General features: G+C 52.2%; 1 protein-coding gene across 1 annotated transcript; it reads right to left on the bottom strand.

Moving 5' to 3' along the window:
- Positions 1-24,776: 24,776 nt before the first annotated feature.
- LOC128266873 (serine-rich adhesin for platelets-like) lies at positions 24,777-131,190 on the bottom strand. The gene is made up of 6 exons (XM_053003662.1): positions 131,187-131,190; positions 124,525-125,337; positions 38,294-38,478; positions 28,378-28,472; positions 27,779-28,304; positions 24,777-25,871 (listed from the first exon to the last, which is right to left on the bottom strand). Exons 1-6 carry the CDS (start codon positions 131,188-131,190, stop codon positions 24,777-24,779), a joined length of 2,718 nt encoding a protein of 905 aa, XP_052859622.1.
- Positions 131,191-135,476: the final 4,286 nt, after the last annotated feature.

The raw sequence follows: 135,476 nt of genomic DNA, 5'->3' as shown, positions 1-135,476 counted from the left end.
TTGAAGAAATAATTAGACCCCCGACGCACCGGCACCCGATAAGAACCTGGCTGCCGCCCGGTGATTCAATTAACGTGCATTACGCCGGAAGGCATCACAATCACCGGGACCGGCCAAGCCGAGTCGCCCTCTGAGCGTCGCACATGGAACGGAAATCGTAAAATCAAACGATGTTTGCAAAACTTGAACCTACCGTGGCGTATTGTCGGCGGGAGCTTGACAATTTATTGTGTTCGCTTGTTGCTGTGACGATCCCCCATTGAGCTTCAGTGGTCTGGAATAAAAACTACAATTCACTACACACAATACGTTTTCTCACTCACAGATAACAGCGGCGACCGATGCGAGCCCCATTAATTTCCAAAGATCCGTCTCTGCATTCCGGCACCGGTGCTAGGTGAGCGGACCAGACGGTCGGATAGCACCAATACCGTGGGAAGCGTTGTCCCTGTTTGCCATCGCCGAAGGCCTCTCGGTCGACTGCGTCCGTCAGGACCACCCGGACTATCTTCCCAAGCTGTTGGAGGGCGTAGCGGACATGATCGAGAACGAGTTACGTGGATCTCTGAAAATGGCGACTGGGTAAGGATGCGAGATAGCCGGCGAACGCATCCGAAATCTGTAAATATGAAAAACACCGAAACCCGAAAATCCCGAAATCTTAACAGTGGAGCAGGAGTGTCTGGTAGGTTACACCAGTGGCATGCATACAATGTTGCATGCAAGTTTTACCTTCCAAAATGTGTGTGCAATATTGCATGCAATGTGGTATACAACATTGTATGCAAGGTTTACTTCTAAGACATGTGTGCAATATTGCATGCAATTTTTGTTTTCATAAACTTGTATGCAAAGTTGCAATCTTTTGTGCTTCCTATGCTAAAAGCATAGGAACTTTCCAAACATAACTTTCCAAAAATAAAAATCAAATCACTGCACGAAACTTGATTTTTTCCATTGCAAAAAATAACACGATAATAATGATAATAATGTTACTGTGACACGTCGATACTAAATGGCTCGTAAAGAAAGAATGAAGTAACCGATTGAAATGAAACTTCACATAGGTTCATATGAAGAATGTACCAATATAGCAAAATAAATTTAGATTAGTAGCAGCGCCCTCTGTTATCGATTTATCGACCACAAAACTTATTGAACAACCCATTATTTGTCGATTTAACTGGCTGAGGCGTTCGATAGAGATGATATTACCCAGAATCTTGCACATTTTGTCTTAATTCAAACGCTTTTTAAACTCTATTTTACAGCAAAACATATTTGGCACCAAAATAGTCCACCTCCCCCTGCTTGTTAGCTGCCCGATATTGAAAAATAATAGTCACCCCAACAGTGTATGCTGACCATCCGTCTCTTTCCGTACCACTACAGTTCCCCCATAAATTGCCATCGAAAACGCGCTTCAATATCAGCGCCCCAAAATGCAGCCACCGCCTGGCGGCTGGCCGATTGATTGGCGGAAATGGTGGAGAAAAGAGAAAAATTACGCTTCCTTAAATATTGCTTTTTGATGAGGTTATGTGTATGAAATCATAATTAAGCCTTTGCCGGCCGTCGCCATCGCTGCCGCTGCTGCTTGTGGTGGCGGCTGTTGATTAAACTTCAACAGGTTTTTAATTGATGATGACCGTCGAAGTCACCGCGCGCACCATCATGCAAATCAAAAATGGCTGCCCGCAGAGCGCAGAGAACGTCCGTTCCCCCATCGTCGTGCGCTGACTAAATTAACTATCCTGCTCCACCACGGCGCGGCTACGCAATGGGCCGAGCAGGAGGATTTGGCCTGCAACAAACCCAATATTTGCTTCGGCGGTGTTGATTCACTGCGCGCCTAGGTCTCGGGGCCGTGGGTTTACCGAACGTTGGCTGCTGGCGGTGCTAGGGATTATGCACAGACGGCGACGCCAGGACACCACCACAGAGGGTACCAACTCCCGCAGGCCAATTGCAGTGAACGAAGTAATAATAATTCCTGTCCCAGCACGCTCGACTGGATCCCTGTAAAAGGGGGGAGTTTCTCTCGCTGGAACTCCCCCCGTGTGTGTCGGGGCCAAAAACCAACGGAAATGATAGTGGCATCGGCGAGGAACATCCAACCCCACCTTCGCCGGGCCAAGCAGCGAGTCGGTCGTACGGTCTGGCCCCCGTTGCTGGTCCGGGCGATTAACTGGAGCGAATGGGCAAACCGGAGAGTTTTCATTATGGAGCCGCCGGCCTAGAGCACACCGAGCGCACCGTGCCACCCAGCCAGAGTCGTCCTGGCCTCCGGTTTTTGTGCCATAAATGAATTTAAAATTCTTCGTCTGGATCATTCGCTGTGTCGGGCGTCCGTGCAGGACGGGTGGTGCATTTGACTGGCTCTCCGGAACCCGGAACCCGGGGGACCGATGGCCGGCCGATGGATGGAGATGCAAAAACCTAGGCAGACTGGCCCGGATGAACGTCCGGCCAGAGTCTATCGCTTACGGCCTGTCGGGAGAATCGAGACGTCGATCGAGCGCCAGACACAATGTTGCACCACCCGGAACCAGAGACCAGAGAAGCCGGAGCAGGACACACTGCAGGGAGGCATGGCATGGTGTCTCCCGTTCATCATCCGTCCTTGGTCCTTGGATGCGGGCCGGCCGTGGTAAGTCAAAAGCCGTTCCCACGATGCGCTCTGACAGCACCAGACTCGATCGAAGCAACCGGAGTGAGGTGAGTGGTTAGAGTGAGTGAGATGCTCCCCAGCAAAAACGGAGGTGTTTAAGCCCTCCTGGGGCTGTCCAGCAGCCGCCAGCAGGTTTCGGGTTTCAAAGGCCATCCGCTCGCAGACACGGACCAGACAATTGGAAGCGCACACGCACACACGAGCAACGGGCTCACTTTCACCACACACTCTCTCCCCCTATCTCTCTCTCTCTCGCTCTTTCTCTTCGCTCTCTGTCCGCCTGTCTCAGGCTACTGAGCTCTCCAGCAGCCGCCACGAGAGAAGGACCCCACGGGTAACGCCCGGGATCAGGAAAACAGGAAATGAAAATGGGGAAAACCAAAACTTTCCCAGACTCTGTCCGGCGGTGTCGGTGTGTGTGTGTGCGAAATTGATGACGTCTGCCGGCCGTTGGTGCACTGTCCGTGTTAAATGCAAAAAGCGCCCACAGAAAGGCCCCAGACATACACAGTGGTGGCCATAATTATAACCCTACCCTGGAAGGACTCGCTGCTCACTAATGTGTCGGGTTGGTTAAAACGTTAGTATCGCTAAACGTTGCGACCTACCACTGTGCCGAATTTGGATACGCGCGTTGTAAAAAGTGAAACTTTGACTGGGGAACTTCCGAAGACCAAACAAAAGTTAGTGCTTCCGTTGCGGTCCTCCCCCCTCCCAGAGTTCTGCTGTCTGCTGCTGCATCAGGACCACACCCGGAGCTGCTCCAGGATCGGATTAGCTTCGGGGCCGCCCGCTGATTCGCTCGCTGAGGGCGCGCAAGTTGCATGATAAAGTTAGTGCGGTTTGTTAGATGGTAATGGCATTGCGATGGTAGTAAGTGCCACAGAGTACTATGTACCGGCCGGCCCACCCTTTGCCCACGTTCGGCACGTGGGTAAAGTTCGCAAAGCGCACCACTCGGGCGCATCTGCCGCTGCAAGCGGCAACCGATGCAACTGATGTCGATGTACAGATGACGACACTTTCCGACAGTCCCGTGGACGTGGCCGTATGGGCAAAAGTTCGCAGCCAACCCACCAACCAGCATCATCGGAAGACGCTGACTGATTTGGGGGGTAGTTTAGGGAAACTTTTAAATGAAACTGTTTTGTTACACACTCAACACAGGGCTGTGCTGCTAATGGCGGTGTTCAGCCTCCGCTCCCCACTGGTGCCATGCCAGCCAGCATGTGGTTCCTGTGGCAGTAATTTGTTACACTATCGGGCCGAACGGCCGAACTGGCAACCGGAGCTAGACGGCGATCGATCTTCATCATTTTACATTTTGATAAACTTACGCTTACATCACTCATTCGATTGGTCGGTAAATCGTGTTTCGTGGTTGAATCAATCAAGATTGAATCGACTTTTTTGTCGATTTTAGTAAAATTTTGATAAATAATTTATTTCGAAAAATTATCACTACTATTATCAAACTTTATTTTATTCACTTAATGATTTTCTCCACTTTGTTGTCCTATTTTAAGGAAGTGTCATTTGCATTAATTCTTCGCCTTGTGGGACACAATTTGTTCGGTTTACAGGTCAAACTACTTTGCAAAGTACAGAGTGTGCCATAGTGACAGGACTAATTTCAATGTCAAATAACTCCGACAATGCAATGTCAAATAATTAACTTTTTCGGGCATTTTTCATTGTTTTTGACAACATTTCGGGCTTCATAACAGCAATTTCCGCTCAGATGTTAGCTTTAAATTCTTCAATACTCTTCGGTTACTGGCATACGCTGGCCTTACTCTTTAAATAGCTCCACAGAAAGAAATCAGAAGAAATTCGGCAACAATAAGCACGCACAGTTTTCACAGTTAAACGATTACTTTCAATGTACAGGGCTACAATTTCAGCCCATTGTTTTGGAGTAAACCGTGTTTGGAGTAAATTTCATAGGCTGCGTTCCAAAATCTGGCTGATTTTCCTAAATCGACTGAAAAATGGCGAAGTTATATGACATTGAAATTGGTCCTGTCACTATGACGCACCCTGTGAATATTTTAAACTCACTATTTTAAATAAACACAGGGTTTTCTCTCTCACACACATACACACACACAAATTAACTGTCCGTGTGTAGCGTAGGATCTCCGAGGAGGAGCGTTTACCATTTTCACCTCGCGGCTGTAAGGTTAATACAATAAAGCCCACCCGCCGAAACGACGTGTCAAATGCATCGATCCTTCGTTTCGGTCGCCCTTTTTCACGAAGGAACGTAAAACCACACACACAACCACACATGGCGGGACATCACGGCACAACATACTATTCTTCGTCAAGGTTATTCATTAGCCAGACAGCACGAAGACGGAGCACGGATCTTCCCCGGATCCATCCATCAGGACACCGTCGTCGTCCGGCTTCGGCTGGGTGTCTGTCTGCCGCTCTGTGTGTGTGTTCCTCAACCCCAACTCGGAGCACCCCTCGGGCTACCAACACCAACCACAGCTGGGATGGGGCCGGTGGGGCTGACGGATCATAATAAAATGCAAATGAGGGCGAATGGAAATTTTGATTGCTCTTGCTTTGTCTTGGACTGGATTGGCCCCCGGCCCGGCCTGGGTTGGGTGTCCTGTTTTTCTCCCGCAGCGTCGGTGGAGCCGTGAACGACGTGATAAAAAGAAGGTGTTATCAGACACACACATACACACGGCGGCACGTCGCCCGGTAAGGTGAAAGGCGGGCGAAATTTTACGCCCGTTAGAGCCGTGGCAGCCGAGTGTGCCGCCGAGGCCGAGACACGTGTCACGGCCGGAATGTGGCTTGCGGTGGCCCTCGAATGCTGCGACGCGGTGCGGCCCGGAATGTGCGCCTCGAGGAATGCTGTTTGGCGTAAATTATGCGTGAAAGCTTATTAAGGGGCAGGCGTATTAGAATATCGCCGTGCCGTGGTGTGACATGTGTCCCGCGGCCGCACGTCCTGTCGCCATGACGCTCGGGCTACTCAAAGCAATTTGGGTAATTTGATTTAATAAGAAGCTCAAGCGTTGTGCAGCGGCACGTGAAATGATTCAAATATGATCCTCAAAATGGCGATCGATGACCGAATGGTTGGAGATGCATTGCCAGAACGCGAACGAACGACTTCAGCGAATCGATCACTGGGACAAAAGTGCGGAGATTTATGATCCACCCAAAGAGCTAAAGGGAGAGCTAGACAAGCGTGTGAATCTTGATCAACGATAGGTGAGAATGAAAAATGGCCACCGTCGCCGCCGTGTCGGGACGATCCAAAATTTATTTTCACCAGTTTTGCAACATTTCACCGTGATTTACGCTTGATTTTCGTCGCCAGACGCCCGGCGTAGATTTATTGATGGTCCGGGCTGCAGCTGCATCGCGCTGCAGCATCAGCAGCCCGTGATCCTTCTCACCGTGTCCGACCAGCCGGCCGGCCATTGTGCCCGAGTCCGAGAGAAATGCAATCCACTCCGGACTAACTCCGGACGCCGGGATGCACTCAAAGTGCAATGGCCCGGAGGGCGGCCCATTGCACTTCGAATGTCGTTTACCCGACCCCAACCAGTGAGCCTGTGTGTGTGTGTGTGCGTGGAACTGGAAATTGGAATGTAAAGCACCCGCAAGCCCGCGCCCCGCCGCCGGACTCCTGCCCGGACCGAATTTAATCTGATTCCAGTCGACAGCTGCAATTGGCGTCGCATGGCGTGTTGTCGCATCGCCCTGGCTGCGGGTGATATCGATTTTCCCACCACACATTGTTGTCCTGGCGGCCCGGACCAGGCCGTCATCGGGGTGTTGTCATGTGCTGTAAATGCAATTCTAATCCCCGCCCGGCGCTCGGCGGCCGACGATGGCCGACTCGTCCTGCAGCCCAGCGTGCGGCTACAGTGACCTACCTGCATTTCGTTGAACCGTGACCGAACGGAACGTACATACAAATAGTAACCTTTCGAGAGCTAAAAGCGGCAGCCGAGGGCCAGGTTTATTGATTTAACACTCGACGTTTGGCGATAAATAGGCGAGAGCTCAGATTGAGTCTTGCTGGTGGAGTCCATTTAGTAGAAATTCTCCGTTTTTCGTCCTTCGTTTCATTAAATAGTCCAACAAAATGCTCTCAGATGGAACGGCCAAAGGACACTGGTATCAACAACGTCCGGCACTGTAGGCGCCCGGTGTCCGGTGCTGTCCGGTCGGAGATAGGCGAGGCAAACAATCCGATCGATGATAGTCGCTGGACGCTCTTAGCAAGAGATCGATGCAAATTTAATGAAAAACTATTTCATTAGCCCATTACTTATTAACGGGGGGAACGTAATTAAATCAGTCCAGTCAATCGAAAACCGGATTACCCAGCCCCGGGGGGCCGTTCTCCGAAGGTGTGGCGCGCAAGACGTTCCACCAAAGGATGTTGTCGTCGTCGGTGGCGGCGGGGACGGACACAGGACGAACTTTGTTGTGGCCATTCGCTCTGCGAAGCTCCGAAGCTCGGACCAAACGGCTCGGATTCGGTCCGGTCGCCGAGCCGAGCGGGGAAAGGATAAAGTTTTCGATTGATTGGCTGCCAGACATCGGAACAAAATACAATTAACTGTTTGATGAGCTTCGAACCGTTTGGCGCACCGTCGTCACCCGGAGAGTCACAGTTTTGGCCGAGGTGTTGTAAGATGGCCCCCGGTACATGTTTTTGTTTGTGTTTTTAAATCGACTGGTGGGTGGACTAGACATTGACATTTTAATTCCTTTCGTGAGTGATCCTTTCGGTATCATTCGTTAGCATTGGGTGGCTTCACAATGGCACCGTCGGCGTGATCGATACCCGACCCCAGTTGTTACGATAATTAAAATAATATTTTACAACGCGGGCCAACACGGGGGTCGCGGACTCATTACGGTGTGCGGCAGTAAATCTAAACTTTACGGCCCCCGCCGATGTACGGCGATGGCAGCATAACTTTATGAGGGGCCACGACGACGCGCTGAGTTCGAGCGCACCGAGTAACAGTTTATGAAACATTCGAACTTTCCACTCGGCAATCCAAGGAGCGGTCCAATAATTTTATGTTCTCTGGGTTTTATGGCCAACTCGGTGGAAAACATAAAATCAATCAGTCCCTCTCGCGGCCATGCGGCCATTATTCGAATCAACCCGTGGCGGTCGCCTGTGAAGTCTCTTGTTGCTATTGCGCTCCTTCGGTTGCTTCGATCATTGGCTGGAAATAATAACACATGGGCCAAGACGTGGAAAAACCAAGGAATATACCAGATAGAGTCAATGGTAGGTAGAGTGGTAGAGTAAACGGCGAGTGTTACGATATTTTTAAGGTACTTCTTGTGGTTGGGCGATTTGAACAGTTTTTTGAACATATTTTTGTGCGTGTCTTGAACCTTGAAAACGAAAAACTAGTTTATTATATTTTGTTTAATTTAAAAAAAAAATTAAATGATAAGTAGTTTCCAATACTAGAGTCATCTGCTTAACGGATCCCCTTAGGAGACTTCAAGCGTTGGTTAACTTTGAAGGAACTTTAAGAGATGAAGCGAAACCGATTGTCAAATTGGTAGTAATTTTACAAGTAACTCAAGCACACATACCCCATCAGCAGTTCGAGCATCTCAGCATCCCGAAATGTCACGACCGCTAATTCGCAGGCGAACTTAGGAAAGGTACAGGACTCAACCAATAATACTAAAGAGCACTTTCCGTCTCGACGAACTCTCTCTCTCACTCAGCATATACTTTTATGTACTGTTCCGCGTAGTGGCGACCATTTTTTAAATTTCTATTTTCACGATTTTCGCCATAAAATCGGTCCGCCGGTCGCCTGCCTGTCACTTCCGTCACTAGCGAAAAAGGTCTAACGCCGGGTCCACGGGGTAATAAAATTTCCTTCGCGTACCTGAGATTTTCTACCGACTTTTCCGGTGTCTCGTTCACTTTCAAGGTCGTCCGGGCCATTTTTCATAACGTGCCTTTCCTCCCCCCAGCCCCCCTCCATTTTGATGGCTTGTCCTGTCCGAAGGAAGGATTTTCGTCGGTCGGCCTTTCTGGGCCTGGGCACCAGCCCATTTCGAGTGGTGCTTTCGGTCTCCAGTGTTTTTCGTCCCGTTCTGGTCTTGGCGGAGATTTCGAGATTACGTCTGGAGCGCCACTTCTTGAGAGAAGCCTTGAGAGGACTAAGGCGCTGTCACGTTCCGGACCCTTTTAGTGCGAAGCCAATCGCGGCGAAAAATCGCATCTCAAAGCCCCAACACATGGCCAATTATCGGTCGGCCGGTGCTTACTGTCTACCGCCGACTGTTTGAGCGTTTAAAACGTCAAAAATGATGCTGGAGCCAACTCTTCAGAAAAAGGGGGCGCCCCATCTTGGAGCAGCCATTGGGTTGCTGACAAAATGGAATGCTCTTCGAAATCGATCGGTGGGGCCACGCGGTGGCTTGTAAGTGGATTTGAACTTGAAATCGGAATGGTTCGCCCGGCGGTCGGCGCACCGCTTACAAATGACGATGGCGGCGATGATGACGATGGTGGCATTCAGATAAGGTCCCGGAGCGTAGTCCTTTAGTCCTATTCCACCCGTTACTTTTTTGCATCCACGCCCGACACTCGATGCCAGGCGCAGTCGTGCTGTTCAAGCATATTCTAAGCCGCCTGCCTGCCTGTGTGTGTGTGCGGGTTCTTATGTACCGCCGTCGGGAAGGAGGGACCGGAGGGAATTCCTTGTGTGCCACCCGAACGGAAGGGCGGTACATGAAGCGGGGCAGCCACCGTCAGCGAAATAAAACACAGTGCGCAGCGACCAGCGGCAACCCGCGTGACCTTGAGACATTTTACGGACCCGACGGGCCGGGGCAGGATATTAAATACATAAACAGAGCGCAACGCACAGCGGCCAGAGCGAGTCGTCATCGTCTGCATCGTCCTTTCGGGCGCGAACCTCGCGTGTGTTGTACCTCCTCGCCTACACACGGCACCGCCTCGCCACCGGCCGCGGCTCTGCACGGGTTGAGCGTTATGTGAGCGACTAGATAATGTCCTCGTCGCCGGCGACGCCGCAGCCGTAGCCGTTGGAGCGAGGTAGGATCCACTTTTAACGGTTGTTACGTTTTTCACTGACTTTCACTTTTTTCCTTCGGGGCCGTGCGCGATGGAGGTCCTATCATAAAACGCGAACCATATTGAAACGGTCGTCGCCGTCGTCATCGTTCGGTATTCGGAAAGATAATTGATATTTATGAGATTCCATACATGACGAGTCGAGCCGGCGATCGGTGCCAGGTTTGCGGACCTTGTGTGGCCAAAGGTTTTCACGGCGGGCTAACCGGAATTATGGTAGCCAGTAACCGCATTTTTTATTATTTCACTGGATCTCAATTCACATAATTATCCTCAATAGAATAATAATTCAATATCGTCCTCTTTTACTACAGGTTTATTTATTTTGTATGTTCGAAATTACGTTTTCGAATACCTATGTGAACCCAATCGCCAAACTTTTAGTTAAATGTCTGCCATTTTAAAAAAATGAATCGTTTAACAACAGAACAACGTGTTAACATTATTCAAATTTACTACAAAAGTGGGGATTCGAAACGCAAATTTTTCCAGTGAATTTTTTCTTCTGCGACAAGGCACATTTTTCACTTAGTGGCTACATAAACAAGCAGAATAGGTGATTGTATGGTACGCATTATGGGCTGATAGCGTCATGGGAACCTATTTTTGAGAAAGCGACGAAGGGAGGACCTTTACCGTCAATTCCGAGCGATTCCACCAGATGACAAAATATTTTTGTTTGGTCTACAATTGAACATAGGGAATATAGGGACCACAAGATCATGCGATTTGACACCGTTTGGGCTTTTTTTTTGTGGGGCTACGCAAAAGATCGTGTTTATGCTGACAAGCCTGCAACTTTTGATCATTTGAGGAATAACTATCGCCAAGTTAGAAGAAAATAAATAACTCTGTAGTTCTTTCGATGATTTTTTGCTTAAATTTCAGGTCAAAGTTATCCTTGCTTCTTGATTCTTTCCTCTCAGATCTATTCCTATTCCAGAACAATGTATCGGTTATCCGCCATGTTGTCGGAAATCAGAAACGGCTTTTTCGGCTTATCGCTCCTAAATACGTACCAATCGTACGATGTTCAACATGCGGTTGCGCCTCTGATTTGCATCGCACTCGCCGCGATCTGTAAGTGGCTAGGACACGCTTTACGACTGTTATAAATACAGACTGGAAGGGCGATCCGAATGGCCAGCCAGCCAGCCAGCCAGTGCTTCACGCTAATCGACTCGGAAGGTACAATCCATCATGTCCGTCGTCCGCGAAGCTGACCAATGGAGACGCGGGTGCGGGTGCGGGTGCGGGTCCGGCGTGTGATTTATCAAGCGACGAGCTGCAGGTGATTAAGGGCCCCGAAACCGAGTAATGTGTTTGACCGGCGATCAACGGCCAGCCCTACACCGTCCTCAAGGTCATGTAAGGCCGAAAGGAACCGCGGGTACGGCACGCGACGTTAGCGAAGTCGTTCATCAACCCCTCGGGCAGGCGCGCGCGCACGGTTAAGACATTACGCAAATGACCGTGAAATGGTGAATGTGTGTTCGGTGCCCGATTACCGTTCTGCTCCATCGCTGTGGTGTTCCTTATCGGGGCTCCTGGCAGCATAGCGTCGGTGTCTAGGGCGTAATGAAGGCTCCAGACATTTTCGGACGGGCCAAGATTCGGAGATTATCCGAACATGCGGAACATGCGGAACAAAAAAGCAAACAGAACGTTAATTTTCGTTCGCCGGGCGGAAATTAATAACCCAACCGGCAGCAGCTGCTTCCAGGTGACCACGCCACGGCGAAGACGCTGCCGTCTGGGTGCGCAGCAGAAGAGAGGCTAAGGTGGAATTTGCATAATTTATGAGCCACTCGCTGGATGCAACGTACCGCCGCACCTTTGAAAAACAAGCGAATCCGCAGAAGAGGCAGAAAAAAAATAACGGAAGACCACTTTCGTCTCGACGAAATAACTCCTCATTTGAGACCCCGTCCGACGGTGCGGGCTGGGCCGTCCTCAGGTATGCCGAGAGGTATTATCGCAACCTTTGGCAGCGCCAAACGAGAGCCTTCTTGGGGGCTTAACGTCGGCAGGTAAGTATCACACCTTAACGAACCCTGTCTGGGAGTGTCCTGTTTGTGGGCGCAAAGAAAAAGACGTAGTTCCACGAACCACGAACGTTGCGTTCATCCCGTTCGCGTCTGTTTCGTTCGCCGCGAGACGTACTTCCACTCAACGGAATAAGAAAGGTCCTGGTATCTGGTGGCGTTCCTTCTGTTACAGCGATTTTATTTAAATGGAGTTTTTAAACTATTGTCTAACTATAAATTGCCCCGAAAAAATGGCGAATTGAAACTTGCTAAATCTTGATCACCGTTCGCGAGGACCGCGAAACGGGAACTCACTCGGGGTGGCCGCAAAGTTAAGCCGGAAATAAAATTGCTTCCCAGTTTTCCGGTTCTGCCCTGTTCAGGTTCTTCAATAATCTAATTTCGGATGAAATAAACAACCGACTCGAAAAGGGCGGCCACGCAGGTGGACCAGATGTAGATGCCCGATAGCTGGGCGAAAATATATTGCATTAGACCCGTCCTAAACTGTACAAGAATAGAGCCCACAGCAGAGCGAGTGAGAGGGAGGGAGGGCAGAGTCAAAATAACAATTCTTATCCCCACCACGAAGCACGAAGCGACCCGACCCGTAGATTAAAGCCCGTAGAAAAACCCCAACAATGCACACGGAGACACGGAGGCACTAACTTCGCCCCGACCGGAACCGCCGCCGACCGCCGTCGGGGAATGGGGGACGGACGGAAAAAAAAACTTTCCATTTCATCAGCCTCGCGCCCGCAGCCTCGATGGAGACGCCCGGTGGCCCGTCCCGTGGCCGGAGATTTTCGTACACGGAATTTGTGTTTTCTTCGTTTATTTTGCCGTCCCTAGCGAACAGTCCCAGGGCCTGCCCTTGCCCTTGAGCCCGTGTTCGATTAAACCGTACACACAGGGACGCCAACGGACAACCCGGGTTGGGCGTAGAACAACATTTTGTAGCCGCGGACTCGTTGGTCGGGGGTGTCCTGAGTTAGGGCACACGGTGGCGCGATGGATTTGTTGAGAAAAAGATAGCGGGGAGAGCTTTCGATTTACTATACAAAATTAAACTATATTAAAATGACCTTAGATCGTGTTTTAATTATATAAATATCATTTGAAATGATTAGAAGACAGTCAACAAAAGTTTAGGTAGTTCTAAGAATTATAAGGAACCGAAAAATGAATAATTTTAAGTAATATAAAAATGGAATTAAGAATTTAAAAAAAAATATATTAAATTTCTAGCTGAAATATTATCGAACGAAATCTTTTATCGGATGGACCGTGGCCGGCGAGTGCCGTGCGCCACACTGTACACTTTACGGGCTCCAGACACCGTTGCCGGGCGAGTAGGAAATAAATTTTCATCATTGTTGGACATTTTTGCACATTGGCTCATTCCGGTTCAGGTGCCGGTCGCCGGTCGCCGGTGTTGGTTGTTGTTCGCCCATCATTGCCCCGTGTATCCTCCGTGGACCGTGTAGCCCATGATGTCCTTCCGGTTGGACCCCGGGCCCGAAACATCCGATTCGGAGCGTCTGCCGGGCTGGGCCCCTTGGGAGCTTGGTCGGCTGCGGAGTTGCGGACCGTGTCTAGAATGTCGTCTAAGAAATGTTGTCTTCCGTTCGGCTTTCTCGTGTGCTTGGGTGTGCTTGGGTATGTGTGCTCTACGGACAACGGAAGGAAGGACAACCTTGCCCATAAGACGCCCCCGACAGACGCTTGCCGAGGTCAGACAGGTAATCATTTTCGCCCGGTCATCTCCCGAGAATTCACCTTTTCGGGGTGTGAAGTCGATACCACGCGCTGGCCGACCCACCCGGCGCGTGGTTCGGGGAGTTGAGTTGTTTGTTGTTTTTACACTGCGGACAGTGTTTTCGTCCTTGCGAACCGAGGCTTAACCCTCGTCACTCGCTCGCTGCTCGCCACCACGCCGCCCAAGCGGAGTGCTTTATTTTGTCTCGCCCGCGCAGGACGTTGCAATCCCGTTGTTTACAATTTGCCGACCAGGGCCCCCGGACATACGCGATCGTTTAGCGCAATTGAAAAAGTTTTGATTAACTTACGGCACGTCAGACCGGACCGGACGGATCTTTGACCGTGTTTGATGGCTGCGTTTCGGGGCCCCAGCACCCGCGGACCGGTGTCCAAGTCGCCCGGATTGTCTGTCTTACTTACAGTTCCATTCTAGTCCAGTGTTTTAACTTTCGACGCAAACCAGACGCACATTGCCGTCATCGGCGACAGCACGCAGACCGGGGCGGGGAGAGTCGGACTAACCATCGGGTGTAAAACGTGGCCGACCAGCCAGCGATGGCCGAATCGAATGAGAGGCCATTGAAAGGTTGATGGATTCGTGGGGAATTAGATTAGACCGGAGCTAATCCGTCGAGAGTGCAGCGCCACTAAAATCGCTCATGCGACATACAGGAGCGATAGCGGACGGTGAGGGTGATTTATTTTTCTGTCCATTTCCCTGCCCGGTTTATTTGGTTCGTTTTCACTGCCCGAAGCTCTTTATTGGCGTGCGATGTTGTTTCGCTTGAAGTAATGGCGTTCGAAATCACCTAATTTCAGACATAGGGTTGATTGAGAATGAATTATTGGTGAATCATGTAATAACGTACGGAACTGCATTTATTCCCCTTTCTTCTATGTAATAAGAAAAATATATTTTGGCCGATGGAAAGCAGACAGCGAAGACAGACATCGAAAGACCTCGCTGTTTCTCGAAAGTTTCTCGCTGTTTAATTTATCGTAACCTTTGCGTAAACCTGTCGTTAACGATATCAAACTAATTCATTTTTACAATAAAGAAAATATAAACATTGTTTAAGAATTTACCACTTGAAACCTAATTGCAAACCGAAATATGTTGAATAAATTTGTAATGTAAGTAATCATAGTAGGTCATATTGTAACAGGAAAACCAATACATGAACGGCATGAGCGAAATGAACCGCTTTGGAACTTTTCACCGAATGTCGACACTGAAATGTTTCAGTGCATGATTTTTCACAAGCTCGAATCGACAAGCGCTGTCATTCAGTTGCAGTTTTACTCTAACAGGACCCGGTTATGTTCTCCTATTAAGAAATAATTGATTTTTGTCTGCTCTTTAAGATCGCCTTTTATACAAAGCTTGGTTTTCGACAGTAAATGCAAATTTTCTTTCACAAATACCGAAAGCATGATTTGAAACAAATGATTTGTTTCCATTTTTATAAGCACCTTTTTGTTAACGTTTCATGGTATAGAGATAATAAATAGTTGGTTTTGGATGTTTTTATGCAGGTAAGGTATGTACGCTACCAGAACATGTTCCTAATAAGAAACAAAATAACATTACAAACATTTCTTTGAATGAAATTGACTAGAAATCGACTGTTAACCATACGTTGCACCACAAGCCACCATGGGCCTCCATTGTTTGAGACACTATTTCTGAATCGTTCAACACCCAGCGTTGCATAAATCCCTGCGCCGCGCGATACGCCATTTGGCTGAGCGATTATTTGCCGTCGGTGAATAAGGGCCCACAAAGGCCGTGGCTGGCAACAGCCGGGGCCCGAATCGAGACAGGCCTAGTCAGGCCGGTCACCGCTGTGCAGCGAGTGCAATTAATTTGCACTTTCATCTGCGAAGCATAAACTTTAACCATCCGAACCCCATCCGGTCCGGTCACCACCCGGGGGTTGCGCTCTCTGCCGGCCAGAAGATAGCTTTATCTTTACGGACGTCGCCGAACGGACACAGACCGCCGTGCACAGAGCAGAATTAATAGCGCCATCCCGTGTGCAACGAACGGCATGCAGTTCCCGCGGTGCTCCTGGCTGGTGGCTGCAGTGCTTTATCCAGCGCTTAAGCGGGTGGTGGCCCCGGCACCGGCGTCAACGTACGGCGCGGTCATAATTTAGCGGAATGAAGATAGACCAAACCCGAAATCCAAACCGAAAGCACACAAAAACCTGAAACTTTTCCGACCACGGGCCACCACGCAGGGCCGGCACCAGACCTGTGTGGCAGTCATTAGCTGTAAATTTGAAGACATCATTTTTTACTTCTTTTACTTTCACTTAACCCTCCCCTGCCCCCTGCCCATTATCAGTCTCACCCGCGCCGGCCAGAGACCGCCCGCTGATAGGAGCGGATTGTTTTCGCCTCGCCCTGCAAAACAATTCACTTGGCGTTCGTTCGTTTGTAGAGTCAGTTTCGGGCAAACATTGTTGGCCCGTGGCTATTGGCTCGGTTTGCGGAGCTCGCTCCCCGGAGCGGAGTTTCGGTGAAAGAATTGGGATTGTCCTTCTCTTATGGTTGGTTTGGGTTTTTTCTTCTGTTTTTTTTTGGTGCGGTGCGCATCCTTGGGCGCACCAGTTGTCCGTTCGTCGCGGCCAGCCCTGCCCTTGTGTTCGTCCTCGTCCGCAGTAACCTTTCGACGGCTACCGGCAGCTGGGGTGCAGCGAGCGAAAGTCGTTAAAAGATAAAAATTATAAGTCTGGCAAAGTTGCGTCGTTGTCGGAAGCGAAGGCGACATCGGGAGCGTTTCCGGCCAGGCCGGGACCAAGCCCGGGACGACAGCGCGCTTCGATGGGTTGAACGAAAAGCGACCGGCGAAGGTTTGGAGGTTTTAGGAAAGAAAATACGTTTCACAAACTCCAAATAAAATCGAACGGTGCGTAAAGATAACCGTTTGAGAAGACATTCAAACGAATGTTACGGCCCATTACTTTGGCCCATTCGTTCGTTGGCTAAGTAATTATAAGCAAAACCCGATCCGGTCAACACGAAACCATGGACCGTCACAGGAGCGTGGTTAGAGGAGCTTTACTTCGACACCAGATTTTAGCCGCTCTGATGGGTTGTCGAGAGAGAGAGAAAAAATGCAAAGAAATAGACTCGGATTGGGGGGCGGATTGAAAAAAGCCCAGAAGTGCCACCCAGGATATCCGTACTCGCCTCGCCGGGCCAACCGTTTTACGGCGCAGCGCACGTTGTCGGCGGACGGTGGGCTTCGGTGTCCATTAAACCCGTACCAGATGTCCTTCACGATGTGGAATGAATTTATGATATTGAATCGAAACGGAACTGCGCCAGTGTGATTTCGGAACACGGCCACCGTTTGCTTTGGGTGGCTCAGAAAAATCGCTTCTCGCGAATTTTAGTCGACAACACTTTTATTTTTTTGCTTCCACGTCGGACACAATATCGGAAGCTACTTAAGCGTCGTTCACAGTTAATATCCCGGCTCCCGGTAGCCGGCGAGAGCGCACTGTGTCCCGGATGGATTATTTCTTCCTTTTGCCGTTTCGGCGCGCCGTCTTTATTGATCGCGAACAAACTCCGGGCTTCGGGCCGGTCTAGAGCGTCTCAGACCGAGGTTTGGCTCTACGCAAAAGAAATTGTGATCGAGTGTCCACTTGAGATTATCAACCAGCCAGCCAGCCAGCCAGTCGATTCGATTCCGCCGGTCCTCTCGATCTTCGATGGCTCTTTGGGCGATTTTCGGCGAACAGGATGCTTGAGCGGCCAGACCACCAGACGGCGTCCGCCTTGCTCGCGTTTTCCGCCTTTCGCTTTCGTTTTTAACGAAGAGAACCCGCCTTGCGGATCAGTGTCTTCACCAGCCGGTCGAGACGGCGGTGTTTCGGTTATCGACACCACTTCGCCTTCGCCACGGGCGGGGAGCTCAATTTACTGCGCGATGTTATATAAATTGAATTAATCCACGAGCTGTGCTGCAACTGGTGCGTTGGCTTATTTTGGTATATGGATTTTTGTTCTCCGACATCCGGCGTTGTGGTGGTTGGACTGCAGCAGAGAATCGGTACATGTCCGTGGAGAGTTTTCCGTGCCCTGCGGTCCTGATCGATTGTAACATGATTCGCGTGGCGTCCATCCATCATCATCAGTTCAGCAACGACCGACGCGAGACTGACCGGACCGAAAGCGCTCGAAGGTATGCAATCCGAGATGCGTGGCTGTGAGGCCCGGATACCTTCCCAATGGAGGGGTGTTCCTGACATTGAGCCAGGAAGTGCATGCTCGACTGAACCGGAACGCGCGAGACACGACATTTGATAATGCGTTTACGCTTCCGGCTGACAGTAACCACATCACGTGTGTCGTGTACGGAAAGTTCGACATCCGCTCGGGAGCTGGCCCCGTCTGTGTGTCCGTCCGAGACGGGCCCCTTCCGGCGGACAACAAGACGCAACATTATTGGATAGCCTACAGGTCCTACAGGCTCGGACTGCTCGGGCTACCCCTTTAATGCAATTACGGATTCGTTTTAAAATCTAAATCAGATTCCAACTCAACACATGTGTGTGGGGACACCAATGCAATTATGGTTCCCCGCCTGCCGGCCGATGCTGCGCCGAATGATGGTGATAGTATTTCAGTGATTTCCAAATTGAATTACCGACCGAGTGACGCTTCCGTGCTGCGGCCCGGAAGCCCGATGCCCGGCACGCATCCCACGTCCGGTAGAACGGAAGTGTGAAATTCGACTGTCAATAGGAAACTAATGGCCGGGAGTACGAGCGGACGCCCAATTTTGACGGACAGTCAGCCTATGAGTGGTCAGTTATTATCGGTCCTTTTTTTCGTGATGAACCTCGATATCAATTCGTGCAACTTCGACGACTACGAGATTGAAGTTGAAATTCAGAGTTGAAGAAGTTGAAGTCCAACAGTTATCAGAGTAATTTAAGGACCCCCATTTGGCGCTTCTAACAATGTGCACAAACGGAAGGGGCCGGGCATTCGGATTGTGCCCGGTCGTGGTTAACCAATTACCATAATGAGCCACCGGGACCAGTAAAAACCACGTCCTCATTGGGCTATATCGATTATATAGGTTGTAGGAAGCCAGAGTCACCCCACAGATGCAACACGGTCTGATTTGCACGATGGACGTGCGATGGATGGACAGCAAAAAAAAACCGAATCATACGCGCGCTGTAATTACATTGTGTGCATTTTGTATGCGGTCGGTTGTTGCGTGTTCCGGGGCCGGGATCGGGATCCGGATTTCATCAACGCAGCTTACAACGCTCGGTGCGTGTCCGGGGTGAGGTGGACAGAAAAATCACACTCCCAGTGCGCTCAAATCGGGCGTGCAAAATGCAGTCCACCACCATTCGCCGCTTTTTGCCTCATCTCCGTTTCGGTCCGTTTCGGCCAACGGCGCAAACAAAATTAACAAATAATTCACGCAATCCCATTTGCGTGCCCTGGCCGGGGCCCGAGCCAATTTAATTACATGCAAATTAAATATTAATAATAATCAATCGAAAATCAAACTTGCAATCGCTTTCGAATCGTAATGTAATCATTTCGCGCCACTTCGCGTGTGGTAAAAACTGTGTCTGTCCCTCTGGGCTACATGAATGCTGGCCCAGACAGCTGGGCGCAGTAAACCGCAGGCAGCGATCATCGCACCGGGGTCCTTCGTGGACAGTCACATAAAGTGGAACTTTTAAATGAAAAAGTTTCCAGTTTAATTAAGATTGTCGTCCGCGATTCCGTCCAATCCTTTTCCGGAACTGCTCGGTGCCGCGGATTGTCGGCCGGCCGGCCGGCCGGTCGGAGACATCGTCCAATTTTCGATTATAACCTCATAAACATTCAGATTAGTATTAGTCGCCGCCGTTACGGTCTGCCGATGGGAAGAAGAAGGCTTTCGGTGGGCGCAGCATTTTATCGCGTCTGGCAGGCGATCATGCTGATCTAATGGATCCTGGAAGGTTGGAGAGACACCGGTGTGACCGGTCGGGCCAGTTTTGTGATATTTCAAACTCACGCTAGGGGTTCACGTTGCAGAGCGCGAATACCGACGCAATTGGGGAATGTTAATTTCATTATTTATTACTTCTCTTTAAATTATTTAGTTACTTCTTTTCCATTATTATCGTTACCATTATCAATATTATCAATATTATTATTATTATTAATATTATTTTCATTATTATCAATATTACTATTATTATTATTATTATTATTACTCATATTAATATTAATATTTTCAATATATGTTCCATGCTTTGCGCAAAGGAAGGAGTTGTTTGCGCGTTTGCGCCGCGAAGTGCGTTCGCTTTGCTGCGGATCGATGATGCGACTCGGGCGCCGATAGCGGCCCGTCTCTCGTCGGTCTGCCTGCTGCCCTCTACTCTTGATGCGCCTATGCGTAATAAATATGATTTGTTTGATTTTATTCACCACCATCCGCCATCTTATTCGACTTAAATCATATCCTTTCTCTCACTCTCTCTCACACACACACACACGCGCGGACACGTACTCACGCAGGTTGGATGGCGAACCGCGCTTAAAAGTTCCCCGGTTTTTCCCTAACTAACTAACCACTCGGGTGTCTCGGAGCACGGATAGAAGGAAATATGGTCGGTTGGTCGGATAGTCGGTCTTTTCCGGCCGCAGGGAAACCCAAATTTCCCATTCCCCGGTTCTGTAGGATTTTCCTTCGACCATTCGACCACAACACAACGCACACTACGATCGTCGGCGATGGGATGAGAAGGACTGGGACTTGTGTTTTTTGCGGTGCATATCGATTAAAATTGTCGCTCACTTCGACCCCCGTCCTTTTGACTTTCTCACTCTCTCTTTCTCACTTACTCGTTCGCTCTCTTTCGCTCCTTTGCAGCCAATTGCATAGATCCCGCAGTGACAGTGTGGTGACATCTTACTGTTTTTGTTTCGTCCTTTTTCGACAGTTACTTTTTACACTATTTACAACACACCTACTTCTGCCTCTCTCTCTCTTTCTTTTGCACGTGGCACGGGCATCCACACATGTGATTGATTATCCGTTAGATAGATACTCTTCGTTTGCCGTCCTTCGTTTGACTCACCAACTCTGGTTTGAGCTCTGTTTTTATATATTTTTTGTGACTGTTAAAAACACAGCCCTTTTCACCAAAAAGCGAAAGAAAAAACCCACAAAACCAACCAACAAAGAAAATGGGGTTCACAAAACCTAAACTTCCTTTTCCTTTCCGACCCAGCCCAACATCTTAATGGTCCGAGTGGCCGTTCCCAGAGTGTGATGCTTAAAATGGGAACCCTGTTCTCACTGCCCCACAGGCCCCAGCGTTCCGTTCCGGTACTTTCGGTAAACCTTATGTTACACCTACATAATTGTGCTAGTATCTGTGCTGCTCGCGTCGCTCTCTGCCGCCACCCGGTTACCTTATTGTTTACACACATTCCTTCCGTCCACCCCATTCCGGTCGGCATCCTACAACAGGAGGGCGCGCCCTGGAAATGGTAGGCCAATCGAATCGGAAACTGTTTCCAAACAGAACAAAACATCGCTTCGCTTCGCGCGGGAAATAGAAATAAAAAGGCCACTCGGCGCGCGCCACCATCGTATTTGCTAATAAACCACTAAACTGTGCCACGTCGCGCACGACAACACGCAGGAAACGCAAGCGGAACGGAAACGGAGCACGATTCGCAGCCAAAGGTGGTGCGTACGACGGTACCAAAGGCAAGCATTTCTGAAGGACTCCGAACCCACAGGACGCCCAGTTCGCCAGAGTGGCCGCGTCGCCATCACCTGTGCTTACACCGTATGTTGCTGTCTATTTTCTCTCCTTTAGGTTTTAAGTTTCGGTTCTTAAGAGTAGTTAATGATTCCTTTTTTGTTTTTGTTTTGCATTGGCTTGCTTATACACTTACTACGGGGGGGTTTCTGCATTTCATGACCGCTACTACGCTTTACAATAGATTTGTCCGGGTTTTGTCCGTTTTGTTCGACCGGACCTTTGCCCGGTTCCACTTGCGGTTTGCCAATTCGGTGCCTGTCTGTTAGGATAGTGCCCCCCTGCCCTCTCTCTACCTATTTTATGCTCTCGCTCTCTCTCTCTCTCATAGTTACACTCGAGAAGGGAACGAGCGAAAGAGCGAGCATTAAGAATTTATCCTTTATTTAGTCTAGATTATCAAAAAACGAAATAAACAACGATTCGATTAGGTTAAAGGTAGTGTAAACATTCGCCGCTGCCGCCGCCACACTGATAAACGGTTCTTTGTGGCCAATTCTGCGAGTCTCGTGGGGTCTCGCATTCGTTCAAGCATTCGCCATTCTTGGTCTTTGAAACAGCGCCCCCGCCGGTCTCATTAAGCCACCATTTTTTTACGCTTTTCTGCTGTTTTTCCATTACTTTTGCATCTCTTAATAATTTAATGAACACCTCAGAACACAATGCTCCCAAAAAGCACACACACGACGCACGCACGTTTCCTGTCCTTTGCTGATTCGTCCTTTTGATCTACACTACCCGGTCCCGGTTTTTGTTGTTCCGTTCGTCCCAAATGTATGATTCTATCACATTTTTTGATTCATTGCACACGACGCGACACGCTGCGGCTATTTCGGGTCTCGGATTTCTGCCAATTAAATATGTATTCCGTTCCGCTTTTTGAGTGCCGAAGAAAAGAATAGGTTCCCTAAAAAGCCGCCCCGAGTGGTCCTTTTGATGCTGAAAATAAAGTTGCCTTCCAGAGAGCAGCCTGATCCTGATTCTGGGCAACTTGTGTGTGAGAGAGAAAGAGAGACACACGGATGGAACGACAGAACAATAGAGGAGGAAATGTCGGGCCGAAAGGACGGGTGTACAACGCAAACCACGCATCCACACGCACCAATCTCGTTTTGGACCAATGACTTTGTGCTAGAGCCTTCTGCCACGCCATCGGCGGCCGAGCAGATTGCTAACCGTTCGTTAAATAAATATTTATCACAAATTTGTCATCTCTACATCCCATCCACACATCCGCAGCGGTTCCATTTTCCTAGCTTTCCTGGCTTTGCGCAATGCTTTTCACGCAGCGCACTGCCATTTCCCGTTCCAAATCTCACTCGCCCGTTCCTCCTCGGTCTCTTGGACTAACAATCGGTGGCCTCCTAGCTTAGGGGGTTCCCGGGTTCCTGGGGCACGCCACAACACGCCTCACACGGTCCGCACACGCACTCACTCACATCAAACACTGACCGCCACTCGATACATCTCACTCGATGATGCTCGGGGCGACGTGGTTCCATTTTGTGTGGCTTTTCACTAAAATCAAACATTCAATTTAAAAAATAATAATAATAAATATATTTCTCCCGCGGTCCGGCACCATCCCTGCCGCTCTTACGCACACTCTCTTTCGTTCCCGAACCACGCTCGGCCTTATTATGATACAATTTTCCTATCAAACTCTACTACACAATCGAAACTAGGAGTGGTAGTAGCAGCAGTAGTCGTACAGTAGTACACAGTTAAAAAAATAGCTTTAAAATGTTACTTCCCACCCACCGAGCTCGACCCACAACCCACCACACGGGGTGTTGAGAAGGGTTTTTACTTCTCCGCGTTTAGATAGAAAGATTACACATTCCCAGCCAGTAGTAGTATCAGTAGTAGTAGTAGGATTCCTCTGTAGTGGTAGCACTAATTGTACGAATTGATTAGCTACTAGAGAGGAGTGTTGCTTGCCGCTGTGGGTCTATTTCTTGAATTCGCTCGCCGAATGCGAGCGCTTATTGTGTGTGTGTCTGTGTGTAGTAGTTCTTGTAGTAGCTTGTAGTTTGTTACTATTTTACGAAATTATTGTTTCTGCTTCGGGCATCGTTCTGAGAGGCTATGGTTGCAGTGTTTGCTAGTTGCGATCTTTATTGTAGTTTGTAGTTTTGTTGCTGTTGCTGCTAACATCAACAGCCGCGCTGAGGACTAATAGTGATCAATATACGGTAATATAGTAGTGTGTGTGTGTGTGTGTTTGTGTAGTAATCGATAATAGTATATTGGTAGCAGTATTAGTAGTAGTAGTAGTAGTAGTAGTAGTAGCGGTACTATTATTATCAGTATTTTCCACTTCCGTTTCGTGTGCTGGGTCCGGTTCTATTGCATTTAACCGTCTCTACTAGAGAATTTTTTTTGGATGCTTAGAGTCGCCCTGCGCTAGTTGTGCTCCGGAATCTTTCCTGCCGCCACTCGAATGCGCGGGGACCTACCCCGCAGCACTGTTTTGACCCTCATCCTCTCGGCACGCGCCGCAGAAAATTTGATTTACTTAAAATAATACAACTTATAACAGATTAGAACATTTTTGCTACACCCCCTTCTGTGCACCGGTGCCTTACACAACACGACGCCCTTAACTATCGCCTTTCTCCGGTCGCTCCCTCTGTCCCGTGTTCGCCCTTTCCTCCTGGTTTTTGTTCGTTCCTTTTTAAAATATAGAGCTGTAGCTTCAATTATGGTTAGAAATCTTAAAATACGCGGATAAAATGTACAGCACGAGTTGTTGCTTATTGTGTGTGTGTTCTCTTCCTTTTCTTACGCGCTGCGGCTACATATATATGTACAACACTAACGCACTAACTGATTGATCGGTACACTCGCGGGCCGGTTCCGTTCCGTTTTCGATTGGAAAGCTCATGGCAAACGGACCTCGCGGCGCCAAACCGCGGATGGGTGGAAACAAACACGAAAACGCGACGGGGTCGATTGGCATTCGGGAGGGGGCAAGGGATTTTCAATCTGGAATTTGCCTAATTTCGAAACACTCGATCGACGGACCCTCCGTCGATGCGATGCGCAGAAGTGAAAGCTACTCCCGCGCTGCAAAAAGGAAAACAAATCTTCGTTCCCGAAAAGTTCTACACCTATGACTAGTGTGTGTGTGTGTGCCGGAGGCCCCGAAGGTGTCCGAAACGCAACTTCGATACCCGCGACTCGGTGGTGGTGGCCGGTCCCCGACGTGTCCACGGTCCTCTATCATCACAAATAGTATCACGACATCGATTGGCTAACATAAAAACTTGGGGGAGGATGATGGGGCACAGAGAAGAACAATGGCGGGAGGCGCAGGCCGCTTAGAAGCTGCCGAGAATGCGCTCGCCACAGGCACTGACCGCAGCCGCCGCCGTCGCCGGTCACATGTAGTGGGCATGCGGATCCGGACTGGGACTGACCGAGATCGGGGGGCTACCACCACCACGCGGGTTGGCAGTGGAGCTGCCGGACCCGGCGTTACCGTCGGTCCTTCCGGGGCCCGACGGAGACGACGAAGAGGAACAGGCGGACGAGCTGGACGATGAAGATGAGGACGAGGAGGATGTCGAAGAGGAGGAGGTGCTGAGGGGCGTCGAGAACGTGGTGGTACCGGTAACGACCGGGGTCACCGCTAGCCCGGCGGACGGTCCGGACGATCGATAGTGCTGATTGTGGTTGTGAATGCTGGCGCCCGTCGCCACCAGGCCCGTTGCCAACGTACGTCCCCCACCCGCCGCTACGGCGGTGGCGCTACCGGTGGTACCTAAGCTATTGCTACCTATACTGCTATTGCCGGTCCCGAGAACCAGGCTGCTCCTATTGCTGATGGTGTTGTTGTTGTTGATGTGATTGTTACCCAGTCCGCCCAGCCCGTTGCTGGCGGCGCTTACACTACTCTGCACGCTGTTGTTGTTGCTGACGACGGTGGTGGTGGTGCCACTGCACCCGAGGTGGCCGAGATGCAGCGTGGTAAAATTATTGTTACTACTCAGTGCGACGCTGTGGTTGTTGTTGTTGTTGTTACTACTGCTAATGCCACTGCCGGCACCGGACGACGACGTTGGTGATGAAGATTTGGAGGTCTTGTTACCTGGGAAGAGCCGCAGGATTTGGCCGATCTTCTGCAGCTTGTCCGGCTTCTGGCTCTGGCACGTGGCCGCCACCCGGTCCACGAGCCTGGTCCCCGGCGGTACGGACGTCCCGCTGGCGGCCGCGACCAGACCGCCGCTGCCGTACGAGGAGTGTAGGTAACCGCCGACGCCGATGGTGGAGGCGGCGGCGGTGCTGATACTGGTGCCGCTGGCCACGCTGGACGTACTGCGCAGATGGCTCGCGGTACCGTCGAGTGACCCGGGCGACACCAGCGCCAGGCCGGGACCGACCGAGATCGCGCCCGTCGACTGGTACTGCACCGGGACATCGCGCACGGTTTTGTTCGGTGGGGCTTTCACGTACGTCCGCGGTATTTCCGATTGCTGGGAAAAGGACGAGAAAAAAGGGAGATTTAAAATATGTTTCAGAGCTCGGACGTGCTTCAATTTGTAGAGGAAAAATGGACAAGACATTTGGTTCTTATGAGCTAACGTGGTTTGGAATGAGCAAAGTGCCCGAGTGGTCTTTCACCATGACAACGCTTGGAAGCCCCGAACCAATTAATATGACGTTCACTAACGTCAGACAGTGCATTGGGGCCAATCAACTGGAAAGTGTGCCCCCAATCGAATACTTTCTTTACCCTGGCGACCGTTAAATTCAATTCCGGGCCGATTCCGGGGGCCTCATTGATGTGATAAAATCTTCCAAAGGGCAAAGAATGTCCAACGTATCGGGAGGGCGCCCAAGTAGTAATGCACGGCTCGGTAAGTAATTGCTGTTTATATGACATCCTTTGGACAGACACCCGGGGGTCACCTAACGAAGTTAGAAGGGTGCATTCTTTATCGAACCCGCCCCCTGGAGATGCCCAAGGCCACCGGGCAACCATCGCTGGTCAGGAATGCATTACATCATGCTTTGGTGCATTGGCCAACGGCAGCATTCCAATAATCCAATAATCGGCTACAGAGAGAAAGAGCTCCGGTGGTGAATCAGGTCGCTGGCGGTTTGGCCTACTTCGGTGTACCCCGAGAACAGGATCCGTACGGGACAGGGAATGTAGGCACGGTGTGGCCGTGTCCCCCCCCTTCGTGCGCTTACATAAATGAAAATCCTCGACACCATTTCTCTGAGCAGCGGCATCGCATCGTATTGCATCGGGTCGTCGGGACGAAAACTTTACGCCGTCAACGTGCAAGGACCTTCGGACGGGCATGGCTATGGTTTGCGCTTTTTATTTTCCTTCGCTCGACTTCGTCCGTTCATGGGACAATTTATGGCCGCTCGACGGGGTGTGTGTTGGTTCCCCCCCTCGGGTTGGAAAGGAATGCACTTGGTTTGGTTGCACTGCAGCGCTGCACCACCGGGACAATGCATTCGAAAAGCAGGTCACGCACACACACACACGCAAACGTTTGAAACAATGGCCAGCTGCGTGCAGCTGTACGCGGGCCGCCACTGGCAAAGGACGTCCCCTGCTGTTACGGACGGACTCTCGTTACTGCAACCGCGCGCTGCATCGGTGGAGGGGCGCGAGGTTCGTACGCGGCGCTGAGAAATGCATCCCAAAAGCCAACGGGGAGGTAGCGAGTTTTCGAGCCCACTCTCAGTTCCGAGCGGCCCCCCTCGGTCTTAAAAGGGGTGTTCTTAGCGATTGATTTATTCCCCGGTGATTGACCGTACTTTGCGCCTGAGTGCGCCTTGTTCTTGGTGAAAAAGGATGAAAGCCACTGCGCACTCCCGGCCATGAAATGGCACAGTGTGTACAGGTAAGTGTATAACTAATTATAAAAATATTGCTTTTAATAAAATAATTTCTTATCTATTATAAAGCCTACCACATTGTAGGTAAACAAAGAAAACTAACAACAACTTTAACTGCAACAATCAACCGCATCTAAAAAAATAACTGCTTTCGGTGTAAGATGAATGAACGATCGAAAATATTTGTAATCCTTGAAATCATCACCTACTCATGAACCTAATGTAATAGTTTAATGATCCTCGGAAACGGAAAAATCTATCATTTTTCACACGCGTTGGATTTTGCGGCTCAAGAGCGATGCGCAACATTATCGCGTCGCGCAACGCTACCGAAAGTGTGTTGCAGCGCGCTCGCGGGTATGAAATATTTCAACAGCACGAGTTTCGCTGTTTCCAAACAAACACTCGCGTCGCGATCACGAGAAAATCTCACACGCGCCTCGGAGGGATCCTCGAATGTTGATGCGGGACTCGAGTCTCGATCATCAACGTCCATCGGGGATTTGGGGGGGGCGAAACTAACCTGACACGGTGTCCGTATCTGCAGATCGCGATCCGGTCCGTACTCGCCGTCCGGCAGCGGCACGTGGTGCGTACAGTGGGGGAAACTCGTAAGGGAACTGTTGACGGCCACCAAACCACTGGTGCCGCTGGTGCTACTGCCGCTCCCGTACGACGAGCCGCCGCCGCTGCCGGTATTGCTGTAGTGCGTCTTGTAGTTGATGCTGCTGCTGCCACTACTGCCGCCGCCTCCGCTCAGCTGCTGATTATGATGATTGTTGTGATGATGATGGTGGTGGTGATTGAGGAACAGGCAGGACTTCCGGGGCGGGTTGCTCTTAAAGTTACTGCTCGTGGTGCTGCTCAGGATGAGGTCCGAACGGTGATGCTGAGCCGGCACCGGGGGTTGTTGCTGCTGCTGCTGCTGCTGCTGCTGCTGCTGTAGTTGCTGCTGATGATGGCCATGGATGGCGGAGTGGTGGTGGTGGTGGTGGTACCCGGTCGGTGAGTCACCGCTAACTCCGGAGTCCACTCGTAACCGTCGAGTTCTGGGGGGGAAACGAACGAACATTAGAAGGGTCAGATTCCATAGCCGGAGACCGCGGCGAAGAGAAAGCTTACCGTTCATCCCTTAGTGGTGGTGATCCGATGGAACCGCGGGCAGGAACGCCGAGCCGCTCCATCCCCGCGCAGCCCGGTGACTGTACTGATAGCATCTGCAAATAGAGAATCGAAACAAACGTTAATTAGTGTTTAGAGTGACGCACAGGCAAACACATTCGAGCGATTCTTATCGATACTTCGGGCGGGACTGTCCACCTATGCTGGCCTCTCTGAATTCTATGCTGGGGCCCTCCCGCGGACGGACGACTGTCATGCGTCCATTCCACGCCAGACAGGCCGTCAGACGGACCAGACGGACAGTCGACGGAGTGCCGGTCTATGGCCAGCACCGCCATTACCATAACACACCGCAGTCCGACGAACCGTGTCGGCGCGCGTGGTGCTGGTTGGCGGTTCCCGCGCTAGCGGAATGCGAATGCAACGGTTGTTGCCGGGGTGACGTTGCAAAAATGCAAATGGCAGCCCCATTTTTTGCATATGTCCCGCGGCCCCCCTTCATCACGTGTGTAACTGGGGTAGTCCGGGCCTCACCAACCCGGAACCAACCCGGTTACGGTGGTGGCCATCCCCCGCAACACACACACACTTGGCTAGTCACATGAACCGCGTTTGTGTGTGTGTTTGGTAGTAATAAACAAATTAATTAATTAATTGGCCGAGCTAATGGAAATGCTAATGGATGGCAAAGTTCACCGTTTTCTGGCTACTGGGAAGTTTATCGCGAGGGGGAGGGCTCCGAAATTGAATTCCGTGCCATTTGCTCACTTCCTGGTGACCCCTGGAGCGGGTCGGCCACAAGGATGTCACACTTTAAGCTTGGGTTTTGCGTAAGAAATTTGCGAATGCGACAATTTCGCAATAAAAACATCAAGGATTCTACTTCTTCATTTCAGCAACATGCAGCGTGTCGTTCGCGTTGATGTACTATCAACGTTTAAAATTACCTAATGTATTTTTAGTACATTTTTAGTACAAACACAGGTTTATGTAAGGGTCCGATATCGCAAAATAAATTTTAAAACCGTTGTTTTAGTCATCATTTTGCTTAACCAGAACCAGAGAGCTCCTTGGCATCTCTGGGAACGGAATGGAAAAAAGAAGTGCAATCCAAACCCCACTGCCGCTTAATTTTAATCCACCTTTCGCTCCGTCTTGACACTCAAGTCAACATGAAATAAAGAAGAAAAGCGCCAAAACCTCATCAGCGAGCCGCGCTCCGGCAAGCTAAACGTGACGATATTGCCCAAAGTTATTTGTTTACCACCGTTTTGCTCGCGGCCATAATTCACCGTGAAAAATGCATCCACCGTGGAATGTGCGATAGCTTAACGTTCCGCTTAAGCTTTAATCACACAGCTGTGACCCGCCGGTCGTCGTTGAAGCGCGCCGCTACTGACACCGCCGTTGCCGGGCCCACGCCACTCAAAACAACATTTTTCTTCCATAATTTCAGGTCACCCAGTTAATGTGCGAAAAGAACTGGTAAATTGTATTGCACACCGCGTCGTTTAGGGGGCAATCGCGAGACGCGAGAGCGATTATAATTGTCGAGAGGGTGTGTAATTAAAACCCACCACCCTAGACACCGGGCACGGGCACCCCCGCGAGGTGCATGTTTTGCAATAAAGCATAGCGAACACAACAAAAGTAGAAAAAAACCACAATGGAGAGCAAGGGGCCCGGGCGATTAATAATCGATCTGTTACTAATTGAGGCGCTCTTACATCGCCCGAATGGCACCTCACATGGTTAATCAATTATTAGAAAGGCCCTGCCCGGGCACAGGCCCGAAAAAAAGGAAATGCGCACCGAGCCGAGCAACATAAGCCCCAACATGGGGGCGCGGAGAGGCCCAACATAAACACAGCGCGGCCAGTTCGTTCGTCTTTCGATCGTCTTCGATTTCTGCATTCCGCGTGGAAGATTTATCGTTTTTTTTTTTGCTTCTTTCGGGCTCCAGACTGCAGCCAAGCCAAGCCGCGCGCGATATGCATGGTGGACGCCTCAAATGACACCCCTAATTAGCGACCTTCGGTGGAGATCGACCGAAGCGAAAGGAACACCGAAACGGAAAGGAATCCGCTGCGGCGGGCGGCCGGCCATGCGTTAACGAGGAGTGCGCAAGCAAATGCATCGCGCAGTGCAAGGCCTTGCGCGCCGAGTGCGGCTCGCTTCCTTCTTCTGCGCTGTGTGTGTGTGTGTGTGGGCCGCCCCCAAAACAGCTACGCACCATCATCGTGCGCCGCTGATTATGCTGATTGCTCTCAATTGGGCGTGATGGTGGTGCGCGCGAATTGGGTTCAATGTTGCCATTTCTGAGGAAGTAGTTTGCGCGCGAAACCCGAACCCGGGCAGGCCGCCCCCCCCCCGGGGAGGTGCAAAGAATATGATAGAAATTTATGCTCGCGCGGCGGCGACGAGTTACGAACTGAACTGACTCCGGGGGAGTTTGAACCGCGCGAAACGGATTCGGTGGAGAGGAACAGACTCGCTCTCGGGTCGGGTGACTGCTTCTGCAACACGGACAGGTGTGTATAACGGAGTTCCGATTCGAAGACGTCACACAGTTGGCAACGCGAGACGTGAAGGGCATCTTCGCACGTGAATCTCGATAGCTGCCGACTGCACCACTGAACGCCACCGGACACCGGGTTTAATGTCGGTGAGTGAACGCATTAAGCATTGAGCGCATCGTGGTGCCGGTGTGTGATTCCCCAAACCGCACGAGAGGCTCTGCACCCGGGGAAAGGGCAACCGCCGGTTCGGTTTAACGTTTCAGGCACCACAACCAGAGGCCACAGTGAAGTGACAGTGACTTCCATTTATTTACAGGAACTAAACTGAGGCGTAAAGTTAGCTACTGGCTTAGCTGTGTTAGGTTTTATTTTATGACTTTTCCTTGCGAAAATACCTTCTTTGAAAACAATGTAGATCAATTACAATAACTAGACATCAATTTTCCACGATCAGCCACGATTGGATTGATTTACACTTCTTCAGTGAAAGTAAGTTTCTGTAGAACCGACTCTAACCGAGCGAGCAATAAACATAGCCGAACGACTAAAGCTTAACAAATGATATATTGTTTGAGTAAAATTTAAAAATATACACAAAAAATGGAATAGCAAATTGCACAATAAGGTTTACTCTAGTTAGTAGACATCCTAAAGATGCACAATCCAGTTCTTTTTCAGTTTTCCAGTTCAACCCAGATAAATTCCTTTAGAACCCGAATCGGCTCTAATCGAGCAACTAACATTAGCAGCTAACAATGACTGTTTAAAGCTTTAAAAAATGCCACATTAAATAAGAGGGAAAGTTAAAATTTAATTTAGTTTAATTGATCAGAAAATTTAATTTAATTTTGTATACCAAAATTGTTATTAAAATTTGTTGCAAAAGTGGCAAAACAAGGTTTATCTAAAACGGCTGACATCCTGAAGAACCATAATCCAAAGGTTGCTGAGACACTGATATGCTTGCAGCCATGGGGATAAGAAGCTCTCGTCGATATGAGTAGACACAAATTGATTGCCCATTTTCAATATTTAATGGAGTTAGGACAAAACTCAAATCTTATTCTAAGACAACAGAAATGACGCATAGACATTATTGTTTACATAAATTAATGAAATATTATTTCAATATCAACATAAACATGATATATTAATTGTACAGTTTCCAAGAGTGTCAGATAAGAACTTAATTCGTGTAATGAAAAGATATCCTAATATGAAAATTCGGCCTTTCCCGACGACGTGGCCGGCACACTATAAACATGCGCACTTGTAATAGCCCATAAGATTCCAGTGCCTCTAAAAATTAAGAGCTCGATATGAAACGCCCCTAATTGGAGATAATGGTTATGGTGTCCATCGTTTGCGCCAGAAGCCTCCACCGCAACAACAACAACCGAGAACTACGGAAGAAGAGTGGCCCGGGCGGCTCGTCCCCGATTTGTCCGTGTGACCTACCGGGGCGAGACCAGGGGCTGTCCCGAACCCGAACGGCAGTTCGACCACAAAAACGCGACAGTTCACAAATTTAAAGCAAAACACTGACCGGCTGACCGTGAGCCGGTCACCCCCGGGGGTGCGGAGGGCGCGCAGGGAGGCTGCTGGCTGTCAGTTTATCTTGCAGACAAATCAGTCACCCCGAAAAATCCGGCGACCGGCGATCGGTCGGCCGTCTGCCACCAAAAAACACGATGCAATCGTTATTTGCAATGATTTTTCTTCTCCCCATTTGGACTTCGCAACGACAACATGACAAAAAATGGCGACGAACCGAGACACAAAGGGAGAGTGAGAGAGGGTGACAGGGAGGGAGCGAACCACAGCGACACGCGGATTCGTTCGTCCGAAGGCACACAGACAAAACGTTCAAGTGAGCGACGAGCCGAACCAGTGTCGCCGTCGTCTGGACGATGCCACTTGCAGGAGTGAGGCGGCGGCGCGGGAAGGAAGAAGGCACTGGTCGGCCAACCCGCCCCCGAGGCGGTGGCTGGTGGGGCCGGCCGGCGGGAGACAGTGAAACATGAACTCTGCACAAACGGAACGTGCTAAAATGACCGAATCGTGCTGAATTGCACACATGCAGATGGCCCCCGCCCGAGCACGACGGCGCAACGGCTGCAACAACCCTTTCCCGCCACCCCACTTACCACCCCCCACCACTCGACTCGCGAGGAACTGCACGCGCGCGCCGGCGAGCCCGCTGGAGAGGTGATAGACCTGGGTGCAGACACATTTCGGACGCCACCGTCCGGGGGACCTGGCACAGGACCTGGCCACGGGGGAAGAGGCCACGGCTATGTGCAACGCTCTGACAAAGCGCAAATTTAAAGCCAGACACTGCCGGGGCCAGACAGTTAAAGTCAATAAACATGCAACTTTTATTATTGTTGTTCTCCGTCAACCGCTTTTTTTCCTTCTTTTGTTTGTTTGGCGGCCGCGAGGGTTTTTTGTGACCCCGTGGGGAGGGGGTGGGGGCGGCGAGACGATGGTAACGACGTCAACGACGGGCACGACTTTTTCGGGCATCACACCCCCAGGCACCCAAGGACTCAACGGGCGGCGGGCCGGCGAGCAGGCGAACCCTTGCCGGCAGGATGGCCACAACAAAGGTTCAGACCCAGGCTCTCTCTCTCTGTGTGTGGTGGGTAATCTTATCGCAGTGAAAGTGAATTAATTTTATGTAGGACATTTATCAGCCCTCTTCAGGAACGGAGATTCTTAAACATTTAAAGAATCGGGTCGATGCTGCCAAACCGAAGCGACTCAATTCAGGAGCCCAACAACCTAATGGCCCAACGATTAGACGAGCCCGCAGCAACAGCTGCACGGGACAAGCCGAAAGTCATTCGAAAGGGTACACGCGCAACGCAGTCAAGACGCTGAATATGTGACTACGAGACGAGACGACACGACCGCAGACACCTCGCCTCCGAACGGATCTTCCCGGACGGTGGTGTATCAACATCGTTAGCAGCATCTTGGCGGCCGGTGATCGATTGCCTTGGCGGGCGACTCGGTGGTGTCGGCGTCGGGCGGAAATGCAAACAAGACTCGTCGCGACACACACGCACACACACACACAGTCAGAATGTCGCCCACCTGCTGCGCGGACCTGGTGAAGGTGTCGCGCCATCCGTCGCGCGCCGCCCCACAGCCTCTATCGCACAGAACCGGTTAAGTAACCGGCCACAGGGGTCCCCCCGACAGGGGGTTCTCCTCCGCGGCGCACACACAGGTGTGCTGCTGTCCGCCGCCGCCGCCACCCCCCGCCGGTGAAGGTCAAAAGCTATCCACCACACTATTGCGATGCAAGTGTTTGGGGAGGGAAGATGCCTTCGCAATGTCCGCGTTGCGTGAGTGGCGTCCAGTGCCTGGTGCCTTATCGTGAGCTAATGTCACCTTTATCGGCCCCGAGGTGCACATTCGAGGCATTAGTCGGGTGTTGAGCGACGGACAAGTGGGTAAAATAAGGGTCCGCATTGTGTCATCTGCTTTGGTTCGCGGAAAAGTGTGAAATACCATGTAGTTGGTGTGTTCAAAAAGTTCTGATGGTTTTATTTTTACGAGGGCTACGTATATTCAATTTTCGATTTTTTTTTGTAGCAGTATGTTGCTAATCGTGTCACTCACTTATGGTGACAAAGCAAACAAAAAACAAAACTTTTCGCATTCCACCAAACTTGGCTCTTCTTCGTTCACATCTTCTCGGCCCTCTGGAAACATTTTGAACCACCGATAAACGCTGCTTTGGGTCATAATAGTTTCACCAAAAGCCACAGTCAACATGTCGAATGCGTCCGCGCTCTTTATTTCTTTTTTCAGGCAAAATTTGATACAGATTTTTTGCCACCATTGGAGTAGACAAAAATTGAGGATGAGCCAAACAAGTCCAAACAAAACAGCTGTCAAAAATTTACTGATCCTCAAAATGGCCGAATGGCCTTGTCACCATAAGTTAGTGAGATGAGTAGGAGCATAACGCCACAAAAAAAATGAAAATCGATTATACATACCCCGCATAAATACAAAATTATCAAAGCTTTTTTAACATAGCACGTAAGAAGATAGAGGATGGATGGTCTAATACTCTTTTCCAGTATATGATTAGTGATTTTCTCTTTTCTCTGAAGATCAGAAAGTGCTTTCTGATGTATCTTGGGATTCTAGCATCCAAGCTAAACATTTGCCAAAAAGATCTACCAAAACTTTAGTATTTGCCGCTGGGAAAGAAGAATATCAAATGCTGTCAAATGCATATCGTAACACAAAGAAAGCTTCTTGCACACTAGTTCCAGTACTTCCGAATTGAATGAACTTGTATAACTCGGGAACGGATAACCCAATTTGTCTCCAAAAAAAACTTTAAGTCGAGAAAAATTGTAAGATTTGAATGAGACATTAAAATTCTGTATTGCCTAGAAGTTCAGTACCGATCGTACATTATGCATTATTTAAATTGGAAATTCAAGTTCACCTCAAACCAAAAGCTTTCTATATTTTTCGCATCATTTACGATTTAACTATGTGGTTTTCAAATGGCACAAACACGGCAATGTTTCCGAAACGGTAAAAGCTCCATAAACTGCCAACCGTTCGGCCATAACCTCTAATGGAGACGCCTTGTCACTTGTGGGTCCCCAGTTCTCGCTCCTTAGCTAATCCTTTGCACACATCGTAACACTATCAACAAGCTCGAAACGAAATTACTTTTTATTCGCCCAAAGATACGGACCAAAAAAAGAACCAGAAAGCGAGCTTCTGTCGCAAAAGACGGGGGCATTTTGATGAACAGCAGAATACCCGCCGAATGGCTCGTAAAACAATTTATTTATTATTCAACAGGCCCTGGCTTTTAATGTGAGCAATTAAAATTGGCCTCTCACGAGCGACCGTTCCGCGGCTGGCTGTCGGGCTGGCTGCGTCATGTGCTTCACCGGTCCCCGGTCTAGGGGGAAGGTTCCCGGATAGCTGTCGCCGTCATTTGTTTGTTTCTGAGAAGCGCGGTGGCTCCTCACTAGTATAGTTTGCCACCCCCGGTAGGTGACCCATTTTTGCTCTCGCTCGCACCAGTCCGTGGGAAACTGTCGCCAGCCAGCCAGCCAGCCAGTCAGCTCTCTCGGTTGTGGTCCACAAAAAGAAAAGATCGGCACACGAATGGATGTTTGTGTCGGTGCATTTTATATGCATCGCTCCGGTTCGGTTAGTAGGCTCCGGTGTGGCCTAGGCGCGGCTCTGCTGCAATATAAACATAAGCCGTTTCCTAAGTTTTTGTTTCCCAGAAAGACCCACGATCTACGCAAACACCACGCGGTGGGCAGCCTTGCGCTTCTTTCACCTTCAGCCGTTACACGATGGGCAGGACAGACGATGCTAACGGCAATTGTTGACAAGAAACTAGGCCCCCGCCTAGGCCGGGCGGTTGTGTTCGTGGAAATTGGACATGGCGATGATAAGGCGTTCGCCAAACGCTACTACGTGTTTGTCACCGAACACGCTGTTGGCGGGTGCGTAGTTGCTCTGAGTTTCCAGGAATCGCCAACGGGCCAACTCGTTATCCGGCAGAATCTAACCAGCGCATGAACTCAAAGTGAACTCGTCGGTAAAGTTTTGGTTGAAGAAAGTTGTACGAAAATCTGGTGCCGATAACCGCCCTTGCGAGAGAACCCTTGCGCCGGTTTGGTTTGGCCAAAATCTGTTCGCTTCTTTTAATTTTCTGATAAAACAACAACCCGGGCAAAGTTAATTTCGGGCGTAAGAAAGCTGAAGTCGAGTCCGTTGAACCGGCCGGGAAGCAGACCACTTGGCTCGGTTGGCTCGATTGAAAACTTCTCAGAAACTCCGCCCGGTAACCGGAGGTCGCTCAGACCCACATGGTCTCTGGCAGCCGCCCCACTTGGCTCTGGAAGATCCTGGATGTCTCCGCTTTTTCACCGACTCTCACAATGGGTTTTGACTTTCATCCTCATTTCTTAAGCGCTTTCCGGCTTATCAACGGACTCCACACGTGTGTGTGGCTGCAAGGCAGGCGGTTAACCGCAAAAGCCCGACACGAACCGAGCAGGAGCAGACAAAACCGAAGACGCTTTGTTGTCAGGGTGGTGTCCTTTTTCTGTTTCGCCTTATCTTGTTCGGGCTTCATGCTCGACTCGGGCGATCAAAAACGCTCCGACATTTGCCGGCAACAAAGGAACCGCAGAGCAAAGGAGGCACCTTGGCAACGCACACCACACCACGTCCCGTTGCTAGGAGGTGGCCGTTCACTTGACAGTTGCGAAGCGTAGAGACAGTGAGCGCCTTCGCAAGGAGTTAGCTCGCTGGCTGTCATCGGCTTCGAAGCGGACAGAAGCGGTATCTTCCCGGAAGGATCGGTCCAGGATTGCGGTGCCGATGGCGAGGACGGGTCGGGCAGTTTGCCTTATCGTCGTAGCGGCTGCGTCGTTGCTTCTACCGGTGGCCAGCGAGACGGACGAACACGTCGAGTCCATCTTTCGCCCGAGCACCGGAATCGTCGCCGGTGGCTACTGTGATCTTTCCTGTCCTGGCCAACGGAAGCACACCCTTTGTGAAGAGGAGGTAAGTTGCTAGGTGGCCGTCAACATCGGAGTCGGAGGGAATATACTAATGCCGGTGGCGGCGGGTTGGTTTCCATTTTCTCCCACCCTCGGGTCATCCGGCAAAGGGTTCACCGGCACGGTGCCCAAAGTTTCAGCAACTGCTCGGCAGCGACTGGCTGTGGGCGGACGTACTGAACGCACACAACGGCATCCGGAACCGGTTCGCCGGTCGGTCCCGGGTGGCCAACATGAAGAAGCTCGTCTGGGACGATGAACTGTCCCGTATGGCCCGCCTCTGGTTGGCCAGCAGTTGCCACGAGCGCTACACGGTGGACCCATGCACCGAACTCACCAACCCGGACCTGTATACGCGCGACCATCGGAACGTGCGACAGAACGTGGCGTTCGTCCTCGAGCGGTACCTGCCGCGGTACTACGACATCGACGTTATTCGGCGCTGGTACGCCCAGAAGGCGGACACCCCACGGCCCACGCTCGGGCCGGACGGTCAGGTGTGGCACGCCGTGCTCAACAACTATACCCTGCTGACCTGGGCCAGCGTCGAGCGGATCGGGTGTGCGGCGGCCAAGTACCGGGACGGGTTCCAGCTGGTCTGTAACTACTTTCCGTTCCACTCGCTCGCTGAACCGGCGGCAATACGCGGACCACCGGCTAGCCAGTGCCCTCGGACGTTCCCGCTGAAGAGTCGCGTCTTTGACGCACTCTGTACGTTTGAGATGGACAGTGCCACGGCTGCTGGGGCTGGTGGTCCCACCACCTGCAGCCTGACGCTCACGACGATGATGATGCTACTGTACTGGAGGTCATGGTGGAGCTACTTACGGGTACCGGGAGATGGTTCAAGTCGGTGTTTAGAGGTGCTAGATCTTCGGCGATGAACTGGATCGGCAGCGTCAACGCTTCCGTTGCACGCGCGGCCGTGGTTGCCCGCAGACACCGAAACACTCCGAACAGTCCCAGGACGAGCGCACAGATGACGGAGAACGAGACCAACCCGTAGATGTAACCTAGAGCAGGGAGAGAGAGAGATGTAATAGATCCGTTAGTATAAACGCCGCTGGAAATGGCTAAACCTAGAGAACTAGTATTAGGTTGTTTAATAAGTTTTGAGTTTCAATAACAGAGGGCGCTGTAGCTAACCTAATTTTTTGTAATATTTTTTGTTGGGTCTATCGCCATAATCCTAATCCAAAAAAAAAGGGTAAAGAGTTGTGTGAAGCTGGTTCTTCGGTTCCGAAACGAGTTCGTGTCCAGAACTCGGCCAAGAAGGTGTTAGCATCCATTTTTTGGGATGCGAAAGGATGTTTGTGGATTACTTGGACAAACTGATAAAATAATGAATTCTGATTATTATTGGAACCTTTTAGAGCAGAAGGAGAAAATTCATGAAAAAAGACCCATTTCGAGACAATGGCAAAAATCCATGAATTCTTCAAATTGTTGGACCGTATTCACAAGATTTAGTCCCTAGCGACTTCTATCTGTTACCAGACCTAATAAAATGCATGCGTCGAAAGCGTTTTTCATCAAATAATGAGGTCATAGCAGTTGTGGATGCGTATTTTAAAGCCCTTCCAGATTCTCAGTTCAGGGATGGGATTCATAAATTCTGTTTCTTATCGAACCTCACAACTTATTGCACAACCCAGTAGTGTCTAACGCCACAGTAACCTCGTCCTAATTGGCCAACTAAGTGAAGCCTCCGACACTGGCACGCGAGCATCCTTCGCCAGAATTGCGCATTCCACGCACGGACCGAACCTATACCGGACGCTACAAATGGCGTCCACAGTAAGAAAAGGAGTCCAGCAAAATGTCGTCTGTGACCCCGTCCAGTGTCCAGTGTCACACCTCGGCCGGGGCCTCCCTTAGCAACAAGGCGGACTGGCAGACTGGCAGATGATGAAAGCCTCAGCCCCGGACCCGCGTCCGCACTCACGCGTGGCAACGGCGCGGCGCGCAGCACGATCAGCATCATGTGAACCATCATCATCATCATCATTATCATCGCCGGCGCATCACCACCCATCGGCCGGTTACTAATCGTTTCTGTCTGTGGCGTGCCACGATTTCTAATAGTCGCTCGCTGCCGCTCTGTTTTCGCCACGCTGTTGGTGCATGGACCCGGGTGGGGGGAGGGAGGGCACCCTACATGGCCCGCGCCTGCGCTACTACCGTGCACCGACACCGTGCTGCTGCTGCTCTGTGGAATGAATCTGCATCATTTTCACCACACGAGCGCACCGCACCGCGTGGTCTGGGGGCCCCGGTAATTATCATTCCGTGGCCGAGGTGTTGAATTTCTTACGACGTCTGGCTCGGCCCCGTCCGAAACCGGACGTGCTGCCTGCGCGCTCCGCGGAAAAGGAAACGGAATGGTGGCGGCCGGCGACGCGATGGAAGAGCACGTCGCAAAACGGCTCGAATCTCTCGTCCCGAAACAAAAAAATCCGTCGGCCGTTTTGTACGGCGACCTGTTTGTCGTCCACGAGACGGCGGGCGGTTTGCCGGTTGATAAGATAAGGACGTCCGCCGTCTTTTGGTGCCGTGCTCTGGACGGCAAGTGGCGGACCCCCGAGGAGTCTCTGAACGGCTATATCGGAAAGAAGCGCGTCGAACACGTTCCGGTGGCACATATCCGAAGGGGTTCCAAAACTGCATTTTATCCAAACGCTTACGCGGAACATCCGAACAGACTGCGACGCGGTACATTAATCAAACCTGCGGCCGGAGGCGGCCGTGTGGCGTGTAGCACACTCAACAACGATCGCCGACGATGTCTAGACGGACCCCGCTGATAATGGGTGTTAAATGACTAACCATAACAAGCTATCAAAAGGCTCGAGACCTGCAGCAATTCGTCCCAGAAAGCGAACTGCATCCCGAGCGAGAGCGTCCGACCGTGTCTCGTCTGTCTCGTCATCGAATTGGCACCGTAAAAAGATAACCCAAGTCCGCGCCATTGGCTGACCATTGATAAACCGCGGCGGACTTTCCATTCAACTCGCACGTAACTCTGCGGTGAATTCGTCTTGACGATAACGCACGTCGGCCACTAAACGGCCACCCTATTGCACGTCAGCCGCCATTATTGACGCTGGTGTTAAGGGAAACACAAACACTTTAAGCGCCTCGAAGGGGCCACCCGAACCGGTGTCCGGTGACGTCTTGAACGACCAGCTTGCTGACGTTTATGCAGCGGACTCATGAATCATCACCTCGAACCTCGTTTTGTGCTTTGTGGTAATCAGTGGCCGATAATGAGAAAAGAGACACATGTTTAGCAAACGTGCCCTGATGGTAGATGGTTCCGGCTCGTGCGATAAGCCGCCCAAGGAACTCACGAAACAAGAGTCGTTCTTCTTTTTGGTCCCTAGGCTGTGGCCTTCGTCGCTGCGGCTGCCAGTCGACGGAGAGGATTCAATTTATTTTCGAATGATCCGACAGCCGGGCGGCACCAAATACCGTCGGCCCGAGAAGGATGTATCAATCTTGACGCAGATTGAAGATTTGGCATTTCGACTTCGCGTGGGCGCGTGTGGGGCCACCCAATTTAGCGACCGTTTTTTTTGTGTCTTGCGACACATTCGTTACTTTGCCCCATGTCTTCTTCCAGTCGCCGCGGCTTGTTAGCTCGGCGCACCCGTCGATGGTCGGCCCATTTTGGCGCCCCCAGGTCACGCGGACTCGCGGGAGGATTAAAATTAATTGTGCATCGTTAAAATCGAAGCGGTACAAATTATACCAGAAGCGCAGCCACGGCCATCACCAATCGGCACACGGTTGGGTGTGGTTTTTTTTCAACTTGAGGGCCGAGGTCCGTTCGTTGGACACTAAGCTTGGCCACGATTGGCTTCGTGTGTAGGCGTGCAGCTGCAACCGAACAAAATTGCAATAAAGTGCATTCTTAGCTGTCAATTGTCCGATAGAGAAGCGATACGAACCAGAACCGGCGACTGTGAATAATGGTGCTGGGCTATTTGGGGGCTTTTTATTAAATCGATAAGCACACAGCGGCGTAGAGTATTAAAAACAGACATAAGTATTTAAAATAAGGGCTTCGAAAGCGAATTTCTTAGGGGCAAATATTGGAAAGATTGACCAAATTTAGTTTGTATGATTTTTGAGTGAAGATCCGAGAGCATTCGCCAATCCACCAAAAATCACGATCTTTGCTACTTTGGGAATATACTCTGATGATTTCATTAGTTGGAAAGATTATTTGTTATTAAATTTTCCTTTATTTTAGGGGGTCTATAATCTTCTAGTTCAAGATGGTTTTGATCCGCAATTTCGCAAATAAATATAATAAACCCAAAGGAAAGTTGTGAGCTATCAAAGTGAAAGAGGTTCCCACAAGAGCTTCCATTATGTGCTGATTGACACGAAACAGGCGTTATTTGGTCGATAGATACTACAGCTTGTAACAATCTGTACGGACCACAGCGAAGGTACCAAGAAGGAAGGTGCCAAACTAGGTACCAGTGCGTATCTTTGAGCTGTTACCTAATCCCCGTAAGTTGAAATGTAATCCCTTGAAGCTCCGTCCAATCCTTGCCATGGTTTAGTGGTCAGCGTTCAGTGGATTGAAACCACACAGCCAATGGCATAAGGACCCCATATTCCATACATATGTTAGAAAGAATTCTTGTTCATGTGAACGATATGATGTGAGTGGTCAGGAATTCGTGCCTCCATTCGAATTGAATATACTTTCAAATTGAAAGAAGTTTGTTCATAAACCCAATCTAGTGTTCAGTTTCAGGTCTGTCAGCGCCACGGCAACAGCGACCCATGCAGTGATGACCTTGACTCGGAGGAGATGCAACGGATGTGTCTCGATGGCGCGCCACTGCACTGCTGCGCCGTTTTGCGATAAATAATATTTCTGCCTTTGCCACCGTCTAGTCTAGTGGCAAACCCAGGAGGGCTCAGATCCTGAGGCCATCGGCTAGCCGTCGACCCGCCGAGTGCTCATAAAATTTATGCGCGCGCAAGGCCTACAGCAGCAGCTCCCCCGGGAGAAAGGGAGCGAGAGAGAGAGAGTGACAGAGAGCGGCAGGATAGCTTTTTATGCCTCATTTTGCACAAACTGGCGAGCTGGCGAGAATAAGAATGAAATCCTGACCTCCCGCAAGCATCGCGTCGCCTCGGGGCCTTTCCCGCCCGCGTATCCTTTCCTCGCGCGGGGCCAGTCCCGGGGCCAGCTTGGCAGTCTCGCGTCAGACACGCAAAAAAAATGGGCCAGACACTTGGAACCCGTTGGAAGCCCGTTCGTCGGGGCTTCGGTCGTTCGGTTGAGGCTCTCGCGGGCCAGTCGATCGATATTTAGGTCGCGAAACTTTTGCTGCCTGAGCCTGGCCGACCACACAGAAAGATAGCTCGTCCAGGGCCCAGGGTCCTTTTCCATGCACGGGGATTCGCTTCTTCGGCAGAGCTTTCCCAGCCTTTTTTTCTTCTGTTGCCAACCCCCGGATTGGCGGATTTATGTAGACCCCAATCAGTGTGGGAAACGACATCAGAGGATTCACATTCGTATTTAGGGGGATACTGAGGACGCGAATCACGCGATGCCGTCATAAAAAAGGTCCTTAGATTTGGTTGCGTGGAACTGTGGCAAATTTTTAATTTTACCACGTGACATCATTGTCCCCCGCCCGGCCTCCGGAAGTCGTTCCCGGCTCAAGTGGTTCTTCTTGGACGAGTATTCCTTGTCTGCGAAACACATTTGATGACTCTTCCTTCGGTCGGTCTTCACAGACTGCACCGTCAATTGCAATTCCATCGATCGCCGATCGCTCGTTCGACAGCCGACGCGCGGCAAAAACTCGGCCGAAAGATTCCATTTAATTTCCCTCAATATGCTAATTCAGTCAGCCGTTGAATTGCATTCGCTTCCTGTCCCTCCCTCTCTCTGTCTCTCTATCTCTCTCTTCTCTGCCACCGCCTGACACCTGAGCCGCCCGCCCGCCCGTCCGCCCGCCGGCCTGGCCTGGGGCCGTTTGATTCGAATTTTATTACCTAACGCCGTCGGCGCGGCCGCCAGAGTCTGGTTCGGTGGTGGTTCGCTGTGTCTGTCTGGTTCGGTGGCAAATGGATTTTGGCGTTTTGAAGGGCACCACCAGCCAGACTGACAGCCAGACAACCGCTTCCGACCGATGACGACGACGACGGCGATTCGCTTCACCGGTTTTCCGCAGCAGTCTGGTCCCCGAGCGGATGACGCCGAATTGAACAAATCCCCATCACACGTCCCACGTCCGCGCTTAGAGAGGGTGGACCACCACTGACCCCACCCGCCCAGAACAATGGAGGCCCATTATATGGCGAAGTGTGAACTTTTGGAAACAAATCACCATATAGCCCACGTTCGGCAGCAGCAGCAGGACCGTGAGAGTGGTTTGGAGGTTCCCAAAAATGGGAAACCCTACCACGACGGTGAGGCGGCCGTAGTTTTATGTTACCTTTTTGCCCACAGCGCATGTCATGAGTCTGTCAAATGGAATGTTTGGTAAAAAAGCTAATAAAAAGCCAAGAGTTGACCGAGCAACCGAACGAGACACACAGATCGATAACGGCGGACGGGAGCCGAGCCGTGGGCATAAATCTCCGGAGTCACCCGGACAGCTGGGAAGCCAGCGGACGAACCGAAGAAGATGGGGTTCTCCAACAACGACGATGACGACGACGAGCGTTTATCAACTTCAGGCCGGCCAGCCCGCAGGCGCCACGAATGAGCAACATGAGAGAGGAGCAGCAGCAGCATAAAAATCGACCCCACCGAAGAAGAGGGTCTGTTGATGTCGATGGGAGGCAACAAATAATTACATACCACGCCAAGGCATGCCAAAGCCGACCAAAGTCGGCTAAAAATAGCGATCCACAGCGCCCACTAATACTATGTCCGATCGCAATAAACAAACACTTCGGGCCGAATTTGAATCCCCCCTCCACCCGACGCGACGGGCAGATGATCTAATGGGGGATCCGTCCCGGATCAATCACCGCGGTTATGCCGCAAACAGATCCCACGGTACCGGCAATCGGTACTTCCGGACAGAGCCAGAAGGAAAACTATTTTCAATTCTAGTTCTGGGGCGATCCATCAAGTGTTTGGATTTTGAACTACCGATTACTAGACTTTTGGAGTGTCAAACTTCATTCTGGAATTAGTAAACATTCAGTAAAAACTTTTACATTTACGAAATGACCCGCCATTCGCTTGCAGAATATTGGCAAATTGGGCGGAAGAACGTTTGGCCGATGATGGTCTGACTGATCTGACGAAGCTAATTTCCACCTCGGTGGTTATGTTAATAAGCGGAATAGTCGTATTCAGGGCTCGGAAAACCTACACGTCGTGCAAGAGAAGCCATTGCACCCATCCAGTTTCCTTTGAAAATGAAGAAGGAGCCGCCGTAACACGCTCGATATTTTGCGCTCCTCGTTCTTTGGAAACCAAACACTAGATAGATCACCCTGGAGCACCTCTAAGCAGCTCGCTGTCGTGTCTTCCCGGGTTCGCAAAAAAAACCGCCCAAAACGGGTTCCTGAGCAGCGCAACATAAATTACAATAAATTAGGCGCGAGAGACCAACGTCGGCCAACGACAGAAACACAGCATAACCGGAATTCGGAACATGCTCACGCCAGCGCACGACGCGGGAACCACGTAGGGAACTTGAATGAAACCATGGACTCGAAGCGCCGCGCGGGTTGACTTCCGAATCGGTGAAAAGTCGTTCAAATGCGCTAGTTGCAGGAACCGAGATCGGATTTACAGCACAACAGCAACTAGGGTTCCGACATAACTCCTACCCGGGAACTTATGAAAGGTTTTCAAGAGATTGCGAAGAATTGGTGTTTGTTACAATTGAAGGCTTTAAAAGAAACGGAGATTCATTGAAAGGGGAATTGTCGAAGTCCTAAGATGAGCGAAGACCGAAAGTCTGGATCGAAATTAACACTAAATGCCCCGAACCGGCGAATGGACCATGAAACATAACTCCTTGCCACCGATAAACATGCGAGATAAATGATGATCATTCGATTGATTGGACGCACCCGACCCCGACGGAATCGCTTACACAACGCCCGCGCCCGCGTAAAGGACGCCACTTTTCCGTCAATTCACCCCGAAGACGATCACAGCGCAACACGTGCGCGTGGCGGTGGCTGCTGCCGCGGCCGCTGGAAGTTTGTCAGGGACGCCCACTGCGGTCATTCACTGTTCACTACGACCCCTCGCTCCCTCGCTCTCTCCCCCACGTGTCTCTCTATACTTCTGTGTGACCCGCCGAACGGGCCCCCCATTTTCGCGGAACATCTTGCGAAGCTTCTCACGCACACACGCACGCACGCATACAGGCGGGGCGGGGGCTGTCGAAAAGTGGGCAAAAAGTAAAGGCGGCCATAGCCAAAAGTTCCACCCGTTAGAGCGAGATGGAGAGCGAGAGAGAGCCCTTCTCACCATCCTGCTGCCGGCCAGGCCAGGGGGGCCCGGGTTGAATGACTCTAGCCGAAGCGTTTTCGCACAGCAAAAACTGGCCACCCCTTTTTCACCCAGCCGACACCGGCCGCACCGCAACCCACCCGCCTTGGGTCGCTTTTATGCGCAAAAATTCGCCAACGAAAGCATCATCGCCGCGGCCATCGTCGCGCATTACCATAGGCAACACACCGCCCGCCGCCTGGTATGCTCCGTGGCTTGGAGCTTTTGTGGCTTGGCTTGGTTTCGTGTTACGTGGCCCGGCCCGAACACCGAGAAGAAGCAATCTACGAAAAAATAGATTCAACCAAGCGCGCGAAATAGGAGAGCAGAGTAATGGCGGTGGCGGGCAGAAGCCGACAACCGTGACCGAGAACCCCGTGCGATGCGACGTGATCACCCTCGCGCGACCCCAAAAAGGCGAAGCATGACGTAGCCGACGACGACGACGCTCTGTGTGCTAAATTGAGCCGACGAGCCGAGCATAGAACAACACCAACACTACCAACCTAGAGAGGCTAGGCTACCCCCCATTAGCGTGTGCTCTATTCGCTCGGTGACAATCATTGACCCAGAGCGGGGTCTCCGTGCGGTCGCGGTGGTAGCCGAGAAGGGGTTATATTGATTGGTCCAACATAGAGTGACTGAGAGAGAGAGAGAGAGAGAGAGAGAGACGTGCATATGTCAACAGCGCGCGCGACGCTGACGACATTACGCTAGAGCTCCTTGGCGCAAACATACACACACACCCGGGGACGGCGGTCGTTGATTCGATTTTATGTTCCGCTGAGATGGGCTAACCGAAACTCGATCTTCACTGCCCAAGACCGGCCGGTCATCGACAACGACGATTCGCGGAAATTATGCTTCGACTTTCGGTGGATTGGACGCAAAATTAATGCCCTCCACACGCGGATGGATTTTGGCGCGGAGAAAGCGCGCCCGTGGAGAGTTTGCAAATATCTGCGGGTTGCCCGCGAAAGTGTCCATGCGAAAACACCAAACAAGTTCCGGCGTCCGGTGTTGTCGATTGGGAAATGGCTCAAGCGGTAGGTTCGAATTTAAAACCGATTTAAAACGAATAAAGCGAAGTAGCCGTAAAGAGGGTAACCCCTTTAAGTAGAGGCACCAGGCAGAATATGTCGCCTGGTCCGGTCCGAGCAGCGTGCAGCTGTAAGTACGCTGTCTTCGGCGAAAAGCCTCTACAGTACACACAGTGCAGCCACTACATTCGGTGACTTTCGAAAGTGTCCAGAATGGGCAAGGTTTACCACGGAAGGTTTAAGGTTTTGTGGATTGGTGACATGATGGTAAAGGTGGGTGACGAGCACTCTAATCCCTTTGCTACGCCTTTGAAGGATTGCACCAAGGGGACAGCCTATCTGACCTTCTGTTCAACGTCGTGTTGGAGTGGGCTACACCCGGGACTCTGGGGAGGATACCACACAGCGACCATTTACTTCAAGTTTAGCCAGATTTTGGCCCATGGTCCAAGCAAACCGAAGACCATTGAAGAACTGAAAGCTAACATCACAACGGAAATTGCTGCTATTACGCCCGAAATGTTGTCAAATACAACGCAAAATGCCCAAAAAAGGGCCGCTTATTTGTGAGTGAAATCGAAGCGGTCATTTGATCGATATTGTGGTCTGAGTAAATTTTCAATAAACGGCATTCCATACCTTAAATAAATCTTGTTCATTTATCAAAATCTACTGAACAATGGCTGAGTTCTTTAACATTTAAATAGTGTGAGTTTTGATGATTCACTCACGCTTACATAGAGATCGGGCAAGTTTCGAATAATCTCGGTCTACAGATAAACTAAAACAAGACTAAATTCATGATGGCAGCCTTACTAACAACATCTGCAAACATACGTTGGGCTGACGTACTAATAGATGACTGAGACTTCGAAGAAGACACCTATCTAGAGTCAAATTCTAGATTCGCGCTAGGATGCCAGCAGCCAACAGGTTACAACGGGTTACATGTTACAGTCTGAAGAAACTATTTTGCTCACATCTCGTATCGAGATGGTCGAAGTTGGGGTTATGCAGAGCCTTTCTAATCTCAGAACTAACATACGTATTCCAGACATGGACTCTGTCCAAAACTGTCGAAACCCTGTTAGCAGCGTCCGAGAGGAAGATACTCAGATTGAGATTTGGCCCCATATGTGTCGTAGAAAAATGGAGAAGGCGATCCAACAGCGAGATCACTATCGTTCGCGTAGTGTCGTCTCGCTAGGCTCCGGTGGGCTCGGCATGTCATGAGAATGACGGATGACGAACACAAGCAGGTGATATCGGATAAAAAGACGAAACTTGTGGTGCCAAAGCTCCCGTTCGTGAACTTAGTTACCCCTCTATGTTGGAAAGTCCCCCGAGACTCGGTGGGGCACTCGACGTCGGCATTGCGCGCGCCGAAAAGTCTAAGAAGTGGCACCACTTAGAGACCACGGGGCCCCTGCAAGGCACGCAAAGTGCAAGCCTAGTGGAAACGAGTTTCCAAATAAAAGTAGAAGAAAAACAAGCATCGAGAGACAGAGAGAGAGCGAGAGAGCGTAAAATCAGTCAGTGACCGTTTGATTGGATAATCATGACCGGACCGGAAAGCGAGAAGGGAGTCTCTCGGGGGCCCTCCGTCGGATTTTTGGCGACTTTGCCGATCGGCACAACGTCATCGTCAATCAGAGAATGGCGGGGGGTTGAGTCTCGCGGTCATCTGCAAATTTCATCCCGAACAAACGCGACGGTTTAAGGAGAGAAATTGCCGCCATCAATTCACGCGCGGCCGAAACCCGAGACTTGCGCTTGTTGTTGCAACGCGATGCACCGCGCAGACGGATCTCGTCCGCCCTCGATGGGACGACGCGAAAGCTTCATGGGCAAGAGAAATTCCTTTCACTCGACACCCCGCGGGCCGCCTTGATACGGAGCGGGACGCCGACGCCGCCGCCGCAGCCGACGGTAACGAGTTTAATTGGATAAATGCACTTTTTCGACAGCCCCCACCAATGCAGCCGGTCAATTTTTGGGCGTTGTTTTCGTGGGGGGCTTGTTTTCGCGCCACTCATTATTCACTTATGCAATGGCCGGGGCGACGGCGGCGGCGGCGACGGCCAATGGACGTTCCGTTTTCCGTACTTTTCGCGCGGGACACAAATTGAGAAATGAGCCCGATGGCGGGACTGGCGGAGTGTCAAATGGCCGTCGTCGCGAAACGGGTTGTGGTGTCCTTAAAACAATGACAAAATAAGGTGCACGTGGCTAATTAGAGATCTTTTGGACCTGGATCGACCCATGTGCATCGCCACGCAGCTTCGGAACGTCCCGCTCAAGGGGAACACCGAAGACGAGGACCGATTTTAACGATCCATATTTTGTGGCCATATCCTTTCCCCCCCAGTGTGGTGCTGGTGCGTCTGCCACTTTGCATACTAACGACGAATCAAACCACCGAAAATGCGCCTCACTGTTTAACGACACAAATAACCGTAAATCATCGCATCGTTGCGACGCACGGGGCGCGTCGTAAAACTGAACGCACCGAAGCATTCCCCGAGCCCGAGACAAGATGATGACGATGATGATGCACTAACTAATGCGCATTCATAATTAACTGCATATCGGCCCGCTGCTGCCTTCTTTTTTTTGCTGTGGAGGTCCTTCACAGCGTGGTGCATTTGTCGGTGGCGCAGTCCCCCGAACCCGGCCCGTAGCAGCAGGTGACAAGTTTAGTGCCTCTTGCGAGGCGACACTCCCATCCCAAAATGGCACGCTAATATGCAAAAGGATGGTGGCCATAAAATGGCCGCTTATTCGGAGGCCCGACCGAAGATGGCCACCGAAGATTGCAAGCATCTTCGGGCGCTGCGCAGTGGCCACGGGCGTTACAACCACTTGTTATGCTGCCACCCAACCCATCCGCCCGTATCTTGGCTGAGCTCAAGCGTTTAAAAGCCGCCTCCGACGACCATAAATCAGACCATCGGTCCGCCAGAGCGGCGGGTTTTCCGACTCCAGTTTTTCCACCGCTGCCGCGGGTGTGTGTGTGTGGGTTTTTTCTCTCCTCGCACTGTTTCGTGTTGGTTGGCACTGTCGCCGCGGTTTTATTGCGGTAGGCCATTATCCGCATTCGCAGCAACGCCGGCGACGACGACGGGCCTACCACCGCGGCTGGACTTACCGCCGTGCGCTAGAACTGCTTCAAGCATTGCTGGGGGGCCAGACCGAAGGCCAGAAGGGCGAAGAAAAGGAAGAAGCGGAAAGCCTACCGCCCAACATGAGGGAGAAAAAAATCCGCACACCGCACACGGCTTGGAATTGGAAGCAAAAAAGAAGGCACCGGAGGCTTTCAGCCAGCCAGCCAACTAACCCTGCAGACGTTTGTGAAATTTGCAAAAAAAAACCCGGGACGACGACGTCCAAACCAGACACCAGGCCACGGTAGCCCAACACTTGTGGCCCGCAAGTACTCGCGCTGCTAGACACCGGTGCTAGACGCGTTCCTGTAATATTCAACGCGGCCGCCGCCTCCAGTCGACAAGACGCTCAGGGAATTTGCTGCGCTCCGGTCGGCCTTGGTCCTTTCAGCACATAGAAACGTCCACCATCATTTTTGCCTGAATTCCACAGCGCAGCATCGGACAGCATCGGATGCGCCCATCGCGGAGGATTGGGCGGTATTGTACTCTGATCCCCCCAAAAAAAAGGACTCATTTCGATTCGTTTCTATTGGCGCTTCGATCGCCGGGGACCCCCATCGGCTTCATCTCGCGACATTTGGTCGCTTTGAAGCGGACAACAAGGCGGCGTAGGCTCGCCGCCGGTCCCAAGAAGACACACACACACAAACGGGCGAGCGCGGGCGCAACTAGAACCGCAGTTGCCCACGCAACGCCACGCCAATCGATGCATGCGGACTCACCAACACATGCGGCGTCAACGGCAGCGCCGGAGCTAGGGTTCGTCTTGCCCGTTTTTTGCGCTTTGATTCGTTTACCCCGTTGGGGGGAAGTTCGGGAGACTTTAGCATCGGAGGAAAAGGTCACACAAAACACACCCCGCTGGCCCACCCCAATTGGTCCCGTGGTTCCCTCCAACTGGAAGCGCGAGCCGGAGCACGAACACCACCATCGCGCGCAAGAGTGGTTCGGAACGGACCCGGATCGTTTAAAGGGTTGCGCGCGATTTGAACAATAATTTTTTAATACATTTTGCGTAAAGGAAGCTTTTGGAAGAGAAACATAAAACATGGGTTTAAGCCTTAGCAAGAAAGCGAATCATAAACTGGGCTTTTATGGCCAACAAAGATAGGAATGGGTCTTAGGAATGTGAAGGACAAAGAACTATGGGCCGAAGATAAATACATCATTTTAAATTACGAAATTAGTTTCCTTTTGCCCTGAGAACTGACAGAGAAAAGAGTTCCGTGTCAGAAATGGTGAATGCTTAAAGGTGATACTTAAACAATGTAATTCCTATGAGGGGTTACTCGACCTATGAGGGTCGAGCAAAAGAGGCGCCAAAATTCCTATCGCTCGTAACAGGACTACAAAGACAAATGCCTTTACCGACAGAGAGCCGGTCCCGGCTAAACATTTCGCCTTCGACCGAATACAGTCACTTGAAAGTATTATAATTTCCAACTGCGAGCCCTCTAAGGACTCGAAATGACCCGAAAAGGAGTGGGACCCCAAAAAGCTAGTATCCCCTCTTCCAGCGACTTATCAATCGGCGGTCTCCGGTCCGCGTGTAACACGCACCGAAGAGGTCAAAAAACCTATCCCTCAAAGTGGGTGTTTGTGACTGTTTTGCCCCATTTTTTGCCGCCCGTTGACGCCATACGCATACGCACCATCTACGCGCCTACGACGGGTGGCCCCCGGGCTCCCTCCTGGTGTGGGGCCCCGTATGTGTTGGTGCCGGAAGTAATCCAGTGACTGCCGTGCGCTACGCACAACGGAGGAGTGTGTGTGTGTGCGTGAATCCTTCTCGGATAGTAACGCACCACGCCACGGATCCGCCGTAAGGTCAAGGAGTAGAGTTTCGGTGGCCATTTATTAGACCACGGTGAGAGAGAGAGAGCGCCAACGTTCCGAGGTCGTTGACACCGCGTACCGATAACTTTCACTGATGGCGACACGTTCCACGGACTCTTCGTAGAATTCGGCAAGGATCTACCGGGAAGTGGGGCCCCAAAAACCTCGGGGCTTTAAGGACGCCCACCGGGGGCCTTTTAATGGTCCCTCTTGGTTCAGGGCTGACAAGAGAGAGTGTTGTTAACGGTTTATGGTCCGCCATCGTGGCCGTGACCGGTGAACCGAGCTGGCGATTCTTTTACCCCCCAAAATCCAGATGAATTACGGTACTCGATTAAGAGGGAGTCTAAGCCATCGTTCTCTCCTTGAATCCCCCCCCCCCACGGGTTTGTGGGCCCCGATAGGCGATTTGCATAAACTGCAGCCTAAGCTTCTGTGGCGAGGACCGAGGCCTGTAAGCCTGTCTCTGGTCTTTTTAGCTGTGCGTAGAACCAACATAAAAAAGGATTAGAAATCAATACATCGACGAGCGTTCGACTAGCTCTGGCCAGGTCTCCTCGTGCGGGTGCCATAAATAAGAGTTTGTATATCAAGAGGACCGCGGTCTGAACGGAGCAGAATCGGCTTAAGGTGCACCGAATGCTGACACATAAATCATGCGTGAGACCATGTCTGGCCGAGACTGGATAATGGGCGAAAGCTTCACAGCCACTTCGTGGGCCACTTTCGTCGGCAGCATTCTTTTCGGGGCCCCAGGGCCCACTGCCAATGCCGCTAATTACCCGCGTAATTACGTAAAACTGCACTTTGCGAATCAGCGAATCATAATCATCGACTGCACTCCGTCGTCGTCGTCGCCACCGCTTGGTGCATGCTTTCCAAATACGCAAAGCGAACGAGCGCAACCGTTTTTATGTGGACCCGATCGGAGACAAGGACACCCGCATCGCAGCCGGCGGGCCCATAATTAGCCGAGTGCCGCCCGAAGCCGGTTTTAAGGTCACCTCCCCCCGGTGTGTCTCGACGGTTTCCTTTTAAAGGGCCCCACTAATTGGGCCCACTGCGGGCACGCGACCCGAACGATCGATCTGGGCGCTCCTTATTAGTCTCCGAAGGGGTCAGTCACAATCCCTTCTTAGCAGTCGTGGCATAGTCCGTCAGGTGACGGGGCTTAACGTGTCGCAGATGCCTTCCTGGGATCCTGGGCGCCCCCGCCAACGACCCTCGCCTTATCACCCGCGCGACGGCATTAATCAGGCTCATCACACACTGTCTCCCTTTCGCTCCTCGATCAGAGTCCAACCGCCTTACGGTCCGTTTTGCGCAAACCGCAAACTCAGCCGCGTCCGCGTCGTTATCAGCCAGACGGCGGTCACGGCTGGCTCCCGCGATACGGGCGGGCACGGAAGGAGCACCGGGCCGGGTGTATGTTTTGTCTGGCGCGGCTCTGGCGCGTAAGGTTACGGGCTCTACACACCCCATCATCGGCAGCCCGTTATCAGCAGACGGGTGCCTGGCTGCCACCGTGTGTCGGGCCGCCCACTTTGGCCGAGTCATGTGCGCGGCGCAATAGAGAGGCACCCGTGTCTCGCGCCAGACAGACGGATTTTTTGTTCCCCGACGGGCGCTGCGTTTATTGGCGCAGGGCCTGCCGCACCAGCAGCTGATTAAATCCGTCCCGCGAGAGCAGTCATCGATTGGAACGCAGACAAAAACGCGACAACCTCTCGGAGACTGTACCCGCCCGCCCGCCTGCCCGCCTGCCGGATGGGAACTTGCCCGGAATTAGTCACAGACAGGAACGTTGGGATCTTATCGGCACCGGCCCCAATTGCGGCACAACACGTGCGGCCAATATTTGCGCGCCCGGAGCCTAAAAAACGAAACACAAATGCGTCAAAATAAATTATCTGTGACGACGGCGGGGACACGACGCAACCCGGGAGGATGGCCGGCCCGGAGGGGGTTGGTGTGTATGCTTACCCAACACACAACACCGCCGCACGCACCGCAATCAGCAAGTCACGGCTGGCGACTCAGACTGCGACCAAAATACGCCGCGTCCACAACCTGCGCCCGTTATCAGCCCTTTTCGTGGCGGAGCGACAGACCGGGACAGAGGGCAGCTGAGTTGATGGACCACTGAAGTTCCCATCCACTTCTCGGTGGGATTTTGGTTTTTTCTCTGTAGCACTCCTGTTGTCGGAACCGGAATTCGGCAACCCCCAAAACGTTCATGGCTCAGCTTAAACATAAATTTCCCGTCAAATAAATGCTTCTCTGGGTGCGTACCTCTTCTTCGCGGAACTCTGGAACAGCGAGGATTAGCCGAGCGGATTACACCTTCGATTCGATAACGCCACGCAGGAGCCTTCCGCTTCACACATGCACGCGTACGCGAGACCTCTGGCAAGGACCCTCTGGTGCGTCACACGTCTTTTGAACTTTCCTGCCGCTCGCTATCACTTAAAGCTAGAACCTTCGCCCTGGGGGGCTTTTCACTAAAATTCACAAACGAACGGAATAACGACACAGCCGTCGGAACCGGTCGCCACGTGGCACCGAACACTTGCGCCTTCGTGGCGCACACAGCCACACCGGATGCGGGGATTCCGAAGAAACTATATCGACACGCTCGAGGCCTCCTTCACTTGGCACCGCCCCTTTCGCTCGTCCTTCCTGGATGCCGGATTGCATTCGGTTTCCGGCGCACTTCACTCCTGAACTGAAGGATCCTAATCGAGGCAGCTGGGTGGGTGATCCATCAATATCCTTTTTTTCACTGCACGGAACGGCGAACACACAACAATGCACACCGGGAACTTAAGGAGCGAGGGAAGGGTTGCGCTGCTGTGGTGTGTGCGTGCGTTTTGCGCCGTTGGCCGACTTCCTGTCGCAGGCCGTTTGCTTTGCCGTCTTATTTATGCTCCCGCGAGCTGAGTTTTATGCTACGCCGGGTTCCTTTTGTATTCGCCTTCGGCTTGTGCATGTGTGTGTGTATGGAATTGCATCGGAAGTTTGCACCGACGACGACGACGACGACAGGTTTCGCAGGACGAGAATAGGAGGCCGATGAGGCTGGGGCCTGAACATAAAGTAAAACCGGAATGTGGTGTGTGTATGTTGCTGCGACTTCACCGCTTCATGTTGAGGTAGTCGTTATGCTGCCGCCGCCGCTGCGTAACTATGCACCGAACGACACACACAGAGACAGAGACGGGAGCTCGATGTGTCGTCGGCTGGGATGGGCCTTTTGGGGGGTGCAGCTTCCCGCTTCACCAAATGCGTTCGCCAACCACAGGTTGCTGTGATGCTGTCGCTGCTGACCGGGTGCTCCCCTGCGAGGTTCTCCGCCTGCTGCCAACGTTAGGCATCACGAACCACACACTGTGTCACTCTAGAGGCCGGGAATTGCAGCGCCGCCGTCTCCTGGTGTAAAGTGTTCTCTTTAAACATACACACACACTGGGGGGCTCGCACACTGTGTGCCACGCACACCGCGCGCGTCGTGTGATGAGATGCACTTTTTCGCCCTCCAAAGCAAGCCTCGCGCTGTCAAACCCCTGTCAAGTGGTGTGTTTTGCCGTCGCCTACTCTCCGTGTGTGTGCCGGGAACTGTTACTGTCACTTTCGCTGGCCCTCGGTGGCCACTGCCAGCGGCCCGTTTGGCCGCCTTTGCACCCGCGACGACGACGACGACGATCGAGAAGACGATGGGCCGCTGATCTCCGGCATCGTCTCCGTTGCCGTGTCCCGCGGTGACGCGTTTGTGCTTGGCGTTCTGCTCTGGACGACGGAAGTGTCACACGGAGCTCGTTTGCGCCGCTAGTGACGCTACGACGGTTTATGCGCGTTGCTCTGACCGTGGTGGACCGCTTATGTTCTACTGTCGACTGGCCGTGCGGTTCCCCGGTGCTGCTGTCTGTTGGCCGCCGCCATCGCACGAATCGAACTCACGCTCACGCTCTCTGCAGCGTTTCTCTCACCAACGGGCGCTCACCGATGAGCCGTTCCGTCATCGTCTGGCTAGACGACGGCGGCTTCGGTTTTAAACATTTACTTTTCTGCGACGAGTGGCCGCCGGGGTGGGCCACGAAATCTTACACCCAAAAGTGCATCTGACGAAAGACGTTCCGAAATTCGCACGAACCACAGGAAAGCCGTTCGCGCGAGACGCCATAACCCTTTCGCGAATCCCCCTTTTTTGTTTTGGGTGGCTCCCTCTCACTGTGAGCATCCGCCAAAGGGTGCTCACGTCATTTCGCGAAACTCTCTCGCGCTCTCGCTCAATGGTGTTGGTGCAGTCGAGCGGGCCTCATGGTCATCACGCGCGGTACCGGGGGACTCCCGTCCGGTATCCTGCGGGCACCATCCCGTCTGCTGCGTCTGGTGGTCGCGGCGGTGGCGACATGACAGCACCACCACCAGCGCAAATGCAGCCGGCTCTCGAGACCACCTTTTTCGCTCTCACTCTCACTCTCGCTCACTTACTGTCTGGCGCTCAGCAGCCGGAAAGGGGATGATGTTGCGCAAAGCGGGCGCACGAGCGAGACAGCGAGCGTCGGGTCTGCGAGTCGCGTTCCGCTCCAACAATTGCGGTGCGCGCCAGACGCGACGCGTGGTGCTGTGTGTAAAAACCCAGAAGGCAGACACGGTGAGACGGTCTTTTTTTTCCTTTGCTGCCTTGTCTGCCGACATTTTTGCCCGATTTTTTATGGCTAAAGTCGCCGAAGTCCAGTCCGGGCCCGAATTCCGGGTGGTAATCTCCGGGGGCACCAGACGGGACAGGAGACCGTGGCCGTTCAATTGAAACAAACACTGCACATTTGGCATTTGCCGGGACCAAACGGGAGCATAATATTCGGTGGTCGGCCTCGAAGAGCCAGCGTGCGCGCGCGCGACAGAGAGAGAGAGAGAGCACAGGGAATATAGCAACCTTGCGCCTCGCCCCCGACAGACACCGGCGACGACGACGAAGCCCTTCTACCGCGCGCGGCTCACCTCGGGAATCTGTCTTGCTCTCGGTGCTGCTTTGGCCCCCTTTTGCGGTGACTCCTCCGGTCGGTGTCTCCCGTCGCCGCCGGGGACCGGGCGGACAGAGAATCATCATGCTTCCAGACCCACCCTCCCTAACCACCACTTCCCTTCACCGGTCTAGCCCGTCTAGACTGTCGATATCTCCATCGCGCTCCGCTTTTAAATGTTAATGCGCCCGGCAGACCGGTTCGCAAAATGGGCACCGGCTCCAGAACTCGGTTCACTAACGGGGACCTGTTTTTGCGGGGGGGTTTCACGTCTATGTGTGTGTGTTTCTTAATTATCATACCAACTGTCGGATGATTGAGCAGCTCGTGACGTACCTGAAAATAAAAAAGAAATAAACATGTATCATTAATGAAAATTTGTCGCCCCACAAATCTGTTAATTTGTAGTTATTTCATAAAATTGTCCGCTTTCGGTCAAGGAAAAGGTAAAAAGAATCCCAATCATCGTTTTCGGACGAACCATCAACACTTCAGCCACCGGTTTTGCCGTCGAAGCCTGCGTCTCTCTCGCGGCGCGGCATCATGTTTTGTTTTTCTCCCCATTGACCACCAGCCAGACGGCACGACACACACACACACACGCACGCACATGCAGCCACCGCCGCCGCCATCGTCTACACGCACCTTACACAACATTTTGGGTGTTGGTATTGGTGGCACGCCCGCCCCAGTACGACCGGCCACCAGGCTGCTCCATCGGCGACCGCCAAAAATGTAGATCCTGAAAACGGAGAGCGCTCCCGCGTGCGCGTGTGTGTGTGTTGCGGTTCTCTATACCCGACACACACAACCAGAGCGTCGTTCGCCAGAAACCGCAACACAGTCTCCCGGTTTTTCGCAGCTTCGTCGCGATCGTTAGTGTGCGTATGTGTGCGAGGTTTCCGTTTAAGGCACACGGAGACGCTCCGTTTCGGGGCACATATTCGGGATGACGATCATCGTCGTTGGCGTTGGCTGTGGTGCTGGTGAGCAGGACACGCGTGAGAGTCGAACCGAAAGGCCCCGGATGGGGTGGTGTCTGCGGGGTAAGCGGCGTGGTCGGCACTACGCAGTACCGCCTGCCTGTGGTCTGTCAAGCGTTAGGTCTGCGGGAATCGTGTACCATTCTTACCCGGCTACCCCGAAGGCCGAAGAAAAGTATTGCTTTCGAGCAACCCGATTAAGTAATCCTTCCGACCGGTCCAGATCCTGCTGCGGCTCGACCTATTATGCGCCTCGAGATGATGAATTATTTTTTTTTATTAAGGACCACCATTAAGGACCTTAATGGCCCTGCCCTCGTGAGCGTCTGGCTGTCTGGCCGACAGGACTTTCCGGCCTTCGCCTTCGCTATCGACACTGGCTCCCAACCCGGCGCACACACACACACACGCATGGCTGCTGTGGGCCGTCTGGAGAAGAATCGAGAACCAACGAAGCCAACCGAAAGGGGCGACCGAGAGCATAAAAAAAAATGCCAGCCACTATGCAAAGAGCGAGCGAGCGAGAGGCTGAGTGCGTGTATGCTGAGCAAAACATTGTCCGGATCGGACGGGGTTGGACCAGACGCATACACACACACACGGGCGCGCGGCGACGCGTTCCGGCGTTTACCATTTCAATTCAAAGTCACTTCAGAGCCCGGCCCAGCGCAGACACCCGGGTCGCGGGTCGGTTGGTTGGGTGGTCGGTTGTTGTGGCAATTCATTGAAGCTAACAGACTAACCACCGCACGCGCTATCCAGCCCCGGCGCTACCGGTGTTCCGCCGCCGTCGCCATCGAATCGAATCGAAAAAAACAGATTTCCAAACGGAGGCGCAGCTGTTTTGACCGGACAGCGTTCGGGCGAGACGATAATGTAAACTTTGCTTGAGTCACTATAATAACAGACCCGCCACCGAGAGAGATCCCGAGGTCTGGTGGTTGTCGATCGCCGGTCCAGATCCCATTCAGCCGGTGCCGATGCCGATCGAAATCTCTTGAATGGAGGGCATCCAAGGCGGCTCCGGATTAGGAGTCTGTTTTTGTTGCTGACTATTTGCCTAAGTCAGCCTCTCTGTAAGAATGACTTTCTAGTGGGCTTTTTGGTAGTAAGATCCCCCTAAGGGAATTAGGTCCATCGGAGAGTCTTCAACTTCTCAGACGAGTTGGGGGTCGGGATTATGTCCGCAAAATATTGAGTTGGGGAAAAAGTAATCCATTATTTTCTCGGTAGATGGCTTTAGTGATCGATAACTCGTGAAGTATCGATTGTACAGATTTAAATTTAGACTCGTTTTAGAGCTGATACTTTATAGATGAAAAACTGGTGGAAATATTGGTGAAGCAGCTTAACCGGTGGCCAAACAAGGACTAACGGCCATAAAGATTCTACTGGTTATATGGTGGGATTTGAAAGGAATGGTGTATTATGAGTTGCTTCCGTGTGGCCAAACACTTAATTGAGATCTCTACTGTCAATAACTGCACCGTTCGAAGCTAGTGATGGAACAACGGAACTTGGATCAGAATTGGGGGACAATAATCGGAGAGACTTTCCGATAGACCTACAGTTCAAACATCTTTCTAGGCACTCCAACTAAAAGGGGATCCCATCGGAGACCGATCCCCGCAGGATATTAGCTTTTAAATGTTCCGCTCTGTGTTTTTTATTCCCGCTGTCCTCATCGAGAGCCCCCTTTCAGCACTGTCAGGGCGGCGGCCAAAAATCGAATCATCCGTTGTGCCATTTGTTGATGCCACTGTTGTGTGTGTGTGTTGATGATGAAGTCAGCAGCAACAGCATCGCGCGGAGCCGGCTTTTTTTTGTGTTCTCTGCTGTGTGTCTGGTTTGTTTGTAGGTCCGCTTCGTTCCGCCGTTCTTTTTTTTACCCAGTGATCAACGCAGACAGATGCGCGGGGGTGGTGGGTGGAATTCGGTACATAACAGCATTAGGGGGCGGGGGTGGCGCGGCCACAGCGCGGACCCGAAAGCGATGTACTCAGTTCAATTGGTGAGTTGGTGGTGAAAAACAAAACCGAACGGAACGGAAAAGGATGCTACGAGGGAACGAGCAAGAACAAAAGATAAAGAGGGAGAGAGAGAAAGAAAGCGATTTTAAAGGGTTTTGGGGATGGGTGGAGAGGGAGAATGACGGTATTTCGCGGTCGCGCGTTCATCGCCAAACATCTGCCGCGGCTTTGCGTGTATCCATCGTCCTTCTCCATCTCTTTCGGACGCCTTCAACTCGTCTGCTCTTTGCTCAAAGACCGAGCACTTCACTTTCTCCTTCACTCACGCACTTTCTCTCTCTCACTCTCTCACACACTCTCTCTCTCTTTCTCTCGAGATTTGGAGTGCGAAAGGTGCGTGCAACACTGTAACACGCACAGCACACGGACACGGACACTTTTATCGGCCACGAAGATCGATCAAAGACGCACAGGAAGAAGCAGACGGGGCGTGGCGGGGTGAGGTACGTCTCGTCTCGCGACCTTGCCTGCCGCCCGTCCGTCCGCCAGCCCAGCCAGCCGGCCGGCCGGCCAGACAGAGCGACCGACAAACGGACCGACACCAACCCCAACGCGCATGGCCGTCTGCCAAAATGAGGATGCGGCGGCGGCGGCGGAGTGGTCGGATTCGGTTCGGCTCGTCTCGGGCGCTGGGTGTCTGGCCGGTCGGTCGGTGGTTGAATGGGGCCGCGCTCCTCGGGCCGGTGGGCGGTGGGCGCTACGCATTTATGCTCTACGACGCGCGCCCGAACTCCGTTATTCTACGCACAAGGTCGTACGGATTAGAAGCCGCCGCCGCCGCCCCTCTGAATGGGGAATTTTGGGGGGCACTCTCACCCCACCCACCACCCACCGCGGGCGGGTGGTGGGTGGGGTGGTGCTATTTTTGGCCCGTCTCGACGCCGTCTCGCACGAAGCCGGACGAAACGCGGCGCGATCCCGTGCGTGCGTATTTTACGCGCCCTATCTCGTCTTTCTATCTCCCTCTTTCTTTCGTTCTCTTTCTCGCTCTCACTCTGTCTCTTTCGCTCCACCACGTTGCGGTACTTAAGATCCGGCGGCGGCTTCTCTGGGAAGCGGAACAGATGCGTGCCGGTTTCGTGGAGCGATTCTGCGACGTTCGCCACGCCATTTACGTGTTTGCTTAGAAATGTAGAGCTGCCGGAGAGGCGCTGCTGTTGGACTTAGGGACCCACTCGGAATGTCCCGGCCCTCGAGGTGACCCAGGACGATGGTACCGAAAAAGCGAGGAAAAATGTACAAGTGTCACAGTCTTATTTTACTATCATTAAATTATCTTTTCAGCACGATAATAACAAAACAAAAACATTCGTAACTGACGGTTGTTAGCTTCTTAATGTTATCCGCAAAAATCTGGACCTGGGTTAGCCAATTTTCCAAATATTGGCCACAGCATCAGCATCGGATATCGAATGAAATATTTAGTTTTTTATAATTTTTTTGTTTATCATGAACTTTGTACTTTCCCATTAACCGTAAAACACAATATCATTCAGATGGCCTCCTCGTGACCTATGGCAACAGTGGATTCTGATAAGATAATTTTCCAAATTGTTATCATCTGGCGCTATCGCTCGGAATAGACGGTAGTGGTCCTCCATCCGTTGTTTTCGAAAAATAGGGGCTTATGACGCGGCCAGCCTAAAATACGCACCATACAGTCACCTATTCTGAATGTAATGGCTTCTCTTCAATCAATTAAGGGTGTGGATTTTGATGGAAAAATGCGCGTTTTCGAATCCCAACTTTTGTAGTAAGTTTTAATAATTTTACCACACTGTTCTTTTGCTAAACGATTCATTTTAACATTTAACACATTTAACAAAAAGTTGGACACATATTCGAAAACTGTAAAATGCCAGCCCTGTGATTTCGAAACTACGACCCTGTATTACAAATTTCTTTGATAACCGTATGAATAACTGAACCATAAAATAAAACAATAAATTAATTAAAATACCATCCCGTGTTCAGGAGACAGAGAGCATGTCGTGATGAAGGTTTGATTGAGTTTTCAGTCCAGGAAGTGCCAAGGTGCGTCACCAGACGAATGGCCTTCAGAGAGCGGGCTGCAGTCCCTCCTTTAAACGACCTTCAAAAACACACACACCGGCACATCGGGGCTACGGGCCCCGTCAATGTTGCGCGTTGGGCCAGCTGTGCCGGCAGACGCAGCAAGACGACGACGACGACGACGATAGCCCTGCGGTTCTAAAGTACTCTCTCTCACTCTTTCGCTCTCTCGATGCCAATCCTCGAAAGAAGGGCCGATTTCGCCACTCCAACACTGTCCCGGTGGTGGAAAAGCGAACAAACTGGGCCTTTTAAATGGTTGGCCACATTTTAAAATAATTTTTCCATGCGCGAGAGCCGCCGTCGCTGCCGAGAGGAAGTCGGCAATTTGATCGATAAATCGGCTTTTGAAGGCCAACCCGGTGGCGGTGGTGTCTGTCTCCGTCGCGGCTTCACGAGGGCTCATCATCATGCGGGCTTCCGACACGATCGATGAGTGTCATTTCCGAACCCTTCGTCATTATCCCCGCAGCAGCAGCAGCAGCAGCATAATCATCGTCATCGAGCTCCGAACCCACCAGACTCGACCGGAGCTGCGCGAAAGGTGCCTCGAAGCTGGCGTGACCTTCAATTTTATTTTATTACCGTCTGGCCCTGGTCGTCCTGGGGCCGCTGTGTGTGTGTGTGTGCGAACGAACCCCGCCATGCATTGCCGCCGGCGCCGTGCGGAAATGGCGCAAAACGGTGGAGGTTTCGGCGGCGTCCGACGATGACGACGACGACGATGACGACGTTTGGAAAATCGGGTTCTGTCGGCTGGCTCTGGCGCGGAAGGGCACGTTAATTCGAACCGCCCCGGGAGGTAGACCCGGAAGTTGGCAAGGTGCGCCCGAGCAACCCAACGGGACGCTGATTGGAGCGGGCTCGGGCCAGAAAACGGGAAACGGCATTACGGCCCTCGGTATGTTAATTCGTTTTAAGCAATCCGGGCCGGCAGGATGCTAATTTTATTTACACACACACACACACACACACGGACGAGCGCAACAAATGCTGAGGCCAGCTGATTAATGCGATGCGCAAGTTAAAAGCCAGTCAGAGGGATGCAAACAAATAACGCGCTAATTAGGTCTATTGTTTTTGCCGGAATTTAAAATGCCACTTCCAGGGGCCGATAAGCCGATGCCGACGTGGGGTGGCCTTTGGGTCCGATTTAATGCACCCTCCCCGCATCGAACCCCGATCGATTGCGAGCGGTGCAATTGCATCGTGCCGTCGGCGAAGGCCGCCAACAGTTTGCAAGAAGCTGATCGCAGAAAAGACGCCTTCAAGACGCCGGCTTTGATTGAGTCCCGGACGGACGGACTCGATCGATTGGAAGCAATTGCGGCGGCGGCGGCCGGTCGGTCGACCGGCGACTGACGTCTGGCCGCGAGGACGATGAACAAGAAAAGGGAGCGAACATTCAGACAGAGACGTCTGAGGGTTCGCGCGCGCGTCACGACATCATGCAGCGAATCGATGGCCGGAATCGTGTCTCACGCACTTGCCAGGGTGCCTCCAGGTGCCTGTCGTGGTGTCGTGACCGCCGGGCCAGCAAACGGCAGGGAACTGGGAACGATTAGCTGAAGTCAGCGTCCTGAAATTGCATGTTGCCGTCGCTTCACTTTCGGTGCACTTTCGGCCAAGAAGCCATCCTCTGTGCTGGGGCCAAGTTCTTCCTTTTTTTGGGTAAATTATCGAAAGATTAATAAAACGATCGAAATAATCGATCCCGTTCGAAATAGGGAGCTCTCAAATGCCGACTCAGAGCCTGGTGTTTGGTCTGAGCCACCCCGACGGGCCGTCCTTTCGAGATCCAAAGCCTGACGCACTCGAGACGGAGCACCCAGCCCAGCGATCAGTCGTTTCGTCTTTCGACGTTCAACAAATTACAGCACGGCGGGTATGTAGCGGGGACCCGCGGGGAACTACAGGGCGAGAAAAAGGTGCTTTGGCGGACAAAGAAAAATCGGCCAGACACCATCGGCACCAGCACCGGTGGAGAGTTTTTCTCGGGATTGAAATATTGAACGACCCGCCCTTTGGCCACATCCACACTTCCTGTACGTGCGTATGGCAGCCTCCTCGGCCTCGGCCTGCAGGCCTATGCTGGGCCAAACATAAATCGTCTTGCAAGTGGTGCGCACTGACCAGATGTAATGATGTTATTTATTTGCCCGGCCCGGTCCCGGTCCCGGCCCTGAAGATGGTCGCGGACCCCCTGGCTCCGGTCACGATTACCTCGACCCGGTCTCCGGGAGTTATGTTCCCTTAGCCGACCCATGAGGGTCGCCTAACAGTCGCCGAGCACGGCATCCCGGTCGGCCCGGCCCGGCCCGGTTCGGTGTCCTTCCTTTCACCTTCTTCGGACGAAGGATTCGTGTGCCAAGCCAAGAAGCCCAAGCCCGAGATTAAACTTCTTCTTCTCCCGCACCCAAGACGGACAAGCCGGCCGGCCGGAGCCTGTTTTGCAGCAACGCGAGAATATAATTGAAGTTATGAAGCAACGGCAAGGCCAAGTGCGCCGGCCATCGCCGGGAATGGCGAGCTTATTTATGATTAACAGCACACGAAAATGATGTTCCGACTTTCCAGATAGTGGCTTTCGTTTAATCGACAAAAAAGTGCACGCTGTTGTTTGAACACCAAGGAACACAAACACCAAGGAAGAGAAAGGAACCTCCATTGCTTGATACAATATTTACAACAAAATATTTAGAGCTCGAACTTGTGCATTTTGTTGTGGAAAGTGTTACTCCAAGGTGACTAGAGATGTGTGGTCATCTCTACACAGCAACATACAGCGCAATCCCTGCCTACTAACAGGTACTGGTACCATCAGAGTAGGCTCTGCACCAGACACAGACCAATTGATGGTTACGCATCGCGAAAAAGGACACGAATTGAAGCAGCCATTTTTCATCAGTATGACGATCAAATGAAATAAGAAGGAACCGATCATTGATGAACCTCGGCCATTTAAAGGTGACTGCGGTGCCGAACCGATAGCGGTTACGAGTTTACAATAAATTGATGACCAGGTCACAATAACTGGCGACGAAGGATAGGTTTCAAATAGGTATCCAAAGATAATTTTCGGTTTCCACTTGATACAAAAATGATCCTTTTAAAGCAACTATCAAGTATCAGGCACTTTTGTTTTTGAGCGGAGGATATCATATGCAACTTTTCCATAGAATAAAGCATACGAAAACTATTTCATTATCATTGGCATTTTTCTAACGGTTGATCTTAATGGACGCGAAATTGAATAAATTCAAACAAATTTAAACTGAATAATGTGGAATTGTTTCTCTTCCTTTGAGTTCAATTTAAAGTTCTCTGCCATCATTTTTGGCCCATTCTAGTAAAGTATCGTCCCCGATTTCAGTACACTGCAGGGTGAAGCACCATTTTCGAAACCTTTCCACAAAGCCTTTTCTCTAAGTTGAATACAAAATTCAACTTTTCACCGTTTTCCAGCAAATCCAGCCTATCCGAAAACCAAATTGAAAAGGAAGAGGAAAAACAACAACCAAATGCACTGCAAATAAGCACCATAAACTCAACCGCAACTCGGTGCTTTGTTTTTTGCAATCTTTCCACTTCCTGGCAACTTCCCCAGCAGCTGCTCCGGGGAAGTGTCGGAAAAGTGTCATCATTGTCGCGTGTGTGTGTCTTACGATCGCGTCTGGCCGGGCGGCGTTTACGACTCGCCGGCAACCGCAGTCTCAGTCCGCTGCAACCCAGATCGGTCGGTTCCGATGCATGCATCCGTTGGTTGATTTGACGTAAATAAAAACCGTTACCGTTACGGCAACCGGAAAAGGAATCGCAGCACCCGCAGGAAACTGCACCCCGACCCGAGTCGAGGTGCGCTGTCATCCGAGCGATTTTCACCACCGTGGAGCGTGCAGGACGGTTTCCCAAGACGGTTCTCCGCCCAAAAGAACGAAGGTTTCCAATTTCACGTTTTATGGTGGCAATCAATCTGGGTGGCGACCGTGCTCCACCACCAGCGTGAGTTTGATGGGACTGACAAACGGAGAACAAATGGCTTTCGTTTCGCCGCCCGCGTCGGAAGGTGCATCCCTCTCTCTCCTTGGTCCCGGCACTTATTGGCGGTTGGTTGGAAAATCGACAAACGGCTCGGCGGGTGTCGGGTGCGACTCCCGCGCGTAGTCGTAATCGTAAATTGTGTTGGCCAGTGCCGCGCGAGTGCCGAGTGCACACGTCACGTCAAAGGAAGGGCCCAGGACGCGACACAATTGGCGAGTCCCGAACCCGACGGAGCGAATCCCGACTGTCGCGGGCGGCACTGAATTTTAAACAGTTAGAAAGTGTGGTTGTGTGTGTGCGTGCGGGATCGGACATACACGCGGAACTCGGCACTCGGCACTTTCTATTGCTTCACTCCTTTCGCGTGGCACAATGGCACTTCGTTAAGCTAAATCTAGCGTTACAAATGGCTTATTGACAGGGGAACTTGATTAACGGTTGCGGGTTTCGCGCGGTCGTGATGATAAGTTTTTCTTCTTTTTCTTCTTTTCCGAAAAAAACCGCGAGGTGACGAAGACGTAGACAATATTTTCTATAATGGGTCCCAGCGAACACACAGAAGAAAAAAAACGTCGGGACATAAATAACCCCGCCAGCAGCGGGCGGGAAACGGAACACAATCGCGGTCCCGGGCAACGCAACTTCATTCAATAACGTCAAATGAAGTTTGGCAATTTATGTCCGTGTGGCGGGGTTGAATATTAAGTTTAATAGATTTTTTGCTTGTTTCCGCCCGGAGGTCCCTAAAAAGGCTTAACCGCAGCCAACTTTTGGCCCCCGGGGGTCATACCGGTTGATTACCATTCATAAATATTTCGTGTCGTTTGTTTGTTTTTTCGCAACTCGCTGGGGGCGAAATTGGTCGAGCGGATCGCCGGAAACCGGGAAACTCCGGTTCGCGATTTTTTTTTCCGCGGTTCGTAGCATCATAAATACGTTTATGTAAAAAAAGGCGACATAAAATCGGTGTACACCGACCGATTGTGGCCGCGATTGTCAACCCCCACCGGCGACGATCGTCACCGAAAAGTTAAAATGGGAAGCCCCGGGCCACAAGTATGTTTGAGCAACAACCAACCAGCCAACCGATGGCAATCGGGTCGGGAAACAAACAAAACACGCCAACGTTTCCGGAAAAGCCAAATGAGTTCTGGGGACCACCGTAAAGCACATTTATGTCCGCCGCGCTGATCGCGCTTAAAACAATCGGTGACTGCACAACCTTCGTGGGTGCCCCGCGGAATGCAAAACAAAAAAAACCCGCTGGATTCGGGACTTTTCGTCCCGATTCCGCGAGCCCTAAAACCGACCGAGGCCACAGGGCAACCCATCATCATCATGTCGTCGGAAAGGACCTTGGCGAGGGGAAAAGGTGTAGACACCATTCAGCCGAGAGCTCGGCTTCTGGATGATCCTTAACCGGAAACCACCCGGAGGGTGATGGCCAGCGCCGAGCGAGAGAGAATGGGACGGAAAACAAAAACCATTAAGCACACACAGACACACGCACACGGGGTGATGCAAGCAACCAACAGGAACTAATGGCGTCCTGTCCAGGCGCGGAAGCCCGAACCCCGGCATCCATCACAGGATCCATCGTCAACCGTCGTCGTCGTCGTCGTCGACGGTGGTTCGTCATAAAATTTGATGACATCAAGGACACAAACACACACACACACACACGGCGGGAACCCGGCGCGCCGGTCGGTCGTCCCCTTTCGCCAACAACAACCGGTCCTACGGAAGCCCCTCTTCACGGATCGGAGTGCTCCCTGTGTCGTGCGTGACAACCGTTTGACAGATGCCGCCGGTGGTAAATGAACCTTCAATTAGGTAATGAATCTGACGCCGCCTGGATGCACTGATTGGAGTTGTAAACGGACCCCCGGGCTCTGTCCCCTGAAGTGTTTTTTTCCTCGTGGCGATATTTTTCGAATTAAACTAAAAAATAGACAACAATTAAAGGTGCGTTAGTGAATGGTGATGAATAAATCATTACCCCCGAAGCGTCAAATGATAAACCCATCAAAGCCAGCTGAGATCCACCTAAGTTCGCAATTCGATTAGGCTCGCCCAAGGATGCCACAGCACCGACAAGAAGAAGAAGCTCTCACGTGCCGGACGCGAGACGCCATATAATCCCGACGATGCTCATTAGCCGCCACAGCATAAACTCGTTTTTTGGCCGCCCCTTGGATCGTGTTGGACAAATTTTGGGAACATTTCAGTAAAGGCAATAATAATAATAATCCCAACCGGACAGCCGGAGCGGGTTTTCGGTGCGCAAGTAATAGGACGCGCTGGACACGCTGAAACTGCACTGGCCTGGTGGTAAGGGGTTGCTCACCTCATTGGCACATCGGCGCTCCAATGGAGGTCACGTTTCGGGACTCGGTTTCGGTTGCGTTTTGATTGCGTTTCTTTATAGGATTCGCCGGAGGGGGGTCGCTAAAGCCGGCGCGTCTCGTCTAAAACGTAGTCCGGTCACGTGGACGGCGAAAGATGATTCTCATAATTGATTTTTGGGGTGTCCCTTTTTGGGCGACCAACGGGTTCGGGGTTCGGACGCCCTGTTTTTCGATCGGGATTCAATTTCCCCAATGAATTGCTTCTAATTTTCGAAAATTAAACGTTTTTCCAAAACTCATCGAATGTCACGGACCGGAAAATGCCGAGCCGCGGCACCGTAAACAATTCGACTCTGACGCAAACATTAACCAGACGGAACGCCGTCGATGCGCGTTACATAATTCGCGCAGAAACGGTTTGTTTGTCGAATGTGCGGACGATGTGCGCCTTATCGTACCGCAGTCGAGACCGAAAGCTTTGGGAGCCATCACCTGGGCGTGTGGAAAGGATTTCGATTTTTTGTTACTTGTGCACAATTTGTTTAATGGTCAGAATTGCCCTTTCGTTAGTCTCTGCGGCTGGAAATCCGGATGATCCTGGCCATTTCATTTGATCGAGAGGTGGAAAAAAGGGCTGCCATCAGGTACTAGAGATAAGCGAGACCTTAATGGGCCCAAAACTGGAGGTCCATCCAGTTTGGAGGCAGAATAAAACGCGGCCCTCGTGAATGGTCCCTCCAGTGTCCTAATTTGCGTTGATCGTCCACGAAGAGAGCCACCTGTCGAACATTATACTGTGCCTCAGTAGAAATTAAGCGGCAAATTTGTGACACTATTGATTCAGAATGAAGCACCCGAAACGGTGACTGTCGGCCCCTACAGGAGGCGTATGTTCGAACGGGTTCCGCGGTTTTTCCGGCGTCCAGTGGCTGCTGTTTCGCAAGAAACGGACCAAGGATTGGCAAGGTCCTAGGTGCCCTTGACCGCACCGACCACATTGCACCATTCCATCGCGTGCGTGTGAATGGGATCCGGGGACTTATGCTGGCTTATGCTACACCTTTCCCACGTGAGTATTGATCAGACACGCCTTTCCTCTCTATCTCTCTCTCTCTCTCTCCCGGGCACGCCAGACGGTGGCTGGCCTTCCCGGAAGCAGACAGCTGAAACCTGTCTCACGCCGGCTCAGGTCGTCTTCGGCCCTGTGAGCCCCTCAATGGCTTCCCTAGGCTGCCGGTGTGTGAAACCAACTCTAATTATTCTCTTTCTGCATCATTTTTTCGTCCTCATGAAGAGCTCAGCGCTGTGTGTGTTTTAGACCACGTTTTGGGCTCTGTTTTGCGCGGCGAATAGGCGAATGTTGCCATCAATCGCCATCTCAGCATCGACACCCCATCGTCGGTTTGCTGGCGTAAATATCTGTCCACTCCCTGCCCGCGGTGACGGTGACACAACGGTCTCGGGGCGACCTGGGCGACCACTCCACAACCACCGGAAACGGAATGGGCTGGGCCGGAGCCGTCTCCGGTTGCGGCGGCGGTGACATTGAAAAATATTTGCTCGTATATTTAGCACTCTCTCCGCCGCCCCGGGGCTGGTCTCTCCACCTTCTTTGTTCCTTGTGTCACAAGACCACCATCCCGAACTCCCGTATGCCCGTGGTCTGGCTTTACCGCCATTTCTCAACGGTGAGCCGTGTGGAGGAAGGGCGGAGACCCAAAGAGGTCGAGGCATTCCCCGGGAAGGCGAAATAAAAATGCACCTCACCTCACCTCGTCGCCGCGAACTGCGAGACGTCACGGTTTTTTGGGCCAAAGCAAATGTTTGCCCGACAGACAGGCGGCGCGACGTCGGTGAGAGAGAGAGGCCGGGGGCGCGCCCTTGTGCCGCCGGTCGGTGGGTGGGAATGCATCGAACGCTAGACTGCACCAGACGACCGCCAGACGGGGCTATGCTTTTATGGGAACGTTCCGGCGAGAACGGGAACGAACCGTTGTTCCGGCCGGGAGAACCTAAACGTTCGGCTGTGACGAGCCGACATGCGAATGTACAGTTTTGGTTTGTTTGGAGTTCCCTTTTTTTTGTTCCTTTCGTTTGTTGCCATCACGGGGCCAGCCAGGACCAGGGACGGCGGTAGTCTCGAAACGCGGTTGGAACGACGAACCAAATTGAGTTGGCACCCTCTTTTGGGAGCGTTCAAAGGAAGCCCCCGAATCAATTAAAATTTGTTGACCAACATCAAACGTGACGTCGGGGATGTGATTCGATTTTATATTACCACACCCGGGCGGCCATCGCCACTCAGGGTGATCTCGGTTCTTCGAACGCCTTGAACTTCACAAGCTTTGATTACCGAAGCGTTTAGACAAAAACTTCCAATCATGTGCTTCTGATTCTAATTAAACGTTCTGCTTTTCAATTCTTCGCAATCCCATCGGAGAGCGAGCGGTGGAGACACAGAGACATCAAACGTCGTCGAGTCAGGGGTTTTTAATTTGCAACCGACTTTCCCGAGAGAGCCGCCTGCGGGGGGCGGGTTGACACAGACGGCACCGGGCCAGATATTTATCCAAAAAACGTGACTCATCTCTATCGCAAACGTAGACGGCGAGTGGCCCGGTAACAGAGGCCGGTACCCCGTAGTCAGAGTCTACGGGGTCTCTAAGCCAACATATTAGGAGAGTCCACCTCTCGCTGTCTCTCTTTCTCTCTCTCTTGGTTTTGGGAGGGACATTTCATCCCCCTAAATGGGTGACGAAATGAGAAATGATGAAGACAGAGCGCAAATATCGGAGGCAGACGACACCTCCAGCCAGCCAGCCGGCCAGCCAGTCCTCCAGCTCCTTCATATTCGACCGAGACTCTGTCACCAACGTCGCTAACTCATCGTCGTCGTCGTGGTGGTGGTGGCCGGTTGGTCGGTGGTAGACATAATAATTGGGTGAACGTTGGCGTGTCCACCACGCCGCCGCCTCTCGTGTGTCGTGTTGGTCGACTTTGGTCATAACATTAGTGGTGTGTTGCCCGCCGTCTCATCTCGTCCCCTTTCGACAACCCTTTTTTCGCCCCTAGACTGTGCGCGGGGTGGGATTGCCAACAAACAACACACGCACACAGAAGGGGAGTACTGCACACACACACACAGACAGCGAGCCAGACGGCGTGTGCAAAGTATAGGTCTCGCGAGGGTGACCCTCTTCCAAGCAGAACCGAGACCGAGACCGAGACCGAGAGAGAGATGAACAAGTGGTCCTCGAGGCGGGCACGATGTGTCACCGGCATTTTCGTGAAAAACCGTTGGATGACGTCAAGCGCTCCGGTCCTCTGTGTCTGAGCCGTGTGCGGCCGTTTCTGGTCCAATTCTTGCCAATTTGAAGTGCGCTGAGCGAAAGGGGGCGATAACGGGCCCTGTGCGTCAAAAGGAGGAGCATCAATCGGTGAAGACATCGGGCTACATTATTAACGTGTGGTGCAACGAACGTGCATCCTAACTGATGCTAATCTATGGAACAGTAAATCCGATCGTTAGAACGTACGGGTCCCGGTCGACGGATTCCTAATTAAAACTGAGGAGATTAATTTTTAAGTATTTTTTATTGATTTTTTGTTTTGATGAAAGCAAAATGTTTAGAACATAATTCTATTCGGCTTGAAATCGTCCGTCTACTCGTCTGACAAGTTTAGATCGTAAAACTTAGTCCACTGATTGTGCCAATAAATTCTCACCTTTGGGCATCTCACATTCTCATCTCATCTTCATCAGCTCACTTTCAAGTCACAGCCTTCTTCAACTGCAAGTCAAGTCACTCACGTCGTCGCGCCGGAATGCCTTGGACTAGTGTTTCCTCAGATCTCAGACAGCCGTGATTAGCACGAAATTTTAAATTTACAGATGATTTTTTAGTGTTTATCAATAATTAGGCTGTTGATAAAATAAACAGTATCTAAACGATAAATGACTCTCCAAAGCCTTCCCGTGAATCCCCGAACCCACCAGCGTGGTTTCCAATCGTCATCATCATCATCACGGGTGACGGGTGTCATTCGCGGCTCGTGATGACGAACAGAACGAACCACAATCACACTGACAACTACAAAAAACCAGCCACGAATTCAAATCAAGCACACGATCCATTGCCATTATTGCTTCTCTAGTCTGCTGTGGTCCCTCCGTGTCGTCCCCAGCCAGTAGACCCGCCCGCCCGGTGTCCGTCTGGGTTGCATGCGATGCGATGATGCAATTTCAATCTGTCTATATGCAATTAGCGGGAAAAATTAACGACGATTAATTAGCGGTGTCTGGGAATCTGCGGCCGTCATCTCTCCGCCGTTGCACCCCCCTGTGGCCCGCAAACCGGTTCGCGGGACGGGCGGGACATTGTAAATGGCCACCGGCACCGGCCTGGATGGTGGAAATTATAAACATGTCACCGGTCCGTCGTCGGGATGGCTTGATCGGCGGACGGGCTGGGGGGCGCGCTGTGTCGAAAGCGCTTATCGACCCGACCCGAAGCTGGCGGATGTTGAGGTGCGATGTGTCTTTTTGCCTAATTTTGTTGCCCACAATTTTGTTGCGCCTCGCTTCGCCTCGCCTCGCTTCGCCTCGCCTCGCAATTTGATTTGATTGTCTTCAGCTGTCAGATGCCGGTGCCAAGTGATGATCTGGGACACGTGTGATCCGCAGCCATTAGCGTGATTGGGCTGGCCTCGTTGGGGAGCAAATTTGATTAGAACCCATCGCGGCCAATGGATTCGGTTACAAACTGTATGTAAAACTAACCAGAAATCGTTGCTATTAAAGTTGAAAACCAACCGGGAGTAAGATAAGACACCTTTAATGCTCTCTGCGGAGCGCTGCAACAGGATACGCACCTAAGCCGCAAACGCTTCGTCGGAAATTATGAAACCTCATCCAGCGACTTGGCCAAAAGAAGTCAGATTTTGCCACGGGACGGGATGATTTATGTGTTTATTGCTAATCATCTTAGCCAGACGGAGGCTCGCTAATACCGCGAACACCATAAACGTCGCCCCAAGGTTGCATTGTTAAGAGAGCGCGTGTGTGTATGTGAGCACGAGAGGGCCGGTTCGTGTCCAAAGTCACCCTCCGGGCCAGGTGGTGGTGCAGAGGTCGGGCTCTTTTGGGGGGCACCAAAATGCGAAAACCGTGTCTACCCGTCTAGAGGGCAAAGACGCTGAGAAGACCTTGCTAATGACGGCGCCGACAGCCCGGACACCCCCGGGGACACCGTAGGACTCCCGGCGCAAAACGGCCGTTCTAATGAAAGGCGTTATTTATTTAAATATTAATCAACTTCATATCGACAATAATTGCATTAAATTAATCAAGCCGCCAACAAAGCGGCCCGTATCGGTTCGGCGGCTGTGGCTGCAGCTCGGTAGCTGCCGGCGTGTTGAGTGGCAGCAGCCAGACCGTGTCGCCGACGGCGTGCGGCCACAGCCAGTTCCGAGACGTCGATGACGACCAGACACCGGCGTTGTCTGACGGTGGGCCGTGAGGTGCGAACGCCTCTCCCCGGCTCGCCCGCCCGGTGGTGCAGTCCGCTCGCTTCACTTCACTCGGTTGACACTCCATTGCATTATAATAAACAGTTTCGATGAAATGTGGCCATAAAATATGCAAACTAAATCATACCCATCGGCCGCGCGCGTCCCGTTCGATTGCCACCGCCGCCGGTGGGCCGACCGACGGCGTTTGACAGGACAGCCTCTCCGGGTGGGGCAGGGAGGTTCGGTGCTGGTGGTGTGCATAAGCTGCATCATTTGTCTCATTACGTCGCCAATGACGCCGGGCGTCGGGTTCGCGTCGCCTCGACTGGCGCTGCACCGTGCATCTAATCGCTGCCCGCCACAGATGATGCACCCGGTGCAGTGGCTGACCTTCGGTGCAATTTGCACCACCCCTCACCTCCTCCTCCGGCCACCCGCCGGGGGGGTGGCTAGACTGGCACGTAATTACTTGCCCGGGCATGCCTGGGTAATTGATAGGAATGTTTGCCGCCAGCTGGGAGTCGGCTGACGTGAGTCGGTCGTTCGTCACGGTCGGCCGCTCCGGAAGTGCCGTGCCGTGCCTGCGGAGAACTTCCCCCCCGGGGAGCTCCGTCGGGTATGATCCGGATGTGCGTGATCCCCATCGGAAAAATGGATCCATTTATCGGGCAGATTTCCGTGACGCCACAGTGGCAGTGGTGACAGATAGACTTTATCCACACAAAACCTGGATCGATGTCGGCGCTCGGCTGGACACTTTTTGGGCACTTTTATGTTTTGGATGTTTGCGTCCATTGTGGCCCTCTTTTTTGGTCCACATTCCGGTTCTTTTTTGGGATTGATCTGCCAGAAACTCAGGTTCGTTAATGAAGCCAGGACCATAAAAGTGGTTGCAATTTAGTTGATTGAAGTTGGCGTTTTGACCCGCTCAAAAAGGACCCCGCGTTTGATATCTGATAGTGTACCAATCACAATAAATGACTCCCCACATTTAGCTGAGTTTTGTTTGGCGACGTGTCGTGGCGCTTAGTTGATTAATCTTGCACACCGTCACGCAATCTCGCCCCATAATTCGCCGTTCGCCGATTGACGATTGTTTCGTTACTGTGTTTTGCTAGAATTAAGGTAGCAATTTCCTTTCAGCGTCCACCGGTCGAAAGACTTCACCGCTCCACATTGGTGGTTTATGGCCACGACGCGCGCTCGACAGAAAGGTTTGTCGCATAAATCTCCCGGCGAGCCGTTTGGTGAACAAACTTCAATTGCAGCTTTCTGGCGTCTGACCTTTGCGAAGCTCAGCTCAGCTTTTCGGGAGGCCGCGTCGCGCGTCTGTCGAACCGTGATCGGGATGAGAATGGAAATAGGATTTTTATTGAAATTAATTAGAAGATTATGGCGCATGAGTATAAATCACAATCTACTTAAGCTTCGTGCGGGCCCTGCCGTGTGGTTGGCCGGTTACTGAGGTCGCCGAAAGTCTCCTCCGAAAGTCTATCGACAGACGCGAAAAAGCAGTTAAGTTAACGGATTATGCTTTCGGTTTTTTCGCCATTCGCCCGCCAAAGGGCCGGTGAGCGAAAGTAACTCACCATTAATAAATTTGTGAAGGGTAAACCGACGGGACGGGATTGGAATGGCTGTATCGGGTAGATAACGGTGCACTTCGGTGCGGTTTTAAGTTTAGTGGAGGTGTTAAACGGTGATCAAAAGCTGAAGCGAACGTATTCCGAAGCCCTTTTTAATATTAGTTTCTCTTCATCAATAGTTTCGTTCATTTTTCGTGAAGAAGTTGTGTGATAGAAAAAGACAAGAATTTGCTCTTCACTACTCGATGCTACGGATCCCTACCGATTTATGAATATGAAACAGATCTCGAGTTTTTAAGTTGCATATTTGAGACATCGATCTCAGCTCGCTTGAGACATCGCTTCGATCTAAGAATTGGATCTCATCGTAAGCGCAATAAAATGAAATACAATAAACTAAGCCTTAAACCTAAGATCTTGAAGTAATTACGATCACCACCAATAGCCAATTCAAAAAGCTGCAAACTGCGAACGGAACAAAGCATTTCTGAGTCAACTCCAGATCCTCGATGATTGACTTTTCGACTTCAAAAGGCTGTGCGTGTTGTGGGACGCTTCTGCGGGCCACAGTCAGCGACACCTCAGACATAATACCCGCCAAATGGAGTCCCCCGACACGGGGGGACCTCTATTCAGGCAGCGGACCATCGGGGCGGAGTCCTGCAGGACAAATGACTTGTCGAGCGGCACAATATCCAACATCACCTCCGTTGGTTCTTCCGTTTTGGCCAAATTTTGCACTCCATTTATGCAAACGCCCCGCGTGCCTCGCCGCAAAGCCAATCAAAAACTGAGACCCTTTCATCTTTCCACCCAATTGAATGCCGTCTTCGAGCCATCGGCTGCCATTTATCATCGTCAGGCGTGCAGTCTGCCAGGCAGGCAGGCGTCTTGCGAATGCACACGTTCCGCGCGCTGCGCTCCGAAAGACAAATGTCCGACGTGTCGCGACGAGTGTGTGCGCCCCGTCATCGTCACGTCATAAATTCGTGACTCGAAACAACAGCAAAAAAAGAGTAAAAAATAAAAGAAAAGATGCAAATGTCTGCGGTGCACGGACCGCAAAAATTCATTAAAAGTCCTGACGGCGAACCGAGCACTGGGACCTCTCTTTGGCCCTCGTTATTAATCTTGTTGCCGGGTGGGTCCGACTTTTGACAGGTCGGACGCCACGTACCCCGGGGTTTTTTCGGTGGAGCGGGGGACACTTTTCTGTAATGATTGCGACGACGGCGACGACGACGGCGACGACGACGGCGACGACGCCGTTGTTGTTTGGTTCAAGTTCGAGGAAAATAAAATCCGACGAAAGAAAAACATTCTCCTCGGAGACTTGCGCTTGGGGAAAGTACCCAGCACCGGGCCGCGATGCGATCTTGGGCGTCTTCGGGCCACCAGAAGGGTCCTCGACGAACCCAGCGAAGGATGCAGCGAAGGAAGGAGAGAGAGAGTTCACGCTCCAAAGGGCGGACGTCAGGACTATCGCACACACACACACGGGCAGGCTGGAAAGGGCGTCCAAGTCGCGGGTTGCTTCCCCGCAACATCAAAACCGTTCTGCTCGATCGGACGCTGGGCGAGCCGGGCGTGGTGGTGGCCAAGACGGGTGGTGACCACGAGAGCCTTCATCCTTGCGAGGCCTGAAGCGTTGCTCTGGCCTGGCCCGGCCTGGCCGGTGAGTGAAGTTTTTCGAACGGAGCCGAAACAGCTAAATGTCAAACGTCATCGACAACGGCGCGCGCAGGGGTGGTGGTTGGCGCGTTGGCGACCAGCGCCGCGACCGTGACTGCCCGCCCCGCCCCGGGCGGGAGAAAAGGAACCCAACCGACCGACAGACCAGCTTACGGTTACGTCTGCCAGTTTTCTTACAATTTTTTTTGGTAGGATGTGCAGCTTCGAACGCTTCTTACTGCGAAATGGAGAACGATCAGTCACGGGAGTGTTGAAAGAAGGCCTCAAGTTACCCTTTTCTTTGCTTATCAGCACTGTCGCGCTGAGTTCGCGGTTCTCAAGCGTAGCGGAATAGTATAGAAAGTGGCTTTACTTTAAGGATAATAAATGCTATTATTAAATTGACAGTTGCTATACTAGTTGTAATAATTAATTTCAAGAAGACGACGAATATAGGAAATATTGAAAGCAATAGGCTATAAGAAGGCGTCTTATGTTTTAGTTGAATGTCTACTCTAGTTTGCCCCGTCGATGTAATTTAAAATAAGTAAATAAATAAATAAATAAATATCACCTAAATCCACAACAATCCATCGCTGGTATGTTGAAAGAAGTAATTTCGTTCGTTATGTTAACCAAATTTCCGACAGAAATTGTTCTCCCAATGCCCTAGGAGTTCCGTTTCCGCCACGTTTCCACTTCGACGGCCGCAAGGATGGCCCCGGAAAGCACTTCTTTCGCCGCATTGAACTTGTTAAATGAAATCATATTTATTCTCGTGTACGCCCTGGACAAGTCCACTGTCTCGGCGTCCACCGGCAACCGGGGGAATGATCCATCATCGGCGAATCAGAACCGGCTCCTGGCCGGCCGGCCACCGGCCGGGTTCCGCCGGATCTGCGCCGCCAGACCGTCCAGCCGCGTGACAGTTTGCTGTCGGGCCGAAGAGCCGGGGCCGTTTTTCTTATCTTTCGCACCGAGGAATGTTGGAGGTTGCGTTCCCTTTTTCCCTTCGCATACGCCCGAAAAACATTACACAACAAGACCCGGGCGGCGGGCGTGATCGGAGAATGCACCGCGGTATGTTGCCCGGAGACGTGGTCCCCGGATCGGGGAGCCGATCGGGGGGCGATGTGGAATTATTTTCGCAAAAATACATGTCAATCAAGGATGTAACTTCTTCGTTTTGGTCCTCTTTTCCCCTTTCGCCCCACAACTTTACACACTTTGCCCAACCCAACCCAGGATGGCCACCCTTCCGGATAGCCGACGCCGACAGTCAGGTCGTTCACACGCACCGACAGGGCGAGCGTCGAGCGGTGATTACGCGAAATTTAGTTACGAAAATATATTGACTTCAAAATGGCGGCCGCAGACGGCGGACGAGTGAGAGGCTTAATTTTTAATGATTTCGAAAATTCGATATCACCGCGCGCCTGACGAGCTGTCAGTCGCTAGGAACCAAAGCGTGCGGCAACCGAAACGTATGCAGACCCCCCGTTACGTTCGCCATCAATTACCATCTTTTATGTAAAACTTCACTCGGGGACGAGCTGCAGTTCCGCAACAAAGAAGTACGTCTCACTCATCCAAGCCTTGGCGTATTGAAAATAAATTAAAATTCTTTCGCCCATCGTGGCGCGCAATATATTCTGATCTCCTGGAGCCCGCTTCAGTTCCTTAGAATCAGGACTTCAAAGCAAAGAAAGAGTCGCTTCAGTAACCGCTACACTTCGATGCATATCGACACCGGGGAACTAATCCATGGCGCACCCCGATTGCGCTCTCCACGGTCGGATTAGCATAAATTAATGAAGATGAATTGAGCCGATGATTAATGGGCACCCATCATCATCGTCATCATCATTGCCTCGTCCTGGCGACAGAGCAAGTTCGCGTCACCACCAAAGTCCAAAGTCCTTTCCGTGCCGCACGGAGCAAATCTTTTAATTACTTCTAATTGAAGTTTGTCGGCGGCCGATCGAGGGCACCCTTTCGCGTGATTGCGGGATCAGCAGTTGAACTGATCCGATTAGCGGCCGGCCGGCTGGCAAAAGGACCCGCGGCGAGGAGTTCCACGCGACGGAGTTCGGCGACCCGGAATTTCCGCGGCGCGTCAAACGTCAAAGGTTTTTCGGCGGGCGACACTGAAACCCACCCGGGAGCTCCAGGACCAGGACCCTATGTTTATTGCAGTTCAATCTGTCAATGCAACCCATCTACGGGGATTACGCGTTTGAAGTACGGTCCCGTTTTTGCGGGCGGCAAGGTGGCGGGCGCTTTTCCCGGGAAACGCGCCAAATGGGGGTTTTCGGGGAAAATGGACGGGTTTTCATTTTTGAGACAGGCTGCCGGTGTCGCGCCAGTGAAAGGGACCGGCCGGATGCCGGTCTTGTGCCGGTGCTTTGATCTTTGGCGACAAATGGAAACCCCGAAGGACTTACCGAGGACTCGCTTTGTTATTTTTACGATCGGCACGACACGGTTGGCTCGGTTTGTTTGTGCGAGGTTTGCCAGTTCTTCCAGTCGTGTACTTCTTTTTGCAGCTTACGAGTACTTTATGGGTGGTTCATCAAAAAGACATACCTGAAACGATAAGAAAGAGAAAAATGTATTATTAACGAAATTAAGTCTTAAAGCAAGACGAAAACCTTTATCTTTGAAGGTTGTATCGAATGTTACACAACGTTTCAAAAATAGTTGAGTCAGCCCGGGGGTCAGCTTCTGTGCAACGAGCCACCGGCCGCAGTCGCTGGGAAGAGACCACAGAAAAAAAGCCTTCCACACAATTGAGAGCAACAGTTAAACAACGGCCAGCCCGCGCCGGGCTAATAACAACGTGCGGCTAAAACAGACATAAGCGAAAAACCGGTAGCACGAAACCATTTATTTAAAAAGACATGTTTCTGAAATTGGTTTTCAGCGTGTCGTCCCGGTTGCCAGTCGCCAGCCCCAGCCACCGTGTCCTGCCCGTCGCCCAGCGTCTGCCTGTCGCCGTCCCAGAAGGAACTGCGTTCCGTCCGGGTCCGGGCGAGGCAAAAAACGAAGCAAAATACATATAATTTCCCGGCCGGTGTTAATGTCACACGTCTGCCGCCGTCGAGCCACTCGAGGTGAACTGCATTCAGTCCGGTGCTACGAGGCCTAGAGCCCCATTGCGGCCACTGCGTTTTGGGTCCTCCGGCTGCCGACCTTGTGTCCTGGTCGCCACAATTACGCGCCAAAGTTCGAACATAAAGTCATAATCGTCGTCGCTGTCGCCGTGGTCGTCGGGACGTTTGGAGTTTTTGCAGCGCGCTTGGGGTTGGCTTTCTTTCTTCCGCTGCTTTTTTTTTTTGCTTCTTCCTTTTTACGACCGGAAAAGGCATGTCGCCTGTTGCCGGCAAGTTTGCCGGCACTTACAGTGGACGGGTACATTGTGCAATGATCATTAGCGCCCGGTTCGGGCCCTTAAACGGTGTGGCTTTAGTTGATGGTGCGAAGCATAAAACTAGATCTAAGGTATGTAAAACAATTTTGTTAGATCAGGGTTTCGGGCTTTAGTTTAAGGATTAGATATAAATTTTAGAGAAGTTTCCTTAGATCTCGAGAAACTAATCTAAGAGGCCATGTTCCTGACCGGGATTAATTACAAAACCAATTCTTCGAAAAGTAAGAAGTAAAGCTATAAAATCGAAGTTTCAAAAAACCGTAAGAATCTTAACGGTGACGACTATAAACGATAAATTAGTACGTCGTACGGATCTGAGCCTTCGAATATGAAAACAAATCATTGATATAAAATTCAATTTAAATTAAAACATCATTTAAAGCTGCGAATCCGCTAAAAGGCTCCCCTATTTGAGGTCACCACCGATTCACGTGCGATAAGGTACTTAAGCGATGCTAAGCCTCAACCGAACGGCAACAGCGCGAACTGATACGACTGGCAAGGGTCGCACGGGAATGGGCTAAGTGAATCTGTCGAAGTAGCGCACAACTTGTCTACCGCACCAGGTGTCCTACTCACCTGCAATTAAGGTGCCGGAGGACCATCATTCCGACGGATCGGATATCGCGGGGCATATAATTTTTATCATCCAAGATCCAGACCAGACTCGGCGCCCCAGACGCATTAAAGCTGGAGCGCGAGTCGCGACAAAATAAATCGGATCGGGAGTGCCTGCGCCGCACGATCCAGTATTGGGGGTGCCACCTGGTGGCCGCGGTGTCGTCGTCCGAGATTTAATTTCTTCGTCCGAGCGTCTTGGCGTGTAAATAGCTGTGCATACATGGTGCGACATAACGACCGGCAAGTCTGGGCAATGGTGGCCACCGTCGTCGTCGGGGTCACCGTGGCGTGTGGCGCGTGGATTATCTCCAGCGTCACCACGGTCCGACGGCGCGATGTCCGGCGCAGTTGCAGAACAGGTATTTTGGTCTTCGGTGACCGCGGACAGCCACGGAGTAATCCGGATCGGGCGTTGTTCACAGCCCCCGGCGCGATGTCTGGCGGAGAATTAACACATTTTTCGGTGGGGCTTTACCTGTCAACAACACCTTGGCGGCGACGCTGTGAATGCGCTTCGCAAAACAAGGCGCACGTAAAGTACGCAAACACTGTCTAGACTTTGGCCAACTCGTTCGTTCCAAAACAGCGTTACTCAAGCAACTGGGTGGCGCAGCGATGCATTTGAAACCTCCTGCAAAGGTTGATAGCTTAGCCTCTGATTTGAAATTGCCCAAAAACCGAAAACTTTCAATTTCCTGCCAGTTTGGGGACAGGCCACGCCACCGATGGTTTTAATTAGCCTCCGCCAGCCGCCACCAGCCGTCGTTTGTTTTTGGGAGCCAAATTGCATTCTGCGGTTCCCTGTGATTCCGGGCGAAACCGCCACGTGTTACGTGTTTGAAGTTAATTTAATTTTCGTTTTGTTTCGTTTGTTTCGCGCCGTCTGCAAGGGAAGCCGGGTGGCATCCCAAAGCCAAAGCCGTCAATGTCAAGAATGCCTGCGGTGGGCGGGTGGGTTTTTGCTGGCTCCCGAGTGGCGTCCTGATCCTGTGATAAATGCACGGGTCTTCACGGGACAGGTCCGCGTCAGTCAAGCCGAGCCGCCGTCAACCATCACGACAACCTTCCCCGAAAGTCGTTCGATGCCGTGCGCGGCCGGTGGTTGTAATGAACGATAATTTCGTTCTATCCAGCTCATTACCCGCATGGAACGTATGGGGAACCTCACGAGGTCCAGGGGAAAACAATTCCCCGGCATTTAGCTGTGGCCCCCTGTTGAAGGCACCTAATCCCCGGATCTTTTGGGACCTAAATTGTTCCTTCATCATGCTCCTACTTCTATGTCCCCGTATACATAAATTAACATAAAAATACATAAAACAATTGATTGAAGTTTGAGTAAGCTCAGAAAAAACCGGACACCGAAGACACGGGCACAATACGCTAATCCTTCGCAAACACTGTCCCATATCGACCCTCGGGGCCACCGGTAAATACAGTCACGAACCGATGCGGCCAGCAGATTGCTCGCCTTCACTTGGCGCTCTCTTTATCGTGCAAACGATGTTTACTTTGCGCTGTGTGTGCGCGCCGAGTGTCGCGTTGGGGGCGTCGGAAAGTCAATGACATCAATCCCAGGGCCGGAAGGGGGGCCCGTAGCCAGGCGTTTGGTGCAGCATGAAAAGGAAATCACCGTCCACCTGTGAAGTGGGGTACTACGGGTACTTTCGCCGTTGACACGAGCGCAAAGAAAAGCGGGAAAATTGGTTCATTATCTTTCGGTTTCGGGTGGAAATGGGCGTCATTCACGATCGCGTCGTGGCCGCCCTTCTCTTGGAGCGGGGTCCTTCGTTTGACTTCTCTCGTGGCCGCGCCCCAAAAGCGAATCGGATCAGAATTTTTATTGCCATCCCGTGTGCCGGCCAACCGAACGGCCGGCCGGCGGAATGCAAAGCGTTTAATGTGCAGCGAAATTAGAATACTGCGGCACGCCGACCGCCGTCTGTAATGAGCCCCCGGGAGAGAGGGTCCTTGCACACCGGCGGTTGCCAGCGTCGGTGTCCTGCAGCATGTTCCGAGAAGGGAGCCTGGCCCAGGGAGCATTGGCCTCCGTGGAGCGTAAACGCTCCTCATCACATTCGGTGGCGAGTGTAATTAAATCCGCTTCCAGGGATCGTCGTCGTCGCCGTGATTTGATGAGCTACGCTTTGTAATTACCGAACAACGCAAGTGGTGCCGGTGAAAAAAGGACACTCCTCGGGAAAGGGCCCACGTTTTCGAAACCTCAAACGGGTGTTTGTGGCTATTTTTGGCAATTAAAAATATACGTCCATTGACTCACTGGTCTATACGAAAAACTATTTAAATAGCGAGGCCTCTGTACAACAGAGGTCAAGAATCAGTCCGGCCTTAGGCTAGTAGTTCCTTTTCCTCCACGCATTGCTTTCTCCGCACGGAACGCCTTCTAATCAGGATTTCGGAACCGTGGAAGGCATCCGAAAATATTAGAAGAAACAAAAACATTAACAAATTCAAGAGGACAAGAAATGTTTTAGTCATTTTTAGATCACCATAAATTCATTCTCACTTCCCATTAATCCACCGCCGCCAAAAAGAGTTGATTTTCCGGTTCTAGCTTTTGCACCTAAACTCAATCTTAGTGACCGCTTCCCCGGCATCCTGCTGAAAGAGTTCCATTCTCCCGCGATCCACGTTGCCACGCCACCAACGGAACTTCGTCCGTTATCGGTCCATTAATTCTCATTACAATTGCGTCGCTGTGTGTGTCAAAGGAGACGTAGGGCTCCGTGCGAAAGCCCTTTTTCAGCACGATGACGACCGACGGCGACTTTTTCAACCACCGCACCGGAGTGTCCTCCTTTCGCTCGGTGTCGCTGCCGGCGATCGGCCCAAAAATTCCAACCCGACGCGCCCCCTCCCGAAGAGCAGGACGCTGCCCTGTGCCGGGGCCGCTGCTATCGGGCGGCGGCAAACATCAAAGCCCCCTGAAACCCCCGCGGGACCCGGGGGATGCCGATGCCGGGGTCTTCGCTTTCCATTCTCTCGCGTTCGTCCGTGCGCTTGTCGGCAAAACAGCGTCGGCAAACATAAAATCGCACTCGCCTGGGCTGGGCCGCAATTTCGTTTCGCGAAGCATAACTTTTCGCAAGTGCCGCGCCCGCCCGCGCCCGGGCACTTAAAAGAGATTTCGGTCCAGGCGGCGGCCGCGCCGGATCCCGTCTGCCCATTTGTGCGAAGTCAGTCAGTCTTGCCTTGCGCGGCCTTTTCTTTTTCGGCCCGCGCTGAATTTCGGGATAGTTTTATTGCTGCGCCAAAGTGCGACCGGTCCGCGTTATTGCGCGTTCGCGGCACTGAAACGGCCAAAAGGATGGATTTCGAGGGTCGAGGGACCGGCGGCAGGTCACCCCCCTCTTTCGAGTGCGTGTCGCGAAAGACACCGTGGGGTCATTTTTCGCACCATGTTGTGGCTTTTTTGTGTGTTGGTCTTTGGTCACCGTTCTGGTCTTCTCCGGTTGGTTCCTTTCCGGTCGCGACGCTTACCCGCGGGTTCTCCTTTGCCTCCTTTTTGCTTTTTGCTTCGTTTGTATTTGCGAGCGGCCATTTTGGTCTTGCTAAAACATCTTTAATCTTTTTCAAGCCACACTACAACACTCCAGTTGACCGTTCCAGCTCAAATAGTAATTTGTTTATCGGGACAAAGTCGGAACCCTCGAAACGTCAGAATTTTCGGTGTCTCCGAGAACCTCGAAAGGGCGACGAACTCGAATCTTGAGTGTCTTCGGACACCATCTGAAGACGCGATTGCGCGTCAAAAAGGCGACGGCCTGAGTGACCGGAGGGCCGAACCACTTCACACGCCGCCAGCAGGGGCCCTTGCCCTCGGAGTGGAAGGACGGAGCCACCAGGAGCACCCGTAAGAAGTGGAAACGGAGCGAAATGAGTTAATAAATTGAAAAATTGGCCCTCCAGCCGGGGAAAAAGGCGAAAGAAAAAGGCAATCCGAAAGGGGCCTCCGCACCAACGTAATGACCACAAGACGCCTTTGCCGGGCGAACGCGCCGGTCGCCATGATTGAAACATCATCAATCACCACATTTCGGTTTCATTAACTCGCTGCCCCTTTCTGATTCGGCCATTGGCCGAACCGTTTTATTTGGCCCCGAGAGGTCTCGCGGGATAGTATGGCTCCCTCTAGCGGCAGGGACACCGAGACGCGAGTCTGCCGACTATCCCGGACCGAACTCATCCGCGCTCGCTCGCTACCTTAGGACTTAATTAATGGATGCTTTTAACGCAAGCATCTCCGGCCCTCCGGGGCGCGCAGAAAGATGCAGAATGCAGAATGCCTACTGCGGTCCGGGTCGCCCGGGCTTCTTTGTTCTCCGTGTGCCGTGTCCGTGTGCAAGTTATTTCCTGACACCGCACACAAACAACCCGAGTCCCGGGACCATCCGGTCGTCCCGTAGCCGGTAGGCAAGTAGCCAGACATCCAGACTACGGCCGCAGATTACCGAGAAGAACCGAGAGCAATGGAGCATAAAAAAAGTCCGGTGCAGCAGAGGAACGGGGCCACAACATGCACACGGACGTGCCGGACACGTCCAGCTTATTTGTATCCCGTCGCCGTCTCTCTCTCTCTCTCACCAAGCTCACTTCCTGAAGAACGATCGCCCCGAGGGCTCTGCGTTCGTCGTCGTCGTGCCCTTTTAATCATCCCGAATTCGTGGCCCAGACACCCTCACCCGGCAGTCCACGCGTGCAGTGTGTGCATCTCCGGGCGGTGCATTCTCGCACGGACCGGTCCGAAACCTCGGTCGCCCCGGGGCCACTTGTTTTCCGGATTCCGGACCGGTGGTTGGTCGGGAAAAAAAGCGGCCGGACCCGGACAACAATCTCCAATCTCGATCTCTCGAATCCCAACCTCGAACCAGAGAACCAACTCCAATGAAGTTGTCACCAATCGCCATCGGCTGTTTGGGCAATAGGCTGGCCCCGCCGTCCTTCCGTTTCGGCCGCGATGGCCGGGGGATACAATGTCGTTCCGATGGTGTGTTGAACCGACCGTCGATTCGGATTAGAAAGGAGTAAACGGTTAGGTGTCGCGCTCGTGAACCCCCCTTGGACTGGGTGCTTTATGTCTCGTCGGACTTGGACCGAAGCGTTGGAGTTGCGTCCAGAAATTCCGGCCTTCATAATCACACGTTTCCAAGGAAGGACCGCGGGTGCATTAAAATAAATCAATCACCCATTAGATGAGCACTCGGGGGCCGTGGACTTGGGTGACGCGCGATGGGAAATGTAATTACAACTCGCGCCCTCGGGCAAAAAGGATTACTCTCTACGGAGCTATGGAGCTAACCGCCGCCGGGCCAGTCCGTCAGTCCGGCATTCCGGTGTCCGGTGTGGGCCTCAACCCTCCGGAAGCCGGAGTCATCGACGACAGACTTCTGGCACAGAGAGAGGAGAGAAAGGTTTAGGACCTTTCCTTCAGGACGCAGACAACTCCGTGGGGCGAGGGGCCGTGTTTGTGTGCGACGAACGATAACGGCACAATCCGGCGCGGGTGTCACGAACTCGCCAGACCACATCCACAGGGCCGCAGGACCGGCGTCGTCGCCGCCAGTCGTAATCCCATTACAGCGCTGTGAACTCCCGGGGCCGGAGAGCAGCAACCATTAGTGGCGTTTCCAGTCGGTCTGCTACCGACGGCCAGCCCCAAGCTACTGACTGTATGTGTGTGTGTGTGTGTGTGGATGGGGCCATTTTGTGCCACCACCGACGACGATGACGACGACGGGTGCATTCATGTGCAGTGTCAGACTGCACGCAGACTCCGGACGAAGACAAACGGCAGGACATGTTAATGATGGGGAGAAAAATGGGGCTGCGGTGGCGGAGAAAATCCCATCCCGGACCGGACCGGACGGCGGGTGCTGATGATGTTTTATGGAAAGTGCAACGGTCAGCAAACCTGGCCACCCCATTGCAACCATCTGGCTGGGTCTGGGTCCAAACGTGGTCATGGCTGTGCGTAATGCGAAGGACCTGTCTGGAGATTGTGGGCATTGTGCTGGACTTGGCTCCTGATTCCGGTTCTGACTGGGGACTCCGCACTCCATTCCTACTGGTACTTCAATAAACAATAGATTCAAGCTAAGGTATTTCTCAAATAAATAAAATCATACGACCATTGCTCAATCAGCTTAGACGAGTCATAGAGAGAAGCATGTAGCATAAAACCGACTCGCAGTCCTGCAGACCAGCCACTTATTAGCATCCATCTCACTTTACGCTCGGCCGACGCTCCGGCGACTCTCCGATGGTTCGTGGCGAATCCCGAGAACGTTGACACGTGGAGTGGTTCAATTTGTCAGCGAAAGCTTTCATAACTTATTTCTGACCATTTGCTGCCCTTCTCTCCGTACGCGTCTGCGGATGCCGGCATTTTCTTGCCGGGAATGGTCCCGCACCGGTCCCGCCCCAAGCACCATTACGACCCGGTCCCGTGAGCCGGGTCCCGGTCACCGGTCCGGCGTTGTTTGATATGCGCAACAATCTCGGGGCTCGCGTCTGCTCAGCTCGGCGGGCATGAAATAAATCCAATTTGAGCGAAAAGGATAATCGGTGGCCATCGGTGGTCGGTCTGGTCGGTCGGACGAAAGGATCCGGTGGCCGCCACGCTATGTACGTGCGTGTGGGTTGTAAGTCACGTGATACCACCCCCCGTTTCGGATCCGATAGCGCCCGAAGTCATCGTTCGATGCGGGAAATTATGATTTACTCGGTGGCTCGCTCGGTGGCGTCTCTTTCGGTTCATGGAGCTTCACCTTTAAGGAGTATTCGCTAACATTGTACCTTTCTTGGGTGTAAAATTTGTAATTACTTTGGCCGCTCTTAGCAACGATTATCACATTAAATTGATTAAAAACTGTAATGGTTGGAGGTTTCGCTTGGCAAGTGAAGCGGTAAAAAGACGCCTCCCGAATCCGGTGGTTGGCACCTCAAAAGATTCGCAAACACAACAAAACCATGGCCCAACAATTCGGAACAAGATTCGCAAGAGCATCACCGGAGCTTCTTCGGCTTCGGAGGATGGCGAATGGTGGGAACACGCTGGCGTTGACGCCCTTTTCGCTTTTCCTATCAATTGAAGGCATCCAAAACTCGGAAAATGCCCCGCCACCGCTTTCATTTCAATTCCATTTGCCGCCGCCGAATCGGTTCAGCACTCAAGCTGAAAATTGGAAAGTAATTCTATCGCCGAGACAGACGCTTTTCACTTCACTTCATTAAGGGACAGCGCGCAGCAGCCGGCCACCGCGCTCTGTTCTGTTTTTCAAAGAGTTTCCCGCCAGAGCCAAAGCTTTGCCCATTTTTCCAGTGGAACACTGAGGCAGAGCAGAGTCGAGGCTGCTGTCTGGACGCTCACTGATTGATGAAAATGGCCGCGGCGGGAAAACAAAACCCGGACCAAACCGAGGCAAAAACGTGGCTTAAATCACCTCGGCCCGGCATCGCCGATCACCTCGGCTTCGTCGGCTACTTAGTGGTCCAGACGGCGGGCTTGTCGGGGTAGATTTGTTACCACAGCGCCATCAACTGGCCAAGCGTAACCGGATTAAGGCGAAATTCTGCTTCACCGAGTCGATCTCTTAGTCGTCGGGTCGCTCGTGTGGAACAAAACGATTAGCTGTAACATAATTTATCAGTTGTTTCTTCGGCTGATATGAGGCACACATACATGAGCCCGATTCTATTTCCGATCCGACCGGATGCGAGCACAGATTACCGTGGCAACTGTGTGTGAGCTTGAACCGTCAGGCGACGGGAGGTTATCCGAAATCTGTCGCAAAGATTAGAAATGGCTCAAGAAATAAAGTTATCGGCATCGAAGTTTACTTCTAAAGTGTTGCTTGGCAACGGTTCAGCGTTGAGCAGAGCTTTCCGGACAAAACGCCTAAAGTTATGCAATTAATAGTTCTTCCGTTTGGCCCTTTCTGGTCCACCTGTTACTTTTGCCAAGCGCCTCAGAAGGTATTCTCGTACCAAGGGTCGGAGGTAAACTACGGGCCAAAAATGTATCAGATGCGCTTAGTACGTTGTTACTCCATAATAACCACCCCATATAAAGACGGCTAGAAGGACGGTGAGGTCATGGCCAAGACAACCGATAGTGGGTCCTAATCGCCAAAGGCTTCCCAAAATGATTGCTCATCGACCTTACATCTTCGCTTCTTATCATCCCTCGTTCGAGCAAAAAAGAAGCACACCCTAAGGTGGTCGTCCGATGGTCGTGATGATGATGAGGGTAATGTTCACCTACAACCCCCGCCGGCGGGTTGCTCCCCGAACACGGATGATCCGGTCGGACGAGAGCCCATCACACGGCAGCCACACACGTATCCGTTTCATCGTAATATCTCCCGCCGCCGTCGGGGGAAGAGATGTCAGTGTTCTTGGCTCCCCGCGGGCCGACATGTTGTTTGCGCTGATTGAGAAGCAAAGTGTACGCAGATACGCCAGGGAAAGCCTGACGGCTCGCCCGGGCTGGTGGTGGAAAATGGTTGGAAAATCAAATAACGCTGATGCTTCGGTTCGTTCGCTTACTTGGTGCGTGAACCGAGGTGCCCGTTAGTGTTAGTGTTCGAATACACAAAACATCCTGTCTGACGGGACGAGGAGCAGTCTTTTTTCCTGCGAAACGACTAAGCCCCCAACGGTGCTAACGGTGTGGCACATGAGGCCCGAAGGCAGTAGTGGTTACCTGATAGACTCCTCCGCCAACTGTCGGACGAGTTTCGCCACGTCAAACGAAACGGGCGAGCTTTCGGTAAGGTGTATTACGTGCCGTCTTCTGATTCGTACCGTGCGAGTACTCAGCAATCTTGTCACTGCCGAACGTGCCCAAGCTCCCCGGCCATCATCATCCTCCGCAGCAGACCTTCGGAAGGGCATCATCGTTAGGCGAATGACAGCATCCACTAGATGCCGGATGCCGGGGCCGTCGAAAGCGAAAACAAATTTACCAATAAAAGTGTCTTTCCGAGTGGTGCCGGCGCATTCATGTTTCAAATCCCCGGCATCATCGCCACCGTAACAAGCTGCGACTGTAACGAGTCGACCACCCGCTCGAGACACACACGCCCGAGTTTTGCGGATCGTCAAAAAGTTCCACCGCCCAAGGTAAGACTGAAGTCTGCCGAAACAGGCAAAGAAATGGAGTGAAATATGCCAAACTATAGCTAGCGGGGACGAACCGATACGCTAGGATTCTTTATCCCCCGAGCCAGCCAGTCAGCCAGCCAGCCGCACCGTCGGGATCGTAGATCGTAGAGATAATGATGGCAGCGAAGGACATACGAGTGTCAACACGGCACTCCGTAAACGGTTGCGAGACGGCGATGATGTTGCGGGTCGATTGGACACGCTGGTGGATGGCGAAAATTTGAACCTCGTTAACGTCAAAAACCCGGAGCGTAATTTTCCCCGACGGTGCCACGACACGACACATTCGTGGCCGATCGTCGTTAGGATCGTTGGTTTGTCTTATCGCTGCCGGCTGGCTGGCCGGTTGGCACAAAGGACCTCTCCCCATCGCGTCGCGACTGTTGCTTGCCACGGTGGCGGGGAGATAAAACGGACTACGGACTTACCGGTGGCGATATCCGAATATCGATAGTAATTGACAGTTGAAATGGAAAGGCCACAGCGCACATATCCGCGCTGTATGCGCGGAGAGGATTACAAATTGCAGCAGCCTGGATGCGGCCTGGAGCAAGGACGCCGGGCATCGCACCATTTTTAGTGTCCATCTGCGAGGTCGTTGCAGGTCGGGCGTTGAAGGTTTGTTGGCTTGGTTCCCGGGACACTGCACTTAGTCGCTCGCTCTCGCTACTAAACTACTCCTGATAAGACTTTATGGCGAGATCATTTTCGACCAGCAGCCATTTAGTGGACGTTAAATCGCGGCTTAATGAGCGATGGACCCGGGCCCGGCGTACGGTTTACGATTTTAGTGGCCACTGGCACGAAACGGGGCTACAAAAGTTACGTTTTCTTGTCGAAGGTTTAGTTCGTTTAATCCGGGTGAAACGGGTTTAGGTGGTCGCCCCTATGAAGACTAGATTACGCTTGACGAGCTGACCATTTCTGCGTCAGCTTCACCATGTTCCAGAGCCGACTGTGTTCGGTGGCAATAACGTCAAATGGTATGGATAGAAGTTTTCAGTTTTATCAGAATAGTGGACCTCGCTATAGTAGAAATCTCGCACAGTTCTCTCAAAGTCTACACATTCCTCAGTAAATTGTAGATCATTAACAAGGTATGTAGAAAAGAACACCAAATACGATAATTTAATACACCTTAAACACTGACTTATCAGCAGCCGTCAAGTCGCCAGGGTATGTGCCGTTATCTACAGTCAATGGGCTCAAAAAACTGCTTTTAGGGAGAAATACCCATGTCTGTGACGTTACCATGTTAGTCAGTTGAACATTCTCTTCCAGATTGAAATGCATTACACCCCGCGTAACAGCACTCCATGTAAAAGCACCTCAATAAAAGTGTCTCTTTTGTCTTGCCCGAAGGGCACACCGTCCAAATTCGCTATTTAAAAGAAATAAAACCCACAACTGACGACTGGGCCGGGCCTCAACCGTGCCTCAAACTGACAGCCGTGTTTCAATAAAGCGCCATGACCAGCCGAGACATACACCGCGGCCCAAAACTGCGGACCGAAAAGAAGTACCGGCGCAAGATGTTAAGTGCATCGTCCGTGGCTTCGATGTGGCCACGAATTTTGGGCCCCTCCCACCGTCAAATTAATGCCGCACTTACCGGGCCGCCTGCACCGGTACTTACGCTGGAACCGTAAGTACTTTGGCGTTCGAGACCATTCGAGCCATCATCGCGGCGGAACTGGCCTCGCCTGGCGTTGGTCGGTGTGTCACATTAACGCCGCCACCATATTGTGAACATAAAAGCTGGAGAGCGCGCGCGCCCAAAACCTCCGCTCGCCTGTCCGGCGGTCCGTCCGTCCGTCCAATCGCTTTCGCATGCCGGATTATGGCGCTGCCTCGACGAAAATGTCCAATAATTGGAATGTACGCGAACAATCCGAAATGATTCCAAATAATGGTCCTCGAACAGGACGAGGACGACGACGACGACGGCTTCGCATGCCGGATCCGACAATGTACGATAAATTCCGATTACTGTCATAGTTAGTGCCTGGCGGTATCAAATATTAAAATGCACTTATAAGAAACTTTTTTCCACCGAACGGAACGAAACGGCGGAAAGTTTCACCGACAGCAGCGGACGCAGACGACGCGCAGACGACGCAGACGACGACGACGACGAGATTTAATTCCTTCGAGTCGTTTATCGAGAAGCCAATCGGCATGCTCGGTGGGGCTTGTGGCCCGGGAGTTCGCGGTAGGGTCGGAAGGTATGCAAAATCCGCCAGGCGGCCAAATTCCCCGATCAATCCATCCCGGGATGCCGGAGCCGGGGTTTCCGTATCATTAGTGTTATTGCCGGTCGCAGTTCGCATTTCAATATTTACTTTTAATTTCGATACCATCCCCAGGAATGGTGGTCCCGGGGAGCCCCGTAGTCGAAGGGGGTTTCTTGCCTTGCCTTGGTGGATCGTTTATGCCTTCGGCCACATCTCAAGCATCTTCATAATCGAGCCCCGGCCGATTCTGGTGCTTTAGCTTTTTTCGCAAGCCTTCCGGAGGCGGGCTGGCGGCTGCTTTTAGCGATGTAATCGGTGTTCTCGGACGAGAAGATACGGTTCTTGATGGAGCGCCGGGTACACCGTTTCCACCTGCATTTATCACATGGGTCGATAAGTCCGTAAGCTGGCAAGTAGATGTCGGACAGTTAGCGCGAAATTTATGTGGAAATTCCAGCAGATTTAGAGAACTATTTGGAACTGCCTTAGTTAAATGAGAATGAGAAGAACCCGTTGGAGTTGGAACCCGCAGAGCGTCCTCCAAAGAGACACACGTCGACTGGGAAGTATTATGGGTTAATAATTTTGGAGGGCACTTTCTGTTTTCTTGCAGCTATTAAAAGATCTTTCGGACTTTTGAACCCATGTACCATAATCCTCCCGGTTCCCAAAAGCAGCCCCAGCCGGGCCAGCGGGACCGAAAGCCCAATTGGTCCGCGAACCTGGAACGCTAAACGATGCGCGCTGCCCTAATGGTTTTCGTGATTCGAGATTCACGAGATTTTGCATTCCCGGGGCCGCCCCGGTTCGTTCCGCGGTTCGCGAAACCGATCGACCACAGTTCCCACCCCGATCCCCACCCCGCATTTGCCATTTACGTCTGCAAAGTTCAGTTCATTCGTTCCTCGTTCGTTTTTTTTTGCTGCAGTCCGTCCGAACTGTCGACGGCCTCTCGATCGATTTTGATGGCATTTTATCGAAACCGATTATGAGGAACCCCGAAACGGCGGCCACTGCGGTGCAGCATCACCACCATCTGCATGCCCGTTCGTGCGGAGTGCTGCACCGTTTTCGATTTCGCATCCGACCATTGCGCGCGACGGATGCACCGTGGCGCAACGGTCGTGATCCTGGTCTGCTAGAAACTCGTTTGACGTTCGGTTTGATTTCCTGTGGTGCGCCCGAACGCCCGGTGAAAAGTTCGACTCAAAGTCCACCGCCGACGATGGCGACGACGCCGACGACGACATGTCGCCTGTCGTAAAATCGAATGGGATTATTTAACTCTCGCCACATGACCTGCGCTGCTTCATGAGTCCGCCCGTTAAGATTATACCAAAGTTACGGTCATCCATTTTACGGACATGGCCCGGGCTGCAAAACGCGGGATAAAGTTCGATTTGAAAATGTGCATTGAATTTCTTCCCCCCCTGCGCCCGGGAAATCCGGTCCGGGTGGACCCCGTGGGGTGCGCCTAGACCCCCGCCAGGGTTCACCGGGTGGTCCACCGGGCCAAGATTACGCGATTCGCTTCCCGGCTACGGTTGAAAGTTCGGCTGATGGAGGCGATTTTATTGGGTTTTCAGTTTCCGATATTACTTTTTATGGGACGCTGAATTATAAATTCAATGTTTCGGATATTTTACGATACCTCTCCGATAGCTCGCCGGTCCAGGAAAAACAATGAAGGACTCCCGACCCGCGGAAATCATAAGTTGCGGACTGCGCCCGTAACGGGGTTCTCGTGGTTTGAATGCGGGAACGTTGAAAAGTTGATCGTAAAACTCGACAACAAACCGTTCCGGGCCGGCCTGGGAAAGGTCCTTCTTTTTCTGTAGACCCCAAAAACTGCAGCGGTCCGAGCGAGTCAAAAGTTTGTAATAAATTTCTTGTTATGTTGGGCAATTAAATTAATTTCATTACCAATTCATGGACGGGGTGGGTCCCAGTTTTGTGCATGCGATACGCATTGGGATTGCGTTTCGTATTTGGGTTTGTTTCAAAATCTATGTTAGTCGAGGGGTTTTTGCCCCCAAAACCCGCAACCGGACTCTGTAGCTCAATAGCATCGGACATTTGGCAATCATCGGTCGGGCGGGCAAATTTTATACGACCCATAAAAAGCTGAGCCATGCTTTCGGTGGCTTCGAAGTAACACAGGTCCTGCGAATTGCGATAAATCACATTGTTCGCCCACCAAGCGCTGCAACCGTTTTGCATGACAAATGCACGTATCCCGTCGATTCCGTCAATCATGTGCAAAGCGACCAGACAAGTCACGTGCACAGGTATTATGTAAAATGTGCCCAGAGCAATCATATTCAAAGCTCTGTCTCTGTCCCTGCTGTTGGGCTACCATTAGCGCTGCAATCGCTGCACGTGCCGTCGATGGCGAAACGGACACACGCCGGGCGCATCCTTCCAAACTACACATTTACAGCCGGAAATCCCGGTGGCAGTTTCTTGGTCTAGACGAGTCCTGGCCCGTGCACGGGCACTGATGAGCGCCACGGGACACTTCCAACTCCAGGATCTTTTATGATTAGAAACTCTCCCGGTCGGCGGTAGTGGCTGGCGAGCTTTTTATTGCGCGGAACCAGCAACGTTGAGCTGGAGGCGACGGCACACTTGAAGGCACTTCCGACCCACCGCGGCGCGGTCCGCGGAAACCGTAAGTGAGTCTGAGCAATTGACAAAAATCTCCAAATACCGCACCATGTGCCCGGTGCTCCTCCCAGGGTCCGATGACAATACCACGGCACGGGGCCCGGTCTGGTCTGGCCCTGGCCTGGCATTAGTTCTTTATGTATTTTTTGGAACCCACCCGGTAAGTCCACGGTGCTCCACGGATTCGCCACCACACACACACGCGGGCACACGCGCGCAGACAGAGTGCCGGTGGAGTTGCTCCTTCGGCGTGCAGCATAAATAAATGGATGAAAAAGTAATGTCTGTGCACCGTGGGACACCCATTCCCGGGCGCTCGGGGCGCGCGCTGACTCGGGACTCTGTCGGGACGATTGTTTCCTTCGCGGGCTGCCCGGCCCGACCAAAGGATACACTGACATATGTCTTTGGTCTTCCGTTGCCGGCAACCCGTTCACCGGTGTCGTCCTTTGGAGCTGTGCTTGATGCTTCCACGGGACAGGGACGGTGCCGGTGGCCGCTAGACAGTGGCACCGCGGCGGCACCGGCAGACATCGCCGCAGACGTACAACAATTCATTCGCCGGGCGCAGAAATAGAACGATGAACAATTTATTATTCTATTACCTTCGGCAATGGCGCGCCACGCCGTACATTCCGTTTCTTTTGCTTATTATTAAATTTCGCCAAGCTGCCAAGTCAAAAGTCTTGCGCGCCAGAAGCTTCCGGCGGGCATCACTAGACACTAGCGGCGCCCCGGGGACCTTCAAGCCAGGGGAGGTGGGGGCAAGTAAATTTCGAGGCGTTGTTTTCGAAACTGTCTCACTCCGGAACGGGAATCGAGTCGGTGGGAATTGAGTTAAATAAATCCCTGCGCACTGTGCCGCCGCCACGGGACGCGAGCTTCGAAGCCGAAAGTCGAAATGGAATCCTAACGAGCTGGATGATGAATTAATAATTCGCGGGAAGTCACGTTAATGCGAAGCCGGTGGTGGTGAGATTATCTTTATCCGCGCGACGTCGACGCCGATGTCGAAACTAGCTGAACTGGCAAATGGCCTGAGTTTGACGTGCATCGTGCAGTGAAGAAATTCCATCGCCAGCTTCACGGGAGCGGGTTCTGGGGTTGCCGAAATTGAATTAGGTTGAGATTTTGGGGGCTTGCTAGGGAAGTTTGAGTGCATGAAATGACAGCCGCAATCAGTTAGTTAGGCATTCTACTTCCATTAACTTTCCGCTTATTTCGGTTGATTGTCGGTTAGTTGCTTAATTTAAAAAAATACCTTGATATGCTCATTACTTGCTTCATAACCCAACGAAGGCTTACATTAACGTACCTCTACAATAGAGCAACACTGACGGCGTGGCATAAACAAAGCAAAGTACGGAGAGCGAAGCAATAGTCGGAGCCTCTCACGCTACGTAGAAAAGATCACGTTGTGATTAAATATGATCAAAGTAAGCGTTTGGTCTTGAGTAGTTCATTTTGCGCATAGGAATCGAAGATGGCGTGGCAGAAAGTGCACGCCAAATTAAAAATTCGTTACAACGTCAAAATGCCAAACGAAGTTTTACAAAAATCTTTCAATGTTAAATAAGTATTCAAAAAGATATGTAAAATAAAGAAAAAAAGTAATTCAAAAATATTAAAAAATGAGCCATAGGCCATGGCAAGTCACGCCCATGCATTAAAAATGGGCCACTTTAAGGGAACTTTATTCACGTAAAGTACCTTAAAGAACCGGGACATGACTCTTACTTTCATCTACTAAGCCCTTCAATTCATCGATAAAAGCATCGGCTTAAGTCTTATGCTTTGATTACAAAAAACGCCCTATCGGTTAATGGCCTCCGCCGTCAAGCAGCCGGAGGCTCCCGGATTGTGGTTTGAAAGTCTGAGTTAGCTTTTACAGCGAATTCATCATCTATGTTTTGTGTGTAGCTGTCACTCAAAGCTAGGTCCAAATGCGGACCTCTCACTAGTAGCAGATTAGAGCGGTGTGAGTGTTGCACATAAAACCCGCGAGCCCGGATCGCGGCCTCTTCCTAACAAAGCCCGAGATAAGCCGGACCCCATGAATCACGGGCCGGTGCGGCCGGAAACTCGCCACCGGCCGCGATTCTACCGCCGCCATGAATCATGCCGACCGTCGATGGGGCGGCCACAAAAAGTGCTGACCTCGTTGCAGTTTGTGTGCCGGAGTGGCCATTTCACCACCCGTTTCCCGTCCACCACCCCACGGGGGCTCATGTTTCACACCGGATGGCCCATAAACCACGCGAGGTGCGCACACGCGAGGCGAGACTGTGACGGGCGCGGGCCCGGATTATCTGTCGAGTGTCGGAGCGTCTCACGATTTCTTCCCGGGGGTGTCCCCGTTCCGGTGCTAACCCCTCCCCGTGGGGTGGGGCCAGGTCAGTGAACGGATAAGATAGCGACGGCGTCGTCGTCGTCGTCGCCGTCGGCTGCAATTGCGATGCATCACGAGATGCACTTTCGCACAGCGATTGAGGTCACAAAGAAAACAGCCATCCCAAAATGCGCGCACCTCCCCCCGCAGACCCACCCCGACCACAACGTTATCACGGACGTCGCCGTCTGGCCCACCACCGCCCCCCGGGGCCCCTCTGTCTGTGAGGTGAAGTAAACAGAGTCGAAGATATTTCATACGCGCGACGCACAAAGACGTCTCGGGGATCGGGGCTCGGGTTTTTGTGTTCGCCATAATTCGCAATCGTGACAGGAAATGGACACCTCGAGGTGCGAGTGAAACCTGAGACGGAAGCGTCACTTGCCGCCGCCGCCGTCGCCACCGCCACCGGGACTCGGCGGGTCAACGTCATCGCACCGATGCTGCGTTCGACACTCGAATTGTAATAAGATACAACCGGACCGGACCAAAACCGGAGCCGGAAAAGAAAAAAAAAAACGGCACACAACAGAAAGGAATTCGAAGATTCGAAGACCACGAAGCCCAATGTCCTGCCAATCATCGGGCGTGTGTAACACGATTACGCGTCATGATCCGCGATCTCGGCTCACGCCAAGTTCGATTCGAATTCGGCGAACGCAGGGTGAACTGCTGGCTGGGTCCATTCTCGGAATCCCCCCCGGAACGGAGGATCAGGTGGACACCGTGCGGACGAAGTCGTCGCGAGGGTGCACAAATTGATTTGCGTCCACCAAAAAAAAAAAAAACACGACCAAATGATGGGCGCTCGGTGTCGCAGCCCAGTCAGCGGATTCCACGCGTGACGCCGGCCGGTTCCGGGAATGCCATTCTGCAGCCCCGAAAACTGGGACACAGACGGGACGCGAAGAACTTTCTTTGAACTCTCCGTTTATGCGGTTCGGGGATGCGCGTGGGAATGCAAATGGACCATCTCCAGTGGTTCCGCACGAATCCGTGCGTTGCTCAATCGGACGACAAATTGGACCGAAAACTTTGGCGCACCTGTTACGCTCCCAGCGCTCGCCAGGGTTTGGTTGTTCACCATTTCTTCGCAATCTGGGCCGGACCGGGGACCGGAGTCAAAACATCGTCTAACGAGGACCAAACTAAGTAGCATCGAGGACCGCGGCCTGGGGGTTAGTGTGTAGACCAAATAACGCGCCGGTCGGCTTCTCCGGTGCCTCGAGGTCTGGGCCGAAGAACGGCCCAGTTCTCTGGGAAAGTGGCCCCGCCAGCAGAATGCAAATAGCTGCGCCGAAGCCGCTCTTGCGCAAAGTAGCAAAACAATTCTCGCCAGCCGGCCAGCACCGGACGATGCAGTCGATGAAACCGGACGATGATGATGGTTTGTTATGTCTGATGGGGTGTGTGTGTTTTTTCTCCCCTCTCCCTTTCTCCCCGTGGCCTGCACCGCAAATACAACGACCGGGAGTAAGTAAAAGCCATCGTTTAGCTAGCTGTTCCATCTGGCTGGCTGGCTGGTTGGCGGGCTGTCTGGGCGGTGGGCTGCCTGAGATTTATTGCGAGCCCTTCCGTGCCGGGCCACATGAATCACGCATTAACCGGCCGGCCCTGTCTGGGCCTCTCCCGGGATCCCGCGGGATGCCCGGATCGCTACTGCAGTCGCTGCAACAAAGTAGCTTCCGCGTGATTCGCGATCGTTTGTTGCACACGCGTCGTCTTCCTAATCGAGCGGCGAAAATGAAATATTTTCGCTAAATAGCATAACCATAATCGGGGGCCCGGGAAGGTGTGGGAAGGACTCGGCGTCAGCCTCCCGTGTTCCCGACCCCGGCCGCCGCCGATGGCGGTCGTCGATGCCTAATGAGCAGCGCAGTTTAATGATCGGAGTGTGAACGAGTGTGCGAACCATTAATTTATCTGTCCGGCCCCCGTCCGACCGCGGGTCGTTGGGTGGGTTTGAGCTATGCTACATAACAAAATAAAGGTACAAGTGAGGAAATAGACCATCCTGACTGGTAGATTGGGAGAAGTTCTATACATTTTATACATTGAGCAGTGTTTGGCGTAGATTTTATTGCCATTAAACCATTCTATTTAAATGCATTTAAACACAATAAGGACAGAAGTAAGTGTTGAACGGAATGGGGTTTTATGAAGTGTCGTGGAACTGTTTTCCTCACGAGACGCAAACGCTTTCTCTCCGAAATAGGATTTCTTTTGGTTAAAAGAAATTAAGAACCGTTAAGATCTCGGTTTAAAGTTGGAGCAGAGAAGATTCCCAGGAATGGGCCAAAATCTCAATGATGTTGAAATCAGTTGCTTTTCTCGTTATGCATCCCTTTGAAAGAGAATTCGATTATGTTTAAACAAAATTTAAGAGATGCTCTTTTGTTTCAACAGATATAAAACAAATCTTGGGATACTGTTCCTGAACAGTCTTGAGCTATTTTAAATTTAGGATTGAAATTCAATTTAGTAGATTTTCTTATTAGCAATCGATTTTATGCCAAGGGAATCTTCACAATCTAGCCTCCCATCAACGATGTTCGGCCAGAGAGCGTCTCATTAGAAATGGTAAAAATAACCTATTCGAGGCGCTTAAAACTATCTTCTTCATATTTTTTAAGAAATACAACTCAATATATTTCTATACGGTTCGTTTCGTTCACATCAAATCAGTCGTGTTTCGGTTGATATTCTTGGTTGACGAAATCGCGTTGAATCTAACAGCTAATCGCCCTAATTTTGGCTTCTAATCTGTTCCTCCACTAATTAGTTACAGAAAGTAGTACAATAATAACAATAAGACTTTTGGCCATTGAAAGCTAAGACGCTGACGGCGACAATGATAAGCTAAAAGTTCTCGTTCGCGCCGCTCCGCAGTGCGGCGCATATTTCCAGTCGTTAACTTTTATGCGATTACATTACAGTTCTGACATTCCACACTCTGTATCGCGCCACGCCATTTGCATGCGCTGCCTTCGAGCCGGGAAGCCACCGTTGTCTTGTTTCGGTTGTATCATCGCCGTTCACATTCTGCCGCTCTTTAGGCCGATACTCTCCCGCCGGAGGTCCTGTTTCCGTCGTCGTTTTTTGCTCGGACTCCCATCATCTCGACCCGGGCCCAAGAATACCGGCCGGGCCGCCGGCGACCGGTATCCAATCACGGTATGTCGAGCCCGGAATAAAACTCCGGTGCCCCCGGCCCGGGACCGCCATCGCCGCCGCCGTCAGTGCAGACAGATAGAAAATTGATATTTAATGCAATTAGTCGCGAAGAATAGCAATCGCCGAAAGGAAGTCGCGCCGCAAGTCGCCGATGGCCACCGGGGGGATGGCTGGCTATGCTGGCGGACGGACGGAGCGCCATTCTGTGCCGTGTCGATTATCTGACCTCGCCTCGAGGGCTCGCGCCGGGGTCAGACGGGTCGCTGGCGACCCGAGCGACCGAGGTGTACTAAATTCCCAATTTATTCGCCATTTCGTTAGAAAAATTGAGCAATAATAAAAATGAAAAAACTTCCTTGGTTTGACTAACACAGGAAGAATCTCGCGATTTTGGGCATAAAATAAACAAAGGACGTTCCCAAATCCCGAATAAATACCTCCATTATTGATATAAACTTGGTGCATCGATAAAAGGGTTCGCAAAAGCGTCGATAAAATACTGCCATCAAGTGTATCGGAAAGCGGTTCCGTTCATCGACTGGCACTCGGGGCACGGGGATCGGGAGTCTTCGGAGCTTCGCCAGACACAGCGGGCAACGTTCATGAAATATTAACACGTCTCGCTGGCACCGACCCGACGCCGCAGCGGTTTATATATTTTCCATAAAATTTTTCGGTCTGCCCCGGTTTCGGCGATGGCCACCGGGTGCGTTGCATCGGTGCACCGGAGTCCAACCTTCCAACGGCTGGCTGGCTGGCATTCAATAAACGATGTGTTTCGTTTTGTTCCATCCTCGGGAAGCGCTCAGAGCGGCTTCCGGTTCCGCGTGTGCCGGGTCGTCCGGCTTCGGCAAGATGCTGCGGACCTGTGCCGGCACTTACGGCAAGTTTCAATCATTTTTCGACTCGTTTATCGTTGCGCTCGTCACATCCGGCGCCACGGCCCGTCGCCGGAACATTCGCCGGAATGCAGCGAACGAATGGTGAGCCCGACCCCCCTCGGGGTGACTCATTTCCCGGGCCGCGGTGAAAATTGCTGATTTGCGTCTAGACACAGAGAGACCCGCCGGTGACATCGGAATACCCCGGCAAAAGGAAATGACCTCCCGGCGACGCACTCGGCTGTTGCATTCGAGGTCTTGGCCATTCCGCGCGGGGGAAGCGTTGCACTTGCGAGGGACGCTGGGCGTCAGCTTACACGGGCCGCCACTAAATTGTCGGTAATTTGCCTGACTACCCGAACCGGACTCAACCGGATGACTCAACTGTGGTTGCCAAGAACCCATGGTGCGGTTTCAAGTTCCCGCCGAAGCCCGGTTCCCGCACTAGAAACCGGGCTCGCTTCCTGTACTAAAAGAGTCTACAAGTTTATCGCTCTTTTAAGCAAACAAAAAAGTAGCCGAATGTCTTCTAAACGAATCGAAAACTGGTAGCCACCCCGGTGTGAGTTTGGCGTAAAACGGCGGGCCAAATGGCGCTGCAATTAGGGCACCCGTTCCGTTTATAAATCATCGCGGCAGCCAGGCAGCGGGACGCGCATCCGGTCTCAAAATTATCCACCGATTAATGCAACACACCGCCGTCCGCACGGGGACGCACCGTCTGCTGCGGAGCGCTCCTTGGCCTCCTCCTCGGTCTGGGCCGCCGTCTGGTGCGTCCCGGGGTCGGTTTTTATCTCCCAGTGCCAGCCAACCAGCCAGCGTCGTGCTGTTGGCCGTAATATCGATACCATTATTTTCACCGTCCCATCGTTAGCCGGGTGCATAAATTGCACCGTGCACTTGTCGGTGCACCGGCGTTCCACCCGAGGCGAGGACACTGCCCGAGCTGTCGCAACGCGTTGCCCAGTTTTTTTTTACTGTTGTTGCTGTTTGTTGTGCTGCTCCATGTTGAGCAGCAACTCTATACGGGCCGGAGATAGTGTCTACCGGTGTGCGGTTGCATTAGCGCGCGCTCGCGGCCACCGAGCAAAGCAAACAGAAAGTGGCCCTTTCGCGGGAGGATCTGAGGGTCGTACAATGTAACACTATTTCCGAGATCGTCCGCCCAGACGCCCGTGTGAGAAGGGAGAAAGAGACAGAGAGAGAGACGAGGTTCTTGGGAGCATTCTTTCTCATTGTCTTTGGCTGCGGCTGTTGCATTCGGTGCATCGGGGGGTACAGTGGCTGCCTAAAAAAATCAGGGGTCCTTGTTGGGATCGAGGCTCTACTCCATGGCGAACGAAGTACGAGGTATGTTCAAAAAGTAATGATAATTTTGCATTTTCGCGGGCTACGTATGTTCGATTTCCGGCATCGAAGATGAGCCAAATCTTGTCCAAGCTAAACAGCTGTCAAAAATTGACCGATTACTCAAAATGGCCGAACTGTTCACCATAAATCACTGACATGTGTAGTAACTTATCGCCACAAAAAAATCGGACATATGTAACCCGCGTAAATGCAAAATTATCATTACTTTTTGAACATCCCTCGTATTATATAGACCGCAATAATTAGAAAGATGTTTGTTGGTTTCTTTATGATTATAAAGACTTTGAGCTGCAATAGCTTAACATTCGTCTCTAATTAGACAGAAGAAAACTGCAAAGTCCTTTGTAATGTTGTCATATATGAACCTTGGTCGTCCAACGGTGACAGCGGCGCAGAGCCCTGTTCAGAGGTTTTGACAGGAAGAGGTTGTTTCAGGAAACAAACTTTAGTCAAATTAAGTCTAGGAAGTCATTAAAATTTAAAGTTTTAAATAAATACTATTTAGTTTTGATAAATCAAAAAAAAAATGACTTTGAGGACCAAAATGAGGACTCGAATAAATCATAAGGAAAATCTTGAAAGAAACTCCATCTTATCGTGTCAAAACCACCAATCCAAGCATGCATAAAGTTGTTAAAGAAATGGACTTAAAAAAATTAGAAAATTTGAAGTTTAAGAATTTAAACATTCGAAACATCAAACAATAGAATTTAATTGATGAACTCAAACTGCAAACTCATCAAGGACGTGCCACTGTCGCCTCCTCGGTGGCCGCCACTGTACGGAGACAAACTATCGAACGTATAGGGGGGCCATTAGAAGGGGCACACTCCGTCCGTTCCGTTCCCCACGCGGCAGCGGCCCCCTCGGGATGACGGGCTGACTCCCTTCGCTCCCCATTTGGCCACCCGTCGAAGGTCCGTCCGTCTGGCCCCCTTTTTGTTTTTTATTTATTTTCGCATTTTTCCCCCTTGCTCGCTGATCCGCGCCAGCATTCCACGTCTTATTCTGACTTATCGAGATTGGGCCCGGGGCCGGGGCCTTTTGTTGTGTTCTCTCCTTTCTTCTGTGTGCCAGCGGCGTCGACGATGTGCATGCTGCGTTTTTTGCCGCTTCCCCGTGCTGTTCGGTTTTATGCTGTGCCGTGCATTGGCCCGCGCCCGCCGTTGTTGTTTTAATGCAATTATGTTTCACGTTGTCTCCCGAGCCAACTGCGAATGCATTTGTCGATGATGATCATGCCCGCTTGCCATCCCCGGGCCCAGTCCGGTCTGGTGGCCGGTTCTGGGGGCCGTCTGGTGACCCGTTTCCCCTTTCCCACTCGGCCCCCCCCCGTCCCTTCCGGCACTCGTTGCGTTGACCGGCCCAAAAGGGTGCATTGATTTCTATCTATCTGTCTGGTGCAGTTCCGACCCTGAGCCCCGCATGGGGTCGCATAAAAAGCACGAGACAAAGAAGACACGAGACAGAGGGAGAGAGAGGGCATACGAATCGAGACAGCACCGGAAGGAGCGGAATTACGCTTGGCGGCCCCCAAAACAGCAGACCTCGGGGCGAGCGCGGCCCTAGAAATTGGCCCGAGTCTGCTTTCCAGGTCCAGACTGCTTCGTCTGTCCTTCACAGCTTCGTAACCCACCTCGCGGTTGTCCCCCCACGATCCCTCCCTGTGCCAGGCCCATTTTTCCGTGGAACGGCACAAAGTAACAAGGAATTATTTATGCCAATTATTGATGAGCTCAAATTGTAAATTACACTCACTCGCCGGCCGGCCGGCCCGGACTGCCGGACACAAGGCGAAGCCCTCTAACGACCCGACCCCCAGAGTGACAAAGGCGCGACGGACCTCGCTGTGGTGCCAAAGCGCTTGCAAAGGGCCACCTAATTCGCGCGCCTGCTGCGCGTCATCGTTTGGGGTCCCGGAAAAGGACAAAACCAAAAAAAGGGCCAGATGGTGCCACTGACGGAGCCCGTCATAATTTGTGGACCCTTTTTGTGGGCCCCGCCAGAAAGCGCCACCGAAGGCGCGAATTTCGTGCGCTGCGCGATCGGGTAATAGCTTTTTTGGCACGGGGCCAAATTAAATTTTCTAATGAAACACACAAAAACTTGGCGCACAAAACATCTTAAATTAAAAATTTTGGGGCACGGTCGCCACGATTTATCTGGATTACCGGCGACGGCGATGACTTATTTCGGGGTGCTCGGGCGGTTTTTTTTTTCGGGCGCATGGAGCAATTAACAAATTCGGCTTTAAATCTGCCACGATTTAAGGGCCCGAGCCGGAAAATGCTATCGTTTTTAAAGAACTTCCATCCGTCTTAAGGATCGGGGCACCTGTTCGGACCGAATTTCGGATCGATCTTTGGAACGGGACCGGGTGCCGAGTTTAAATGATTTTAAATTACATTTTCGTTTCATTAACCCACACCGTGCGGGCGTGCGTTGGGGCAACTGTTTGCTTTCCATCACAGAGAGGATCCCCGCGGGCAACCCGACGACGACCCAAACAGGCAGCTCTTGACGCGTGCATCCTTCCGCTTGGGCAGCCGAACGTAGGGTTAACTCAGTTCCTTGCCCAAGAGTTCTTGCTCAGTCGCCCGGAACGTCCTTGGCGTGTCCCTGGGGAGGATAGTAGCTCGGGCCAAAGAACAGATACAGGACGCATGAAGATTCAATGGTTCCGGATGGTTAAATCTGCGCTTCGCGCTGTCGTTGGGTCGCGCGTTCTTGGGTGCTCCTTTTATGGGCATCAAAATACCAGTATCATACCTGGCTCGGGTAGAGCGCCATTGCGAAAGTTATTATTTTGCGTTTTTTAATCTGGAATATTGTTCCACCGTTTAAATTTATGCCACGAAAAAGGGCTAATGATAAATGATCTAATGGGTGCCTAAGGAATTGGCACCGACACGTCTGCATCCCAAACAGGGGTGAGCAAAAAAAACGACCGTTCCAACGTAACGGCATAATGAGTCCTTTCAACCCCTTTACAGGTTACAGCCAAAGTTGGGCGCTTTCTCTTTGTCGATTTCACTTGTTGCATGATTTGTTGCATTCTTAAGGACAATGCTCTCCCAACTTGTGCTGACCACCCCACCAGTGCCCATCGGACGGTCAGCCAAACAGACGATGATGATGGCGATGGTCGCCGTCGCCGTCGGAAACCGTTCCGGGCACCGGGCAAGTGTGCCAGTTTCGGATGTTCCCCAACTTTTGTGCATTAAAAAAGCAATTTCAAAGTGCCCGGCAACCGAAGCCAACCGATTCTGGAAACTTTCTTCTTACTTTCAGCTCTGCTCGCAACAATTATTGCGTAATTAAATTACGCCGTCTGAAATTTCCTGCCAAAGTGGCGATGCTTTTGGGAGACTTTTAGAATGAATCGCGTCCGCTCGTGTGCAGGAAACAAAGCGTTTGCGCTATCAAGCGGCTACGTGGCATCACAACGATGCACTCTCTTGCGATCGCGGTTGTTGTGCCCGTTCCCGGTGCAGCGCGCGCCTTCGGCCATCGGCCGTCGCCGTCTGGCGGCTTCGGTCTGGCTTCGGTCTGGCTCGGGCGCACAGCGCACCACCACCATGATCCCGCTGCGTGGTCATTGAACAGGCGCAAAGGCGAGAGCCAGAAGAAAAAAAAAACAGAAACAAACGCGCCATGAAAAAGCGAAAAAAAATCGCTGATTATTCGAGATGCACTCGATTCGATGCACCGAACCACGAAACGAGCAGCCGCCGCCGCGGGAGATAGCGAGCGCGCAATTGATAAAAAAGTGCGCTCACGAGAGAGAGAGCGAGAGAGAGAGAGAGAGAAGGAGAGAGAGAGGGCCGTATGGTGAGAACAAGAACAACGACGGCAACCTGTAGAGGAAATGGTGCGCGGGCACAAAGATGTCGCGGGATGCACCCAGAGAATGGGGCCGCCGTCGGCGCTGAGCCGAGCGCCGCAGCTGCGCCTGCAACGAGAGTGAGATTAACGTCCACCGGAGAGAGAGAGAGAGAGAGAGTGAGAACTTCAGCCAACTGCACTCCCCAACTGCAATTGGCCCTGGCCCCGGGAAGGGCCGGCTGGGCGGCCCGTGTTCTCTGTTTGTCTCCACGTCTAGACGGAAATTCGGATTGCATTATATTATGTGCCGGGGGCCGGTGCGCCATGAGAGCGCCATGCAATCGATGCTCCCTTCGATGACCTCCCTGGCCCTCGAGTGGCTCCGTTGCAGTGCTGCACTCTGGGCCTGGGCCCGGTGACGCCATCAACGCCGAACTCGCGAGTCTCGAGGTCGGGTGTCGTTATCCTTTCCTATTTTTCTCGATTTAATTTTCATGTCGACTCTCCGCCCTCTCTCTCTCTCTCTCTCTCACTCCCTCACTCTCTCTTGGGCTAGCATTTTCCACCAGACAGCCATCGGGTCGCGGTGGCGTCGTACTCTGCACCTCGCCACGCCATAGCGGGAAGGTTATTGTTCGGGTTAGAGTTCGCCGCTGCACCGGAGTGCATCGCAGTGGAAAATCACACCCCCCGCCCCCACACCACCCACCTCCCGCGCCACCAGACGAGAGGTCAAACTGCACTTTTGCGCCCCCCGGCGACGCGGCGTCGTTGCATGTTGCAATGTGGAACACTGGCCGATAGATTGGCTTCACCGTTCGCCCCAGCTCCGGGGCCAGCCAGTCGACGTCCCTTGGTGACCTTTTCTGCGCCACGAGGTTTTTCACGGCCCGGGGGGGGGCGGTGCTTTCTTCGTGGCGAGAGCTTTCGGGGGCGCGGAAATTGGAAACGCTCGGGTTCCACGCTCGGGTTCTGTGGAGAATTTTTTGCGCTTCCCCAACGGGCGTCGCTGTTACACCCTGTTGCCGCATGCCGTTGCAATACTTTCGACTTGAGTGGGGCTTGATGAGGAGAAAGTTAGCTGCAGTTTACCTGCAAATAGAAGAACAAAAATGAACCGTGATAAAAGGTAGAAATTAATAAAAATTGTTGTCAAAATTGTTGGCTGCCGAAAGCGGCTGTTGAAGCTTGTTGTTGTTGAGCCTGCAATTGTTTTTTGTTTCAAAAACAATATAAGAAATGTTCAAAGATGACACACTGTACGTCATTTTTAATATTTATGAAATGAAATTCCAGTTCTCCAAGATCCATTAGAGCGATAAGAGCGACACATAAAATATGGAAATTGAGGAACAATTTCAAACAACATTCCATCGAGTACAACACAGTACAGGGGTTTTTCTTTTTTGGTTTTTAAACAGGTTTAACATAAAGATGTTAAATAATTCAGTTTTGACTAACATATTCTAAAAGACTTCCATTACATCGACAAAATCGACTTCTTGACTTTGATATGTCCCTTGATCAGTGTCGTGATGTTTTGGCTTTTATGTCTTCTTAGTAAATTTTCTTCCATGTTACTTTCGTGTACGTTTTCCTTTAAAATACCGATTACCTGCTTCTGCGTTGCGATTCGTCAGCTGTGATTAGTTTAGTTGTAAGTGCTAAATAAGCTCATTATTGTCAATTAGGCTAAGTTGTCGGTTAACTGTTTTCTTTTGTAAATAAATAATTAAATAAATAGAATCGAAATGTTAAAAGTGTGGTTGGACTCACAATGCACCAATCTGTGTTTTATAACCATGAATTATGCCACATTTCTTAAATCGTGTGTTTCTCTCTTGATTATTATTTGAAATGTGCAGTTTTGAGCATTAAAACGGCCTATGAAATGTGAGCATTGAACCATGGCCAATACCGGTTTGGATCGAAAATTCACCCCCTAAGATGCATCTTTGCTGTGGATAAAATTCACGAAGTTGTCAGAAAATTTTGCTTGCTTCTGTGCCTGTTCCCATGGTAACCAGTCCCTCGCTGCATTTCACTCACTCGGCATGTAAAAGTATTCCCAAACCATCCCCCCCCCCCGGGTTGCACCGTTCATTTGCGATGCATCATTTGCGTTTCTATAGCGACCAATTTCAGACACTCGTAATTCATTTCAAATGATAAACTCATTTCACCACCGTCGTCACCGGCGATGGCGGTGCTTCAATTTATTCGACATTCGGTGCGAGAATTCTCATCGTTCCGTGCGCCGTGGGTGCATCGACTGGCATGGGGGGGAGGTGGGAGCGAAAGTTCACCTGTCCCCAGGGGCGGGGGGCGAACGAGGGACTGCGGTGCGGCCGGCAATCAGCATGAAATCATTACCATTTCTGGCGTCTGGCTGCATAAATATGTAACTCTTCACGTTTCACGTCAAAAGTGCACCCTTCACCGGTTCGCCGCTGCAACTTTCATCCGCTCGCGGATTCCCGGACTCGGTTGTTGCCCCAGGCGGTGGCAGTAGTTTTGGAAGCGAATTGAATAATTTTCAGGCTACCAAAGTTATGCGCTCCGTTATGCGCCACCGACGGTGGCACGGAGACTCGTACGCCGCGGCAGCATGTCGACACGTGCCACGTTTTATTTCTCGCCTTCGTTCAGTCAGATCCCCGAAGCAGCATGTGGGTAGAATTTAGAACCGCTTTTGACATCGTTATGTTCTCTTACATCAAAAGCTCATCAACAACTTGCAAAGAAGGAGAAGTATAAATCAAAATATGTGTAAGTTCGCAACAACGATTTCTTAATAAAATTATGTAAAAATCCCAATTATTCACACGACTCCACGGGAGGACGGGTTCCTTTTCACCGTGGGAATCGGTTTCTCGCCATCGGACCAACAACGACCGAGCATCCGCATGAATTTAATCGAAAGCGAATTGTCGCTCCCAACTGTGGCCGCCGAAAAAAAGTGCATCCTGTACCGGGCCCGGGACAGCCTGGCCATCGGCATTCAGCGTGCCCGCCAGAATGGCCAGAATGTGTCGCACGTAATTTCGATCACTTTGACCGATGGCCCCGAGACGTGACGGGATCGTAATGCGGTGGCCACGGGCCCACGGCATCGCGTGCGCTTTGCTTGCAACAATGTTGCAGCAACGCCGTCCGCCTGACAGGTGATCCTCGGAATATGGCCGCTCCCCTTGTTCGGTCCCCTGCTTGTTGACTTTGCCACGCACGCCGGCCTGTCGCGTCCTGGGGCCACTTCGTGACGTGCCAGTCGCCGTTGGCGCGGGAGGACACACAACGCACCGTCCGCGAATACGGGGCTGGTCCATAAATCAAATGTACGGTCCGTTGTTGGCGATGTCGTGTTTCTTGTGTGTTCGTTTCGCTCCCTTTTCTGCCGCTGGGGTCGATGTAATAATTTTTTTATTCTTCAGCGCTTTTGGTAGGCCCCGGGAAGATATCTGTGCTCGGAGACGGTGTGCTCGGTGCCGTTCCGTTGTGGGACGCGTCTTATTAAATGGTGGATTTCCAGAAACCGATCACCCGGTTTATGGTCTCGGGCCGGGAGGCCACGCACGGGACAGTCGAATCGAAATACCCATCGAGACAACAAAAAAAAACAGCGGAACAATGTATGCGCAAATTAAATTCTCTAATTTAACCATTTTTATGACCCCCGACGTTGTATATCACTCGTCGTGACGGTAAAGGATTATGGGCGTCCAGGCCATTTTTGCTGTGCACTTCTCACCCTGCACCGGGGGACCACCCGATCGTGCGTAGCGGAGCAAAGACAAATGGTGTCCACGCTCCACACCCAAAAACCTGACCCAGAATGCAGGCCTCTAGGGCCGTGCGTTGCTTGCTGTTGTTGCGGTTGCGACCCAAAATGTTACGGTTGCGACCCAACACGCGGCGTTTTATTTTATTTTTACTGCTTCTGCTGCTGCTGCACCCCAAAAACACGCACAATTTTGGGCCACGGGCATTAATAAATAGATCGCCGTCGCTGGGGTGGTGCGCGCCGATGACTTGTGGTAGAGAGGATCTCTGTTTTTTTTTCGTCGTGCCGGCGAAACCGAAAGTGTCGGTTCGGTTCTGCATTTTTAAAAACACAACCCAAATAAATAGCCCAACAACAAAAAATGCGGCGGGCCACGATTACGGGGCCAACGGAGAAACCCAAATCCTGCGCTGCCACTTCTGTCACTTTTCGACACTCCACCCCAACCGACCGAAAACGATTTATTGTTTAAATGACCATTTTTTGTTTGCTGTGCGCTTCGCGTTCTTCACTCTCCGTTCGTGGCGTTGCCAGCATGAGATTTGAGAACCGAGTTTTGCCGACATGCCGGAATGTCGCGGTGGTGCTGGGTGCTTAAACGGACCCGTGCATCATCGAAATGGGATGCCCACCTCGATCTACGGCTGACGGCCACTGTTTAACGGCCGAACGACCGTAAATCCCATTTGATGGCCACAAGTCTCCGCTTTTTTTGTCGCGTCGCTTACGGAACTAACTTTGTGGCAGTGTTTGGTGCAATAAAAGTGCATTCCAGTTCGCTCTTTTTTGGCAATCTTCAACCGTAAAGTTATTACTCCGCATCTCGCAGCTTTTACCTTTGGAAATTTTTGCTAAACAATTTAAACTAATTTATTTTGTGGCCTGTGGCATTATTATTATTCGAATGGACAGAGCCGTTAACTCAGCCGGGCTCGAACTGACGTCTTCCAGGGGTTCGAACTGACCGGCGTATCGATACGGCGCAGACGGATGATCGCCGAATGAGTCACTTTTTTTTCCAGCTACTTTTGCCTCCAGTTATCTACCGGTGAGGTTTTAGTTTGCTTTGGTCTCTGGGCGAAACCCCTAATATTGGGATTTTTATAGCCAAAACTGTAAATTTTATTTATGGGCCAAACTTGTGGAGGTTGCAAGGGTCCACAGACAACAGTAAATGATAGGTCAAAAGGTATTTGCGCCTTCCGACGGACTCTGACGAAGGAGTATCACGAAAAATTTATTTGAAATTGACTGATAATCGAACCTTTCATTTTTTTGACTCATTTTGAAAGAGTCGATAAACGTTTCATACAATGACCGAAGGGAGAAATTATTATTTTCATTAAAATAGATAAATATGGGCATTTGGCTCAATCACTGAGTATTCGTCGTCCGCTGGGGAGGTCTCAGAGGTTCGGAAGAAAAAGCGAGTGCAATATTAGTGCCAGGCACCCTCTGGACCACCCAATCCATTATCTTCACTCGAGCGGAAGCTCCAGAAAAGTTCCCCATTTTCCCATTAGACAAACTTTCCGCACACCGGCGCAGTTCGTTTTAACGGCATTAGCGACCGGCGATCTTCGGCGTCCTCAAAAGGAGCGTTCAATAAGAAGATAAGCATTTTTTTGCGCGCCGTCCGGTCCGGGCCACTGCTGGAATGTTTTTCACACCACCGAGCAAACATCAAACTCTGGCACGATTAGCCGGAAGTGGGGGCCCCAAAAAAACGCGGACGGAAGCGTCAAGCATCCGTGCAACGAAAAACTTTCCCATCCCCGGGGTTGAACAGTTGATTTAAGATATGCGCCCCGGAAATCTATGCGCCTCGCAAATTGGGCGACAGCAGGATGTGGCATTTGTTTTGAGACTCTGCCGGCGAACTCCGGGGGCGAAACTTTTCGGAGCGGAGAAACTTTCGAGACACTTTACATCACTTTGTATTCGACACGGCGCGGGGGGCCTCGGCATGACCGACAGAGAGAGAGAGAGAGATAGGGATAGGGATAGGGCCGTCATTTGATACACACTCTGCAATTAGAGTCCTGCCGCGTCAGACGGACAGCGGCTGTCTAGCGGCCGGCCGGCCGGCCACACATTTTATTGATCCTGCCCCCGAAGACGACGACGACGACGGCCAGTTGCTCGTCCAAATGCCAAGGAAGCCGGCGCTGCAGGATGGGCCATTCGGGAGCCAAAAGAGAGCGAAACAAAAAAAAAACGGCCAGCGAAACTTTGTAGCGACGGAATGAATTATTGGTCAATATCAATTGCAGCAGCAGCGGGCGCGCGCGCCAACCTGCGGAGGATCCGGCGAACCCGGCGGGAAACCACCAACGGCGAAATTGCACTCCACTAGACAGCTCAAATTACAGTCTTCCTCTCGGACGGAACGCTGCCCGGCATTCCGTTCCACCCGCGGGACACGACCCGCGCGCGCGACTAGGGACCCGGCCGGCTGATCCTTTCGCAAGGAGCACACAATGTGGCACAATGTAAGCGGCGCGTCATTAGTTCTCGCCCCGCGTGCGTACGGAATGGGAACCGGCAGTTTTCGGTTCGGCCATCACGCATTTCGGTGGCCGCATCGGCGCACCGTAACGGAAGTCACCGGAAGTCGGACCGGAACACCCCGTTTAATGTTCAAATTTTAGTAAGAAGTTGAGTGACGTAAGATTCACTTTAGGAAGAGGCGACTTTGACATTAAAATGGCGACACCTCCATGGCGGACTGGCCAGGCTCAGGCTCGTAGTGAGTCAGGCAAACAATAGCAGTAGCAGCGGTTCCTCTCGGTTGACTCACTCAGCGGACTAAACGTGCCCATTAATTGGCTTTTCACTGGCCGTGTAAGGAACATCTCCGCAATTAAGTTGCGAAAAGCTCGTCCGCTGCGTAGGCCGCAGCACGGGGAAGTCCTGTAGGCGGCCAGAGGCTGTAATTACGGTGTGCTGCAGCAGCTCCAAGTGCAGCGCCCAATTCCCGACCGAGGACCACACACACGCACCACCGGACCCTGCGCAATTGCGCGGATCCGGATCCGGGGGCCGTGCAGTGGATCCGATTTCGGTCGGTCGGGTTGGAAAGTATTTTAACGACCCGACATCGCCGCCTGCGAAGGCCCGCACAAGCGAACACAGGCCGCGGCCATAAATCAGCCTAAAAGGGCTTTTCGGTAATTGTTTATTATTTTCGAGAATAATTAATATTTCGTCCGTGGCCAAATCTGACAGGGAGCCCCCGGTCGGTCGGCCCTGGCGGTCCTGGCGATGGTTCACATATCGGCCACGGCGGCGCGGTCGAGATGCCATGTGCATTTTGGAGAGAAATTAATTTCACGACAGAGATTGATGGTGCACCGCTCGCCGGGCCAGATACGCCAAGATGCGCCCCGCGAGAGATGCACCCCGGCGTGGCGCGCCAAGTTCCGCTCCCCCCCCCCCAACCCGACGAGCGACGTGGTTTAAGCAAATTAGGCAACGGCCTCCTTGGGGCTGACTTCTTTTCACTTACTTCATTCGCCCTTTTCGTGAGCCGCGCCGCACCGCGAAAATAATGTAGCGCGGAATTGCACAACATTTGTCTGCGTCCGGGAGACACGGCGGCTACGGCGAGCCAGGAAGAGGCAGCGCCGAAGATTGATATTAAACCAAAAGGACAACCGATGTATTAATTTTTCCCCGCGTTTGGCTGGAGAGAGAGTGGCACCGTCGCGCCAATTGATGCGCCCGCCACGAAAGCGTTCATAAATTTGCAAATTTAAAACTCACCAAAGCCGCGGAATTTGGACGGACATTTAAATTGACTCCAGACTTCTCTCTCTGCTTTCTCGCGCGGCTATAAAGACAATTATCGCCGCTCAGAAACCACCCGAAATGAAGATGTGTGTCCATCATGCACCGGCCGGATGCATTTGCCAAGAGAGGTGGTCATCTGAATTGTGTGACCATATGACCCGGACCCGGTGGAACGGGAGGAACGGGGGGTTTATTTATCACCGGCATGAGTGGTCAGCAATAAAAATCACATAAACCCGCGCGAGTCAACCTCATTAAACGTTTCAGCGAGGTCATTAAGCTGGGGCCTGCCCGGGTTGGAGATCCGGAGAAAGAAAGCGATGAACAAACGGATCCACAACATAAAGTTAATGAACACGAAGAGTGAGCGCAACCGTGGGGAAGGTAATTTCCATTCGGTGACCCACCGTTCAACGGCCAGCTAACCACCGACTGCATCCTCCAACAACTCCGGCTGCTGGGCTGCTGCTTTCTTTGTTTAATTAATTTACCGTTCCAACGGGTCCAACGTTGACGTGGCCGTGGCTCGACGTTTGACCACGTCTGGAGCATAAATTCCGGACCGGCCAAGATGGCGCGAGCAGACCCGAAGGACCCTGTGGCCGTGGTGATATGTGATGAACCCTTCAACCATTATTGAGAAGGATTAGCTGCCCTCGAGGTTCCGGCCAAGCCGGCTTGGTGAGATCGATTTTGATCTCAGCCAATGATCTAGCGTGTGGCTGGCCGGGATGAAAAATGGCGGCTTTCGATCCCGAAACCGAATTCGCAGCGCGCGCGCGAAAGGATGCGACACTTTTCATAATTAATCGATCATTGCGAGTTAATTTATGAGGACCGCGCCCGCGACAAGCGCACGGCGCGAAGGATGACCGCCGAAGGACGACACAAATTGCCAGACGACATTTATTTTCCAGACCCCCCCCCTTTTGGGGACCGTTTTCATCCGCCCTTCTTCGCCGCGGTGCGGCTGCTCCTTATTATTCCGCACACCGAGCCTCGGCTCGCATCTTGCTAATCCGCCTGGTCCCTCGGTCTCCTCGGAAAGGAAGCGAGTACAGGGTTGCATTTTTGCCGACATACTCCGACTCCGGGCTCTCGGGGCTCCGGTTCGAGTGCGATAACCCTCGGAAGGTCCTCGGAAACGGGGTGGTTTTTTATTTTATTATTGGTTTTTATTCAAACGAAAATCGCAGTGAATGATGGCGTGGCGACCCGTTCTGAAGGCAATCTTTGGAAGCATAACTTATAGCATAAAAACGGAGGTACTTTATTAATGTCCGTATTTCGGAATCAAACGAGACGATCGGGACGGCTTCGGTAGCCTCGGTCCAACGTAGCTCTGTATATCCCAATCCGCTACGTTTCTATTGCGTTTCTGAGTTCTCCTTCACCGTCCGTATATGCACTCCGTTCAGCAGACAGTTTTTGGTGTCCGCCTAAGCCCCATCAAGCGCGGAATCGGTTGTCAAAAGGCGAACGGCGCAAATTAAAATAAACGAAACGTGTCAATTACTTGTTCGCGTTTTATTAAAAATCCCACTCGCGTCCGCGGTCGCAGCGGCAGCAGGATTCCGGGCGCGATCATCGATCAAAGCGCAGACCTCTAACGCAATCCCCGAACGGATGCAGTTATATATATGGTGCCCGGGAGCAGAATAAAAACGCGCAAACGGCAGACGGCAGACGGAGATAAAAACGGCGCGCAGCCGATTCGCGAATTTAGTGAACGGTGAATAATTTTCGGGCCACGATAACGATGCCTGACGATGCCCTGACGGACTGTCTGGTTTTGGCACCTTCCGCAGCGAACGCTGCTGCGTCATCCAATTTCACGGCTGCCACGGCTGCAACACCGCCGAATACGACGCGATGCATTCGCATTGATCATCAGTCATTTAATTGACCTATCGGACGGCGCGCCCCATCGCCCCCCGTTATGCTGCGCCGTGCCCGATCCTGATCTGCATATTAAAAGCGCATGCATCATCCATCACTGACAGCGGGATGTTAATCAACAAAATTCTTCGTTCGCTTACGCTCGCGGTCCGGATGGTGGACCTTTTGTTCGTCCCGAAAGTGAAAGATTTCGGGGTCGCTTCCTTGGCGAGTACGATTCTTCGTCCTCACGAAATCAATTAAACAGCGGAGCATTGATTCAAAATTCAAACAAACAACAACGAATCAGGTTGAGGAATTTGTTTGTTGTTGCCAAACCCCGCTGGTCCCCCCGCGGAACGAGCATAAGAATTGCACAGAAAATTATGCGACCGATGCTCATTAATCGAGAAGCGCAAGGCACCGGGTCGTCGGTCGTTTGAAGTGAACAGAAATTAATTTGAATACACCGTGGCACGGCAGCGAGACGGGAGACGTTCGGCAGGCAGGCAGGCAGGATCGAAGGATCGAGCCGGCAAGGAAAATAAACCCACCGTCCCGGCCACCACAGTGACACTCTCTGTCTGCCTTTTAATTATCATTTAGATTGTCTGACGATACGACGCCACTCGGCAGAAACTCGGCTACGAAAGAAAAATAATTATCCCTTCCGTCGGATGATGAAGGCGACTTGGTGACCGCGTCTGCGAAGTGTTCTTGGCGACCCCCCGAATGCCGGCGGAGCGATAATTGTGCGATTACAGCCCGCTCGAATCAGCACCGCAAGTGATTGGACCGTGCTGCGACTCGACTTCCGGATTCCGGTCATTCGTCCAGGTCCACCGGTGGCCAGACCCGATAAATCTAAACCGACAGACGGCGGCAGGACTTGATGATTGATGCTGACGAATAATCGAAAATGCACAACCGCTAAGCCCCAAAATCAGTCGCCCGAAAAGTGGCAAACCACCGGCACCCTTTCCCACAAAACGGTTCCCCGGGAACGCGAAGGTGTAACTGGTCCCCCCCCTTGCGGTTCCGAAGGGCATACTACGAAGCGTCGTCGCCGACGAACTGCATACTCCACTCCGTGAAACTGCACGCGCTCGCCCCTTTTTGCCCGGGCGCGCTTTTTATGAAGTCTAGTCCCTGTCTAGACTCCCGGGCCCCGACCCGGCCCTCTCCAAACCACCCCCGGCGCTAGCTGGCCCCACGTGTGTGTGTGTGGTTGACATCGATTTGACGTACTGGAACGAAACGACGCCGTCTGCAGCGACGTGAACCGACACGTGACACTACGGACCCAGCCAGCGGTGTTGCTGGCGCCGCCGCCGGGGACACCTTCCAAGAAGCACATTACGCAACGGCAAAGATTCAACCTGTGGAATGGCCGCGTCGGACGACCCAACCCACCTGACGCCCGGCTCGGGTCATAAATCCAATTTTCGTCTTACCGACGGAGCGTCACGACGCTTGCGACTGCGACGTGTGCATTCGGGTTTTTCGGGCGTCCCCCCGTCGGGCTTACCGTGATTGACTGTCTGAGCCGGGTTCCGGGGGGTCACGGCGAGTGACCTTTAAGAGGATCAACACTCGGGAGTGGTGCATTGTTATCGGCGGATTGAGATTATGCTCCGCGGTCCGATATGCGCGCACCGGGTCGATTTGACGATTGATTCGCCGGTTGTGTATTTAAATTCAACCACATTCCAGCCGGGCCGCCGAGTGAACTCCGGCATTAACTCGCGGTACCGGTGGCCATAAAACTGGCCACTTCCCATCCCACGGTACGCCGTCGTCGTCGTGCCGAAACGAAATAAAACGGCCGCGTTCGACGGGATCGCGTCGGGGCGATCGCGCCCGAGTGGATCATCGTCGCTAATAAAATTGCAATTTCATTTGATTCTGCCAATCCACTTCTCGGACTTTGGCGCGGACCTCGTCGTCGTCGTCGTCGCGGTCGCGGTCGCGAAAGCAAACAAACGAAAACCGCGACCGCGGCGTCGGTAATCGAACACGGAGCCACACGGAGCAAAGCACAAGCAACGGCAACAATCATCGTCAAGTCGTATAAAATATGGCACACACATGAGGCCGGGCAAATCGAAGCGCATAAAATGCTCGCGCTCGCGCCGGTTGTGTGTTGTTTCGTTGCTTTTGGGTTTGGTTGGTTGTAAAAAGGATTCTTTTACTTGCTGCTGCTTTTAACTTGTTTCCCCCGTTTCGAAAGTAAGATATCGCGCCCGGCCCGTTGAGGCCGCCCGGGTCAGACACAGGACACCGCGTCAGCCAGACAGATAGACAGACAGACAGCCAGAGAGGGCCCGAGAGATTATGGGTTGGCAGCAGATCGATCGATCGGCATCGTGTTCCGATACATGCACACGACTCTCTGTGGGCGAGAAAATGAAAAGTTGCCTCATTTTTCTCCGGGTGTGGGGGGGATGAAAAGTCCACCCCATTCCTCGTGACTCGTGTGACAGTAGAATCGGGTTAGTCGAAGCAACGGCACCAGAGCAGCGCAGCGGTTGATTTATAAACTCATAATTTTGCATAAATTATGAAGCACAAACTGTTGCCAAATTTAATCCCATTTGCTCGGTCGGACCCTCTGCTCCTGCTAGCCACAGGACACCGCTACACCCAGAGCCGAGAAACTTTTGTCGAGCGCCAACCCAACCGACCGAAGGCAGCCGCGCGCACAGCGAAAAACTTTTGGTCCTTTGGTGACTAATATGGAAATGGTCTCACAGAGAGAGTGAGAGCGAGAAGTCGTGGGCTCATCTGGTCTCGACATCCTTTTCGGCCGAGGATCCGCCGGTCAGTACAGCCGAGCCCGTGCGGCCAGTGTGCAGCCCAATAAAGAAGCGGTACCGGATTGACCGGAGTCATAGGAACGCGCCACGACGGGATATGTCTCGGCTACTACCTATAAAGTGGTGCTGTTTATTTGACGGGAGCTCGGACCTCGAGAGTTCGATCCTGCCTGCCTTGCAGTTTCGCCAACCGAGATGGACCAGGACCAAGCCAGGGTGGTTGGTCGTGCACTATCTCCTGGTAGTGGCCCACAGGCCCACAGGTCTTCCGTGGATAGGAATTTATTTAATTGAGCCCCGTATTGACGGTGCTGACTGTGCGCGATGTGGGCACGCCTTCGGCCTCGTTTGTCCGGCGAAGTCGGATTGAGGGCGCATTGCTCCATATTGCCGACCGCCGTGGAGTTCTCAATTTTTCATAAGCAATATGCTCACTCCTCGAGCGATAAAGCCCCGGCGCGGGTCTTACGGATTCCCCCCATCCCAAGCGGACAGACAGCTCCAGTCAGCCATCATAAAGAAGAGAATAAAATATCAAGCGCATTAGACGGCGACTCCACGGTGGCTCCCGTCTGGTTCCGACGACCCGACAGGGCATGCCCGCCCGACACATGCACCATGCCCCGCGCTGATTTTTTTCCCTCCCCCCGAAGGCGTTTGTTGTCCGGATGTTTTTCAATCCCCGGCACCGGTCGGCTTTCCCTGGTCGGCATGCGCGCAGAACGGGAATAAATCAGATTTAAAAAGGATTAAATCACGACACGGTCCCCAGAGGTCCACACGCCGAGTCGTGATCCCCGTCCGAGGCGGGGAACTCGACAAGAAAACGGGCTTTTCTGAACGACGGCCACCCCACCCGGCACCGTCAGTCACGCGGGAAGTGTTAAGAGCTCCATAGCCGAGGCCGAGACACCCGGGCCTGTCATAATACGAATTATGCTTCGCATTCCTGTGGCAGTGTGTCGGATTTATCAACCTCGTCTCTCGCTGTGTGTCCGGCTTCGCAACAATGTCGCGGCAGACGATCCAGCTCGGGTCTCGGGTGATGTTCCCTGAGCCTCACGGCTACCCAGACGTGCTGGGTTCATTATCGTTGACATTTGGCACAAATCACGCCACAGACCTTAGCCCGGGGGAACAATCGGCACAAGCAAAGGTCCAACCCGAAGAATGCAGCGGAGGACCCCTGGATGGCTGCGCCGGTTGACGGTTAAGTAGGCGGGCGGTTGAAATTTGAAATGACAGTTTGATGTGGAACGTTCTTTGCTCTTCCTTTAAACTGTGTTTATGAAGTGGTGATATTGAGACAACAGCAAAATACAGTAGCCAGTCCTGCGGTCCACAAACGGGGAGCCCTATTTTACATACAAAGGCGAATAAAAGCAGCCCAATCCGCGCTGCTAGGCGGGACGGCAATCGGGGCGGGCATTCCCCGCCCGAACACAGACAGATGGCAGAGGTCGTAATTATTTTTTAACGCCAAATTTTAACTTTATTTTATGACCGACCGCTTCGCACATACACCGCTTCGTGCGACACATGGACGGGATACAAAGTCGCGCTTTTACGCTCCCCGGTGGTGTTCCCGGCCACGGCAAGTGCTGCTGCTCCTGCCGCTGTGGTTCTGGTTGGCAACGTCGCGGACCCTGCAGTTTCACACTTTACGCCGTTTAAACTCATTTGCAGCGCATAACGTCATCGTGCAGTTTTATATTCATTTTCGTTCCCTTCTCTCGCCTCGGTCTCTCGGTCGGTCGTGTGCGTGTTGTCCGGGTTGGCGGGGAGAGCGGGTCCTGGCGCTGCATTCGTACATTTAAATTCCACCCTGTAACGGACGCTGGGGTTTTACGTTTCCATTCCTCCTGGTTTTTTTTTTCGAGCGCGTCCCCCAACGTGGCTGGAACGTATTTTGGGAATTTAACGACCGTAACACGACCGAGGCAGCTATTACTTCGATCGGACATTTACGAGCCCCCGGCACCGGGGTTTCGCGTCGTCACCACGGCCGTCGCCGCCGACACCGGCGACCCTTTCGGTCCGGCGGCGCTCGGCGTTGGCGACGTTTAAATATGAATTATGGATTGGTGAAATGCACCACCGCTGGCCGGCCACGGTGCACCGGACCCAAACTGGCCGCCTTCGGGGGAAAGTAATAAAGCTGTAACGCCACGGAGACCCGGAGGGCCGGCTATGAATCAAACCCGGCAATGGCTCCGTGTGCAGCCGGCGCGCATCCGGGAGGGCCTTCCGGGAAGCTACGAACGCCGACCGGACACTGTCGGTCGGCATCGTGTGCGAATTCAGGAAACAAAAAAGCCTGACCCCAAATTGGCAACGAAACATAAAGCAGCATAAGCAGAGGTGGACGAATCATTTGAATGGTAGCGATCGAGCTGAGAGGCTCAAATGAAAGGGCCTTTCGAACGGGACTTTCACGTGCTGTGACCACACACGAGTTTAATTCGTCAATAAGTTTAGTGCTTCAATCCGTGCCAAGCAATTGAAGAAGGCGATGACGACGCACACTCGCTGTGACTCCATAAATCATAAGCTGCCAAACATTCCTGACTGTCGTACGAAAATGTCAACCAAATCACTGTAGTGAGCTCGATCAAGTTTCTATAAATTGTCCTCATTGGGTGCGTATTAAGAAACGCAACTTTATGCTTGTAAACGGCATGATACAGGGTGATCCAACAAAAGTTCTCTTTTTCATTCGGTCATAAAACAAGAACGGCTCTATGTTTTGTGATGGTTGAACATTAATTCGAAAGGTTCATTCATTACCTTTTTTTCTAGAAAACCATTTTTTATCAAATGTCCAAAACGATTGGCTTGGGCAGTCCATTCGGTCGACCTATTTTGAGTACATTTTCGATTATATATGAACCCAATATCCGCACCAAATAGTCACTCGTTTGGGGGTGCATTGGCTTCTCTTACACGACGTGTGGGTTTTCCGATCACCAAAATCGACAATTCTGCTTATTAACATAACCATCAAAATGAAAACAAGCTTAAATGAAATGTGTTTTTCAAATAACATAATAGTAAGTTGAAGACCTATCACTTTGGAAATAAGTTTTTAATATTTTCCTATTTTCCGCAACCAAAATGGTATTTCATACATAAATGTAATGATCCTTTCGAATGTTCAACCATTGAAAAATATTTATCTGTTTTGGTTACCAATTGAAAAAGAGAACCTTTATTGGATCACCCTGTACATTGATACAGTTGTTGCGTTTAAAGCAACATGGAAATTATTAGCATATCCACCACTAACAGGCATCCTACAGAGCTTATGCATCGAATGAATCATAAAAAAAACCTTTACGCGATCCTCATTTCATTTGGAATTCATTCCTCATTGTGCCTTCCGTTGTCCGTTTTGCCTTCGCCTGGTCAAAGTAAGCATCACTCGAACCGTACGCCATAGCCTTGGCCAACAACCACTGCCACACACTCACACACACCGAATAAAACCCAATCAAATTGCCGTCGCACGGTAGAACGCGTCTGGAGATGCAGCGCGGATCGGTTTAGAAATTTGCAAGTCAACAAAGGCGGGCTGATGAGTAACCTTCCCACTTCCTGGCACCGGCCTGCAACCGGCGGCCAATCAGCGGGGCCCACAACGCGCCCGCATCGATCGCTCGTCAAGGCTCGGCGCTGCGAAAGCCCCCAAGGACCCGAAGCGGCCGTATCAGCGGGCCGCCATCGGACCCTATGCTGGTGGTGGAACCCATTCATTCTTTGCCGGATCTTTGCCGGCCCGGACCCGCGAGAGTGGGAGAGAACTATCAATTGACTTCCATCTGCTATGCAAATGAGCCCGCGGACCCCTCCCCGCCGTAGGTCCGTTGTAGGTGCACAGAGTGGAGCGATTTTTTACGAACTCACCCCCAACGACGACGACGACGGCGAATGATAACAGTTTGCCCAACATCGCACCAGAATCGCATCCGAAAACTGGGTCACTCAGCGCCCGCAAGATCAGAGCTACCCGGGGGCGCGCACGAGAGAGGAAGCCGACTTTCAGCCACAACCCATCCCTGGCCCCATCCCTGGCCAGCGGCGCATAAATAAATAAACTAGATACAAATTTGTTCGTTTCGTGACCGGCGACCGTTTCGTGGTGGTTCTAAGCTCCGATGCCCGCCATTCTGCAACAGATGAACCGCCCCGGGGGCCGCGGGAGATTCCGTCGGAACGATAGCGTCCGAGCGGCCATTTTTTTTCACTGTTTGTTCGTGGCGAAACGCTCAAACAACACCGCCTCGACCGCGGCAGGCCATAGGGCATACGGCGTGCCGGACCGACCAACCGACCGACCGACCGGACCGGACAGGATGGATCGCTATCGGTCCGTTCGTTCGTCCGTCGGTCGGGTTCGCATCTCTAGTCGTTGACTTTGCGGCAGATTGCGATCTAAGATTGAGCGCGACACGACACGATGCAACAGACCGGCGCGCCGCGGACGCGGACGCGGACGGGCTGTGATGGAAATTTATGGCCAGCAGCCCGCAGCAGTCACTCGAAGCGCGCAAAAGTACGACGGGCGGAGACCAACCTGCCATGCGGCCGGACACTACACCTGACCCGGGGCATGCTCTTGGACTTGGCGACTCGGAGCTGCAATCACTTTTCTAGCTGCCCGCGCGATTACGGGGACACTTAACACCTCGTGGACCGCGGCTCTCTGGGGGAACTATTTTTAGAGCAACGCGTTCAGACCACCACTAGTCGGTCCAATTTTGACATTCAAATCCAAGTCCGCCAGTTCCAAGTCCGCCGAGCGCATCGCTCTCGTCTGGCGCCCGTTGCACCTTTACCCGATTTCCATTTCACCGTGAACCTCGTGCCTCGGCGGCATCTCCTCCGATGGCACAGCCTTAATCGCGGCGGCCAGGCGCCAATGAATATGCAATGGCGACCGGGACGGTGACGATGGCATCTCCCGGGTTGCGGGTTGCAATCGAAACGAATCCTTCGTTCGAATGCATTTCGCTGACCGCCCGCTGATCGGTGTCGATTTCGTTGCAAAACGAAGAACCGTCGACGAGGAGGCGTCTCAAGGGAACACCTCGAACCGTAGACCGTCATCATTATGCACTTCACTGGAGCCGAGGCAATAAAAAGGCCACTCCTCACGAAAGCACCTCGGTGACATCTTGGGATCGATCGACGGTATGCTGCGGACTTACCTCTGTGTCGGACGAAGTTGCCGTTCCAGGGGGTGGGCGGGCTTTTGCCCGGACGCAGCGGAAACGAAGACGATGCCGTGATGTATCCGCGCGGATCGTCCATCAGCACACTGTAGTCCCGCTGGCTTCCGGTGGCGGACGCTCCACCACTGGAGGCCACCGGTGCCGCGGAGGATGACGATGCTACGGCCGGGGCGGCCGCGACCGCCCCGGGATCACCAGGATCAGCGGGTTTCGGATCGGGGACTGCGGACTGCGAATGGTTCATACTCGGCCCTGGGTGCTGCTGGGTGGAGACGTTCCCATGGGGCCCATCGAGGGCCGCCTGGCTGTTGTTGAACTCCTTGAGCCGCCGGTAGAACTCCACGTCCACGTCGTCGGCCACGTGGACCAGGTGGGACCGTTTGCGGGGTGCCTTGCCGAAGCGCGACTCGTTCAGCTGGTGGCGCAGATACTGGCGCATCGCGGTCAGGGTGAGATTGAACAGATCCGGCAACCGATCGTCCGACTCGCGGTCGGTGGCCTCCGTCGGGCCACCGAGCAAAGGGTCAGCTCTTCGGTAGCCATGCTGCTGCTGCTGATAGCGGAGAAGGCTGGTGTGCGCTGGGTGCTCCTCTGCTGCTGAAGGGTGTGCGTGGTGCTCGGAAGACGGCAGTTGATCGTGGCCGATCGGAGGGGATTCGGAGTGTTTCTGTGCCACCGATGGCACCGCTAGGGAACTCGCCGACGAGAGCAGTGCAGTCAGCAGCATCAGTATGAGCCCGTACGCTCGGCTGGCCCCCGCGGCACCACTGGACACATTCTGGGGGGCCACTGCGACGACCGGTATTCACCGTGATGGTGACCCACTACCACCACGGCTGCCCGCTACTGCAACGACCATACACGACCACACCATCGCCCCGCCGCCACCGCGGTCAATCGCGCCCACCCGCCGAGGGGGTCACTCACTTCGAGAACGAGAACTTGAAACGATCTTCTTACGACCGCACCGGACCGGAAGTTGCACTGATCACCGATTAATTCTTACTCTAAATTCATCGACACTTTAACGATGCGAATCGTGCTTGAAAGATGGGTTCACTTCTGTCCCGTTGTCACTGCACTCTGAAACGATAAGAGAAAGAGCGACGATAGATGTAATGGGTGATGTTAATAAAATTGGATTATCGAGTACTTGGAGTCTTTTGTTTAGGCTTAGTCCTAGTTAACCGATTAAGGTCAAATACCAAAAGGTGTACACGTATGAACCAGGGATTTGCTACCCGCTGGCTCTAGATTTCAATTTAGCCCTCATCATTATTGGCCACTCTGCCTGAAAAATGCGAAACGTGGACATCAGTGATTTTGTGCAGTCGTTTGAAGAAAGTTCTTAGAAAATAGCCGTGCTTTGAGTAGTTCCAAATATTTAAAAAAATGAGATCTGGGAGCCAGCGTTACAGATTTTCGAAATAAGTTCGAGGACACTGAGCTACAGAAACTTTTGGGCGAAAATGACAAACGCAACAAAAGCTCACAGATATGTTAAGTGTGACTTAAAAAGCGTTTGCAATTGGCCTTTTGGAGCTTCAAATGGAGGCCATGAGAAGATCCATAAGATCGGAAAATGGGTTCCATCAGAATTTGGAGAAAAGTGGATTCATTTTGAGAATCCTAAACCGGAAAGATATTGGGCAAGCTCCCGAGAACCATCAAAACCGGGTGCACGCTATGGACGACCGGCCAATTCGCTATGGACGGAAATCAATGTGGTGTGTTTGGTAGGATCGGAATGGTTTGATCTACTATGAGCTACTTAAACCTGGTGATTCGGTAATTATGCAATGCCACGCTGTGCGGGAATACAACATTTTGTAAGCGAATTCCTCATCTTTCTGACGGAGATATTCTTCGAATAAATGAATTGAGTGAATGAACGAATAAAAAAAACTGGCCGCAAGCGACTCCATCCAATACTGAGTTAATCCATTGCAAAACTATCGGGAAATGATTCATGATACCAAACCTTGTCCCTCTCACACTCATCACATGGAAGGGGACTTCAGAAGCAAAAATAGATTTATAAATCCGACCAAAGGTAAAAGCCGGCCACCCTCAAGATCCTTTCAATCAAGGAACACCTTTGAAGATTGCTGTTACGGGCGCAGCAACATAGTTCCCCCCAAAACGTCACTAGGGCCCATCGTTTAAATTGAAAGCGAAGACCAAGCGAAGACCCAACGGGACCAAAAAATGGGAGGCAACAACACGGGCCACGTCGTCTAGCCACTTTTTACCGTGCCCACCCGCCAGAAAAAAAACCGGGACCACGCATGTTGCCCCAAAAAAGCGCCCAGCGCGCGGCACAACATATTCGCCCGCCAGTTTCGATCAGTTTCAATTACAGCCCGCCAGGCGGCGGCACCGTCGGCGTCGGCGGGAATTTCCCGGTGGCACTTAAAATACCACCGGTACCGTACATTTGATTTACTACCCAACCGCCACGCCCCGTGGTCCCCGGGGGTGATCGCTTTCCGTTTCGGCCAGCCAGCTCCGATCCGACATCATAATCGAGGAACGGAGACCGGCGGGGGGTGGTCGGGTCCTGGCTGGGGCCCCGTGTTACGTGAAAGTGAACCACGCGGGCAAAATGTGTATTTATATTTAGCTCTCATTTTTCTCTGAGTGATGACATTTGTAGGATTTTTCGGCCACCTCAACCGGCGCTGCTGACACCGTTTGGGTGAGGGCTGAAGAAGCTGGGCTGCGAGGAAGATGTTCGCGCCCCGAACCGGATACATAATTATGAGACGCGCCCGTCCCGCCCGTCGGTGCGTTCGGTGCGCACGCGGTAAATGTCGAAATTGATTGAGATCCCGCGCGCCGGCCGGTTCCGGACCGTGCCCCGTCCGACTTGGAATTTATTTTCGAATCTTTCGGCCGCCGCGAGGAGCCAACAAATAAAAAAACACACAGTACGCCCCGTACGCCAAGGAGAAACGGCGTGGCGGCGACGGCGGCCATGTGCGGAACGTCGTCTGACGCGCCAACAGATGATTGCACCGGGGCCGAACCGGGCGCCTCCATCGCGCCCCTCCTGGGGCGCCTCCCGGGCGCCCGGGTTCGACTCATTTCGCCGAATCCCGTCAAAACAAACCGAACCGCGCATGTGCGGCGCCACGTGAGGCGAAGCATAATGCGTGTGTTTGAGGCACGGACAAACAACGGAACGGCCAGTAGAAGGCGGCGAAAAAAAACCAACAAACTCGATCGACGGAGTGGAGCGACCAAAAAGAATCCGAAAGAAGAGCAAGAGGACGAAAAGATGTTTCCCGACTAAATGCGTCGACAGCGCCGCTCGCCAACGCGATATGTCATCGCACGGCGTGAGACAGCGTGAGGCCGGTGTGAGAGTGTGAGCGTGAGAAAATCGCTGAGCGGTGAGAACAGGTTCGTGAGTAGAGATGATGGGGCGCTCACCTCGCCGCCGTGTTGAGCTCTGGTGCGCCCCCGGCGCCGTCGCCGCCGCCGCGGTTCCTTCCGCTTCCTGCTGGCGGCCCGTGCAGACGGCGGCGGCGGCGGTATTTCGGCCGGACGGCTGTCACGGTTTCTGGGTGAAAATCATATTAAAAGAGAATTTTCAGCAAATCCTCCTTGAGGAAAAATAAAGTTCTTTAAATAGAACGTTCGCTTCGCTGGCTTTCGCACGGCGCGGCACGGCGCGACGCGACTGACAGCGCGCCAAGTCTGGCTGCCCGCTGTTGGGAAGGGAGGGACAAGCCGTTTCCCCACGCCGTCCCCGCAGTGTAACTGTCTACACGGCCAGAAGCGCCAGCAGATCTGTGATGCCCGCGACCGAAGGGTGCATCCTCACCGAAAGCGGCATCCGTCCAGCGGCGGCCACGCAGAACGGAGCGATGCGCGCCCGCGCCCTTATGTGTGTGTGTGTGTGTGTGGTTGCAAACACACAATTAAGTACAATAAAGGGCGCACACAGCCACATGGCGAGCTTGATTTGGCCGACGGGCAATCAAGGCAAACGCATTTGCTGGTGGGCCAGGTCCATTTTGTCGTCCTTTTTGGGCAGTTTACTATTTATCTCATTATTGGTACACCACAAGTGGCCCTACCTACCGGTTTAAGGAACCCGCAAAGACGATGCCTGCACTAAGGAGTACTTCACAATCCACGCACGGTATTAATCGCTCCTTGGACGTGACGCACAAACACGAGCACACACACACGCGCGCGCGCAACGTTGAACGCACTCGCGGCGGAACTGAACATTGGAATTGGAAACTCTACCCGGACCGCGACCACGAACCCCTTTGGCCGATGCAAATGCACCGGTGGAAGAGAGGGGTGGGGGGACCCACAATGCGATGGCGACACTCGCGGGCACTAGCGGTAACGCACGACGACGACGACGACGTCTAGTAGTTTGCATATGAAATGCGAATTATTGCACCGCCGTCTCCATGCGCGGCGCGCGACGGCAGCGAGGAAGACGGCCAGACCGATAAGAAGAACGCACCGCCGTCTGCGGAGACCGCGAAAACCCTTACGTGTACCGACCGTTACACTTCGACCGTTGCTACTGCTGTTGCTACTGCTGCTGCTGCTGCTGGTGGTGCTTTTCGGCGCTTTCACGAGACTCACGAGGTCTAATAATAAACCGCGCGACAAAGATGGCAACGGCGACCGCAACGGCGCGACTCGGCGTTGGCGACAATTGGCGACAACGGCGACGATGATGATGATGCGCGGGGGGGGGGCCTCGCCAGGCCTTCTCGCCGTCGTCTTCGCCGTGTTTTGCCCTCGGTCTGACGGGATGGGATTTTTTCACTCCCGGCCGACGGCCCGATCCGTAGACATCAGCCACAGGGACACACACGGCACACAGCACGTCACGCGTCAAACCGGTTTGGGGCGCAGGAAGACTCACTTTTCACCACACGCAAACATTCACGCGGACACCGGGCGCGCGCGGGCGCGAATTATGCGAAGCACATGGAAAGCGCCCGGCAGCGTGTGAGAGCGCGTGAAAATGCGGCTCCGTGAAAAACACGCGGCAATTCGGTCTCGGTCTCACTTCGAGCTCGCCTCGTTCACTCTCGCTCCCATGTGTGTGTGTGTGGCAGGATAAATTGGCCAGTTTATGATGATCGGCTCGTTTTACGCTCGCCCACGCTCACTTCATTGACTCCCAAGCGACTAGATCGCCCGGGGTTTCGCGAGTTCGTCTGAGCATTCCACTCTCTCACTGCTCGCTGCTCACTCTCACCACCGCGGTGGGCACACGTTCACGTTCCGGAATTTAACCACTCTGCCGGGGCGGGCATCAACAACGGATAGGAACGCACGGAACCGCCATCAGCACGCCACTGCGCTAGACTGAACCCCTGACTGCTGACGTTTGGCTGTTGCCCGCTGCGGGCAGACAGCGCGCGCGTTCCGGCGGCTCCGCTATTCTCGGCCGCGACGGTGTTTATTTTTATTTACTTGCTTCATTAATATTTCACCGGCAACGGCCCCGACAGAGGGCGACACACACCGCCGTGTACCGCCGGGAACCGCCGACGAGGACACGCACGCACGAACACACACACGCTCGGGGGGGTCGCTCCGTGAAGGAGGCTCCTGGTCGCTCACAATCGGCGATCATCACGCGTTCAGCTCTGGTGAGACGGTTCAGCACGGTTCACCGTTCAAAGTGAATGTATACCACGATTGAATACTTGTGCTACGTGGTGGGGCTCAATATTTACATACCGGGTCGTGTTTTTTGGGCCAATTGCACCACCGAAGCAGCGAGACTGCAGCAACTGACACTTCGCTTCAGCGCTGTGAAGTGAGCCAGCGCGCACAGCCACTCACGGCTCGCATCTCACTCTCCCTGCTATCTCATCTCGACGACGACGACGACGATGATCGCACACACTGAGCTGTTATTACTGTTGTTAATGCTTTTTCCAACGCCAAAACCACTGTTTCGCTAGGTCGCCAAGTCCTTTTGGGCAATCGATAACGCAACAAATAGTCCGAGGCACACTCGGACGAAAGGGTATTCGACGCGCGAACCAATCGGTGCACTCCTCGTGCGCTCGAGACGAACTGTCAAACTGCTCTCGCTGCTACTTTCACACTACACACGGCCAGCCAGCTGGTAGTGAACTGAAGGGGAGAAAGAGAGAGCGAGAGCTGTGTGTGTTGCTGCTTTTTGGGGGCCGTCGCTTCTCGCACGCAGCTCGCGCGACGGGAAACGGGTGTACTACCTCGCGCGAAAGAGTATATCCTCGAGCATCTCACGCACATCCCTGTGCGTTGTGCGGTGGTGTGCGTGTGTGTCTCACCAAGCCAGTGTTGGGTGAGTGCCAAATCTCGCTTTATTTTGCAAACGGGAAAAAAAAAACAAAACTCCGCGTGTGTCTGGTCCCGCCGAGTGGCGGCGTCTTCGGCGTGTGAAGTGGTTAGTGGAGCGAACGAACGGCGCACGAAATACATAATTGTCTGCTGCGTGTCTCGACATGCTAATGTCGAAATCCAAGCAGCCCGCGGGAGCAGTCTGTATTGTCTACGCCGGTCTTCCGATCCTGCAGCGTGACTAATGGTTATGGGACGACACATAATTGTGGAATGTTTAAGTATCTTAAATTAGAAAGTTGTTTACGTACTCCACGTACTCATCGTTATTCCGGTTTTCAGCTTCCATTTCATTCAGAAATTCCATACCGAGGCGAGAAAGATGTAGTACTAAATTGTACTAAAACCAGCCAAGTCGCTGCATTCGGGCGGATCTTTCTCCATATAACTGCTCTATAAATGTAAGATTTTGGGACAATAAACTTCATCCCTCTTGATAGCCTCGTATGATGAAACCAGCGTGAATATATATAGACTTTAAGTCGGAATTCATTGCGCGGAATGGAACCGCGGTGCCGCCGATGTGAATCACATCACGGGCAATGCGGCGCGCGGAGGAACACCTAACGTGGTCTCCCGCAACAATAACAACAGTATTAGGTATCCCGATTCTGGCGTATGACGTTTGATGTTGCAATAATTGCAAACCCACCGAAAAGCGGTTCCCATCGCGAAAACAAACCAAAATGGATCGAGCCCCTCACCAAAAACAAAGGAGAAGCTTGCCGAGGGAAGCGCTTCGCTCCACGGCCAACCTAATAGACCTAGCTGGAGCTGGAGCCGTCGGGAAGGAAAAGGGGAAACCACAACCACCATGCCCATTGAAACCGAAACCGCAACAGCCAGACCGGCCGAGAGATCGGTTTTTGCGATTGTGCCCTGTCCGCTTTGGGCCCGGGTCCGGCTCGGCAAACGAAATTGATTATGGTCCACGCTCGTGGCACAGCGGAACCCGATGATCGAAGTTGGCGGGCCCGAAGACGGGCGATCGGAGCCGGAGTGGAGCAGAAGGCCTAAACGGCGACGGAGACATCGCAGTGACACCGCGCCCCGGGAGTGGCGGTTTGGCAGCTAACGGCTGCCGACGACGACGACACCGAGCACCGAACACCGAGGGCTGCGGGAGCGCCGCCTGCGCCAAACGATGCAATGGGGACGACGGCTGACGTTCGAGGGACGTGTGTGTCTAGTCGGTGTCTAGACAGCGAGATACTTCACGTTTCTCGCTTGCGCCAGCCTACGCCTCTCGCTGGGCCGAGGGTTTTGTTTTCCATACCAGCCGGGAAGCCAGGGACGGGAAAGCCGACTTCAGTCAGCCGAACCAAGTTCAGACCCCGGCCCCGGCACGACTGCATTTGACTCGTGGCGAGCCGTGTCGACTCCATCCCCAGCCGTCCCCTTCTCCACGTGCAGTCTGGTTTGTTGGTCGTGTAATTTCACCAACCCACGGTAGGAGTGCTCCAGTCCGGGATTCGCACTGGTATCTGCAGTGGTTTGCATATCAATAACACGCCAGAGCGCACCAGTCGCTCGGTGACTTCGGAGAGGAGCCCTGTGGCTGGTTGGTTGGTTTCGCAATTTCGCAAATACCACGCCATGCGCTGTGGAGATGAGCCTACAATGTAACTATGCCGGGGCCCAGCCCAACAGCCAACCACAATGCAGTTTGTCTGGGCCACGAATCGTATCCACGGTGCATGAGGGACCACATAAAATATGGCCACTGCCATTTGGAAAGCGATCAGAAATGCTGTGAACACCCGGGGCCAGCCAGCCAGCCCGGACAAGTAAAACAAGTCAAATCGACCCCAGCGACCCAACACACAAATTGCGTAGGTTGGTGCCGACATCCCGCCGGCGACCGCACACCACCATTCCTGGCGATCCCGGCGTAGCGGACCAACCCGGCTAGACGGCTTGACGCCGGCTACTCCAGCACCAAAAATCCAACGTCCGACCTTCACGTGTCTCACGTCGGGACCCGGGCGACCGTTACTGTTTCCGTCTGGCGTCTGGTCTGGCTGAAGTGCGTAGCGCTGTGGCCCACGCATCCTGCGAGAATGCGACGTGTGAACGTGTGGGCTCAGCCGGGCCAGACGAACTCATGCATTGGCGAAATCGGTACGATGCCTTGCCGGTATTCTGCTGCTTCGCCGAAACGGGAGCCTTCCCTTTGTTTTTTTTTGAATGAAATATTTCACGAGACAAAGTTTAGTGAATAATGGCACTGGTAGGCATTTGCGCCGTTCTCGGGCTATCAGTGAATTGGATGAGATGAAACGCCCTAATCAATATTTTGCCCTCTCGTCACAATTCGTTCCTGGCCGAGAAATAGAAGCACATATTAGGAACTGTCCAAAATGAATACTCTAATACATAATCTTCATTAAGTCTGCAAACGAAACTTTGTGCACTGCGACGAGATTGGCATTTATTTGACAACCCTTTTGGGATTCAATTGTTGGCACAGTTGCTTCGGAGGTTTAGATGAAAACGGCAACCCAGTTTAATCTTCAGTCTTACTTCAGTAACCGACAGTCCATAGGGACGCAAAAATACCCAAATTATAAATAAACCGGCCGTTGGACCTCGTTTCGCACCGAATACCGAGCCGCCAACAAATTTAAATTAAATCATGATGTATTTTGGTTTGCCTAACTTTAGGCGCGTTTTCAAATGAGTACGGCGGGGACTATGGGAAATTTGTATTTAATAGGCGGATATATTTGGTTTTAGGAAGAACCTACGGAAAAGGACTCTTTTCAATGTTTTTGTTTTTGTTGCATGTGCAATTGAATTTGCATACAATCCAACATTTTATGTGTTAATTTAAAATTACCTTAATTTGAATTGTAATGCCCGGTTTAGTTGCGCAAGGTCCCGGAATAATTTTGCTATATTACCAATATTGAAAAAATGTATTTTTCGAAGGATCTACTACCTTTGATAGATGAATTCTTAGAATCTAAGCAACATGGCCGGTTAAAAATTCGGATCGCTCATAGATAACCTATCTTTTTGGAGAAAATATAACTAAAATCCTCACTTTTTTAAGTTGGTTTATGGCCCCCTTCATCCCATATTGAGCCGCCGGATGAGCCTGTCCGTCAATTTGGCAGTCCGTGTAGCGCAGGTGGGCCTCACACGCCGTGCCGGACCCGATAAAAGCTCCGCAATCAACGGAAATTTACATAATCACAATAATCGCTCCGTATCCCTCGGAGCCCTCGGGCCGGGAGGATACCTTCGGGCCCGCCGGGCTTTGGGCCGGCTCTTTTGGGTCGAAAGTTAATTTCCTTCGTCCGTAACATCGTTACCAGAGCGCGCGCAGGTAGTCCTGCCAGGGACGACGGTCCGCCGCCGGTCGATAAGCCGTCGGGTCGGGTGGTTGCCGCCGGCGGACGTGCAGACGACGCTGGCCACGTGGTGTGCCGGCCGAATTTGATTAAAACAATCCATTAGCTGCCGTTACACGTTTAGCATTCTCGGCATGTTTCCGTCATTTCCAACAACGCTGGCGCAAAGGTAACGGTTCCAGGTGGGCTTCCGTGTGGCTCCGGTTCACCGGCAGGGCCGACTGGGCTGAAGATGCACGGCAAGTCGTCGTGATTTCCCATCACCGACGCACCGGTTCCCACAGTCGTTCCGCACCCAGTATCGATAGTCTTCGAATCCTTCGGAATTGCTTCATTCCAGTGGGACCCGTGTGTCTGATGCCAGACGGTTTGGCAGGGAAGTCTAGTCACGATGGCAGTTCACCCTGCCCGGCCCTGACTCAGTACCTCGTACCCAGGGAGTCCGACCGACGGGATGCTGCCAGCCCAGCTACTAGACAATCAAACAATTGTAGATAAATAAACGTCCTGCCGATGGCCGTAGCTGTTCGGGGGGCCCCCGCGCTGACAGCGTCGAGCTGGAGTGTCTGCGAAGAAAGCTCCGACTTCTGCGGCTTCAGACAGGGCTCGATTTACTAGCGCGCGGGCTGCGAGGGCTGTGAGTGACACGCTCCCGGGCGGTGGGAAAGATTTTCCAATTTTCCTGCTCAACAGATGTTTTCGGGCGACTATTGGGTACTTTGGCCCACCCCTAACTACGGACACGCTCACACGCCTGATGGCGGCGCGAGATCGCAACTCGCAATCTCGTTCAATCTTATTCCCCACCATCTGGAGTGAGTCCTTCACTGCCGAGTCCTTGTAGCTTCAACGCCGTAGCGTGCCGGCACTGCGATAAAGCGGATGATTTTTGCATATTAAATGCCAACCAAACGCCAGCAGCGCACCGCGTTTATCCGGAATTTATATTGATTGATGATGGCGATGGCGCCGCGATGAAGAGTCCTCCCCACGACGCCGCTCGGAAAGAAACAAATCAAAGTGCAATTTCAATTTGTCTGCCAGTCGGCGAGGTTGATAAAGGAACGCCACGCCGCCAGTCACCGATAAAGGAAGACTCATTTTAAAGCGGCACCGACCGCTTCTCGGCCCTAGTGTGGAATGTGTAAGACTTATCTATCCGCTCTAAGAGATTGGAATTTTCCGATCGTTTGG

Source organism: Anopheles cruzii, chromosome 2, assembly GCF_943734635.1.
Source record: "Anopheles cruzii chromosome 2, idAnoCruzAS_RS32_06, whole genome shotgun sequence".
Taxonomy (NCBI): Eukaryota; Metazoa; Arthropoda; class Insecta; order Diptera; family Culicidae; genus Anopheles; species Anopheles cruzii.
This window is presented reverse-complemented; position numbering and strand designations above follow the sequence as displayed.

Coding starts and splice junctions, on each gene's coding strand:
- LOC128266873 (XM_053003662.1), bottom strand. Junction 28,305..28,377: donor CCACCACTAAGGGATGAACG/GTAAGCTTTCTC, acceptor TTTCCCCCCCAG/AACTCGACGGTTACGAGTGG. Junction 25,872..27,778: donor AGATACGGACACCGTGTCAG/GTTAGTTTCGCC, acceptor TCCTTTTCCCAG/CAATCGGAAATACCGCGGAC.